Source organism: Elephas maximus, chromosome 5, assembly GCF_024166365.1.
Source record: "Elephas maximus indicus isolate mEleMax1 chromosome 5, mEleMax1 primary haplotype, whole genome shotgun sequence".
Classification (NCBI taxonomy): Eukaryota; Metazoa; Chordata; class Mammalia; order Proboscidea; family Elephantidae; genus Elephas; species Elephas maximus.
Window position 1 is genome coordinate 136873313 of NC_064823.1, and position 144179 is coordinate 137017491.

Below are 144179 nucleotides of genomic sequence, written 5' to 3' on the forward strand. Positions count from 1 at the left end.
AAAAAACGTATTGCATTAGACAAATCTGCTGCAAAAAACCATCTAGGATACTCCACTGGTCTTACCCCTTCAGGAGCAAGGAAGAGTGAAGAAAACTAAAGATACAAGGGAAAGATTAGTCCAAAGGACTAATGGACGACATCTACCCTGGCCTCCACCAGACTGAGTCCAGAACCACGAGATGGTACCCAGTTACCACCACTGACTGCTCTGACAGGGATCACAATAGAGGGTCCCAGACAGAGCTGGAGAAAAATGTAGAACAAAATTCTAACTCAAAAAGAAAGACAAGATTTGCTAGCCTGACAGAGACAGGAGAAACCCTGACAGTATGGTCCCCTGACACCCTTTCACTCAGTAATGAGGTCACTCCTGAGGTTCACCCTTCAGCCAAAGATTGAACAGGCCCATGAAGCAAAGGAAGACTGAAGGGATGCATCAGCCCTGGGGCAGGGAGTGGAAGGCAGGAGGGTACAGGAAAGCTGGTAATGGGGAACCCAGGGCTGAGAGGGGAGAGTGTTGACATGCTGTGGAATTGTTAACCAATGTCACAGAACAATGTGTGTACTGACTGAAGAGAAACTAGTTTGTTCTGTAAACCTTCATCTTAAGTACAACTTAAAAAAAATGAAAAAATAAAAATTAAGAAAAAAAATCTGCTGCAAAAGACCTCTTTAAAGTGTTAAAAAACAAATATGTCACTTTGAAGACTAAGATGTCCCTGACCCAAGCCATGATATTTTCAATCACCTCATATGCATGGAAAAGCTGGATAATGTATAAGAATTGACACATTTGAATTATGAATTTGAATATACCATGGACTGCCAAAAGAATGAAAATATCTGTCTTGGAAGTACAGCCAGAATGCTTTTTAGAAGCAAGGATGGCAAGACTTTGTCTCATGTACTTTGGACATGTTATCAGGAAGAATGTCAGTCCCTGGAGAAAAACATCATGTTTAGTAAAGTAGAGGATCAATAAAAAAGAGGAAGTCCCTCAAGGAGATGGATTGACACTGTGGCTGTAATAATGAGCTCAAGTGTAACAACCATTGTGAGGATGGTGCAGGACTGGGCTGTGTTTTGTTCTGTCGTACTCAGGGTCATTACGAGTCGTAACTGACTCAACAGCACCTAACAGCAACAACAATTCAGTGGTTGTTGTTAGGAGCTGTTGCGTCAGTTCTGTCTCATAGTGATCTTATGTAACAGAACAAAATGTACCCGGTCCCGGGCCATTCGCACAGTCATTGTTCTGTTTGAGCTCATTGTTGCAGCCACTGTGTCAATCCATCATTGAAGGTATTCCTCTTTCTCTCTGACTCACAGCTTTACGAAGCATGATGTCCTTCTCCAGCTTGATATCTTTCAAAGATCTGGATCCTGCAGCTGGCTCCTGTTCATCTGACCTCAGGTTCTTGGGACTTGAGCTCGAAGCTTACTTGCTGGTCTTGGTATTCATCAGCCTCCACAGCCTGTGAGCCAGAGGCTTGCTGTCGGACCTGCTGCCCTTGGGTTCACTAGCCCTTGCAGCTACATGAGTCAGAAGAAGCCTCCATCCTGACTCACAGACTTGGGACTTCCCAGCCTCTACAACTACGTAAGCCATTTCGTTGTTATAAATCTTTCTATATATATTTATACATTTCACTGGTATTGCTCCTCTATAGAACCCAGCCTAAGACAATGGTACATTCAACATTCACCACCACAAAAATCTGAATGTGTCAATTCTTCTTCTTTGGTCTTCCTTTTCATTGTCCAGCTTTAGCATGCATATCAGGCAATTACAAATGCCATGGCTTGGATTGGGTGTACCTTAGTCCTCAAAGTGACACCTTTGCTTTTTAATACTCTAAAGAGGTCTTTTGCAGCAGATTTGTTCAGTATAATATGTCATTTGATTTCTTGACCTCTGCTTCCGTGGGCATTGATAATTGATCCAAGAAGGATGAGATCCTTGATAACTTCAATTTTTTCACCATTTATCATTTGTATGTTGTTTATGGTCCCATTTTAAGAATTTTTGTTTTCTTCATGTTCAGGTATACCCTCAAATATTTCTGAGAGTCTCTAGGAGTATCTTGCCTTGCCTCCCACACAAATTCAGTTAGCACTTATTTTAACTATCAATCATATGGAGTCCACTTTTCAATTTTCACCTTTAGATGGGCAGCACCGTATCTGCTGGTCACCACGGTGCAGGGCTGCCTCCTGATGGGCATCACTTCCCCAGTGCCACTTTTATCCTGCATGGACATCAATACGTTGCAAGCCTCAAGATGTCAAAGCTTCAAGGTGGTTTGTGGACAAGTAGGGATGAGACTGCCTCACGGCGTGTAATGCTTTGGATGTTTTTGGCTGATAATTATCAGAACACTCAACCCAATCTGGCTCAGACAAGTAGAATATATTGTCTGGTAAACAACAAACACTTAAAAGTACAAAGTTAAGGCGTATGTATCGTTGAGGATTGGGTTAGGCTCAAAAACAGAGGTCTAACCTAATAGTGACTTAAATGAGATTTGATTTCTTTCTCATGTAAAAGGCCAGGGATGAGATTCTATAGTAAGTCCAGGGACTATAGTAACTGTGCTAAATGCAAGTTGGAGAAACTTTCATCTTATCTAGGCTCCTTCCAGCTCACTATTCTCCATTCCCCAAAGGAGTGTGCCCCGTTCTCACAGACTAATGCGGTGGCTGGAGCTCCAGCCATTACATTCATGTGCCCAGACTCAGGGAGGAGGAAAGAATGAAGAAGATGTCCACACAACAGTGGTGTTCCTAGAAGCTGCCACATCTCTGCTTATATCAGAATGGTTAGAGCTTAATCACATAGACATACCAAGCATGCAAGAGAAAATATCTTTACTCTGGATGGTCATGTGCCCACCTAAATACAGGAGCTCTAACACGTAGAAGGTTATGAAGAATAGATTTGGAAGGGGCGATTTCTGTCAAAACGCTTTCATGGCTGATGAACTCCAGGGGCTTCAGCTCGATTTTCCTATGATTCTCTTGACTTTGTTCTACTCAGTGTTTTGGCTTCAGACTAATTTGGTAACAAGACAACTGCAGCAGTTCTAGATCACACCCACTATGGCAATGTCCAGAGAAAGAGGAAGTTGCTTCTGGACATTCTTCTAAAGAAATATGAGAGAATTTTCTCACAAGACGCCAGCAAAGCTTGATTGAGTCACTCATTCACTCTTTTTTTTAATCAGAATGAAATTCACATAAGATTAACCATCTTAAAGTGCGTAATTCAGTGGTATTTAGTACATTCACATTGTTGTGGAACTACAACTAGTTGTAAAACATTTAAATTACCCTAACAGAAAACCTCTTACCCATAAAGAAGTCACTCCCCATTCCCTTCCCCCTAGCCCTTGGCAACCACCAATCTGCTTTCTGCTTCTGTGGATTTACCTATTCTGGATATTTCACATAAATGGAATAATACCATATGTGACCTTTAGTGTCTGGCTTCTTTCACATAATATAATGTTTTTGAGGTCCCTCTCACTTTTGAACCCATCAATGGCAAGGGGGAAGGGATTACCCCTAGACCAGTTGAGCCCACCCTCAGAGCTGGAGATGGTGGTGATTTCTCCTGAGTAAGCTTTCTCTTGTAAGAGAAAGAGTGAATAACTGGACAAGGTTGGTATTCTGATAGGAAGGAAGAAAGGGGGAGAATAGACGTTGGGCAGAAACTCCTCTAGTTTGACCAAGGAGGTATGGTACTAGGCTTGCTGCTTATGGAGCACGGGTATATACAATTTTTAGGGAAACAGTTCTTTACATTTTTGCTTACATTTCCTAATCTTTTGCTTACAATTCCTAGCCATAAATCCTTGTGAGTGGGTCCAAGGATATCAATGGCAAATATCATACTCTACCAAACCCTCCAATAGGGTGCTTGTAACTGGGTCAAGATCATTATGATCAACTCTTCCTTCCCTTAGGTTAAGTCCTCCCCTGTGAGGTTCCTTACTTCCTCACAGATATAGACATCTAGTGGGCTGACTCCACTGAGCATTAAACCCATTGCCACGGAGTTGATTCTGACTCATGGCAACCCTATGCATGTAGAGAGGAACTGCACTCCACAGGGTTTCAAGGCTGTGAACTTTCAGAAGCAAATCACCAGGCCTTTCTTTTTAGGTGCCTCTGGGTAAGTTCAAGGTGCCTCTGGGTGGGTTTGAACCATTAGCCTTTTGGTTGGTAGTCAGGTGCTTAACCTTTTGTGCCACCCAGGACTCCAGTCACTGGGCATGGTAAGACTAAATACATGGGCACAGCTTAGGTTCCAAGTTGAAATTTTATGTACAGTACATAAAAGATTGTTATGAAAATTAAATATACAGCCTATGAGTATGGGGTTTTTATCTGACTGTTTCTCACTTCTTCCTATCACTAAAGTCCCAGAGAACAGTGTGTGGCACCTGGTAGGCACTCATACATAGTTCTTAGATGCTGTCTGCTTTAGATTAAATAAGACAGCACATGTAGAGTGCTTAGCATGAAGGAGGCATTTTATAATTGTAAGTTCTTTTAAGAGCTCAGTTGCTAACCAAAAGGTCAGCAGTTCGAATCACCCACCAGACGCTCCTTGGAAATATCATGGGGCAGTTCTACTCTGTCCTATAGGGCTGCTATGAGTCAGGATCAGGTTTCTGGTTTCTATAGAGAATCCTAACGTCATCAGTCACCCCTATGTCAGAGGTATTTCAATCCCTGAAGGACTATGTAATGAGACGCTGGTTTATATTGAACATAGATCCCAAATTAGTTTTTAAACTACCCCAAAACATATATCCCGTGCCTAAACACACTATATGACCATTTCTATTTTTTCCTGGGAGAGGAATGAATCCAACAGTGAAAGAAATAGTGTTCTTTCATTGTCATCTTGGGCGGTAAATTCTGTTGAGATTGCAAACATGAATAATCCAGTCCAGTGTGGTATTTGAGCAGTATGGAAATCGAGGGGCCTTGGGTAAGTTGATTTGACACTTGCAGTAGTTACTGAATGGCACATTATTTTAATGAAGAAAGAGGCAATTGTTAGTAAATGCGATTTAACCAGAATGAGGTTGTAAAAACTTGCATTTTGTTATTGATCTTACAAGGATGGTAAGTAAGAGAAGAAATAGTGGAAATTACAGATCATTTTCTTTTTATTAGATATTTAATTATAGTCTTTTCTGATAAGGCATGAATATTTCCCTGGTTGTTTAAACTTTGCCTAATCTTATAAAAAAAATTAATTTAGAGAGTTAGCAGTATTTTTTTTTTTTTCTTTTTAAAACAACAGTTATCCTGTTGGTGCTTAATATATTGATTTAACGTGTACTGTAAAGGCTAAAAAAAAATTTTTATTTTTTTGTAAAGGCTAAAGGCTGCCTGATGTAAGTTTTTGTGCACATATGGCCTTGACATGTGTAAAATTAAATTGCATTAAATAACTCTCTAGGAGCAACATGACATGCCTGCCTCATCTGACAGAATTGATTGGATTTTTTCTTTGTAATTCCAGGAAGATGTCTTAAGCCAGCCCTTCCATTCCTAGAGCGAGCATCACAGTTTGTCTCCTCAAGGTCCTTTTTGTGAGATGGACTACTCTTTCTCCTCCAGCCTTATTCAATGGTGTCTCCTCCCCAGCCTCGGTTCCCAGGCTCAGTCCTGGGTATCTACCTGGAGATTCATCAGGAAGAACACAAAACTTACAAACAGAATTTTCCTACTGTGGCTATAAATAACGCCTTTCTTTTGTGTAGTGTGTTACAAAGTACTTTTACACATAGAAATAGTCTCTTGCTTCTGCATTCTTTTAGCACCAAACATTGAATCTCTCTTTTGCTCTTCCAAGGGGTATTTATGGATTATCATTTTATAGCAACAGGTCCCCAGGTGGCACAAACAGTTTGTGCTCAACTGCTAACCTAAAAGTTGGCAGTTTTAAACCACCCATGAAAGAAAGGCCTGTTGATCTGTTTCTGTAAAGATTATAGCCAAGAAAACCCTATGGAGCATTCTACTCTGTAATACATGAGGTTGCCATCAGTCATAATTCACTCGACGACAACCGGCTTGGTTTTTGGTTTGGTTCTGCAGTGGTGAATGAGACAGAGAAAGCCTCTGTTCTCATGGTGTCCAAGGAAGAGACAGACCAAAATCTAGCAAATAAGAAACTAACTAAGTCTGATAATGTCAGATATTGACAGTGCTGTAAGAAGACGAAACAAGGTAAGGTGGTAAGGAGTGAGTGAGGGTGACATCAGATCGGGTGCTCAGGAAGGCCCTCTGAATGGGTGATATTTGCTCTGAGACCTGGTTGAAGGCATTTTATCACTTTCTACCTTGGATCACAGTTATTGATTTTAATCTCCCACACTAGATTCTAAGCTTCTTAAGGGCACTATCTCTCTAACTCATCTTTATATCCTCCACAGCTTGTGGCCTTGTGCCCTCCATGTGGAAGGTGTTCAATCAACAGTTATGAAATGAGTGAAGATGATCTCATCACTAGACCTATAAGACCCTTGGTAGTTGGGATTATTCACCACATTATCGTTGTTATTGTTAGCTGTCTTCAAGTTGCCCCCAACTCATGGTGACACCATACACAGTGAAACAAAACACTGTTCAGTCTTGTGCCATCCCCATGATTCATTGTGGATCAGATTGTTGTGATCCACAGGGTTTTCACTGGCTGGTTTTCAGGAGTAGCCAGGCTTTTCTTCCTAGTCCATTTTAGTCTGGAAGCCCCACTGAAACATGTTCAGGGTCATAACAATATGCAATCCGTCACCAAAAGGTGATGGCAGCTGCCCATGGGGTTCATTGGCTGGGAATCAAACCCAGGTCTCCTGCATGGAAGGAAGAAATCTACTACTGAATCACCAATGTCCTCAACCACATTATTAAGCAAACAAAAACACCAAACCCATTGCCATCGAGTCAATTGCAACTCATAGGGAACCTAACAGAAACACACTGCCACATATTTCTCCTACAAATTGGCTGGTGGGTTTGAGCCACTGACTTTTTGGTTAGCAGTCGAGTGCTTAACCACTGCACCACCAGAGCTCCTTCAATCACATTATGCAGAGGGTGGAACTGAGGCCCAGAGTGGTCAAGCCACTTGATTAAGACACTTGATTAAGTAAGCAAGTGGGGGCATTGGGATTCAATCTTACTATATCATGTTGATCTTTCTGGAACTGTATAGGCAGTTTTTAGTAGAATGGGAATACAATTTCAGGTAGGGGAATTCAAACTTTTTGAAATCATGCAAATACCAATTTAGAAAATACAGAATACCACTACAAGATCAAGAAGTTGACAATTCTGCTGTCGGGAAATGATGGTTTAGATGGGATGTGGAGCAGGAGAATGAAACTGTCACCTGGGCTAACGTTACCAGTTTTTAAGTCTCTTTGAGTGGAGATCAGTTTCAGATTATGAATGAAAAAGATTTGGTAGTTTAGAATTTGATTCTTATTATCTGGGATCTGGAAAATCCAACACTTTTGATGAAGCATTACTGGGACGTAAGGAAACAGCATTGTGGAAATTCAGGACGTAGAGGAGGAAAATTCTTTGGTGATCATCTGGCTTACCCTGATACTACTTCATTGCTTTTTGGAAGTGGCTTTTACTGAATTTTGTGATATTTACTTTTAACCTAAGTTGAAATTCTACGTTTTTGAAGGAACTCATTCCAGGAAAGAAGACATCAACACACAGAGTTTTGGGAACTATTAATCAGAAGAGAAAGATTTCAGTGGGTAAGGGAAATGCCCAAAGTTTAGATGACAGAAATAAATGTGTTAAGTTGGTGAATTCAAGGGAGCTTGCAGCACACAGCAAAACATTGTGGGAGAGCAGAGGAGAGAAGAAAGAGAAGGCTGTTGAATGTTTACATTCCTTGAATGCAACAGTGTGATGAGCCAAGAACACAGTTGGAGTTCAGCTAGCTGGAGCATTCCTGGTACTGCCTCCTTGTGTGAATGATGCTGTCATGAGAAAATCCATATGCAAATGCAGGAAGCTGTTATTAGGGATGGGGCACAAGTGGTCTAGTAGCACCACTTTTGGAAAGATTTGCTGAGAAGTTTCGGAGGTGGTTGTTCAGTGAACAAAGGATGATATTACAAGGATCTTATGATGCAAATCTAAACAATTGTACTTGAGCCTGTGGACTCAGAAACTTCTCTAATAAGGCAGACCTAGTAAAAAAAAAAATATATATATATATATATATATATATTTGGACCTTTCTTGCTAATGTGGCCACCAAACCAAAAAAACTACACCCTTTGCTGTCAAGTCGATTCTAACTCATAGCGATCCTACAGGAGGACAGAGTAGAACTGCCCCAGAGGGTTTCCAAAGAACGCCTGGTGGATTTGAACTGCCGACCTTTTGGTTAGAAGCCATACCTCTTAACCACTATGCCATCAATGTGGCCACAGTCATTATATACTTAATAAATGTTTGTAAATTTACACTGCCTTACCCTTTCCATGTAGTAGTCTTCCTGTCTGGAGGATATCAGGACTTTATTAAATCAGATTGGACCATTAGCATTTGTGGTGGCTTGCCACTCTTATTATTTTTTTTACTTCTTGCTGCTACCAGAGAGAGTCCAGTCTACCCAAAGTAATTAAAGTATTGTGGTAGGCAGCCTCCTAGTTATTATGCCTTTCTGTAATACCCTTCCTTTAAGTGTTAGTTGGACTTACTGACTAGCTTCTAACAAATAGAATATGGCAGAAGTAATGGGAGATTATTGTCAAAAGATGAGGTTTATAAAAAGACTGTGACCTCCATCTTGGGCACATATGCACACACGCTCTATTATATCTCTCAGTCTGGGAAATCAACCTATCATGTTGTAAGCAGCCCTGTGGAGAGGCCCACATGGCAAAGAATTAATACTTCTGGTCAATAGCCAGTGAGGGCTGGAGGTTGCCCAACGTGAGTGAATTTGGAAGCAGATCCTTCTCCAGTTGAGCCTTCAGATGACTGCAGCCCCAGCAGACACAATGATTGGAGCCTTATGAGAGACCCTGAGTTAGAAGCACCCAGTTAAGCCTCATCTGAGTTCCTGACCCACAGAAACAGTGAAATAATAAATGCTATTTTTAATCTACTGAGGTTTGGGGTAATGTGTTATGCAGCAATAGATAACTAATGCAGATAGAAAGAAGGGAGAATCAACAGAGATACCTGAAAGAGAGAGAGAAGCAGCTTCAATGGAGAACTCCAACTTACGGGAAATTTTAAAACAGTCCATAACTAAACTTGTTTGGCTGTGGTTCTGAAATCCATGATAATCATTTGGTACCTGTTGCCATTGAGCCGATTCGGACTCACAGTGACCCTGTAGGACAGAGTAGAACTGCCCAGTAGAGCTTCCATGGAGGGCCTGGTGGATTTGAACTGCTGATCTTTTGGGTTAGCAGCCATAGCACTTAACTGCTGTGCCACTAAGGTTTCCAGTCATTTGATATATTTGTTTAAGCTCCTTATAAAATGTAAAGAACTTAAAGCCCCAGAGCATATTTTATAATTTCTGTCATTTTATTGGTACTCTCTATTTGGTAAGACATTGTTCTCATACGTTCTTTTAGTTCTTTAGACATAGTTTCCTTTGGCTCTTTGAAAATATTTAACATAGCTGATTTAAAATCTTCTTGTAAGTCCAACATCTGGGCTTCAGCAAAGACAGTTTCTATTGGCTGTTGTTTTTTTCTTTGTTTGTTTTTAGTGTATGGGCCATACTTCCTTATTTCTTTGCATGTCTCATAACTTTATGTTGAAATTGAGTATTTTAAATATAATGTGGCAACTCTGGAAATCAGTTTCTCCCCCCTTAGAAGAAGGTTTGTCTTTTTTTTCTGTTTGTTGTTGTTATTTTTGGTTTAGTAACTGTCTCAGTTACCTAGTGCTACTATAACAGAAATATCACAAGTTGGTGGCTTGTGTGAACAGAAGTTTATTTTCTCATAGTTTAGGAGGCCAGAACTCCAAATTCAGGGCACCAGCTCTAGGGGAAAGCTTTATCTTTGTTGACTTCTGGGGAAGATCCTTGTCTCTTTTCAGCTTTTCTTCCTCAGTTCCTTGGTGATCTTTATATGATGTAGCATCTCTCTTCCCCTATCTGTGCTTCCTTGCTTCTGTGCCTGATCAGCTTCTTTTATATCTCTGAAGCAATTGGCTTAAGACACACCCAACATGATATGACCTCATTAACGTAACAAAGAAAATCCTATTCCCAAATGGGATAACATCTACAAATATGTTGTTATTGTTGTTTTTAGGTGCTGTTGAGTCACTTCTGACTCATAGCAACCCTATGTGCAACAAAACGAAACATTGCCCGGGCCTGAGCTATCCTCACAATCATTGTTATGCTTCAGCTCATTGTTGCAGCCACTGTGTCAATTCACCTCTTTGAGGATATTCCTCTTTTCCGCTGACCCTGTATGCTGCCAAGCATGATTTCCTTCTCCAGGGACTGATCCCTCCTGACAACATGTCCAAAGTATGTAAGACGCAGTCTCACCATCCTTGCCTCTAAGGAGCATTCTGGTTGTACTTCTTCTATGACAGATTTGTTTGTTCTTTTGGCAGTCCATGGTATATTCGATATTTTTCGCCAACACCACAATTCAAAGGCGTCAACTCTTATTTGGTCTTCCTTATTCATTGTCCAGCTTTCACATGCATATGATGTGATTGAAAATACTATGGCTTGGGTCAGGCGCACCTTAGTCTTCAAGGTGACATCTTTGTTCTTCAATACTAAAAAAGGTCCTTTGCAGCAGATTTATCCAATGCAATGTGTCTTTTGACTTCTTGACTGCTGCTTCCATGGCTGTTGATTGTGGATCCAAGTAAAATGAAATCCTTGACAACTTCAATCTTTTCTCTGTTTATCATGATGTTACTCATTGGTCCAGTTGTGAGGATTTTTGTTTTCTTTATGTTGAGGTGCAATCCATACTGAAGGCTGTGGTCTTTGATCTTCGTTAGAAAGTGCTTCAAGTCCTCTTTGCTTTCAGCAAGCAAGGTTGTGTCATCTGCATGAAGCAGGTTGATAATGAGTCTTCCTCCAATCCTGAATGGGTATGGTGAAAGGATACTACACTGACACACACCTTTCCTGACTTTAAACCAATCGGTATCCCCTTGTCCTGTCCAAACAACTGCCTTGTGATCTATGCAAAGTTTCCTTATGACCACAATTAAGTGTTCTGGAATCCCCATTCTTCTCAATGTTATCCATAATTTGTTATGATCCATACAGTCAAATGCCTTTGTGTAGTCAATAAAACACAGGTAAACATCCTTCTGGTATTCTCTGCTTTCAGCCAGGATCCATCTGACATCAGCAATGATATCCCTGGTTCCATGTCCTCTTCTGAAACCGGCCTGAATTTCTGGCAGTGTCCTGTTGATATACTGCTGCAGCCGTTTTTGAATGATCTTCAGCAAAATTTTGCTTGCGTGTGATATTAGTGATATTGTTCTATAATTTCCACATTCAGTTGGATCACCTTTCTTGGGAATAGGCATAAATATGGATCTCTTCCAGTCAGTTGGCCAGGAAGCTGTCTTCCATATTTCTTGGCATAGACGAGTGGGCACCTCCAACACTGCATCTGTTTGTTGAAAGATCTCAATTGATATTCTGTCAAATCCTGGAGCCTTGTTTTTTCACCAATGCCTTCAGAGCAGCTTGGACTTCTTGCTTCAGTACCATCAGTTCCTGACCATATGCAACCTCTTGAAATGGTTGAACATTGACTAATTCTTTTTGGTATAATGACTCTGTATATTCCTTCCATCTTCTTTTGATGCTTCCTGTGTCATTTAATATTTTCCCCATAGAATCCTTCACTGTTGCAACTTGAGGCTTAAATTTTTTCTTCAGTTCTTTCAGCTTGAGAAATGCTGAACCAGTTCTTCTCTTTTGATTTTCCATCTCCAGCTCTTTGCACATCATCATAATACTTCTTTGTCTTCTCGAGGTGCCCTTTGAAATCTTCTGTTCAGTTCTTTTACTTCATCAATTCTTCCTTTTGCTTTAGCTGCTTGATGTTCAAGAGCAAGTTTCAGAGTCTCCTCTGACATCCATCTTGGTCTTTTCTTTCTTTCCTGTCTTTTCAATGACCTCATGTATGATGCTTTCCTCATGTATGACACTTTCCTCATGTATGATGCTTTCCTCATGTATGATGTCCTTGATGTCATTTCACAGCCTGTCTGGTCTTCAGTCACTAGTGTTCAATGACTCAAATCTTTTCTTCAAATGGTCTCTAAATTCAGGTGGGATGTACTCAAGTTCATATTCTGGCTCTCATGGACTTGCTCTGATTTTCTTCAGTTTCAGCTTGAACTTGCATATGAGCAATTAATGGTCTGTTCTACAGTCGGCCCCTGGCCCTGTTCTGACAGATGATATTGAGCTTTTCCATTGTCTCTTTCCACAGATGTAGTCAATTTGATTTCTCTGTGTTCCATCCGGGGAGGTCCATGTGTATAGTTGTCGTTTATGTTGGTGAAAGAAGGTATTTACAATGAAGAAGTCATTGGTCTTGCAAAATTCTATCATGTGATCTCCGGCATTGTTTCTGTCACCAAGGCCATACTTTCCAACTTCTGATCCTTCTTCTTTGTTTCCAACTTTAACAAGTGTCTGTCAGTTTGTCATACTGTGGGGGCTTGTGTGTTGCTGTGATGCTGGAAGCTATGCCAGCAGGATTCAGATACCAGCAAGGTCAACCATGGAGGACAAGTTTCAGCTGAGCTTCCAGACTAAGACGGACTAGGAAGAAGGACCCAGCAGTCTACTTGTGAAAAGCATTAGCCAGTGAAAACCTTATGAATAGCAGTGGAATATTGTCTGATATAGTGCTGGAAGATGAGCCCCCCAGATTGGAAGGAACTCAAAAGATGACTGGGGAAGAGCTGCCTCCTCAAAGTAGAGTTGACCTTAATGACATGGATGGAGTAAAGCTTTTGGAACCTTCATTCGCTAATGTGGCACAACTCAAAATAAGAAGAAACAGCTGCAAACATCCATTAATAATTGGAACCTGGAATGTACAATGAACAAATCTAGGAAAATTGGAAATTGTCAAAAATGAAATGGAATGCATAAACATCGATATCCTAGGCATTAGCGAGCTGAAATGGACTGGTATTGGCCATTTTGAATTGGACAATCACATAGCCTACTATGCTGGGAATGACAACTTGAAGAGGAACCGTGCTGCATTCATTGTCAAAAAGAACGTTTCAAGATCTATCCTGAAATACAACGCTGTCAGTGATAGAATAATATCTATATGCCTGGAAGGAAGACCAGTTAGTACGACTATTATTCAAATTTACACATCAACCATTAGGGCTGAAGATGAAGAAATAGAAGATCTTTATCAGCTGCTGCAGTCTGAAATTGATCGGACATGCAATCAAAATGTATTGATAATTACTGGCGATTGGAACGTGAAAGTTGGAAACAAAGAAGAAGGATCTACAAATATAGGGGTTAGGATTTATAACACTTATTTTTTGAGAGTGCAATTCAATCTATAAAAATGACTTTTTTGAACTAATTCTGTAAAATCTGTATTCTTTGTCATAGTGGCCACCGAAGTCTCTGCTGTTAGCTTAGTGGTTAGGTAATGATTGGATAGAGATTGCCTTAAATGTCTGGGCTAAATAAGTCTTCCAGTCTTTGTAAAGAGTTTCTGTGTGCATGTTGGGCACACCTTTAATACTCACCCAGACAGTTTACAACTCTGCTTTATCTGTCACTTTCTGCTTGCACAGAGCCTCAAAGTTAGTGACAGGTTAGAGATTCAGACCTTGTCAGGTCTTTCCTGAGCATATACACGGCACTGGACATGTGCACAGCCCTATATATGCACATGGCCGTCTAGATTCCCAGGAGTATGTTGGAGCTTTTCAAAAGCTCCTATGGACATCTACAATGAGGTAGGCAAACTGCACAGAGGGCCCAGTCCTCCACAAGACTGCCCTCACTTCAGACACCAGCTGCAAATTTGGTGGCCCCAGGGTGACCCTCAATTCCAACCAGCTAGCTACGAATTATGGAGGTCTTCATGGATTCTTCCTGAGAATCCACTAAAAGATTCACACAACTCCATGGTCATATTTGTTACTGAGAAACTCGCTGTTGAGTCAGTTCTGACTTATAGTCATCCTACAGAACAGAGTAAAACTGCCTATAGGGTTTCCAAGGAGTAACTGGTGGATTCAAACTGCTGACCTTTTGGTTAGCAGCCATAGCTCTTAACCACTGCCCCACCAGGGCTCCATTACAGAGAACGTATACGTTAAAATCCTCATAGGCACGATTGATTGAATCATTGGTTGAACTCAATCTCCTTTCCTCTTGCTAATATCATATATCTCAAAGCCTCAACCCTTTAATCACGTGCTTGGTCTTTCTGGTGCAGCCAGCCCTCACCTTGAGTCATCTCCTCAGCATAAACCATCAGGAGTATGAATAACAAAGATATTCCCATCACTTGGGAAATCCCTAGGGTCTACATTTTTTTTTTTTTACAGGTTACTCCCAGGAGATGGAAAAAAAGCCGGACCTCTCTTTAAGTAAGGTCAAATTCCTTACTACATGTTATAGATTGAATTGTGCCTTCATCTCCTCCAAATGGGCTCTGCAGCTTTATAAGCAGCATTTCTGCCTCTGCAAGTCTCAGACTTTCTTCTTTTCTTTTTCTCCCTCTCTCCCTCTATGGCTCCCATCCTCAGTGTTCTTGAGCAATGCAAGCTAGCTCTCTAGTGCCTGCTCTCAACTATCACACTCACACTTATCATACCAGTTAGCATGCATGCTCAGAGGATCCTCCTCTTTAGACCCCAGTGGGGAAGGATGAGTAAATTATCTTTTTCCTGTAACAAATCTATTTTTTCTTCTGTCAGGTTAAAAATATCAATACTAAGGTATTAAGATTTTGGGGTGTGGTTGTGAGAAATGTAATAAGATTTATCTTTCTAGTTTATTTTTCTTCTTCTAAAACAAATCATGGTAATACCAATTAAATACATTTCCAGCTTCTGGAAAAACTACATACTCTCTGACTTGGTCCTTAATTTTACCTGGGAACAAAGGCACTCCATAGGGTAAAAATGGAAATGCAAATTAGAAATAGAAGAGAAAGACATTAAATATGAAAAAAAAAAAAACTTGAAAATGCTGATCCTTGAAAGGGGGAACTATTAAGGGGCTTGGGGTGTGCTCCTTGTCTCTGCAAGGTGAATTTATTTATTTTTTCTTTTTTTTAATTGTACTTTAGATGAAGTTTTACAGAACAAACTAGTTTCTCATCAAACAGTCATACTCATATTGTTCTATGACATTGGTTAACAACCCCACAACATGTCAACAAGCTCCCCTCTCAACCCTCCGTTCCCCATTACCAGCTTTCCTGTTCCCTCTTGCCTTCCAGTCCCTGCCCCCAGGGTGATGTACCCCTTCAGTCTTGCTTTGTTCCATGGGCCTGTTCAATCTTTGGCTGAAGGGTGAGCCTCAGGAGTGACCTCATTACTGAGCTGAAAGGCTGTCTGGGGACCATACCCTCAGGGTTTCTTGTGTCTCTGTCAGGCCAGCAAGTCTGGTTTTTTTTCTGATTTACAATTTTGCTCTACATGTTTCTCCAGTTCTGTCTGGGACCCTCTACTGTGATCCCTGTCAGAGGAGTCAGTGGTGGTAGCTGGGCACCATCTCAAGGTTCTGGACTCAGTCTGGTGGGGGCTGTGGTAGATGTGGTCCTTTCGTCCTTTGGACTAATCTTTCCATTGTATTTGTAGTTTTCTTCATTTTTTCTTGCTCTGAAAGGGGTGAGACCAGTGGAGTATCTTAGATGGCCACTCACAGGCTTTTAAGACCCCAGATGCTACTCACCAAAGTAGAATGTAGAACATATTCTTTATAAACTATATTATGCCAGTTGAGCTAGATATTCCCTGAGATCATGGTGCCCACAGTCCTCAGCCCAGCAATTCAGTCCCTCAGGGAGCTTGGATGTGCAAGGTGACTTCAGGTGACAAAGACCTGTGTCCCCTACCCAGTAAATTGAGGAATATATAATCCTTTCAGGAAATTAGCTGTACTTGGTAAAATCATTTCCCCTTTCTATTCAGTTGGTGATCTGGGTTATCCCAGAGCCTGCCCACAGGTCTCTCTGCATGTAACCAAGGGGAAAGTCTTAACTCATCCTTGGGGCTCAGAGTGACCTGCTCAGGGCTAGACCCTGTGGTGACCCTGGCTCCTGTGGGGTCAGAATGGATCTGACAATTTGTTGAATACCTTATACTGAAGCTCCAACTTACAGAATGTTGCTGTTGTTAGGTGTCGTGGAGTCTATGCAGGCTCATAGCAACCCCATGCGACAGAGCAGAACTACCCCATGGGGTTTTCTAGGCTATAAGCTTTAGGATAAGCAGATTGCCAGGTCTTTTTCCAGTGAAGGTGCCGAGTGGGTTCGAACCCCCAACCTTTCAGTTATCAGCCTAGCCCCTAACCATTTTGCCACCAGGCTCCTTAATTTATAGGATATGGACTAGAAATTAGAGCATTGTGTGTGCGTTGGGTGAAGGCGCTGAGCTGCAAGTATTTTGCCTGATGGGTTAGGTGATTTAATTTATACTCACTCTGGAGTTCCAGGAAATGTCAAGAACAAAGCTTAATAATCACATGTAGAATTTTTGAAGAATAAAATTACTTTTATAAAATGTTAGCATTGGAAGGCCCTTCAAGGTCCTCTCATCTTATCTACTTATTGAACAGAAGAGGAACCTGAAGTTGCATGTTAATTAACTTGCTGTAGCTAGCTAGGGGAAAGCTAAGTGTCAGAACTCCCAGTACAATGGTCTTTACACACCATGATGGCATCCACCATAAAAAAGATTCTGCACAGTTTTCAAGCAGAACCATGTGCTGTAGCATAACAGTGGAAGCCCCAAATCAGTCTAAAGATGATTATTCACGAAAAGCTGAGCCAATCTAGAGCTTGATTGGAAAGTATCACGATGTTGACATAACCATTCTCTTGACCTTGTGGCTCCACTTACCAAACATCCTGATTTCCTTTTGAGACACTTGATAAGAAGATGTACGTACCTGTTGTTTCCTCTGGTTTTGACTGTCTATGACTAAGTAAAATTTCCTGGCTAGGAACCTCTTTAACCGACTATAATTTGCCTTCTGTTTCCACTACTTCGCTAAAGCTGCTCTGGCAAAAGTCATCAATGATTTTATATTACCGATGCTGCTGGCAAATTTTCATATCTTTCGTTTTCTCTCCAGAACTCTCTCGTGCATTTGATACTGTTGGCCTTATTTCTCCATCTTGAGTAGTCTTCCCTGGCTTCCTGCGATGTTACTTCTTTGTTTTCTCCTCCCATCTCTTTGAATATTTCTTCTCAGTCTCCTTTTGGGGCCATCTTTTAACCATTTCAAATTTTTGTACACTTTAGGGTTGTTCTTGTTTTATGATTTTGTATGCTTTTATTGGAGCTATCTCATCCACTCTCAAAGTTTTAATCTGTTTCATTTGTGTTACTACAACAAACCACTTGAAACTTAGTGGTTTAAAGCAATAACAATTTATTACCTCCACAATTCTGTGGTTTGACTAGGTGATTCTTCTGCTTTATGTGGTATAGCTAAGGGGCAGGGAGGGATGACAGTTCCAAAATGGTCCCACATGGCTGGCAATTAAATTGGTGCTGGCCACTGATTGGGAGCTCAATTAGGGCTGACAGCTAAAGGCCTAGGTGCTCTTCCCCTGAGTCCCGCCACACGGCTGCTTGAGCTTCCTTAAAAATGGTGGCTGTGTTCCAAAAGGAAGGAGATGGAAACTGCCAGTTCTTTTAAGACCCAGATTTGAAAGTCTCAGATGTAATACTTCCACTGCATTCCGTTGGTCAAAGCAGTCACAAGGCCATCCTAGGGGAAATAAACTGCATCTCTTGATAGGGGAGTGACACGTGCATGTAAGAAGGGAAGGAATTGATCATGGACATCTTTGGAGACAATCTACCACAGTTAGTTTTCTGACTACATTAATTCACAACACCCATACATGCAAAGTACATTCACCTCTCCCTCCAAATTTTCATCCTGTGGTGGCATACAGTCAAAGTCCAGGATATCATCATTTAAATCAGTTACAAACGAGGATGAAGCACCTCTGGTCTGCTTCCTGAATCTAGTTTTCCAGCTGTGGTTTCTCAGGTGCAGAGATCTATGAAGAAAAAAGGCAAACTATCTTACAAGCTGCCATACAATCATGAAAAAGAGACAGAATAAAGCAATAAATATCCCTGTTCAAGAAGGGAGAATATAGGAAACACATAGCTGTTGCTGTCCTTAGCAATTCTGAAATATGACTGTGTACCTGTGACCATTTTCTCTGACTTCAGGGGCAAAGAATGTTCCTTGATTAAGCATCCATTTCTGCTCCTTGTGAATGGTTTTCCATGGCTTTTGGCTTCTCCTTGTGGAATTTTGGCTCCATATTGTGAGTTATCCTTCTTTTCCTGTAAGGCATGCCCTGTATTTGCAGAGAAGTAATTTTCTTAGCTTGCTTTCAGGGTCCAGGGGGCTCTTTTCATTTTGTACTATCAGTCCCTTTGAGCTTAAGCTGATATAATTCTTTTAAAAAACTTTGTGAGTTCCCTGTACGTAAAATTATAATCCAAGCCATGGACAAAAGCAATATCCCTAAATCTCTTTGAGATTTAAAAAAAAATGATGGACAATACTGGAAATCATGGCCTAGTCACTTTGACACATATTTTGGGAGGACACAATTCAATCCATAACAGATAGTATCTCATTGTGATTTTGATTTGCCTTTCTCTAATGGCTAATGATTGTGAGCATTTCCTCCTGTGTCTGTTGGCCACCTGAATGTCTTCTTTAGTGAAGTGTCTGCTCATATCCTTTGCCCATTTTTTTAACTATGATGTCAATGAGGCAGGATTAGAGGCAGTTATGTTAATGAGACAGGACTCAATCTATAAGATTAGGTTTTGGCCTCAGTCAATCCCTTTTGAGATATTAAAGAGAGAAACAAGCAGAGAGAAGGGGGACCTCGTACTACCAAGAAAGTAGTGACAGGGGCAAAGCTTGTCCTCTGGACCCAGGGTCCATGTGCAGAGAAGCTCCTAGACCAAGGGAAGACTGGTGCATCTCAAGGACCTTCCTCCACGCTGTCAGAAAGAGAAAGCCTTCCCCTGGAGTTGGCACCCTGAATACGGACTTCTAGCCTCCTGGACTGTGAGAGAATAAACTTCTGGTTGTTAAGGCCATCTACTTGTGGTATTCTGTTACAGCAGTACTAGATAACTAAGATACCACCTCACCCCCAACATTACTGGCACTAATAAAAAATAAAGAAAATAACAAATGTTGGAGAGGTTGCAGGGAGATGGGAACTCTTATGCACTGCTGGTGGGAGTGTGAAATGGTTCAAGCACTATGGAAAATGATATAGCTCCTCCTTAAAAAGCTAGAAATAGAAATATCATATGATCCAGCAATTCTACTCCAAGGATTATATTCTAGAGAAAGAAGAGCCGTCACATGAATAGGCATACGCACATGCATGTTCACTGCAACACTATTCACAGTAGCAAAAAGATGGAAACAACCTAAATGCCTACCAACAGATGAATGGATAAACAAATTATGGTACATGCACACAACGGAATGCCACGCAATGATAAAGAACAGTGATGAATCCTTGAAACATCTCACAACATGGATGAAATAGGAGGGCATTATGCTGAGTGAAGTAAGTCAATCACAAAAGGATAAATATTGTATGAGACCATTATTATAAAAACCCAAGAAAAGGTTTACACACAGAAAAAAAACAATCTTTGATGGATATGAGGGAGGGGAGGTATAGGGAAGGGAGATCACTAACTAAATAGTAGACAAGTGTTAACACTGGTAAAGAGGAAGAGGAAGACAGCACATAATATAGGGGAAGTCATCACAACTTGACCAAGACAAAGTCATAGAAGCTTCCTAGACACATCCAAATACCTTGAGGGTCTGAGTTATTGGGGCTGAGGGCTGGCAGCATGGTCTCAGGGGACATCTAGATCAATTGCCATAATACAGTACATAATGTTCTACATTCTAGTTTGGTTTGTAGCATCTGGGGTCCTAAAAGCTTGCAAGCAGCCATCTAAGATACATATATCAGTCTCAGCACGTTCAGAGCAAAGGAGAATGAAGAAAACCAAAGACACAGGGGAAATATTAGTTCGAAGGACTAATGGGCTTCATGAACCACAGCTCCCACCATACAGAGCCCAGGACAACTCGATGGTGACCATCTACCACCATCGACAGCTCTGACAGGGATCGCGACAGAGAGTCCCCAGAAAAAGTGAGAGAAAAATTTAGAACAGAATTCAAATTCATGAAAAAAGACGAGACTTACTGGTCTGGCAGATACTGGAGGAACCCTCAAGACTATGACATCCAGGCACTCTGCTAACCCAGAATTGAAACCACTCTCAAAGTCCACCTTTCAGCCAAAGATTAGACAGGGCTATAAAACAAACACACTTGAGGAATGTGCTTCTTAGTTCAGTCAATTATATGAGACCAAATGGTCAACACCGGCCTAAAAGCAAAGATGAGAAGGCAGGAAAGAACAGGAAAATTGGATGAGTGGGCACTGAGAAGCCAGGGTAGAAAGGGAAAGGGAAAGAGTGCTGACACATTGGGTGGGTTGAAATAAGTTGCATGACAAAACAATTTGTGTATAAAATTTTTGAATGAAAAACTAATTTGTACTGTATAGTTTCACCTAAAATACAATAAGGTTTTTTCTAGAAAAAACCATTTGCTGATGAGTTGATTCTGACTCATGGAGGCTCTGGGTGTGTCAGAGTAGAACTGTGCCCCATAGGGCTTTCAGTGTCTGATTTTTTGGAGTAGATGCCCAGGCCTTTCTTCCAAGGTACCTCTGGGTAGACTCAAACTCCCAACCTTTCAGTTAGCAGCTGAGAGTGTTAAACATTGACATAGGCTTCTCAAAGTCAGTGTGCTATAGGGCAAAACCTTTAAGAAGCCTGTTGTCTAGCTGGGACAGTCTAGGATTCACCAGTAAGAATACTAAAAACAAAAGCAGTTGTCGCTGAGGTCAGTTCAGACTCATAGCGACCCCATGTGTGCAGAGTAGAACTGTGCTTTTCGAGGCTGTGAAATTTCAGAAGCACATCACTAGGCCTTTCTTTTGAGGAGCCTTTGGGTGAATTTGAAACACCAAACTTTTGGTTAGTTGTTAAGTGCTTAATCATTGCACCACCCAGGGACTCCTATTAGAAATTCTTAAATTTTGTGAGATTTCAGCAAAGGGTCTTACAACCCCATCCTTGGCCTGATCTTTACCTAAGGTCATGTTTTCTTGGCAGCCTCTGGATTTGAGATCTTTTGCTGGCCAGAGAAGCTACAAATGTGAAATAGTTTTTTTTCCCCCCCCTAATCTGGGAAGCTGAAATTGTTTTTTAATTTTCCATCAAGCAAACCTTGCACTGGAAATATTTCCTCTAAATTCTGCTTGCAAACTCATCTGTTCCTTCTTAAGCTCATCTTAAAATGTACTTTATTATCATTGGCAGTGAAGAGAAGCTACTATTCTGCCTGAAATCTTCTTAGCCAGATCCACAAATGTATTAGGTATGTGTTCTATTTTCCATGTTCCTGTAGGGAATATTTCACTAATTGTTCTTCCAATACATAGCTTAGGCCCCAGATTCTCTAATTTCTCATAGCAATTTACTCACTGCCCTTTCAGCCTTTATAGCTCTTTCCAAGTTCTCCCAGCTTCTGCCTGCTACCAGATTCCAAAGCCAATGTCACATATATTAGGTTTTGTTATAGCAGCACTCCACATTCAGGTACCAATTTCTGTCTCTACTGCTGTGTATTAAACCATTAAAAACTAGTGGCTTAAAGTAACAACAACCAATTATTATTTCTCACAGTTCTGTGGGTTCATAGCTTGGGCATCCTCACAGCATGGCAGCTGCATTCCAAGAAGCCACGTTCCAAGAGAAAGTAACTAAAAATTGCCTGTCTTCTTAAAGCATGGGCTCAGAAGTCCTAAAATGACTATTCCACAGCATTCTACTGGTCAAAGTATTTACAACTCAGAATAAGATTCAAGGGGAGGGAAAGTAAACCACCTCTGGGTGGGGGAGTGCTATGTAAATACAAGAAGGGAAGACGTTGATAGCGGCCATCTTTGTTGTTCTTGATAGCTGCCGACAAGTCGGTCCCTGACTCATGGTGACCTCCTATACAACAGAACCAAATGCTGCTCTGTCCTGTACGATCACCATTGTTGGCTGTGGATTGAGCCTTAGGGTTTTCATTGGCTGATTTTCAGAAGTAGATCACTGGGCCTTTTCTTCCTAGTCTTTCTTAGTGTGAATGTTCTGCTGAAGCCTGTTCAGCATCACAGAAACATACAAACCTCCACAGACAGATGTGTGGTGGCAGTACTTGAGGTCCATTGGCTGGGAAAGGAATCAGAGTCTCCCTCATGGAAGGCGAGAATTCTACCCCTGAACCACCACTGCCCCATGGTCATCTTTAGAGGCTAGCTAGCACAACCTCTAGCCAATAAGCACTAAATTTGTATTTCCAGCCCCCACATCACTTCCCTTGTTCCATACCCATATATTCTACTTCCTTTTGGATGTTCCCACACGCACCTCAAATCCAGCATGCCCTAAATATAACTCATCAGCTTCCTTCCTAGACCTGTTTCTCAGCCTTTGTTTCATATTTCAGTAAATGACAGCCTTCAAGCCAGAAACTGGAATCCGTCCTGGCTCCTTTAATTCCATCACCACCCCTGTTCCCCGGCACATAGACAAACTTTAACTCTTAGCTGTTTCTCAGATGTGCTCCTCTCTTCTCCACTCCTAATGTTACCCCAGTTCAGGCGCTCATCTTCCTCTCTTCCCTGGATTATTTCTGTAGCTCCTAAAGGTCTTCATTTCTCCAGTTTTTCCTCTGTGGTGTGCTGTGAGGCCAACTTAAACAACACCACCAAAAAATCCTGTTGCCGTCAAGTTGATTCCGACTGATAGCAACCCTATAGGACAGTAGAACTGCCCCATAGGGTTTCCAAGGACCGCCTGGTGGATTCAAACTGCTAACCTTTCGGTTAGGAGCCGTAGCACTTAACCACTACACCACCAGGGTTTCTGAGGCCAATTTAGCCACCTGATAAAATAAACAATTAGAAGAAGAAAGACAAGCAGGAGGAGAAAGGAATTAAGGGAGAAAGAAAAAGAAGCAAAAAGAAAAATACACAAAGGCAGAAAAAAGAAAACTAGTCAAGGCACATATGAAAACTTCTCAGACTGATGGTGTCACGGTTTAATTTGTGGAAGGTAAAGGCTAAGTAAAGGCTATGATTTACAGTTGGAATAATAGGCTGATTCTTCATAAGAAGAAAATTGCAACTTCTAGACAAATCCTTTCACTCACTTTCCAACCAATTTCTGACATAAAGCCTCCCCAAACAGCATTGGAAACCCTGGTGGTATGTGTAGTGGTTAAGAGCTATAACTGCTAACCAAAAGGTCAGCGGTTTGAATCCCCCAGGTGCTCCTTGGCAACCATATGTGGCAGTTCTACTCTGTCCTATAGGGTCACTAGGAGTTGGAATTGACTCAACAGCAAAGGGTTTGTTTTTGTTTTTTTAAATAGCATTTCTGGAGAAGATATATAAACTTTTCCCCTTCCTAAAAAAAAAAAAAAAAAATCCTGTACAGTATTGCCACAGTGATTATGCTACTTTTTTGTTTAAAACACTTCAGTGACTACTAAGTTCCTCATCTCAGCCCACAAAGCTGTGCTTGGCTGGATCCTCATGCGGGCATTCAACAGAGATGTACTGAGCGCCTATGACCTACTAGGCACACAGCTGTGTATCACTCCACCCTCCTCTTCTTGCTTTATTATGTTCCTTCCCCAAACTGCTTGTTGTTCCTTGAACACACCTCTCATTTAATTCCTGCCACCTTGGGCACCTCTCTCTTGCATCTTCACCTGCCTAATTTCTACACCCTTGTCTTAGTCATCTAATGCTGCTATAACAGAAATAACACAAGTGGATGGCTTTAACAGAGAAGGTTTATTCTCACACAGTCCAGTAGGTTAGAAGTCCAAATTCAGGGCATCAGCTCCAGGGGAAGGCTTTATCTCTCTGTCAGCTCTGGAGGAAGGGCCTTGTCATTAGTCTTCCCTTAGTCTGGGAGCATCTCAGCTCAGGAACCTCAGGTCCAAAGGACAGGTTCTGATCCTGGCTCTGCTTTCTTGGTGGTATGAGGTCCCCATGTCTCTCTGCTTGCTTCTCTCTTTTGTATCTCAGAAGAGATTGGCTTGAGACACTGTTTAATCTTGTAGACCTCATCAGTATAACTGCCACTAATCCTTCTTATTACATCATAGTGATAGGATTGATGACACAGAGAAATCACATCAGAAGATAAAATGGTAGACAATCATAAAATTATGACCTAGTCAAGTTGACAGATATTTTGGGGGGACATAATTCAATCCATGGCACCCCTCCTCAAGCTTCTTCTTATTGTTATTATTATGATCAGTCATCTAGCATAGTGTCTACTGCTCCTAACAAGCATGAGCTACTGTAATTGGGACAATTGGCCCAGCACAGTCCTTATTGCTTAACAAATATCTGAATTCCTTCCTTTTCCTTTTCTTTTTTTAACTTTATTCATTCACCCATTTCCACAATTCAGTGTTTAAGACTCAGGTTGTCTTTACCCTTTGAAAAGTGGGGTTTCCCAACACCACACTCCCCCCACCCACTCCCCTCCCCTGATCTAGGGACAACTGCAGAAATGGATGGCACCCAAAGAGATACTTCTAGTTGCTATCTCAGCACTGGTGAACATCTCCTTGGCTGCCTACAAGGTTCTTTCCCAACACCAGCCAGATAGAGACATGCTATCTCTCAGTTGCTACTACTACTTCCTCATCTGCCCACATCCTGAGCAAAACAGATGGGGGAATTCTTCACATACCCAGCAGAGTCCCAAAGATAAATAGTCAAATGTGGATGCCTAATGGGCAAGCACGATTCAAAGAAAATGTAGCAATGAAAGAGCATGTGGGACTCCTCGCCATCAGACCAGCTCTCTGACTGAAGAAGGGAATGTCCCCCGAAAGCTACAGAATTCATCCGAGAACCAGAAGCAGTGAGCTTGATTCTTAGCTAGGCCTCTAGTTTTTTGTGCAAAATGAAAATGTGGTTAATCAGGTTTGCTTTCTACTCCCCACCAATATGGCTGCCCCAGTTATTAAGGGATGTTTTCTTCCAGCCATATTCTGAGAATCAATTTATAACACATCCTGATGCAGCCCAAGGAGACCTGGCGGTACAGTGGTTAAGTGCTCGGCTGCTAACTGAAAGGTTGATGGTTTGAACCCACCAGCCACTCTGTGGGAGAAAGATGTGACAGTCTGCTGCCATGAAGATTTACAGCCTTGGAAACCCTATGGGGCAGTTATACTCCGTCATACAGACCATAGGGTCACCATGAGTCAGAATTGACTCGATGGCAATGGGTATGAGTAGCAGCCCAAATGGAGGCGACAGGTTCTGGAGCTCCTGATGTGAGCATGGCACCTGAAAGGACAGTTTTATTCTGAAAAATGTCTTCTACTCCCTCCTAGTACTTTAGAGAGTATACTTATTTACACAGTCTGGGAACAAAATGATTTCATCATGTCAAAAGTATAAAACTATTGTCATGGATTGAATTAGGTCCCCCCAAAATGTGTGTATCTACTTGGTTGGGCCATGATTCCCAGTATTGTATGGTTGCCCTCCATTTTGTGATTGTAATTTTATGTTGAGAAGATTAGGGTGGGATTGTAACACCACCCTCACTCAGGTCACCTCCCTGATCCAGGGTAAAGGGAGTTCCCATGGGGTGTGGCCTGTACCACCTTTTATCTCTCAAGAGATAAAAGGAAAGAGAAGCAAGCAGAGAGTTGGGGACTTCATACCACCAAGAAAGTAGCACCAGGAACAGAGGGCATTCTTTGGACATGGGGTCCCTGAGTCTGAGAAGTTCCTTGACCAGGGGATTGAGGACAAGGACCTTCCTCCGGAACTGACAGAGGAAGAAAGCCTTCCCCTGGAGCCGACGTCCTGAATTTGGACTTGTAACCTACTAGACTGTATGAAAATAAATCTCTCTTTGTTAAAGCCATCCACTTGTGGCGTTTCTGTTATAGCAGCACAAGGTAACTAAGACAATGAAAAAAAAAAAAAAAAAAACACCTCCAGACAACAGCAACCTATCTTCAAAAGAAATGCAAGCACCAAAAAAACTTCCCTTACCACATAGAAGGATTTAGTGTCAGACAGATTAAGCCAAGGATGGCCTGGGATGACCTTAATGTAGTGCTTCTGTTTTTTTTTAAATGCCCTAAAACCTTTCCGACTTATCCTCCAGGTAGGCATTTAGGGTAGCTTTTTTACTGATTCTAGTGGTTGCTGGCTCACAGAGGTCCCCTCCCAGAAAAACAGTCAGGAGGTGGTTCATAAAACCCTGCCCCTGATCTTAGGGAGACACCTGATCCAGGCTGCGTCAGTCTGAGTCATTCTTCCAGGAATTTACCACTCAGAATTCAAAGCTGTCACATTAATGGTAGCTTCTACTGCTGAGGACACTGAGTTATCCAAGTCCTTGTTTATCCCAAAGACTCGTATGTTAACTCTCTATTTCACTGGGTTAATTTCTCCAGTATCCTGTCCCCCAACTGCCTTTTTTTCTTACACTAACCAGAATCAGTTTTTGCTAGCAGCCCAAGATCCTTAGCTAATTCATCACGTCAAGCACCATTTTCCAAAGAGGAAACTGAAGCCCAGAGTAACTAAGCAGCTTTGTCAAAGGTCACACCATGAAGTGGTTGAGCTGGGATCTTCAAGTCATTCTTAGCCCGACATATTACGCTGCCTCTCATGACCCCATATGGTGCCAGGACAAGCACAGATGTGGGTTTTGATTGAAAACATTTATCCAGAGAGATTTCATGAAGCCTAGAAATCACTTAAGAATGCTGTTGTGGTCAAGTGACCATCGATGGGGGATACTCACACTGAAGAGGAAATCACCGATGGGCTGAGATGTTCCCAAGTGAGGCCACTACGGGCTGGCTCCTCCCCCATAGCGTTCACAGTTATCCTGCTTGTTAGGGATGAGTGGCTAGGGCATAGCCCTTCCTCACCTCTGGAAAAGTCCACCCTGAATTACAGCCAGAAAAAAAATTCTCTACGGTCATAAACTGGCAACATATACCTCTTGCTACAATAGACAGGATTGCTTCTCTAGGGGGCTTTTGGAAAAGATTTCTCCAGAGTTCACCATATTTTTTGTATTTCTGTCATTCCTGCAGCCTATACAAACATTGTCCAGACCTCAAAGATACGATGATTATCTGATTCTTTTTACGTTCATTAGCCCCTCTGATATATTAGTAGATTATCAAAAGCAGTTTTAGTATGTCATAAAATCTGTTTGGTATTAAGTTGATACATGATGTGTTTTTCTCCATCCAGCTAAATAGTTTCCTTCAAATCTGGACCAGATGAGCACCCCGGGACTTGCATGAGCTCATGTGTGTGTCTGCGTGGAATGTGATGTGCTGGGTCCCCTTGGACGTTGTGGCACGTGTTTGGAATCATGGTCTAAATGGAAATATCCTTAGGCACTGATGCCTCAATTAGGGAAAAGATAAAGATGCAAGATCAGATATGGCATCTGTAAAATGTTAATGTCCTGGTGATGCTCTTTATTTGAGTCTATTTTTCAGTTATGTCTGATGGCTGATGTAGGCAAAATTGTGATATGCATGAAATTGTCTTTATCACCCTTTGGGACTAGCCGCCTCGGCCCCTGCCTCTGCTGATTCTGCCTTCTGGCTGCTGCAAGCTCAGGAAAGTCCCATTGTTTGCTCTTGCTCATTCATTCAATAGGTCTTTATGAGCACCTATGTGCTAGGCATAGGAGAAAAGGAAGACTAAGAACAGTCCTGGCTTTCAAGATGTAGTGGAGGAGCCAGAAATGTGAACGGACAATTGTTCTGGAGCAGCATCAGTGTATGATCTGGTGTTATTGGTGCTGATGAAGGGTCCAACCGAGTCTGGGGGAGGGGCTGTGGGTCAGGGAAGGCTTCCGGAGAACTACCCAGGAACATAACCTTGAACATCCAGAAGTAGGATTGCTGCAAGTCCATCAGGCACCTAGTGTGAACAACAGAACAGCGCCCCTACTGGCCAGATGCAGTCTTTTGCAGGCTACAAACCAAGTGTGAGCAGGGTTTAGTTCCTACTCACTCTCTCACCACCACCTGTCTGTTAGTTTGTCATGCTGTGGTGGCTTCTATGTTACTATGATGCTAGAAGCTATACCACAGGCATTTCAAATACCAGTAGGATTACTACTGATGGTGGCCAGGTTTCAGCCAAGCTTCCAGACTAAGACAGAATGAGAGAAAGGCCTGGTAATCCCCTTCTGAAAATCAGCCAATGAAAATGCTATGGATCACAACAGAGTATTTTCTAATATACTGCTAGAAGATGAACCCTCTAGGCTGGAAGGCACTCAAAATACGCAGTGGCCACCAACAATGAACTTGTGCATACCAACTACAGTGAAGAGGGAGCAGGACTTGACAGTGTTTCTTTCTGTTGCATAGGGTCACCATGAGTCAGAGCTGACTCGGAGGCAACAAATAACATTCCTTCATTGTCACGGTTTTATTATATCCCCCCCAAAATGGGTGTATTAACTGGGTTAGGCCATGATTCCCAGTATTCTGTGGTTGTCCTCCATTTTGTGATTGTAATTTTATGTTAAAGAGGATTAGGGTAGGATTGTAACACCCTCACCAGGCCACATCTCTGATCCAATATAAAGGGAGTTTCCATGGGGTGTGGCCTGCACCACTTCTTATCTCTCAAGAAATAAAAGGAAAGGGAAGCTAGCAGAAAGTGGGGACCTATGCCACCAAGAAAGCAGTGCCGGGAGCACAGTATGTCCTTTGGACCCGAGGTTCCTGTGCAGAGAAGCTCCTAGTCCAGGGGAAGATTGATGACACGGACATTCCTCCAGAGCTGACGGAGAAACCCTCCCCTTCAGCCCTCAGCTGAAGCCCTGAATTTGGACTTGTAGCCTACTAGGCCGTGAGACAATGAATTTCTCTTTGTTAAAGCCATCCACTTGTGGTATTTCTGTTACAGTGGCACTAGATGACTAAGACAGTCACCTAGGTGCCTTTGTGAAGTCAGCAACCTGCATAACCTTCCATGGGGCCCTGGGGATCAACCATGTGAAGGAAGGAAGGAAGACACTTTCAGACAGAAGCAGCAGAGTATGTAAAGGCAAGGAAGTGTTCCAGGATATGCTGGACTCTGAGAAAAGCAAGGACAACTGGAGCATGGGACTTGCGGGCACAGTGAAACCTGAGGCTGGCTTGGGAAACAAGGGATATGTTGTGGGAGGCTTGGACTTCATCCCGAAAGGCAAGAAGGGGATTTTGGAGGCATTTGATTTTAACTGGAGTTCCTCGGTAGTGTAAACTGTCAACTTGCTCAGCTACTAACTGGAAGGTTGAAGGTTTGAGACCACCCAGAGGCACCTGGGAAGAAAGGCCTGGAGATCTATTTCTGAAAAATTAGCCTTTGAAAACCCTATGGAGCATAGTTCTACTCTGGCACACATGGGATCATCAAGAGTTGGAGTTGACTCAATGGCCATTGGTTTGACTGGTTAATTTTAACTGGAGTTGAAGGTTAGAGCTTGGATTGGAGGAGGGTAAGCGTGGAAGTGGAGAGAGTCCTCCCTGAGGAAAAGAGGAAGTGTGCAGCTGAGGAGAGGGGCCCCGAACAGCACGTGGTGATGGCTGTGAGTGGGGAGGGAGCAGAGGACGTGCTGATTCTGAGGTTTCTGTCCACATTCCAGCCCTGGCCCTGTGCCTGTCACATCGTCCACATTCAGACAGTGCTGGATACATGCGAGCAGACCAACACTGAGTAACGTGCCACTCTGCACAGCCAAGCTCTTTGCACTTTAGAATTTGAACTTGAGTTTTGAAGAAATTGTACTTTAACTAAGAACATTCCACTGTGGGCAGTTAGCGGGGGAAGATGCTTTTGGGTCCTTCAATGTGATGCAGAAGAGAGCGTATGGATTGTGGTAGTCACTACATGGCCATTTCACTACCTATACGCCTGAGTGATAATACCCTTGGCTTTCACCTCATAGTGAGTTTATGAAATTAAATGAGATAATGAGTGTAATTGTCCATTGAGGTATTGCTCAGGTTGGCCAAAAACAGGGCGGGGAGAGGAGCAAGATAATAAATTGTGGGTATGATAAGTGGATATTCCATCTATGGAATTAGACTATTTTTTAAAATGGACATAATATATTCATTGACCATAATGTAGTGTTAGTTAGAAAAGTCATTGGACATAATATAATCCCGTTTTTTGTAAAACTGAACACTTATCTATACATACATGTTTTTCGCAAGCGTGGAGAACGGGCTGCAATGATAATGCAGCCTACCAGTGAAATTTGTTACCTCAGGGGACGATTATTAACTTAAAAAAAATACAACTCTATTAAGGCATGTATACAAAATCTACATACTATTCCATGCCTACATACACACACACACACAAAGTTTATTTTATTATTCCCCCCCCTTTTTTTTTTTTTTTTGCTTTGGAAACCCTGGTGGCATGGGGGTTAAGTGCTACAGCTGCTAACCAAAGGGTCAGCAGTTCGAATCCGCCAGGCGCTCGTTGGTAACTCTATGAGCCAGTTCCACTCTGTCCTATAGGGTCTCTATGTGTCGGAATAGACTCAACAGCACTGGGTTTGGTTTGGTTTGGGTTTGCTTTATTATGCCTGTGGTCCCATAATCTTGACAAATAAAGGTTGTTATTGGTAGTTGCATGGAGTCAGCTCCAACTATTGGCGACCTTACGTATAACAGAACCAAAGTTACCCAGTCCCACATCATCTTCATGTTTTTTAGTATGTTTGAGTCCATTGTTCCAGCTATTAATTAAAGGTAATAGCTTTTTTTAATTTAAAATTAGCCTCTTTTTATTCAGTCAGTTCGTACTTTAAATTTGTACTTTAAATTCACTGTTGTTCTTTTTCTCTCCTTCTGCCCTTCCCAAGGATCCCTCATCCTTCCCAAGATGGCATCCAGGTGGGATGAAACATGGGTTGATCTTTCCTGGTCTTATGCCTGGGCATTTGGCACAAATGCCTGCTGAGCTATAGCTCAATAATCTCATTTCTTATTTTGGGGGTCCACAGCAGAAGTCCTTGGTCAGCAGTCCCTGAGCCCCTCCCTTGACTTCCAGTTGAGGTTCCTGCACTTGGAAGCCTCTTGGTCCCCAAATCGGGGTCTCCTAGTCTAGGAGTACTTCCATGTCCCCTTCGTTGTCACACAGAACTTCAGTACAACAGGCCACAGGGCACTGGGGAATTCTCTTGATCTATCCACTTATATATTCTTATCAGCCTTCTTTACGCTAAGCACGATGCTTCTCTAAGAGATTTCCAATTGTTCTGAGCTGTACCATGAGGGGCAAGGAGCAAGCCCCCTTGTGCTTGGAGTTCCCATTGGTCTTGATTTTCTGAGTCTCCTCACATCCTCCCCGTGTACGTTTTTATTAAAAGAGAGGGACCCAGATCCTCCTACCTGACTTCCTGCCCACTTTCTTCTCTCTCTCCTTCTTGACCTCTCCAGGAAGTGGGGTGGGGGTGGGGGGCTTTCTCTTTTTCCTTTCTGTCAGGTGGGAACTACCCTTTTAGCCTCCTTTTCTCCTTCTTTATGGTATTTGCCCTCCCCTTTTCCTGAGGCAAAAAATGAAGAATGGCTGCAAGAAGAGGAATGAGATTTTTGAAAGGAGTGACAAGATTTTTTAAAACCTTATTCTTACCTGTTGTTTCATTAGTTATCGTAGTGGGTTAAACAGCATCTCCCAAAAATATGCCTACATCTTAATCCCTGGTTCCTGGGAATGTGACCTCATTTGGAAAAAGGGTCTTCGAAGATGTAATTCAGTTAAGGATCTTGAGATGAGGCCATCCTGGCTTTTTTGGGTGGGCCCTAAATCTAATGACAAGTGTCCTTATATGAAAAACAAAGAGGGGAGACAATAGAGAGAAAAGAGCAGAAGGCCATATGAAGATGAAGGTAGAGACTGGAATGATGCAGCCACAGTCAAGGAACTCATTGGGTCACCAGAAGCTGGAAGAGGCAAGGAAGGATCCTTCCCTAGAGCCTTCAGAGGGAGCGTGGCCCTGCTGACATCTTGATGTCAGACTTCTGGCTTCCAGAAGTATGAGAGAATAAATTTCTGTTGTTTTAAGTCGCCACGTTTCTGGTACTTTGTTATGGCTTGTTTCTGTTAGCTGCCGTTGAATTGCCCTCCAACTGCTGGTGGCCCCATGTGCAATGGGATCAGACTATTGTGATCCATAGTGTTTTCACGGGCTGATTTTCAGAAGATTGCCCAGCCTTTCTTCTTAGTCTGTCTTAGTCTGGAAGCTCTGCTGAAACCTGTTCAGCATCAGAGCAACATGCAAGCCTCCATTGACAGGTGGGTGGTGGCTGCACTTGAGTTGCATTGGCCAGGAATCAAACCTGGGTCTCCTGCATGGAAGACAAGAATTCTACTACTGAACCACCACTGCCCCCACAGGTTGTTACGGCAGCCCTAGGAAGTGAATATAGATTGATAATGAGCATAAAATACTTTTGACATTAAAAAAATAAGAGTAAGAAGAAAAAGACAAACGCAAAGCTTTTATAGATGCCTCTTTTTTTTTTTTCTTGGCTTAGTGTACGGGAGCTCTGTGAATAGTAGTTGTTCTTGCTACAGTGGGGGCAGGCAGCCTTTTCCCAGAGCCCCTTCACCTTCACCTTCCTGCCACTGTGCCACCAGAGACCAAATGGTCTTGACCTTTTTAGCAAGTTCGCTAATCCCCTTGCTTGTTCTCTTTGCTAATATAGCTGTTCTTTCTGTCATGCCAGTGTACTCTGGGGGAGCTGACAGAGTTCAGAATCACTGTCTCTTGATATGACCAGACAATAAAAATGGCAAGCTGATCAGTCAGCCAGAGAGGAGAAGCCTTTTTCCCATTATAACCATGATCTAATGCTATAATCACCTAATCTGCTGGCAGCAGCCAAGCACTTGTGGTCAGGCCCAGTCCCCAGAACAGGTGAACCCTGTTAAAAAGCATCCTGCCACATGGTTTCAGCTGTCCTGCAGGCCAGATTAAGTCTCTTCCCCTGAAACGTAATAACCACATAGAACTCATGCGTTCCTGAGTTTATTACAATTGTCCAGGGTCATCCTTTTAAAAAAATGCTAATATTTTAATAAGACTGCAGGAAACCCTGGGGGCTCCCAAGAAGAGAAGCTCAGGGGGTGTAAACATAGTCTTGGTGGCCATCTATCACTTCTCTATCTGAATGGTGTTCCTGACCTTCAAGATGGACTAATTGTCTTCCCTCATCCCCAAGGCAATGCTAACATGAGGCTTTCTGGATTGACCGAGGGCTTGAAGGAATTTCAGTCAGAGAAGAGAAAATTAAACCTCAGCATCAGCCATGACCACACCCCGAGTCCCAGGGCTATGTCCCATCACTACCAATCCCTACTCATCTTCTACTTCTTGGTCTTCAGGCTTCAACATATTGCCAGGTGTACTCCCTGCTCATCTCCAACGCAGGGGTTTACCTCTCTGTTTCCTCTCTGTTGGGTATGCTTTTTTATAATGCTTTCAAGTCACATATGGCTTTGTAATGCTCTCAAACCACATATGTCCATAATATGTGTATGGCATTGGTATGTTGCTTCTGTAAGTGACCTTAAGCCTCTATGGCTTAAGTTACTTATAGTATGACTTAGAAGTAAAAAATTTCTGAACTTAGACATAGAAAAACATAGAATTTTGTGAAGAATGTGGTAAACAACCTTTAAATTGACTTTGCCCCTGCATACTGCTATAACACATAGTTAATCTCGGTAAACTAGCCTTGAGACATAAATTGTAAACAACCTCCTTAATCTCTAAACCTTGAGGAAAAGATGTGACATCTGACTAATATCTAACCCTGGAGACAAGATATAACATACTAGTCTTTGATGTCACACCGGCCCTTATTGTGTGAGGGTAAGGTGAGAAATTAATATATACAATCACTGGATGCCTGCTTACTTGAAGGGAGAAGGCAGAAGCAAAGAGATCTTGCTCTAGTTTCTTCTCTCTGAAGACTGAGAGCCTGCTGAGACTCTGCCCACCACAGACCTCAGACCGTAGTTACAAGGGACCTCTGTTGAGTTTGGGCTGTGGTCAAGCCTTCCTCCCAAGACCACTTGCTAAAGGTAAAAGCCTGAAGCCTAAAGACTTGGACGCTAACCGTAAAACAACAGTGAAATTGCAATGATTGATTCTGATTCTCCAGTTCTAAATGAATGCATTGAGTTCTTACCTAAGTATCTTGTCATGATGACTATCTTGCAATAAACTAAATGAATTTATGCATGTCAAATTTGAGTATTTCTCAACTTATTTAAAAATAAAATCCTACAGGACCCTCTCTGAATGCCAAGCCCCAGTAACTTCTTCCCTCCATTCCACCAAAGGAAGCCCCATCTTCACTAACATCAGAACAATTACCATACCCATTTACATTGTACACAGAGAATTTGAGTGTCTCCTGTCTAGGTCTCCCCACTGGATAATGAAATTCCATTTTGCACAGATAAAGGCCCAGTTAAATATTTTTCCCTACGAGGAAGCATTGGTCCCCAAAGACCAACTTGGTTTTCCATTTTTAGCAGCACAAAGAATTGGCAGAAGCTTTGAAATTATGATTCTCCCTTAAAAGCTCCAAAGAGACCAGATCCAATTCTTAGGCAGGACCAAAGTCTATACACTGACTTTTCTCTCTCCTTACTTCTTTTATTGTTGTTATTAGTTGCTATCAAGTCGATTCTGACTCATGAGGACCCCATGTTGTGCAGAGTAGAACCACTCTGTAAAGTTTTCAAAGCTGTGATCTTTTGGAAGCCCAGTCTGTCTTCTGAGGTGCCTTTGGTGGCTTCGAACTAGTAGTCGAGCACTGGACCATATACACCACCCAGGGACTCCTGACCTCCATTACAGGGAACTTTTTCCCCAAGCCTAGGGGAAATCTGATATTCATAAAGAAAAAGACATTTCTTCTTTCATTAGCCAGCCTCGGATGACTTTGGGCAAGAAGGTTAACTTGCCTGAGCCTGAGACTCCCTGTCTGAAACATACAATTAATAATACATTTTGCATAGGAAAATTTAATGAAATAGTTTAAGTGTCTAGCACGGTGCCTGGCACACACGGGATGTTTAATAAGTGCTAGATTCCATTGCTTCCTCTCATTATATGATTAAACAATGATTTTCTTTGTTGCCTCATACAAGTACTGTAATGTAGTTCTAGGGCTTATATGATCTAGAAACTAGTTAATGAAAATACACTGAGTCCCCGAAGAAACAAAAATGCCTTGCTTCATTGAACGTCCTATGTATTTGCACATGTCTGTAATTATTTCCTGAAGACTAATTCCTAGACGAGGAATTGGTGTTCAGAGGGTATGCACATTTTTAGGACTCTGGCTACACGTTGTAAATTGCCTCCCAGAAAGTCTGTACAAGCGTACATTCCCCACAGCACTGTGTCCAAGTACCTATTTCTTGGGATTTTGAGTTTTTCTTAAACATTTATTAAATCTCTGAATGCAAAGTGCTGTCTCATTGTGGTTGTGAACTTATTTTTCAAATATGGAAAACAAAGCTCTTAGATCCAACAAGTCCAACTCACTCATGTTAAAGTGGAAGATCCCGAGACTCAGAGGGATTAAGTGACTTGGCCAAGACATCTAATTAGTAGGACAGCCAAAATCCATATCCCCCATGTTTCCTGACTCTGGAATTCCTTCCATTATACTACCTCGAAGAGGGAGGGTTACCTGGAGGTGAAACCGCTCAGGGGTTACTTAATAACAAGGCTGAATTAGACTGGAGGGAATGTGCTGTAGAGGAAAGTCACTGAAGAGAGATTTAATTAGTGTCTAGTTAATCCATCATCAGGTAATCAGAACCAGCACTGTCCATGTTAGCACCACCTACTGGTGAAAATTTAGACATGCACAGGCTTCCTCTACAAAGTTGAAGGCAGAATGGGAAAACCATAGGAGATTTGGACCGGTTTAAACTGTGTTATAAGAAGTAGCTAGAAAAAGTAGGAGTTATTGAGTTATGAGCCCTGAAGACTAGAACTGCTGTTGGGACTCAAACTACTGCAGTCTCCTGAGTTGTTGTGAATGAAGTTCCTACTTGCTGAGTCGGCTAAGACAGTTTCCTGTTCTTCCTATTGTGTACACAGAATGTAACTTTCTTCAGTTTTCTATTACTTAACTTCTAGCATAAACCCACATTCTTCTGGCGGCAGGGAATTTAATAGGTAGCGACTTCCAGATAAAATCACTTATGCATGATTACTCAGTCATTTCAAGTTTCAGTCACTCAATTCAGAATTTCATTCCCTTCTCTTCTCCCTGGGGTGGCAACTAAGGTCCTGAAGGCTTAGGATTGTTTGTTGTTGCTAGCTGCTGTGAAATTGGCACCCCACTCATGGCAACCCTGTACACAACTGCGAAAAAACACTGTCTAGTCCTGCACCATCCCCATGACCATTTGGAGACTGGACCCTTGTGATCCACAGGGTTTTCATTGGCTAATATTTTGGAAGTAGATTGCCAGGCCCTCCTTCCTAGTCCATCTGTCGTGGATTGATTTGTGTCCCCCCAAAATATGTGTCAGCTTGGATGGGCAAGATCCCTGGTATTATGTGCTTGTCCTCCATTTTGTGATTTTCCTATGTGTTATAAATCATAATCTCTGCCTGTGGGTAAAGAGGATTAAGGTGGGATGTAACACCCTTTGCTTAGGTCACATCCCTGATCCAATGTAAAGTGAGTTTCCCTGGGGAGTGGTCTGCACCACTTTTTATCTTGTAAGAGATAAAAGGAAAGGGAAGCAAGCAGAAATTTGGGGGCAGGCAGCATGCCACCAAGAAAGAAGCACCAGGAGCAGAGCACTTCCTTTGGACCCATGGTTCCTGCATGGAGAAGCTCCTAGTCCAGGTGAAGATTGATGAGAGGGACCTTCCTCCAGAGCCAGCAGAGGGAGAAAGCCTTCCCCTGGAGCTGACACCCTGAATTTGGACTTGTAGCCTACTAAACTGTAAGAGAATAAATTTCTCTTTTTAAAGCCAACTTGTGGTATTTCTGTTACAGCAGCACTAGATGACTAAGACACCATCTTAGTCTGGAAGCACCATTGAAATCTGTTCAGCATGATAACAACAGGTAAGCCACCACCAATAGACGAGCGGTAAACCATCAGGAATTGAACCGCAGCCTCCCACGTATTGTTGTTGTTGCTGTTAGGTGCCGTTGAGACTATTCTAATTCATAGTGACCCTGTGTATGACAGAACAAAACACTTCCAGGTCCTGCCCCATCCTCACAATCACTGCTATGCTTGAGCCCATTATCGCAGCCACTGTGTCAATCCAACTAATTGAGGGCCGTCTTCTCTTTCACTGACCCTCTACTTTACCAAGCATGATATCCATCTCCAGGAACCAATCCCTCCTGTTAACATACCCAAAGTATGTGAGACAAAGTCTCACTATCCTTGCTTCTAAGGAGCATGCTGGCTGTACTTCTTCCAAGACAGATTTGTTCATTCTTCTGGCAATTCCGGTATATTCAATATTCTTTGCCAACACCATAATTCAAGGGCATTAATTCTTCTTTGGTCTTCCTTATTCCTTGTCCAGCTCTTCCCTGCATATGAGGCAATTGAAAATACCATGGCATGGGTCAGGTGTGCCTTAATACTCAAAGCGATATCTTTATTTTTCAACACTTTGAAGAGGTCTTCTGCAGTGGATTTGCCCAATGCAATGCGTCTTTTGATTTCTTGACTACTGCTTGGGTGTAAAATGAAATCCTTGACTACTTCAGTATTTTCTCCATTTATCATGATGTTGCTTATTGGTCTAGTTGTGAGGATTTTTGTTTTCTTTATATTGATGTATAATCCATACTGAAGGCTGTAGTCATCAGTAAGTGTTTCAAATCTTCACTTTCAGCAAACAAGGTCATGTCGTCTGTATAACGCAGGTTGTTAAGGAGTCTTCCCCTAATCCTGTGAGAATTCTATCACTGAACCACTAAGAATCACTTAGGTGTAGGTAATGGGGTGTGGGGAGGGAGAGAGAGTGGTGGTCTCACCCATGGATGTCCTTAGCCCAGTGTAGGCAATCTACTTTCTGGTCTTCAGCCATTGGCATCTATTCCTACTGGCATCCAATGATCCTGCTGAAGTTCTCATTTGTTAAGAAGTTCTTCATCTGAAGTGTATTCTTCTCCCTCAACTTCAAGCCCCACTCAGGTCTGCTGGCCCTCTTTAAGCCACTCTGAACCTAAAAGAAACTTTCAGTTGCTCTCCTATATGTTTCTGGTTGTGGGAGAATCAGGGGGCTTTCTCGGGGCCCCTCTGCCTGCTTTGCCTGTTGCCCTGTCTTCTCCACTATTGCTAACATATAAAGCAGGGGTACAGACAATGTGTAAACAAATGGGAATGGCTCTGATCCAAAAAAACAGGTGGTGTTAGTGGATTCAATTGTGTCCTTCAAAAACTTGTGTTGTAAATCCTAATACCTATACCTGTGGATGTAATCCCATTTGGGAGTAGGGCTTTCTTTTTTATGTTAACAAGGGCATGCCAGTGTAGGACGTGTCTTAAACCAGTCACTTTTGAGATATAAAAGAACAGATTAGGCATAGAAGCAAGAAAGCAAAAATGAGGGAAAGATAGATGCCATGCAAAGATCTCCAAGGAAGAAGGTGAAACAAGGATTTTTCCCTAGAGTGGACAGAAAAAGAATGCCTTCCCCTAGAGCCAGTGCCCTGAATTCTAACTTGTAGCCTCCTAAACTGTGAGAAAATAAATATCTGTTCATTAAAGCCACCCCCTTGTGATATTTCTGTTACAGCAGCACTAGGAAACTAAGGCAGGTGGCCAGCCAGATTAGGCCCTTGGGTAGTACCTTGTTGATCCCTGATACATATTTTTGAGGTCCCTACCCCACCCTTTGGAGCCCTGGTGGCACAGTGGTTAAGAGTTTGTCTGCTAACCAAAAGGCTAGCAGTTCAAATTCACCAGCTGTTCCTTGGAAACTCTGTGGGGCAGTTCTACTCTATCCTATAGATTCACTGTCAGAATCAACTCCACGGCAATGGGTTTTTTTAATCCCACTCTTACCCCTGTCAGGCATTTCCCAGAGAGGGAGGCATTAGTTAGTTCTCTCAGGTCTTGGTTCTCTAAACCTTTCTTGGGGTTTATCACCCACTTACCCTGCCTTGGGTCCTGTCTACGGAAAACAGCACCTATGGCAATTAGTTTTAAATTGCTGAATGATCTTGCACACATAGCTGGCGAAGGAAACTGCGATGGCCAATAGACGCTGCTCATTAGCACCCCTCCTCAAGCAGCCCTCATGGCAGGAGCCCTACCTATCGTATCATAGTTATGCCTCTGGTCCCCATCCCAACAGTTATAAGGCGGGGGAGTGAGCAAGGGACAGGCCCTGTCAGGGACTTGTCCCCCTCTAAACCCTCTTCCAGGAGCCCTGGTGGCATAGTGGTTAAGTGCTTGGCTGCTAACCAAAAGGTTGGCAGTCGGAACCCATCAGCTGATCCAAGGGAGAAAGACGTGGCAGTCTGCTTCTGTAAAGACTACAGCCTTGGAAACCCTATGGGGGCAGTAAGTATAGGGTAGCTATGAGTTGGGAGAGACTGGATTTTTTTTTTTTTTAAGGCCCTCTTCTTCCCCTCTTTCTCTGGCCAGAACAAGTATCTTTCCCACTTTCTCCATTCTCTTGTTTAGTGGCATAAGCTTACGTCATGATTACTTGGGCTTTCGCCTTTAGATCCGAACATACCTAACTCTTGCAAATCACAAATCTTGGCTCTGGAGGCTCTAATCTCTGTTAAGAGAGTCAAGATTCTAAACGGCTCAGTGTCAAGAATTTGATGCTTTGTTTTCTGTGTTCTGCATAATCCTTGGGAACTGTGGGTGCCTTGCGTGACTGGGAATCACGGGAAATGACGTTCTCTCAAAAAAAAAAAAACAAAACTCTTGCTAAATGCTGGGCCCCGCTAAGTCCAAATCACACTTTAAGGGCAGCTGGACTCAAATAAATTTGCCAGCCCAGAGTCTGTTCATTATCTTTGTCCTATGAGGAACCCAGAAGAATAAGTTTCACTTGAGATTCTTAGAAAAAACTACTCCTTCACATGAAAGGAAATGTATCCTTTTAGGAGCAAAATTGTTTGGAGCAGAGTTTTTCAAATTGCAGGCTGCAACCCATTAGGAGAGGGCCAGGCAAACTTTTTTCAGTAAATGGGCAAATAGTAAATATTCTAGGCTTTATGGGTCATATTCAACACGCAACTTTCAACTCGCAACTCACTCAACTCTCAACTCTGCCATTGTAGTGTGAAAGCAGCCATAAACCAAACCAAGCCCGTTGCTGTCCAGTGGATTCCGACTCATAGCGACCCTATAGGACAAAGTAGAACTACCCTACAGAGCTTCCAATGAGAGCCTGGAGGATTTCAAACTGCTGACCTTTTGGTTAGCAGCCGTAGCTCTTAACCACTACGCCACCATGAAAGTAGCCATAAAAAAAAAATTTTTTTTTTTTTTTAGCCATAGACAATAATAAACAAGTGAGCATGCCTGTGTTCCGATAAAACTTTACTTAAAACCCAAAAAACCAAACCCACAGCCATCGAGTCGGTTCTGACTCATAGCAACCCCACAGGACAGAGTAGAACTGCTCCATAGAGTTTCCAAGGAGCGCCTGGAGGATTTGAACTGCCGACCTCTTGGTTAGCAGCCGTAGCACTTAACCACTACACCACCAGGGTTTCCAAAAACTTTACTTATGGACACCAAAACATGAATTTCGCATAACTTTCATGTGTCATGAAATATCCCTCCTTATTTTTTTCAACCATTTAAAAATGTAAAAACTGTTCTTAGCTCACAGGCCATGCAAAATACATACAAATGTACAAAATTCTCCCAGACCTCTAGTCAGATTTGGCTCTTGGGCAGTAGTTGGCTGATGCCTGCATTAAAAAACCCTTTGCGGTTGAGTCGATTCTGGCTCACGGTGACCCTGTGAGGACAGAGTAGAACTGCCCCATAGGGTTTCCGAGGAGCGCCTGGTGGATTCAAACAGCTGACCTTTTGGTTAGCAGCTGTAGCTCTTAACTGCTAAGCCACCCGGGTTTTCTGATGCCTGCATTAGGGAACCATGAAATCAATTAAGTGAGGCTCAACCAGCAATTAAAAAAAATAAAAGAAATAGAGTAGAATGAAGAGGACAGAAAATCTCAGAGTACATTGTACACAGAAAGGGTTTTAGGAAATATTTCTTTCAGTTATCTTATCGTGGGATGTGGCTGAAGAAGCCTGGAAAACATGGACTTGGAGAAAGATCCCTTTCGGTATGTCTCTGAAGAGTTATTCCTCTACCCATCCCACGCATCTTAAGATTTGGCGTTAAGGTTGCCAGATAGAATACAGGATGCCCAGTTAAGTTTGTATTTCAATGAAAGAAAATTGTATTTTATTTTTAGTACAAGTATGTCCCATACAATATTTGGGACATGTTTATATTAAAAGTATATTCTTTTTAAAATTAAAAATTCATATTAAACTGGGTGTCCCTGTATTTGTTTTTCGAAATCCGACACCTCTATTTGGTGTATTAGGAATAGTTTCATTGTTAGTGTAGTGATCTTATTGAGACTCAGGTAAGGGCAGTTTTATCTAGTTCAGTTGATAATCTAAGAGGGGCAAAAAGGACGTTTTCAAAAGTCCTTCAAATGCCAGGCTCTGTGCCCTGACACAATTACTACCACTCCCTAAGACAGGTACGGCTTTGTTGTCTCAGCCCCACAAATGGAGAAACTGAAGTGCAGTTTGCCCACAACTGGTAAATGGTGGAGCTACATCCCCAGGTTGTTCTGAAAAATAAAGAGGAGAGCTGTGTCAAAGCACCCCAAGCAGTTCTTGGAACCTTTGTGCACCAAGGAGGAGGGAGAGGGGATGGGGGAGTTGCCCAGCCAGGGAAGGGCAATAAGAGCTGCACTGTGCTCTGCTGCCAACCAAGAGGTTGGTGGTTCACCCAGAGGTGCCTCAGAAGAAAGGCCTGGCAATCTACTTCTGAAAAACCAGCCACTGAAAAGCCTATGGAGCACAGTTTCACTCTGATACACGTGGGGTCTCCGTGAGTCAGAATTGACTCAACAGCATCTGTGTCGCGATGCCTATGGAAAAGCGAATTTAAGCACAATATAAAGCTGATTCAATTAAAAGACTACTTTTTATTATCAATATGCAATGCTGTGATAAAATACCGCCCCTGTCAGAGCACACTGCCCCAGTCCTTTTCATATGCCATTACTTGATTCATAGTTGATGTTCACTAAATGTTACTTTTCTTGTTCCTCTTTCTCACCTTCTCTCTTTTCTTCTCTCCACACAGGACTAGCAAATAAGTTTCAAACCACTTGGTGGCTCTTACTAATTGGTGATGACAGCTGGGACTGCCAGGATGAGAAAGATTCTGAAGTTGAACCTCTGCGCAAAGCAAAGGAGTGCTCGGTGATGTTTGCCATGGGGATGTGAGCAGGGAGTGGCAGCATCTATTTCTTCATATTTGCTGTCCTATAGTTAAACATGTTTGCTGTCCTGGAGGTAAATCTGCAACCTTCAGACAGCAAACAACCAGGCTGAGCAACCATGAACCATGAACCTTCCCACCACTGATGCCAAGGTAAGAAAAGAAGAGGGAGAGAATTTCTGCCAATCTTATTACCCCTCTACCTCCCATCAAGGAGCCCTGGTGGCATAGTAGTTAAACACTTCACTGCTAACCAACAGGTAGGTGGTTCAAATCCACCAGCTGCTCCACGGAAGACATATGTGGCAGTCTTCTTCTATAAACATTTATAACCTTGGAAGCCCTGTAGAGCGGTTCTACTGTGTCCTATAGGGTCACTATGAGTCAGAATCGACCCAATGGCAATGGGTTTTTACCTCCTCCCTCCTCATGTCTCCCTCGCCACATTCAATTCCTGAGTGACCTAAAGCTAGGTGTTGTGTAGAGGAGGCATAGGCAGGCTGGTCAGGGAGACACATTTTTGCTTGAGGCCAAAGTCGTGGTTGTTGTTGTTGTTAATTGCCTTCAAGTTGGCTCCAACTCATGGTGACCCCATGGACAACAGAATGAAACATTGCCTGATCCTACACCATCTTCATAATCTTGAGTCCATTGTTGTGGGCACTGTATATTTTGAGTGCCTTCCACCTTAGGGGCCTGATCTTCCAGCATTCTATGGGACCGTATTCTGTTGTAGGGTTTTCACTGGGTAATTTTAGGAAGAAAGGTGTCAGTCCTTATTTTTCCTAGTCTGTCTTAGTTTGTAAGCTCCGCTGAAACCTGTCCATCATGGGTGACCCTACTGGTATTGAAATACTGGTGACGTAGCTTCCAGCGTCATAGCAACACACAAGCCAGCACAGTACAGCAAACTAGTTTTTGGACGTGGCTCGTCAGTAGTGTGACCTGAGGCCTCTGCTTGCATGTGCCTTATTGGAAGCTGTGGAGAAGAATGTTTTCCCTTGGGCCAGATGTGCATATGGCTGAAGACAGGGCTACAAATATAGGCTGAAGGCAAGAATTTCCACTCCTCTATTTTCCCAAAGTGGTTTCTTTTTGGACACAAACTTCCATCTTCCTTAAATTCCCAAATTGAGTAACTACTTGGAAGGCTTTCCTGGTTGTTTTATTTTAAAATTATTTTTCCAGCTGTAATTTTTCTTCAATCTGGAATTTTACTCTTTTTTACTTGGAACTTCATTGTAAATCCAAGGTTAAGATCAGACTTATGAATAGCCTTGTGTACAGCAGGCGTTTGGGTGTGCCATGTTCTAAACTTGAAATAGGATCCCATTTAGACGACTCCATAATTCCTCGGCACCTCAGTTTACCCCTTTCCGTTGAAATAGGAGGTAATAATAGGAAGGCCAGGGGCAGACCTTCAGATGGAAGGAGATGATAAATTTAATAGTGCCTTTAAGGTCAAGGACAAGGAATGTTCAAAGGCATATAAAGGCATTTGGAGAGCTTCTTGGATATTTGATAGCTTTGGCAATACCTTAGTTTGTTCAATCACAGCTTGTGGGTCTAGAAATAGCTTCTAAAACTATCTGGTCATTTTCCACTTGGGGAATTGTGGTAGGAGGGAGAAACCATCCCTTATGCGACTCAGATCAATGTTTTATTTTGTACAGGGATGTGACTACAAAAACAGATTAATCACATTTTGATGATTCTGGTATATTGTTGTTGTTAGCTACCCTTGAACCAGCCTCTAATTTGTGGTGATTCCATGCTCAATGGAAGGAAACATGCCCGGTCCTCTGCCATTCCCACGAGCTACTGTGGACTGGTCTGTTGTAATCCATGGGCATTTTTGTTGGCTGAGTTTCAGAAGTAATTCATCAGGCCTTTCTTCCTAGTCCATTTTAGTCTGGAAGCTCCGCTGAAACCTATTCAGCATCATAGCAACATGCGAACCTCCGCTGATAGACAAGTGGTGGCTGCAATGCGGGTCACTGACCGAGAATTTAACCCAGGTATCCTGCATGAAAGGCAAGAATTCCACCACCAAACCACCAACGCCTCATAATTCTGGCTTATGTACATCTAAAAATGTGATTTTTCTTAACTATTAGTGAGACAAGCGTTTCAGGGAAATGGGTCTAGGAGCATATGTTTTGTTTTGTTTTGTGTTGCTTCAACCAAATGATTTGGTGAGTCATTTGTTGGGCATTTCCCTATGGATTCAGTGTTGTTTTCCATTGTGTTCCTTAAGCCCGCCTTCTGGGCCACTTAGTTGGGTCTCTTCACCAGACTGTCTGGGGACACATTAACTCCTGCTTCAGAAACTTTGTTCCTGATTAGACATCCTATTGACTTGTCTCTCCCCTTACACCTATCCCCCAACTCAATCCAGCTTCAAGGTCCCCATGAATCTTGGGTCACTCAAACCATCCTTGACTTGTCCAACATCCCAAGATTTCTCCCATCTTTGAACTCCTGTTGGGATAACCATCAATACCCGATCTTTGCTTTTCATCTCTGATGACTTCCTGCAGTTGTACAAATTTTTCTTGAGGGAAGCGACCATATCTTATATATCTTCTGTATTTTCAAAATGCCTAGACCGTGGGGGCATACCCCAGCAATATTGATTGATAAGTGGTTGACAGGCCTTAACTGGGCCTACAGTTTGCACATCTGTCTACAAGGAGCTTCCCTTTATCTTTGTGAGGTTTGACCAGAGTTTGCCCTGAGTCTTACCCAATTACAGAGAAAAATAGCTTTTAAAGTAGGAAGCTAGTTCTGTGAATCCACATTTCCTTTGTTGGGCAATGAGCTAGCTGCATATGGCATAACTTTTGCTGACACACACCGTACTCATTTTTTTTTTGTTTCATGTCAGAAAAGACTATTTCCATTCAAGTCACAAGTGGTGAAGGGTGATGGTGGTTTCTCTGTGACCCCAGGCGAGTCATTTCATCACCTTCAGCTACAGTTTCCTCTCTTGTACGACTTTTCCAGCTCCAAGGTTCAGCAAGCCTATGCTTTTATGGCTGCTCGACTCTTTCTAACATCTCATCTAACAGATTTATTTGTATTTCAAAGGGAAGGACTCCAAGCTGCCCCTTCATTCTCTGCTCTGTATCTGACGTTGATGGATGGAGCTAATGATGTTACTAACCAGTCCCTGGGCCGTCTCTCTACAGTGATTGTAGCTCCTTATATTCCACTAACTAAGGCTCAGACCCTACCTTGAGGGTGGTGGCATTAACTTGTTCCCCGAGGATCATCTACAGGTTCCCGGTTTTGAGAAATTTGTTCTGCTAATCTTTCTGCCCACCACTCTGTATGTTTTTGGTAATACAGAATCTTCTGCCTGTGGTTTGAAAACTTGGGCCAAGTCAATTCTTCTGTTAGAGCCTTTGGAAAGCCCAAGACACATACCAGCAACTAGTAAAGGCTTTGTTAGATGCTCTTTCTCTTTCTTTTATGTGATTGAGGGCAATAGCAAGGCTGTTAGCCATAATTTTATGAGCTGTTGCCTATGTTTCTGCCATGTCATTTTTGGTGTGACATCTTGAAGACAGATGTCCTGGGTAGAATAATGAGTTGATTTTTCACTCCTCAAAAGTTGGCCCTTGTGCTGGACTGGGAGTAGAGGGAACCACCCTATTAGTGGAGATGAATGTTGACATCCTAATAAAAAGAATAGCCAGTCTGCTTTCTGTCATGATTGAAGAGAGAGCTAAAGTTTGGTCTAATTAAGGACTATCTATTATCTAATTGCTAGGAGCACTGGTGGCACAGTGGACAGTGGTCAAGAGCTACAGTTGCTAACCGAAAGGTCGACTGTAGGAATCTGGCAGCTGCTCCTTGGAAACCCTATGGGGCGGTTCTACTGTGACCTATAGGGCTGCTACGAGTCAGAGTCAGCTTGATGGCAACAGGGTTTTTTTTTTTTTAGTTGTTATGTTTAATAAACTAAGACAAAGAAATTGTGCTGTGGAATTTTTAAGAAGTGATTTGATTGGATGCATTTTGGGCTTCTAAAGGATTTGCATCATTTTTCCCTAAGAAGGCATTGTTCAGTAGAAAGTGACATTGGGATTATTCCTCCCTGTTAAGCAAATTCAACATGTGATTTATGTGCTTATGTTTCTGTGCGCACTCAAGGAAGCAATCCTCCTTTGAAACTTAGAAAATAAGGAGGCCAAAAAAAAAAAAAAGAAAGAAAGGAAAATCAGCATTTCAGAAGAAAGTAAAGCTGTTTGGATTAGAACTGAAGCCATGTGGGGCCCAGAAATCTTGTAGTGTCCTGTCCATTTAAAGTCCTTCTTTAAATAAATGTGCACATGCAGGAGACAGAGAGAGAGAAGCCATCCATTTGGATTCAGCGTCGTGTCAGCCTAATTATATTAGACAATGGTGAGCTCAATAATTCCACTTTTCATCCATTGCTGTGGGAAGTTCATTATTATCTGTTTCGAATTATTGTTCATTTCAAGAGCCGTATGATGAAAAAGCACATAGACTTTGAATGAGCACTTGGTACCTTCCCCAAAAGCTTTGTGAAACATTTCTTTGGAAACATTTCTGCTGAGGCTGTGCCTTGGTTGTGAGTGGGCACAGGGGATGGGCGGCTGTGCTTCCCCTTTTCAAGTTTGTTTACCTTAAATACATCTCCATGGAAACAAGGTCTGCTGCTGAGCTGACTTTAGGGTTGCCCATAAGAGGAATGAACAGAAAAACCGAGCTAAAATGCTCATACAATCCACAAAAGGTCAGCCAAGGCAAAGAACTAAGGTTCATTGAGGCCCTCTTCAGGACTGATGATTTTAAATAAGTTTTTTTTTTTTTTTACATTTAACCCCCACAGTTCAGTGCTATTATCCCCCTTTTACAGATGAGGGCCTTGAACCTCTGAACATTTACTCAAATAGTAAGTAACAAACCCAGATTTGAACGCAGCCCTGTCTCATTCTGATACCCACGCTCTTTCTATAAAACCACATTGCCAGTCGTTTCAACCTTTCCTCTCACCTCCCCCAAGCATTTTCCAGAACTATATAAAAAGGGACCAACCCTGATGTTATCTTCTTTTGGGTAAATCAAGTGCTTGTGAGGAAAATAATGCCAGGAAGAAGGAAAAGTAGTGACCTGGATACTCCAAAGACGATATCAGGAACGGCAGTATCTTGACAAATTGCCCACAATATTTCTGGAATCTCAGGCTGGTAGGAAAGCTTCATTTAACTAACAATCTCTTGAGTAGGAAGGCATCCATTTACCATGTTTTTGCTGTGCTTCACTTTGAAGATAAGACAGGCGGTAGACTGGAAAGAATCCCACAGACCTGCGTTCAAATCTTGGCCCCACCACTTATAACTTGCAAGACCCTGAGTAACATTTCTGAGCCACAGATATAAATACCAAAACCAAAAGCCAGTTGCCATTAAGTTGATTCTGACTCATGGCGACCCTATGTGTGCAGAGTAGAACCTCACTGCAGAGGGTTCTCACGGCTGTGAGTTTTCAGAAGCAGATTTCTGGGCCTTTCTTCCATGGCGCATCTGGATGGGTTTGAACCATCAACCTTTTGGTTAGTAGCAGCATGCTTAACTGCACCACCCAGGGGCTCCCAGATGTAAATAGGGTATCTTTATGGGGCAGGGGCTGGCCTCCAGGTGCTCCCAGTAGGTGACCGTAGACAGCACCCTTGACATCTCCACTTATACCCATGATCTCTATCTAAGACATATACAAATATTCAGCTTGTAGAGAGGGTCAACAAGGGCTTCTAGGAAAGGACTCACCCTAAGGAAAGTAGTATGGTATGGAAACACATGTCCCACAGCCAGGCCTGGGTGTTGGAGAGGAGGTAGGGACCCAAGTACTGTATTGTGGCTGGCACTAGAGCTCGTCGGTTTAAAAAGCTTTGTCATAAACTCCACAGCACTTTACAGTCTAATCAGATGATTGTGGGACCCCCTAACTTCCATGGAAACTGAATGCTATGTAAAAAGAGCACTCTTTTCTTTATTTCAGGAATGACATACGTCTCTGATGCTGACATACAGGGATTTTCAGCTCTAATGATAACTAAGCGATGGCCATAGAGGGAGGATCACTAGCTTAGTGTGGCCTCTCCATGTAAATGTCAGGACCTGAGGCCAAAAATCCTACCTCTGTGGGTCACAGATGTGATTGGACACCCAGGTAGGGTCCATGGATATGTCTAAGCAGCCCTGAGTTTTCCCAGAAAAAATAGGGGGAAGGCAACTCTTATGGATTGAATTGTGTCCCCCCAAAATATGTGTTCAATTCCAGCCCTTGTACCTGTAGATATAATCCTGTTTGGAAATAGGAATTTTCTTTCATTATGTTAATGAGATCATAGTAGTGTAGAATGAATCCTAAACCTAATCAATTCTGAGTTATAAAAACACTAGGATAGACACATAAGGGGAAGACAGATGTCATGTGAAGATTGTCTACAAGCCAAGGAATGCCAAGGAACCAAAGAACACCAGGGGCTACAGATGAAGATTGCTGGCAACTACCAGAAGCTTCTAGAAATAGACAAGAAAGGGCCTCTCACTAGAGTCACACCCTGACTTTGGACTCTGGCCTTCCGAACTGTGAGAAAATAAATTTCTGTTCTCTAAAGCCACCCACTTGTGGTATTTGTGTTATGGCGGCACTAGGGAACTAAGACAGCAACTCATTAAATATCGGCCTTCTTTTGGCCAAGGAAGTAGGAAATTGGAGTCATTGAATTTAGTGTGGAGATGATAGTGAGACTGGTCTACAATGGCTTACAAACATAAGATGCTCTGGATATAGGTGACTTGAGGTAAGCCACCTATTACTGAGATGACAGAACACAGTGCCTGGCCTATAAACCAAAACCAAACCCATTCCTGTCAAGTCAATTCTGACTCATCACAACCCTATGGCCCAGAGCAGGCAGTAAAAGTTAGTGATCTTTATCTTTCCAGGGCATAAGCAGGGGTTGGCAAAGTGAGCAAGTCCTGGAGCTTTGCTGTGCTGACCCACATCTCACAGGATTTAAGCCAAAAGATCAGCTGTCAGGGTGCAGTCTAGAAGAAATACTAGACTCTGGATGAGGAGACGAGGTACAAGTTCAGAAATTAACTGGAAGGATCTGAAATGAGAGAGACCAAGTCATGAGGCATCCAACTGGGAGAACTGGAGCAGGCAGAAGAGATTTAGGAAGGTGGAGAAATTTCACCAAAGTCACACAGCTCATTCAGGGCCAAGCGGGACTAGAGCCTAATGGCTCTCTTTCTTTCAACTTTTTATTTTGATACGATTTCAGACTCACAGAAAAGTTTCAAGAAAAATACAAAGAATTTATATGTATCTTTCACCCAGATTTCCCAAATGTTAACATTTTACTACTTTGCTTTATTCTCTATCTCCAAGGTGTCCCTGGGTGGCACAAATGGTTTAGTGCCTGGCTATTTGTTAGCCAAGAGCCACCTACAGATGCCTTAAAAGAAAAACCTGGCAACCTGCTTCTGAAACGTAGTTCTAGTCTGAAACATATAGGGTCGCAATGGGTCAGGGTAGACTTCATGGCAATAAGTTTTGTTATCTCTATCTCTATCTCTATATTATCTATGCTGTTGTTATGTACCATCAAATTGGTTCTGACTCAATGACCCATGCATAACAGAATGAAATATTGCTTGGTCCTATGTCATCCTCACAATACTAGATATGTCTGAGAGATCTTCCTCTACCAAGCAGATGTCCTTCTCCAGAGGCTGGTCCCTCTTGATAACATGTCCAATGTAAGCAAGTCAAAGTCTTGCCATTCTTACTTCAAGGAGCATTTTGACGGTACTTATTCTAAGACAGATCTATTTATGTCCTCATTACATTTTTTTCCAAACAGTTTAAGACATGATGCCCCTTTAAATATTTCAGTAGGTATTTAATAAAAGCAAAAACATTCTCTTTATTAACCGGAGTATAATGATCAAATTCAGGAAATTAACATTGATACACCATTGTCCCCCATGTGTCTGTCAGTTTGTCATACTGTGGGGGCTTGCGTGTTGCTGTGATGCTGGAAGCTATGCCACCGGTATTCAGATACCAGCAGGGTCACCCAGGGAGAACAGATTTCAGCTGAGCTTCCAGACTAAGACAGACTAGGAAGAAGGACCCCTCAGTCCACTTCTGAAAAGCATTAGCCAGTGAAAACCTTATGAATAGCAGCAGAACATTGTCTGATATAGTGCTGGAAGATGAGCCCCGCAGGTTGGAAGGCACTCAAAAGATGACTGGGGAAGAGCTGCCTCCTCAAAGTGGAGTCGATCTTAATGACATGGATGGAGTAAAGCTTTCAGGACCTTCATTTGCTGAAGTGGTATGACTCAAAATGAAAAGAAACAGCTGCAAACATCCATTAATAATTGGAACCTAGAATGTACGAAGTATGAATCTAGGAGACTGCATCTTACATACCTTTGGACATGTTGTCAGGAGGGATCAGTCCTTGGAGAAGGACATCATGCTTGGTAGAGTACAGGGTCAGCGGAAAAGAGGAAGACCCTCAACGAGGTGGATTAACACAGTGGCTGCAACAATGAGCTCAAGCATAACAACGATTGAAAGGATGGCTCAGGACCGGGCAGTGTTTCGTCCTGTTGTGCATAGGGTCACTATGAGTCGGAGCCAACTCGAAGGCACCTAACAACAACAACACATCATTGTCAATTGAAAGGCCTTATTCAAATTTTACCATTTGTCCCAATAATGTCCTTTAAACCAAAAGAAAATCCCAGATCATGTATTTGCATTCAGTTCTTATGTTTCTTCCTCTCCTTTGACCTGCAAGAGTTCCTTAGTCTTTGTCTTTCATGACAGTGACTTTGAAGGATACAAGCCAGTTATTTCACAGAATATTTTTTAATTAGGGTTGCCTGATATTGCCTCATGATTAGACTCTGGCTATACATTTTTGGGGTTGCAGCAGTACGTCAACAGGGAACTGCCAGAAATTCAAGCCAGATTCAGGAGTGGATGTGGAACGAGGGATATCGCCGCTGATATCAGATGAATCTTGGCTGAAAGCAGAGAATACCAGAAAGATGTTTATTTGTTTTATTGACTATGCAAAGGCATTTGACTATGTGGATCATAACAAATTATGGATAGCATTTTGAAGAATGGGAATTCCAGAACACTTAATTGTGCTCACGTGGAAGCTGTACATAGTCATTCGAACAGAACGAGGGCATACTGCATGGTTTAAAATTAGGAAAGGTGTGTGTCAGCGTTGTATCTTTTCACCATACTTATTCAATTTGTATGTTTGGCAAATAATCCAAGAGGTTGAACTATGTGAAGAAGACTGTGGCATCAAGATTGGAGGAAAACTCATTGACAGCCTGCGATATGCAGATGACACAATTGCTTGCTGAAAGCGACAAGGACTTGTAGCATTTACTGATGAAGATCAAAGATTACAGCTTTCGGTACTGATTACACCTCAACATAAAGAAAACAAAAGTCCTCACCAAAACCAAAAAACCAAACCCACTGCCGTTGAGTCGGTTCCAACTCATAGCGACCCTATAGGACAGAGTAGAACTGCCCCATAGAGTTTCCAAGGAACGCCTGGTGGATTTGAACTGCCGACCTCTTGGTTAGCAGCTGTAGCACTTAACCACTACGCCACCAGGGTTTCCAAAAGTCCTCACAGCTGGACCAATAAGCAACATCATGATAAACAGAGAAAAGATTGAAGTCAAGGATTTCATTTTACTTGGACCCACAATCAACAGCCATGGAAGCAGCAGTCAAGAAATCAAATAATTCATTGCATTGGGCTAATCTGCTGCAAAGAGCTCTTTAAAGTATTAAAAAGTAAAGACATCACTTTGAGGACTAAGGGTTGCCTGACCCAAGCCATAATATTTTCAATCACCTTATACGCATGCAAAAGCTAGACAACAAATAAGGAATACCAAAGAAGAATTGATGCCTTTGAATTATAGAGTTGGCTAAGAATTATGGTTACCTGATAACACGTACTTTGGACATATTATCAGAAGGGACCAGTCCCTGGAGAAGACATTGTGTTTGGTAAAGTAGAGGGTCAGCAAAATGAGGATGACCCTCAATGAGATGGATTGACACAGTGGCTGCAACAATGGGCTGGAACATGTCAACAATTTTGAGGATAGCACAGAACTGGACAGTGTTTGGTTCTGTTGTACCTAAGGTCACTATGAGATGGCACTGACTTGACGTAACCTAACAACAATAACAACATACATTTTTGGCAGAAATAACACAAAAGTGATGCTGTGTTCTTCCTAGTGCATCGTGTCAGGAGGCACATGATGCTGATTTGTCTTATGGCTCTTAATGTTGACTTTGATCGCTTATTTAAGGTGTCTGCCAGGTTTTCCACTGTAAGATTACTCTTTTTTCCTTTGTTATTAATAAGAACCTGGAAGTAGATACTTTAAGACCATGCCAATATTCTGTCACTTCTCAAACTTGCCCTCTACTTATAGCATCCATTCAGCTTGAATCAACTGTCACTATGATGATGGCCTTCACTGTGTGATGGTTAGTTTTATGTGTCAACTTGGCTACCCTTTGGTTCCCAGTTGTTTTCCCAAACACGAGTCTAGTTGCTGTCATGGAATAGTTACGTGTGATTAGATCAGTTGACTTTGGGTAGAGCAGGTTACCTTTTGTAGTGTAATATAAGGTAATGTAATTACCTTCCATAAGGTAATCTAATGTAATATAATCAATCACTCAGTTGAGATCCAAAAAAACACACACAAAAAAATGAGGCCATACCTTTGAAAAGTGAATCCTAAACCTAATCACTTCTGAGTTGTTAAAAGACCAGAATAGACAAAAATACATGCACAAACAGGGGGAGTGAGGGTATGGGGAGAGAGATGGTGTGTGAGGATGGTCTACAAGCAAAGAAGCCAAGACTGTATACAAGGAGGGAATTGACACAGCCGAGAAACTGATTTGGACTGTGAGAAAATAAATTTCTGTTCTTTAAAGTCACCCAATTGTGATATTTCTGTTATAACAGCACTAGGAAACTAAGATACTCTGCTTTTTCCAGCCTCTATGCCTTACCTTATATACTTCTTCTTTCCTGAAATGCTTCATGTCCCTGAATATTTACCAAAAATTTCATTCAAGACCCATCTCAAGATTCATGTCCAAGAATCTTTTCCTTGATTTTCCACAACCTGCAGTGACCATTCTCCTGCCCCGCTTTGCCCTTCTGGCTTCAAAATGTTTCTTAGTTAGAGATATTTCTTGAATACTTGGCTTTTCCTTACAACACGACTAGGACCATACAATATTTTATATGTGGTTCCCAAACTATCCATGGTGAAGGACCAGTTTTTTTTAATTTCTAAAATACTGAAGAAAAATACCTAGTCCCGCTGTGTATGACTCACCATGCAAGTTCAACAGCACCCAAATTGGTCTATACCTTGTTCAATGAGACAGGTCCACTGGTCATGTCCTGGGATGTCATGGCAAATGTAAATTGTCCTACAAGTTCCTAAACCCTCCATTTCCAAACTTAACATGGACTGTGATACTTTAAGTAACATGTTTAAGAGTGCCTTCTCCTCTTCTCTCCCCTTTCCTCACTTCCAGAACCAAGAGAGGTTTATAATGGTAATCAGGTGAAACAGAAAATTATTTTCCCATTTGCCCCCATTCCATTTAATTTCAACTAAGATTCCTCTTTGTGACATAACCATCGTCAAAGAGATCTGAGACCTCATGGGTAAAAAGTGATGGGCAGAAGGAGTTTGATGACTGTGAAGGGGACATTAAGGTTAAGGAAATTAACTCCTAACAGCATACTATTTTAAAGGAATAAACAGATCAGCATCCTCCATTTAGATAATTCAATCTACAACAATTAAATGAATGAAGTAACTCATTTTCCCACTCGATTTCTCTTTGTAAAAGCAGAGCTCCTCACCTGACACCCCCAATAGTCATAAAAAAAGGCTATTTAGATATATATAGATAGATAGATTTTCTATTAGGTATCACCCAGCCCCTGAAGTAGGCGCTAGAGAAAAAGAGGTAAAGAAAGCACGGTCCCTGGAGCTGATGGTCTAGCCAGGAAGGCAGCGATAAGGCCTAATGTTTTAGTTATCTAGTGTTGCTATAACAGAAATACTATAAGTGGATGGTTTCAACAAACAGAAACTCATTCTCTTACAGTTTAGGAGGCCAGAAGTCTGAATTCAAGGCACCAGCTCCGGGGGAAGGCTTTTTCTCTGTCAGCTCTGGAGGAAGGTCCCAGTCATCAATCTTCCCTGGTCCAGGTCCTCTCAGCACAGGAACATTGGGTCCAAATGACTAGCTCTACTTTTTTCTGGTGGTAATGAGGTCCTTCTCCTCTCTGCTCACTTATCTCCTTTATATCTCAAAAAAGCCTGTAGATTGTGTCCTACCTCACTAACATAACTGCCTCTAATCCTGCCTGCTTAACATCATAGAGGTTAGGATTTACAACACATTGGATAATCACTTCAGATCACAAAATGGAGGACAGCCACACAATTCTGGGAATCACAGCCTATCCAAATTGACACACATTTTGGGGGGACACAATTCAATCCATGACACTTACCAAATAAAAAACTGAGTTGCACCTGGTTTTAAAACATATTATACCACCACAGTAGTCAAAACAGCCTGGTACTGGTACAACAACAGATACATAGACCAATGGAACAGAATTGAGAAACCAGACATAAATCCATCCACATATGAGCAGCTGATATTTGACAAAGGCCCAAAGTCCATTAACTGGGGAAAAAACAATCTCTTTAAAAAATGGGGCTGGCATAACTGGATATCCATCTGCAAGAAAGTGAAGCAAGACCCATACCTCACACCATATGCAAAAATGAACTCAAATGGATCAAAGACCTAAATATAAAATCTAAAAACGATAAAGTTCTTGGAAGAAAAAATAGAGACAACATTAGGAGCCCTAATGCATGGCATAAGCAGTATATAAAACATTGCTAACAATGTACAAACACCAGAAGAGAAACTAGATAACTCCTAAAAATCAAACACCTATGCTCATCCAAAGACTTCACCAAAAGAGGAAGAAGATTACCTACAGACTGGGAAAATTTTTTAGCTATGACATTTCTGATCAGCGCCTGATCTCTAAAATCCGCATGATACTGCAAGAGCTCAACAACAAAAAGATAAATAACCCAATTAAAAAATGGCCAAAGGATATGAACAGGCACTTCACCAAAGAAGACATTCAGGCAGCTAACAAATACATGAGGAAATGTTCACGATCATTAGCCATTAGAGGAATGTAAAGCAAAACTAAGATGAGATACCATTACACTCCAACAAAGCTGGCATTAATCCAAAAAACACAAAATAATAAGTGTTGGAGAGGTTGTGGAGAGACTGGAACACTTATACACTGCTGGTGGGAATGTAAAATGGTACAACAACTTTGGAAATTGATTTGGTGCTTCCTTAGAAAGAAATAGAAGTACCATACGATCTAGCAATCCCACTCCTTGGAATATATCCTAGAGAAATAAGAGCCTTTACATGAACAGATATACACATATCCATGTTCATTGCAGCACTGTTTACAATTGCTAAAAGATGGAAGCAAGCAAGGTGCCAATCAATGGATGAATGGATAAATAAATTATGGTATATCCACACAGTGGAACACTATACATCAATAAGGAACAACGATGAATCCTTGAAACATCTTATAACATGGAGGAATCTGGAAGACATTATGTTGAGTGAAATTAGTCAGCTACAAAAGGGCAAATATTGCATGAGACCATTATTATAAGAGAACAGAAGAAAATATTCTTTGATGGTTACAAGGGGGGGAGGGAGGGAGGGAGGGAGAGGGGTATTCACTAATTAGACAGCAGAGAAGAACTATTTTAGGTGAAGTGAAAGATACCACACAGTATAGCAAATGTCAGCACAACTGGACTGAACCAAAAGCAAAGAAGTTTCCTGAATAAACTGAATGCTTCAAAGGCCAGAGTAGCAGTGGCATGGGTCTAGGGACCACAGTTTCAGGGGACATCTAGGTCAATTGGTGTAATAAAATTTATCAAGAAAACACTCTGCATCCACCTTTGGAGAGTGGCGTCTGGGTCTTAAATGCTAGCAAGCGGTCATCTAAGATGCATCGATTGTTCTCAACCTACCTGGAGCAAAGGAGAATGAAGAACACCAAAGACACAAGGTAATTATGAGGCCAAGAGACATAAAGGGCCACATAAATCAGAGACTACATCAACCGGAGACCAGAAGAACTAGATGGTGCCTGACAACAACCGATGATTGTACTGACAGGGAATACAACAGAGAATTCCTGATGGAGCAGGAGGGCAGTGGGATGCAGACCTCAAATCCTTGTAAAAAGACCAGACTCAACGGTCTGACTGAGTCTCGAAGGACCCCAGAGGTCATGGTCCCCAGACCTGTTAGCCAACTCTTCAGACAGGGATTGGACTGGACTATAAGACACAAAATGATACTGGTGAGGAGTTACCTTCTTGGCTCAAGTAGACACATGAGACTATGTGGGCAGCTCCCGTATGGAGGGGAGATGAGAAGGCAGAAGAGGACAGAAGCTGGCTAAATGGACACGGGGAGTACAGGATGGAGAGGAGGAGTGTGCTGTTTCTTCAGGGGGAGAGCAACTAGGAGTACACAGCAAGGCGTATATAAATTTTTATATGAGAGACTGACTTGATTTGTGAACTTTCGCTTAAAGCACAATAAAAGTAAAAATTAAAAAGAAAGAAAGAAAAAAAAAAAACCAAGTTGCCATCACGTCGATTCTGACTCATAGCAGCCCCATGTGTCTTAGAGCAGAACTGTGCTCCACAGGGTTTTCAATGGCTGATTTTTTTTTAAGGCATTTCTTCTTAGGTGCCTCTGGGTGGACTGAAACCACCAACCTTTTGGTTAGCAGTTGAGTATGATAATTGTTTGCACCACCTAGGGACTCCGGTAATGGCCTATGGGGGAGAAAAATGAGAGTGCTGAGATCTTAGGAGCTATTTGTGAATAAAGGCCCTCTGAGGAAGTGACCTTAGAAGTGAGAGCTGAAGGATGAGTGGGGGTAGAAGAGGGGGAAAGGGGAACATGCTCCCCCAGAGATGTCAGCAAGTGCAAAGGTGGGCGGGTGGGTCCACACAGTCAAAGAACTGCATGAGCGTCAGTGTGGCTGGAACACACAGAGAGGGGAAGGGGCCAGATGAGGCTAGGCCGATCAGGAGGGGCCAGAAATAGGGGCCTGGTGCAAAGGTAAGGGTCTGAGTCTTGGAGACATTGAAAGCTATTGAGATTTTGAACAGTAAGTAATAGGATCAGATTGCAGTTTTAAGGAGATCCCTCTGCTGTAGAAAGAATGTGCTGGAGGGGAGCAGAATGGGGTCCTGGGGACCAGTTAGACAGCTCTCGCCTCACCCAGGCCGGAGATGACGGTTGCTTGGATTAGACAGTGGAATCTCATGCTGTTTTCATCTTGGAAGGACCTTCCAAGAACAGAGCTAATTAAATCCTTGGAGAGTTGAATGGCCAGTATTCTCGTTTCTCAGATGGGGATACCATTGGAAGGGGCCTTACTGAAGGCGTTTCTGCCCCCAGAGACAGTGAAGAGCTCAACTTCTTGGAGAAACAGACTACAGACCACATGGAGCCCAGGTGTGCGGTACAGGAAGATAGTTAGAGGACTGAATTCTTCCCTTAGAAATGATGAGAAAGATGCTGTTATAGTCCCATTTGCCCTTCACTCGGCTAACTAAAAGGTTGATAGTTCGAATCCACTCAGAGGTGCCTTGGAGAAAGGCCTGATGATCTACTTCTGAAAAATTGGTCATTGAAAACCCTATGGACCACAGGTTTGCCCCACACACAGGGTTGCCATGAGTTAAAGTCAACTCAATGGCAACTGGCTCTTTTTGACTTGCCACTGACAAAGAAGCCCCTTCTGCCCTTCTGACACTTCCACCCAGCAGATCTTGATAGCGACAGGCCAGTAATAGGAAATACAAACTGAGTTTTGGCTTTGACCCTATGAACATCCAAGTTCCTAAAGTCTTGCTGATTGGGAGCAGAGGGGGAAGGGAGGCTAACAAGACAAAGTTTGAAGTACAGTAAGTATTAAAAGAAACACAGTGTGATGACTTTCAAGGAAAAAGGTAAGCCAGTTAGGGGTCATGTATACAAAATAAAAATACAAAATAGTTTCCCTTTAATACGCTAATTCTCAACCATAGTGTTCTTACACATTGGTGTGTTCCCATCAGCCACAAGACATGGTGCTAACAATAAAAATAAAATAAATAATAAAATCAATTATAAAATAATAAGGCAGTTATCACATATTGAGTATTTAGCATGTGCCAGTCACGCAACCATGCATTTGCCTTGAATAATTGGATCTAATCCTAAGAACAGACCCTTATGGTTAGAGTTTTATTATCATACCCATTCAGCAGATGGGAAAACTGAGGTTCAGAGAGGTTAAGTAATTTCCTCAAGGCCACACAGTTTATACCTGAGGGAGTCAGAACTGGAACCTGACACTATCTGACATAAAGCCTGTAATCTACTCCTAGCAATGGGGAAGGAAGGCATCAAGGCTTTTGAGTGATTGACTTCGTTTGCAAATTAGAGTGAGCTCATGGTTATCTGTGAAAATCACTCTCAGTTGCAGGCAGTTTGGCTTCCGTGAGTGGGGAAAGGAAGTGTGGCATCATGGCTGGTAGCTCCAGGAAATATGGATCAAGGGTGATCCCAGGGGAATAATACAGGGGTAAATCTGTCTCAGCACACCTCCATTCAGTTCTTAGTCTCCTTTCTTTCCTACTCCACATTCCCAAGCCTTCCCCAAGGGGCTCACTTGGTGTCCCAGGGAACTTTGTGGCTGCATGGCACTGTGATTCCCTGACTCTGAAAATGCCCAGTGTACATAATCTGAATCCTAGATGCAGTCTTCTGTTACGAAGTCTCAGGCAGTAAGGCTCGTTGGTACTTAGAAACTGAAAATAAACTTAGTAGCCCCTAACTTACTCCCCCTGGTCCAGTCTTCCCAAGGGCAGCTAGAGGGATCTTTCTGAAAGTCAGGCTAACAATGTTATTCACCTTGAGATTCCTCAATGGTGTCACTAACCCTTGGTAAGTAATTTGAATATCTTTTGGATCTGCTCTCTTTTCACTTCACCAACCTTGGCTCTTGGCACTTGACAGTAGCCCCCTCACTCCACCATTGTTATAGCTTGAACGGTGTCCCCTCAGAAAGTTTTGTTGATATCCTAACCCCCGTACCTGTGCATGTGATCCTGGGAAGAGGGGGTTTCTTTTGTTTTATTAATGAGGGCATTATCACAGTACGGTGGGCCCTAAACCTGATCACTTCTGAGAGCTGTCTTATAAAAAAGGAGAATAGACACAGATACACACACTATGTGACCATGGAGACAGATGAATCTGCAAGCCCAGGAATGCCTAGGATTGCTAGGAGCTGCTAGAAGCTGAAATAGACAAAGAAGGTCCTTCCCTAGAATCACCCTTTCAATTCAGACTTCTAGCCTCCCGAACTGCAGAAAATAAATTTCTTTAACTCTGAGGTCACCCACATTGAAGTATTCTTTTTATGATACATATTTTTTGTGACAGCCATAGCAAACTAAGACAATCTCTAGCCATTCTCAGCCACTCCAGAAACCACTAGCAGTTCCCAAAATGCCCCTGTGTAGCCTCTCACCCCCTTGCCTTTGCATGTGATGAACCTACCTCCTGTAATGCTCTTTTTCCCTTTTCTCATCTTTACTTGGCCACCTCCTCCTCATCCTTAAGACTCAGCTCTGGAGTATCATTTTCTGGGGCACTTTTTCTTTCTCCCATCCTTACCCCTGTCTGGCTGGGTTTAGGTCTTCTCCTTTCTACTGTGGGCATGTTTCTATCACAGTGTTTCCCCCATTATGTTACCTGATGCATGTGTGTGTGTAGTGTGCATATTTTCTGCTGGTCTCCACCTTTCTTGTTGAGCCCCAGGTTAGTTGCGTGCACATTAAAGGCTAAGAAAAAGTGGTCTAGCTCTTTCCCAGGAAGAAAAGGAAATGGGTTAGATGAGCAGTTGCGAGTCTCTGCCAGCTTTGTTCAGCCATGTGCCCAAGGAGAGCAACAGAGCCTGCGTTTGAAGCCATGTCTTCTGATTCCAAACCTGTATTTTTCCCTATCCCAGCTGTCATGAATTGGATTGTGTCCCCCCAAAATATGTGTCAACTTGGTTAGCCCGTAATTCCCAGTATAGTGTGGTTGTCCTCACAATTCTACTCTGACACACACGGGATCGCCATGAGTTGGAATCAAACAACAGCAACTCATTGTTGTTATGAGTCTTGGGACATAAGCCTGGAGATATAAATTGGGGGTAGAATTTAATCTAGAAAGCAAATGAGGAACTATTAGATGCCATTACAGTTACGTGCTCGACTGCTAACCAGCAGTTAGAACCCACACAACGGCTCTGTGGGTGAAAGATCTGGGGATCTGCTCCCATAAAGATTACAGCCTAGGAAACCCTATGGGGCAGTTCTGTCACATGGAGTCACCAGGAGTTGAAAATTGATTTGACAGCACACAACAACAACAATGAAAGCATAATATTATAATGGTTATAATGGTAGGGAAACGGGCAGATGGGTCCTATTAGTGCTTTCCTGAGCACCCAGTAGTAGCCGATATTTGTGCCCACTCCCCAACTGGCAGGAGTGTTGACTGAGCTGGTGTTCCCGCTCCCCAGCTGCTAGGAATGTCGGATGCCAACAGCTCACAGCTGCCCCCTTCCCTGAGAATTGCCTTTGGCCAAACCAATAAGAGCTGCCTCGCTCAGAAGGATAACTCCTTCCTCCCACATGGCCCACTGCCCTTGGCTAATTGTAATGAGGCTTCAAAAGATGGGCAGCCTGGCCTCAAAGCAGGACCTATTCTGTGGTGTCACTCCGGTTCCTGAGCTGCCCGTGGGATCAGGCTGAACCAGACTCCGGCTGACTGCACATCTTGGTGAGCTCCTTCCTCTGCCCTCTCCAGCTTCCCTGACCTCTTCTCTCCTGAGAGCTGCCCTAGCTAATCACCTGCACTGCATCCCATCTCAAATGTGCCTCTAGAAACCTGACCTAAGAATCCACCTCTTCCAAGGAGAGCTTTCCCTCTTTTTCCCTCTTGATATTTTCTTCACTGTGTTATGTTTAGAATTGTGTCCACCCAAAATAGGTGTTGAATTTCTGGCCCATATACCTATAAGACATGATCTTTTTGGAAATAGGGCTTTTGTTTTGTTATGGTAATGAGGTAGTATAGGGTGGATCCCAAACCTAAACACTTCTGAGTTATAAAAAGAGAAGAATAGATATAGAGGCTGAAGACAGATGCTAAAGAACACCCCAGAACAACAAGGACTGGCAATAGAAACCAGAGATAAGAGAGAGGCTCACAGAGAGAATTCACACGGCTGAGACTCTGCTTTGGAATTTTAGCCTCCATTGTTGTTGTGTACCGTCGAGTTGACTCCAGCTCACAGCAACCCTATAGCCTTTAGAACTGTAAGAAAATAAAGTTCTGTTCTTTAAAGCCACCTACTTACGGTGTTTCTGTTACAACAGCACTAGATCACTAAGATAAACTGTGACTCAGGGCCCATGACACGACTTTTTTCTCTTCTCTAGGACTCAACCAGCAAGTGATTGCTGAAATTATGAGCGATCTGGTCCTGGCACCATGAAGACGGACGGCAGGACCAATGGACTTCAAATGCTTGGAGTGGTCTGTGGGACGGGGTTAAATGGAGCATGGCATAGGCATGGCACAGGGCTCTGGTGAGTATAAAGCCAGGGAAATGTATGATTTCTTATTAATTTTGAGTCTCAGTTGCAAGAGTCTGATACTCACTCAGCCAGTTAGAAACTAACAATAAAGTGATGATCATCAGGGCTGGGAAGAAGGCAGAATTGCATTTCCCCACCTAAATGGTTAAATGCTTGGCTACTAGCCGAAAGGTTGGCAGTTCAAGCCCGCCCGGAGGTGCACTCAGAAGACAGTCCTGGTGATCTGCTTCTGAAAGGTCACAGCTATGAAAACCCTATGGAAGTGAGTGGCCACATGCTTTGTTTTGGGCAATAAAATGTGAGCGGAAGTGACATGGCCTCTCCTGGATGGCAGCTTTAAGAGCCAGTGCGCACCTATTCATACTCTTCTCTGTCCTGGCAACCAGTGACATTAGAGATGACAGCTGCTCTGTCCGCCTGAATTGCTGGGTAACTATGACGAGGACAGCATTTGCTGAAGCAGAGTAGACATGTAGTATGAGCGAAAAAGAAAAATGGTTGTTTTAAGTCACCAAAACTTTGGGGTTGTTTGTTACTGCAGCGTACTGACTGATGTTAATATATTTTAAAAGTAGCAGCCAGCGGGGGGAGTTGGTGGTTCAGCGGTAGAATTCTTGCCTTCCATGCAGGAGACTCAGGTTTCATTCCCAACCAGTGCGCCTCATGCGCTGCCACCACCCATCCATCAGTAGAGGCTTGTGTGTTGCTGCGATGATGAGCAGGTTTGAGTGGAGCTTCCAGACCAAAACAGACTAGGAAGAAAGGCCTGGAGATCTACTTCTGAAAACCAGTGAATGAAAATCCTGTAGATCACAACAGTCCAATCTGCAACTGATCATGGTAACGGTGTAGGACTGGGCACCATTTCATTCTACTGTGTGTCGGGTCACCATAAGTGGGGGTCATCATGATGGCAGCTAAAAACAATAAGATGCTAACTATATGTCAGGCAATATTCTAAATGCTTTTTCCTTCATCATTTTTTCCTTTTGCTTTAGCTACTCGACATTCAAGAGCAAGTTTCAGAGTCTCTTCTGAGGTCAATTTAGGTCTCTTCTTTCTCCCCTGTCTTTTTAACAACCTCTTGCTTTCTTCACGGATGACGTCCTTGATGTCATTCCACAACTTGTCTGGTCTTTGATCATTAGTGTTCAGCGTGTCAAATCTATTCTTGAGATGGTCTCTAAATTCAGGTGGGATATACTCAAGGTCGTACTTTGGCTTTTGTGGACTTGTTCTAATTTTCTTCAGTTCTGACTTGAACTTGCATATGAACAATTGATGGTCTGTTCCACAGTCAGCCCCTGGCCTTGTTCTGACTGGTGATATAGAGTTTTTCCACATCTCTTTCCACAGATGTAGTCGATCTGACTCCTGTTTATTCCATCATGTGAGGTCCATGTGTATATAAAAAAAAAAAAAATTTTTTTTTTTTTTTATATAGCCGCCATTTATGTTGGTGAAAAAAACTATGTACAATGAAGAAGTCTTGCAAAATTCAATCATGCAATCCGCGGCATCATTTCTATCACCAAGGACGTATTTTCCAGCTTCAGGAAAGGTGTGTGTCAGGGTTGTATCCTTTCACCATACTTATTCAGTCTGTCTCCTGGGCAAATAATCCAAGAAGCTGGACTACGTGAAGAAGAATGGGGTATCAGGATTGGAGGAAAACTCATTAACAGCCTACATTATGGAGATGACACAACCTTGCCTGATGAAAATGAAGAGGACTTGAAGCACTTGCTGGTGAAGATCAAAGACCACAGCCTTCAGTATGGATACACCTCAACAGAAAGAAAACAAAAATCCTCACAACTGGAGTGATAAGCAATGTCACGATAAACGGACAAAAGTTTGAGGTAGTCAAAGATTTCATTTTACTCGGATCCACAATCAACACCCATGGAAGCAGCAACCAAGAAATCAAATGACACATTGCATTGGGCAAATCTGCTACAAAAGACCTCTTTAAAGTGTTAAAAAGCCAAGGTGTCTCCTTGAGGAATAAGGTGCGTCTGACCCAAGCCATGGTGTTTTCAATCACCTCATATACATGCAAAACCATGACAATGAATAAGGAAGACCAAGGAAGAATTGACGCCTTTGAATTGTGGTGTTGGTGAAGAATATCGAATATACCATGGACTGCCAGAAGAATGAACAAATCTGTCTTGGAAGAAGTATGACCAGAATTCTCCTTAGAAGCAAGAATGGCAAGACTTCGACTCACATACTTTGGACAGGTTATCAGGAGGGATCAGTCACTGGAGAAGGACATCATGCTTGGTAAAGTAGAAGGTCAGTGGAAAAGAGAAGACCCTTGATGAGATGGATTGACATAGTGGCTGTAACAATGGGCACAAGCATAGCAACAATTGTGAGTATGGTGCAGGACTGGGTAGTGTTTTCTCTGTTGTACATAGTGTTGCTATGAGGTGGAATTGACTTGATGACACCTTACAAAAACAACAATAATTCTATTTGCTTCACATGTGTTAACTTAACTGAATCTTCATATCAATCCTATAAATTAGATACTATTACAATCCTATTTTATAGAAAAGGCCAAGAGAGGTTAAGGTTACATAACTAGTAAGCAGCAGATCTAAGATTCAAACCCAGGCAGTCCGGTTCTTAATCACTACGCATATCACAAAAATGATAATGGAATGCCTCCTGTGATTTGAAAGTCCAGAGGGAACATGCTTCAGGCACAATTGGATCCAGGTGCTCAAAATATATCAATCAGATTTGCTCTCTGTTCACTTCACCCTCAGATGCTCTGCCCATGAAGAAGGCAAAGATGGCCTCTTCAACTCTCCTGGTGTTAAAGCAGCTACAGCAGAAAGAACTTTTGCTGCCTAATTATTTAGCAAAAGGCCTTTAGGGTAATACCTTTCCTCCATTTCAGTGCCTGTCATCCAGTGGGGCTTTGCCTGAAGCAGGGCAAGTCGAGGCCGGGCAGGCAACAGCAAAATGCCCCCTGCACACAGGACTGATGGAGGCCATGGATAACTGAGAACGTCTGTGAAGAGGCCTAAGGGCCTGAGAACTTTAAAATCTGCAACTGCTAGAGTTATGAAAACTAAACAACCACCCAAGTGAATACCAGTTATATTGTCAGAAATCATTGTGGAATTCGAGGTGGCAAAATTCCACACTGGAAGTCCTTGGGCCTTGAACGCATATTGGAAGGATTTCTGGGTTTTGTTTCTTTGCTCTGAGTTTCTCTCTCCATTCCTCAGCTTGGGCTACATGTTCACACACAGAGGTTTGCTGCTGTTGTTGTGTGCTGTCAAGTTGATTCCAACTCATGATAACCCTATATGACAGAGCAGAACTGCCTGATAGGGTTACACACATAGATACTTTCCCTTGACCCACAAACACGCACACACGCAAGTGCACACACACACTTACACACATTCCATTTGCTTTTGTGCTTAGCCTGGTAGTGGAAGAAGTACTGCATTAGGAATCAGGAGAGCTGAACTCTCATTCAGCTCCACCCCCTGAATTTGGGAATGCCACCACTTTGCTTTGGGTCTCAGTGTCCCCACCTGAGGAAATGTGGCCTTGAACCAGATGATTCCAGAGACCCTTTCCAGGGCTCACATTGCTCCTGGTTCCAGTTCCCTTCCTAGCTTCCTCGCCTGAACCCCACCTCTCCCCCTCCAGAGCCCTAGACCCTTTCCTGGCCTCAGCATAGCTCCATTCTTCCCTCAGGGCCTACAGTGCACCCCCTTCCTGCTGCCAAGTGGCCCTCACTGCTCAGCCCTACCCTGTCTTCAGCTCACTCAGGGCAGCTGCTCCCCAAGCTCTTGAGTCTGTCTTTTAATGAGGTGACATCATCCAGCTAATCATTCATGCCCCAAATGGGATCCCTTAAAGGCAGGAGATCAGATAAATACATACCCAGATAAAATAAAGCATACATAATGCAAAATGTCATTGTTGTCAAAGAAATACCCAAGTTGTCACTGAGGCCTTTGTCAAGAATCTTAACACACTTTGCACAGCTCTCAGCCTTAAAGAGGTCCTAAGTCTCTCTTCCTGAGGCAGGTGGTCCAGTGGTTCAGACACACCTGAAGTCTGGCAGGCCCAGGCTCAGTTCTAAGACTGGTCTGCAACTTAACTGCTTCTATCATTGGGTCAGACAATTAATCTCTCAATGATTCTCTGTTCCTTTATCTAAAATGGGCATGGTCACAATTGCCGTATTTATCTGCTGGAGCTGTTCAAGGGCTACATAAGATCGTGCATATTAAGTGAGGTTCTGGGTGATACAAATAGTTAAGTACTCAACCACTAACCTAAAGTTTTGGCTGTTTGAACCCACCCAGCAGTGCTGTGGAAAAAAGGCCTGGTGATCTGCTTCTGTAAAGCTTACGGCCAAGAAAACCCTATGGAGCCGTTCTACTCTGTAACATATGAGGTTGCCACAAGTCAGAACTGATTTGATGGCAATGGGTTGGTGTATGCATTTTCGCTATGTTAAGCACTTTTCTGGGTGCCTGGTTCACAGCAGGAGCTCGTTGATTGTTGGCAATTATTATTTTCTGCAACAAGAAGCTACATGGAATATTATAGGGCTGTGAAAAAAAGACGTTGTCTATGTACAGCTAGGGATGTAGTGCTCAGTGACAAAACGAAGGTCAAGAACAGTGGATGCTGCTTGAAATCTTTTGTTTTAAAAAAGAGGGAAAATAAGAACTTATATTACAGCCCTAGTGGTGCAGTGGTTAAGAGCTATGGTTGGAACCAAAAGATCGGCAGTTCGAATCCACCAGCTGCTCTTTGGAAATCCTAAGGGGAAGTTCTACTCTGTCCTACAGGGTAGCTATGAGTCAGAATCAACTCAATGACAATGGATTTGGTTTTTTAAGCATAAAGAAATATAAAAACACTAGTGACACAAGAAACTGATGATAATGGCGAGTTGTGGGAGAAAGGGCACTGAGCGAATGGGTGTCAGGGAGGGTTTTGCTGTACATCTCTTTACATATATGTTTAAATTTTGCTTCATGCAAACATATAACCTATTCAGAAAGTTAAATTTAAAAATTTTAGAGATAAAATAAAAGACACTCCCATTTACTTGCTGAAAGGTGTGTGATCACAGGGCTGGGAGAGAGGGAATCCTGGGCAAAGTTTGATTTTTCGCTCTACCAAACTCAGGAAAAGTCACCTCCAGCTACCTCAGAAAGTTATCAAGTGTCTTAGTTTCCTAGAGCTGCTAAAACAGAAATGGCACAGGTGGGTGGCTTTAACGGACAGAAATTTATTCTCTCACAGTTTAGGAGGCCAGAAGCCTAAACTCAGGGTGCCAGCTCTAGGGGAAGACTTTCTCTTTCTGTTGGCTCTAGGGGAGCTCCTTGCCTCTTCGCAGCTTCTGTTCCTTGGTTCCTTGGTGACATTCATGCGTCGTGTATCTTCCCCTCTGTTTCTGCTTCCTTCTCTGTGCCTAACGTGGACTTTTTATACCTCAAAGCTGCTTGGCTTAAGAAATACCCTACACGGATATGGGCTTCCTTAACATGAAAAGAAAAGCTCCATTCCTGGTTGGAATTACATCCACAGGTATAGAGGTTTAGGATTTACAACACACAATTTGGGGGACACCAATTCAAACCATAACACCAAGTAAAAGACTTAAATAGCTGCTGGTTTAACCCAGTCAGCAATTTCTGTGCGGAAGACGGAGCAAGTCTTATCTATCAGCTTAGGCACTGGTTTATGATTCATTGTTATCATCATCATCACCATCAATTATATGAAACGGAAAGTTTGTATGATGCTTTTAAATTTACACAGTGGTTTCACACATATTACCTCATTGAGTTCCCAACAATACCCTGAAATTCAGTTTTTATTCTCCTTATTACCTCCTCTTATGGCCTATAGTAGGTACTGTCTTTGTCCCTCTTGAAATTCCTGGGCACTCACCATTCCTGGTGGCTTCTTACTGTAAACACTGGGACCCCTTCCTGATGGCCTTCTCTGGCCACAGGCACTAGCTCAGCCTACACACGGGGCAGCCAGTGCACCAAGGAGTTGATGCCCCTGGAAGCAGCCCTCAGCCCACGACTGAGGGGAGCTGGTAGCTAAATAGTCAAGGTTCCTCACTCTTTAGGCAGGACATCTCTGAGGCATGTTCTACACAGTCTCCCCAAGGTCCGTCTGTTAGGCTGGGTTTTCTAGAGAAGCAAAACCAGTAAAGTGTATGAATATATATACAGAGAGATTTATGTCAAATAAATGGCTCACATTGTTGTAGAAGATAGAAAGTTCCCAGTGTGTGGGTTAGGCTGGAGGCTTCTCCTGGCTCACAGGCTATGGAAGTCAACAAATCCCAAGATGAGCAGGCAAAACTGCAGGTAAGCTGCTAGGTCAAGTCCCAAGAACCCGAGGTCAGACAAATAGGAGCCAGCTGTAGGATCCAGAGTGAGCAAAGCCCCCGAGCCTTGCCAAAAAGTCCACCTATATTGGACACAGGCCACATCCCAGTGGAAACTCCCTTTCAATTGATTGCCTACTCAGAGCAGATCCCTTCATAGAGGTGATCAAATTACATCAAATCTCATCATGGAGATGATTATACCATTGCACGACTGCCAAAATACATCATAACTACCAAAGCACTGAGAATCACAGCCCAGCCAAGTTGACACACAACCTTAAGGATCACAGTCCCCACTGGGATTCATCCTCAGTTGTCCTTTGCAGTAACCCGTTCATGAAAGCACAAGGTGTTGGCTTCCTTACCTTCCCTTTCTCACATCTCCCTCCCCCATTGGTGTTTTCTGTGATTAAGGCCTGATGAACCACCTGCTTTTATATCTTTGTCTCAGAATCTGCTTCTGGGGGAAACTCAACCCAAGTTAAAGGCACAGCACTAAGGAGTAAAAGAGCAGGAATCTGAACGCGGAGCTGACTCCAAAGCCCATGCTCTCTCTACCCTTCTTTCTACCGTTCTGTGCTGCCGTCTTCATTAGCTCTTCACAGAAGACAAAACCCGAGATCAAGAGGAGAGCAAACATTCTCTTTAAAAACCAGGCTGGGCAAAGCTAAAGAATCAAGCACTACAATTGGCTCTGAGCATTCCAGTATTCAAAGCAAAGAGAAACATGATTCTGGTTAATGAGCACGACAAGGACTTAAACTTGTCTTTCAGACCACATTTAAAAAATTGTGATTTTTTTTTTTTCAGCCATTCATTTTGTGTTGGAGAAATAACTGTAAATATTCATCAGGACTTTTTCACAAATGTACTATTTTTGCTTTTCAAGTGACTTCTTTTCTTGTCCAAGAATTAAATCGTCACTTAAAATGGTCTATCATTTTCTTACAAAATCAGATAATCTCTTGAAAGTAGCTATATTTCGAGAACTGCAAGGGAGCTGCCATAAAACTTCTAGAAGAGCTAAAACATTTGGTCTGGGACCCTGCTGTATAAGTGGGAGGGGTCTGCCAGGCAGGAAGTTGGAAGAGAGTGTCCCAGGTGGAGGGACTGGCCTTGCATGGAGGAAGGGAACCTGCTTGGTGACAGCAGGAACCGTATAATAAATGCTTATGTGAGTGTAGAGATATATGTGCCACACACTCACTTCCAAGACAGTAAAGAAAGGAAGCAGAAAATGAGTGGTGGATAGGGAAACTTGCCCGGTTTCCTCCAGTGCAAGAGTGGGGCCCTCGGGGCGAGCCTGCCCTGGCACCCTTACTGAGAAGGGCTTTGTATGACATCCTTGAGTCACTGGGGAGGGCCCCACAGTGGTGGCTGTTGACACCTCCAGGACAGTGGAAGCTTTGTTAAAGACCCAACCTAGTGAGGTGGGGGCTCCGGGGAGGCCCTTTTACCAGGTCAGGGGATTCGTTCCAGGGAATGGGAAGGACAGCCAGGAGTGGTGCAGTATTCATTGATTGGCTCACATTCTCAACACTTTTTAATGACAGACATGCACAATCAAAAAGTTTCAGGGCTATTGTTTTATTACAGCTCTTAGCACATATGTTATAACCAGTTGCATGTGTTTGTCTCCAGGGACACGGGTTCCTTCAAGTCAAGGACTATGTTTCATGCATTTTAAATTGTCTATTGCCCAGCATGAGGTGTTGGTGGTTCAGTGGTAGAATTTTTGCCTTCCATGCAAGAGATCTGGGTTCGATTCCCAGCTGATGCCCCTCATGTGTGTCACCAGTCATCTGTCAGTGGAGGCTTGGGTGTTGCTATGATGCTGAACAGGTTTCACTGGAGCTTCCAGACTAAGACAGACTAGGAAGAAAGGCCTGGTGATCTACTTCCAAACATCAGCCAATAGAAGCCCTATGGATCACCAAGGTATGATTTACAGCTGATCACAGGAATGGCGCAGGACCAGGCAGCATTTTGTTCCGTTGTGCCTGGGGTCACCACAAGTCGAGAATCAACTTGACAGCAGCTAACAAAAACAACAATCTTGTCCAACACAGTTCCAGGCATGCAGTAAGAGCTTAATAAATGGGTGATGAACAGAATATGTATGGAAGCATTCATGTTTCAGCATCTTCCTCAAGAGCTGCTTTTGACTGACGAAGGGGAAGAGATTATTTTTACTGAAGTCCTTACAGCTGAGTAGGATCGACTAGAGAGCCACAGTGAATGGTTCTCCGGGTTAGATGCTGCAGCTGCCTGCCTCCCAGGGACCCTCTACCCAACAGCAGCATGTGCGGTGGATCCTCCAGAACTGTGACTGTAAAAGGATTCAGCTTTTCACCTTAGATGCTACAACCGCCAGTTTTTTATAGAGTCTGAAGGCTCCACTCCCAGTGACTTTTTTCTTTTTAGCTTAATGTTATAATCTTCTCCTGAGACACAGGAAAACTACCCTAGCTGACATGGCTCTTCTGACTGGCACCCTAGGTTTTGCCAAAACTAGTCCAGAACTTTGAGTGAAAGGAAATGAAAATACTGAGCATAACTTTTGGGTGGGAAACGTGCTCATGGAACAATAAGACCAGGAATGCAAAGAGCAAGGCTTCCCCTCCTCCGTCCTCCTTGTGCTCCTCTCCTCTGCTGGACTCCATTCTTCTCTCAGCTCCCTTTATCTTCCCTCTGTCATGTCTGGTGTTCTTCCCTTGTTGTTGTTGTTACCCGCTGTCAATTTGGCTCTTGCTCAGGGCAACCCGGTGTACAATGGAATGAAACAGCTCCCACACCTGCACCATCTTCATGATCATTGATACGTTTGAGTCAAGTTGGACAATATTCTGTTGTGATCCATGAGATTCTTATGATCTAATTTTTGGAAGTAGATCACCAGGCCTTTCTCCTTAGTCTTAGTCTGGAAGCTCCCCTGAAACCTGTCTACCATGGGTGATCCTGTAGGTATTTGAAATACTGGTGGCATAGCTTCCAGCATTGTAGTAACACAGAAGCCACCACAGCACCACAAATTGGCAGATGGCTGGTGGTTTCTTCCCTTACCCTTTGCCATTAAGTCAATTCCGATTCATAGTGACCCTATAGGACAGAGTAGAACTGTCTCAAGGAGCAGCTGGTGGATTTGGACTGCCAACCTTTTGGTTAGCAGCCGAGCTTTTAACCACTGTGCCGCCAGGGCCCTGGTTTCTTCCCTTAAAAACAATTAGAGGGGATGTATTAGTTTCCTGTGCCTGCTGTAACAAGGTACCACAAACTTGTGCCTTGAAAGGACAGAAAATTATTCTCTCACAGGGCAGGAGGCTGAAAGTCGGAAATCAAGGTGTCAGCTGGGCCATGCTCCTTCCAAAGACTTTTGGGAAGAATTTGTCCTTGCTTCTTCCTAATTTTTGGTGCTTACTGGAAATCCTTGGTTTGTTGCAGATTAACTGCAATCTTTGCCTCCCTCTGTGTCTAAATTTCCCTCTTCTTATAAGGATACTGGAGATCTGGTAGTGCAATGGTTAAGAGCTACACCTGCTAACCGAAAGGTCTGCAGTTCAAATCTACCAGCTACTCCCTGGAAATCCTATGGGGCAGTTCTACTCCATCCTATAGAGTCACTATGAGTTGAAATTGGAAGCAATGGGTTTCGTTTCATTTTATATGGATACCAATCTTTAGATTAGTACCCATCCTAATCCAATATGATCTCATCTTCACTTATTTACATCTGCAAAGACTCTATTTCTAAAAAAAAAGGTCACAATCACAGGTTCCAGGTGGATATGAGTTTTGGAGGTACGCTATTCACCTCAGTTCAGGGGACACAGCGTTCTAGGAACACAGCCTGCCTGGGTTCGAATCCCAGAGATGAATTACCCTTGTTGGCTGTGCAATTGTGGGCTAGTTACTCAACCTCCCTGTGCCTTGGTTTCCTTGTCTGTACAATGTAGGTGATGGTAATATAGCATCTACCTCTTAGGGCTGTTGCAAGGATTAAATAAATTAAGAACTGTAAAAGGCTCAGAAAACTGCCTGGTAAAAGTAAGAGCCAGCCAAACAATAACACATGTGAGGAATGTGCTTCTTAGTTCAGTCAAGTACAGGAGACCAAATGGGCAACACCTGCCCAAAAGCAAAGACAAGAAGGCAGGAAGGGACAGGAAAACTGGACAAAAGTACATGGAGAACCCAGGGTAGAAAGGGAAAGGGGAGAGTGCTGACACTTTTCAGGGATTGCAACCAATGTCACAAAACAAATTGCGTATAAAATTTTTGAATGAAAGACTAATTTGCACTGTAAACTTTTACCTAAAATACAATAAAATTAAAAAAAAAAAGAAAAAAGTAAGGGTCATATGAATCTCAGTTAACGTCATTCCTTATAGAATTAGTTCAGGCAGAAGACACAGTAAAACCTTTAAAAGCCAAGAACCTGTTTAAGGTGGAAACCTGTCAGAGAAGGAAAATGCAAATATTTTCCGCTAACAGTGATACAAAAGTGATATGACTGCACCCTGTCAAAGGCAGAAAACTTGCAAGACCTAGAAAAACTCTCACAGATTTCTCTGTAATAATGAGATAAAAATAGTGAGATAAGGAAAGGATTTCCTGCCCTGGAAAAGATACCGAAAGCTCCTGGGTGATTTCCCTAAAGAACAAAACTCATCTGAGAAACAAGATGGCCTTGTGTTGGGCCCTGGCCTAGGAGCTAATAACTTCATGTCCTAACATGGCCTTGCTCTATGACCTTGGACAAGCCAATTAGCTCCCTAGGCCTTAATTATGGGCTTATTCACAGAAAACCTTGGTTCCTAAGGAAGGCTGGAACCAAACAACCAAACCCAGTGCCTTTGACTCTATTCCAACTCATGGTGACTTGGAGTGTTACAGAGTAGAACTACTCTATAGGATTTCCTTGGGCTGTAATCTTTATGGAAGCAGATTGCCAGATCTGTCTTCCACATTGTCTCTGGGTGAGTTTGAGCCACCAACTTTTAGGTTAGTAGTCAGGTACAAACCTTTGTACCACCCAAGGACCTTACTAAGAAAGATTAAAACCAAAACAAAACCCATTGCCGTTGAGTCAATTCTGACTCAGGGCGACTCTGTAGGACAGAGTAGAAGTGCCCCATAGGGTTTCCAAGGAGCGGCTGGTACATTCAAACTGCCGACCTTTTGGTTAGCAGCCAAGCTCTTAACCACCGTGCCACCAGGGCTCCAAGGAAGATTAGAGGCTGTAAAAACTAAGGTGATTATTTAAGTTGCACTTCCTGGCTGTGGAACCATTTATTATCTTTAAAACTCTGAGAGTATGGGGTGAGCTTGTTGCTAGATGAGACAGAAATGAGCCTCTCAAGGTATGCTTCCAGTGAATGTGAATTAATTTAAGTTAAAGACAGAAGACCAAAATGCCACGAAAACAAACCCACTGCCATCAAGTTGGTTCCAACTCATAGTAGAAATCATGGCTGGTGAACATCTAATTTATCACTTTTCTGACCACAAAGGAAAAGAGATAACTTACCAGAGGCTTTGAAACTGAGAATTCCTCAGTTTGTGTTTCCCTCACAGCTCTGAGAGACGTCACTTTTGAAACCTAAAGTGCGATACAGGGTTGATCAAAGGGCTATTTCTCATTTGTGAGGATATTTGAGGAAAGGAATAAAAATCAAATGAAATGGGATTGTTGTATTAAAATAACAGCAGCAATATGAAGTTGAGACTGCCCTGGACGATGTGAGGTGAAGGGTAGGGGATGATTGTTGATCTCATGGGTATCTATATACTCCTTCTCAGAAAGTCCTGATTTCCATTGTGGCCCACTGACTCCATGGATGTTGACTCCACCCCTGGCCTTAAGGAGCACATGATCCAGAGCAAGGCAATCACTGGGTCCCGGACCTGGCAGTGATTGGTTCAGCGTTTGGCAAATGGCCTAAGCACATCCAACCAAAGTCAAGTTCAGGATTCTTGTTTGAAAATCTGGGTCAAAAGAATCCTCTCTTTTGCTCAGAAGAGGTGTGGCTTGTGGATGTGAGCAATGGAGTTGCTGTAGCCGTATTTGCTACATGGTATTGTTGTTGTTAGGTGCTGTCGAGTTGATTTCAACTCACAGTAACCCCATGTAACAGAGTAGAACTGTCCCACAGGATTTTCTAGGCTGTAATCTTTATGGGAGCAGACCATCAGGTCTTCTTTCTTCAGAGTCACTGGGTGGGTTCAAACTGCTGACCTTTTGGTCATCAGCTGAATGCTTAACCATTGGGCCACGAGGTTGCTACCTTGAAGGTGCCAAGACAAAACAAACAAACAAACAAAAAAACCCACTTGCCATTGGGTCAGTTCCAATTCATGGTGACTCGTGTGTTTCAGAGTAGAACTGTACTACATAGGGTTTTCAAGTGCTGTGATCTTTCAGAAGTAGAATACCAGGCCTTTCTTCTGTGGCACATCTAGATGGATTTGAACCTCCAAGCTTTTGGTTAGTAGCTGAGTGCATAACTATTTGCACCATCCAGGGACTTTTACCTGGAATCCACCCAGAAGGTAGCTAGCCTGAAAATATAATCCACATAACAGAAGAAATCAGCCCCGAGACTGCTGGAAAACAGAGTGAGACTCTAATGATATTTGGACCCTCTAGAAGAAATTGTGCCTGAAGAGTGCCCTTGACCTGGACTCCAATACATTTACTCAATAGTCAGGATCCAGTCAGAAAAACAGAAACCACACTAGATATTTCAAACACCAAGGATTTAATTAAAGAATTTGTTACATAGCTAAGAGATCAAAAAGAGGTAATGAAGGGATTAATTAATAACCCCTATGGCTGGTGGAAACCCTGGTGGCGTAGTTGTTAAGTGCTACGGCTGCTAACCAAAAGGTTGCAGTTTGAATCCACCCTGCTTCTTGGAAACTCTACGGGGCAGTTCTACTCTGTCCCACAGGGTTGCTACGAGTTGAAAGCGACTCAAAAGCAACAGGTTTGATTTTGGGTTAGGGCTGGTGGAAAAAGATAGTGAGGACAGTCACCAGGGCCTAGGACCTTGGAGGGGGGTCTCATAGGGTTGGTGCTGGGCCCCTGGGGGGAACTGCATAGCTTGTGTTCAGACCCCTGAAGTGCACAAATCACTGAGAAGGGAACAATATGATGGGAGCTCACACAGCCAACATGGTGCCCCAGCGTTGCTCTGCGGCACGTGGCTCGGCGGTGAGGAAGGAGGTGCAGCTGGAGCTGTGCTCAGCTGCTGCTGGTGCCTCTGCAGGAGCACGGCAAAGGGGATCTGGGGGTGCCAGGAGGAGCTAGGAGGTGGAGCCCACTGTCTGCTCCTGCTGGAGAGACACTGGAAGAAACTGGAAGGCAGAAATGAAGCCTCTTCTCTTCTTTTCTTGTCTTTTAATCTTCTTCTAACCAACCAGTTGCCATCAAGTTGATTTCAACTCATAGTGACCCCATGTGTGTCAGAGTAGAACTGTTCTTTCTCCACAGGGTTTTCAATAGCTGATTTTTCAGAGGTACATTGACAGGACTTTCTTCCAGGGTTCCTTTGGGTGGATTTGAAAACCTCCAGCGCCTCAGGTAGCAGCAGAGCTCTTTAACCGTTTGCACTATTCACAGACTCCAATCTCCCCTAGTGTCTCCTATTGGCAGAGTCTCACAGGGAGTCAGCCGGCACGAAGGTCTTCGAACTGTGGTTTGCAAAGTACCAGCATCTCAGAGAAGAGTTCTGAAGGTTGGGCTTGGAGATGACAGATGAGAGGTAAAAAGCAGGCATGGTAGTACAGCCAGTTTGAGTTTTCTGTTATTTGCATTCTCTTGATATACCCGATTATTGTATTTATCTTAATTATAGTTTTATCCCATATTTTTCCTTAGGCTGTAATCTGGAAATCACTTGATAATCCTAAATGCTATTCTTTACTTCTAAGTGCTCTGTTGGTTGCTGGGGTGTTTGTTTTCCATTGTCTTTGGTGAGAAGACCAAGTACAAGAGGCTGGTGAATGCCAGGTCACTGCTCACTGACTTCCCTTTTGGAAAAGTTCCTGATGCACAGTGACTCTGGGGCTTATTGTAAGAAGAAAATCGGAGGCTTATTTTGGGGTTGGGGCTTGGACTAGGATGTTTTTTCTTACAAAAAAAAAAAAAAAAGGAAAAAAAAACCCTGCCTCAGTGGGCTTAAATAACAATATATTAAGTCATATAATTGGAAGCCCCTCAGTAGGCAGCTTCTGGGAAGGTTAATTCATCTGCTCAACTGCGTCATCAAGGACACAGGTTCTTTTCCCTGTATCTTGGTCCTCAGAGTAACACCCCTCATGGTTACAAGATAGCTGCCTCAATTACAAGGATGATCTCCAGATACACCAATGTCCAGTGGAAGAAGAGCCTCACCTTGTCTTTAGGTTTCTTCTTCTGAGCAAGGAACTGTTTCCCAGAAATCCCGCACTAAAGTACCCATCACAGGCTAGAGCCAGGTGGCATGCCTACACCTAAACTGATCACGAGCAAGAGAACTGGGAGCATCATGGTTGCCTCAGATCAATCAGAATTTACTCCCGAGCTGGGAAAATAGTGTCTGTATCAGTCAGGATTCAATCAGAGCGGCAGAACCACTAGAAAATGGTTCTACATATGAATATGTTATAAGGGATTTGTTACAAGGATTTGATCTTTTGTAATTGTTTTTTTTTTTTTTAATTGTAGGAGCTGGTTAAACAGTCTCTACAGATGTTATATATAGGAGCCCTGGTGGCGTAACAGTTAAGTGCTCAGATAGTAACCAAAACACTGGAGGTTCAAACCCACACAGCAGCTCCATGAAACAAAAACCCAGTGATCTGATCCTGTAAAGATTACAGCATAGAAAACTCTGTAGAGCAGTTCTACTCAATGGGATCTAACAATGTGACCTTAGCAGTGGTGCAATGAATTGTTTTATATGGCCTTTCTAGATGTGGTCTTCTAACTCCTACAGAATGATTGGGCAGGACTATGCAAACAAGGTGTGTAGAACCTTGGAGGAATTGGACAGTCTGTTAATGCAAATAAGGTGCGTGGAATACTTGTGGGGGGTGTGATTATGCAAATGAGGTGCCTGTGGCCCACCAAAGTGATCGGTCAGTTTTGCCATCCTGCTAGGCTTAAAAATAGCCAATCCCACTGTTAAAACTCAACCACAAAAAGACAAACAACCCAATCAAGAAGTGGGCAAAGGATATGAACACGCATTTCACTAAAGAAGATATTCAGGCAGCTAACAGATACATGAGAAAATGCTCTCGATCATTAGCCATTAGAGAAATGCAAATTAAAACTACGATGAGATTCCATCTCACTCCAACAAGGCTGGCATTAATCCAAAAAACACAAAATAATAAATGTTGGAGAGGCTGCGGAGAGACTGGAACTCTTATACACTGCTGGCGGGAATGTAAAATGGTACAACCACTTTGGAAATCTATCTGGCGTTATCTTAAACAGTTAGAAATAGAACTACCATACAACCCAGAAATCCCACTCCTTGGAATATACCCTAGAGAAATAAGAGCCTTCACACGAACAGATATATGCACACCCATGTTTATTGCAGCTCTGTTTACAATAGCAAAAAGCTGGAAGCAACCAAGGTGTCCATCAACAGATGAATGGTTAAATAAATTATGGTATATTCACACAATGGAATACTACGCATCGATAAAGAACAGTGACGAATCTGTCAAACATTTCATAACATGGAGGAACCTGGAAGGCATTATGCTGAGCGAAATTAGTCAGAGGCAAAAGGACAAATATTGTATAAGACCACTATTATAAGATCTTGAGAAATAGTATAAACTGAGAAGAACACATACCTTTGTGGTTACGAGGAGGGGAGGGAGGGAGGGTGGGAGAGGGTTATTTACTGACAGTTAGTAGATAAGAACTACTTTAGGTGAAGGGAAGGACAATACTCAATACACGGAAAGTCAGCTCAACTGGACTGGACCAAAAGCAAAGAAGTTTCCAGGATAAACTGAACGCTTTGAAGGTCAGCGGAGCAAGGGTGGGGATTTGGGGACTATGGCTTAAGGGGACTTCTAAGTCAACTGGCAAAATAATTCTATTATGAAAACATTCTGCATCCCACTTTGAAATGTGGCGTCTGGGGTCTTAAATGCTAACAAGTGGCCATCTAAGATGCATCAATTGGTCTCAACCCACCTGGAGCAAAGGAGAATGAAGAACACCAAGGTCACACGATAACTATGAGCCCAAAAGACAGAAAGGGCCACAGGAACCAGAGACTTACATCATCCTGAGACCAGAAGAACTAGATGGTGCCCGGCTACAACCGATGACTGCCCTGACAGGGAGCACAACAGAGAACCCCTGAGGGAGCAGGAGATCAGTGGGATGCAGACCCCAAATTCTCATAAAAAGACCAGGCTTAATGGTCTGACTGAGACTAGAGGAATCCCGGCAGTCATGGTCCCCAAACCTTCTGTTGGCCCAGGACAGGAACCATTCCTGAAGACAACTCATCAGACGTGGAGGGGAGTGGACAATGGGTAGAGAGAGATGCTGATGAAGAGTGAGCTACTTGTATCAGGTGGACACTTGAGACTGTGTTGGCATCTCCTGTCTGGAGGGGAGATAGGAGGGTAGAGAGGGTTAGAAACTGGCAAAATTGTCACGAAAGGAGAGACTGGAAGGGCTGACTCATTAGGGGGAAAATAAGTGGGAGTATGGAGTAAGGTGTATATAAGCTTATATGTGACAGACTGACTTGATTTGTAAACATTCACTTAAAGCTCAATAAAAATTATTTAAAAAAAAAAGAATAGCCAATCCCAGAGATTGAGGAGAGACCTCACTAGCATCAAGAAGAGCCAGGAGTGGAGCACATCCTTTGGACACAGGATCCCTGCACTGAGAACCTCCTAGACCCAGGAGAAGGAGATAGTTGTAACACTGGAGACAGCACAAGATGGTGACACATGGCAGCAAGCACAGCAGAGTCCAGCCAGCAGCAGAGAAAGAGTGGCAGCAGAACCAGGAGACCTGCATGAGACTGCATAGTCAACTTTACAGCCCAAGGAGGGAGGTGACTACAGTAGGTTTCCCAGCCCACAGAGTGAGAGAGCTGAGTGTCTTCAGACAGGAGGCTTGTTGCTGGAGTGGGGTGCCTCCAGGCACTTATCAGTGAGCTAAACAGCTATAACACCTGCCCGAGCAGGGCAGAGGCCAGGTCTGAGCAGGGCCTAGCAGCAGAGGCCTGCCTGTGGGCATGGCTGAGAAGAAGCTGTTCTGATTGAAGAACTGTATCCTGATTTGTTCCTGTTACTTCCAAGCTGATCTTGATCCTGAACTGTGAACTATTACTTCCCTAGTAAAGCCTATAATCCTCTATATGGTCTGTGAATTCCGTGTGGTCGTAGCAGTGAATTATCAAACCCAGCAGAGAAGTAGAGACTACCGTGGGAGGAACAGCTGGTGTCAGAATTGGTAAAGAGTTTGGAAGGTGGGAGTGTGTTTGATCTCTACCTCATAGGAGTCAGCCTTGGGATAATGCTGATCTTGATTATTCTCCCCCGTCCTGAAGTTAGATGAGGAGGTCTGACACTGATGTCATCCTACAACAGGTGACATGGATTGAATTGTGCCCTCCATATGTATATATTCTATTACATATTATAATATATAACCTAAGGAAACATAGACTAAAACTATAATTATGACATTATGGTAATTAGGTGTATCACTAGGATGCAAATAATGGAAAACTCAACTCAGACTATACCTTCATCCCTGTTGAATTCTTGGCCCTTTACCTGTGGATATAATCCTGTTTAGAAATAGGGATTTTCTTTTGCTGCACTAATGAGGTGGGTGTAGGGTGGATACTACACGTGATACTTCTAAGTTATAAGAAGACTAGAATACACAGAGTCACACACACATAGGGCAAGACAGATGGCACGTGACGATTGTCTACAAACCAAGGAAGGTCAAGGAGTTAAGGAACGTCCAGCCCACTGTCAAGGAAGGAATCAATACGGCCGAGGCTCTGATTTGGACTTTACTCTGATTTAGCTTCCAGAACAGTGAGAAAATAAATTTCTGTTCTTTAAAGCCACCCCTTTGTGGTATTTGTGTTACAACAACACTAGGAAATGAAGACAATAGGGTTGTTGTCTTTTCGTCTGATGCTGTGGTTTGCAGTCCACAGGGCAGGCAGTGGGGAAGGGAAGATGGATATAAAGTGGGACGAGAGCAAGGACAAGCTGAAACTCATGAGCATAAGCTATACCCCACAGAATGGACTGGAGCCTGTGCCAATTCTCACTGCCTCCAACCTTGATGTCCTGCAGGAGAAGCTGGTCCCTCCATTACTGAGCTGAACGTGGATCTGGCTGAGAAGTTGGAGAAGCTGAAGGAGGATCCAGTCAAAGGTGAAGCAGTCGCAGGCCCAGCCACCATTCTTTCCAAACTTCACATTTACCTTCCAAATCTCATGTGAAAATATCTCCTGTGACCCAATTAAATAACACAGGAAAGGGGATTCTGAGACAGTGAGTTCAGCCTCCTCAAGCTAATACCTTTCAAAACCACTGGAATAACTGTCCTTGTAGAGTGGCCCCTGAACAGAGTCGGGGGGCTGTAAGCAAGGCGGGGGGCCGTGGTGGTTCAGTAGAAGAATTCTCAATTTCCATGCAGGAGAACCCTGGTTCAGTTCCCAGCCAACACGCCTCATGTGCTGCTGCTGACCCGCATGTCAGTGGAGGCTTGCGTGTTGCTAGGATGTGGAACAGGTTTCAGCAAAGCTTCTAGACTATGACAGACTAAGACGAAAGGTCTGGCGATCTACTGCTGAAAATCAGCCAGAGAAAACCCTATGGAGCACCACCGTCTGATCCGCAACTGACCACGGGGATGGTGCTGGACTGGGCAGCTTCTTTCTCCATTGTGCGTGGGGCTGCCATGAGTCAGAGCGCTGACTTGACTCTACGCAGCTAACAAGAAGGAGCAAGGAAGGAGAGAACAGATCTGTGGGGGGCAACCCCTAAGCGTCTGTTCTGTAAGTTTTCTGCTGCCTCATCCTGAGTTACAATTTTAGGAGTGGTTTGTGTGTATAAAATATGCATGAAGGTGGGGTATAACAACACTGCGTAAGTCAAGCGCTGCCTCTCTCTTTTTTTCTTCTAAAGGATAACTGGCCCTCCAGGCATATCATAGGCCAAGCCCTGGCAGAAAAGGCTAAAGAAAATAAACTCATGCCTTCAGCACGTAGAGGAGCGCCTGCTCTCCCTCTGAGTCACCTCCACACGGCTTACTTCCCCTGCTTAGTGTCTCTTTTCCCACTTCCTGTTCTGGTTCTGTAAGCAGCATGGAGCACCGACTCTGTGCCGGTGCAGGGGAGACAAGATGAGAATGAAATGAATCCAAGTTCCCACTCCTTTCTCCACCCTCAACCCCATGCCTCCAGAAACCTCCCCAGATGCAGGATAAGTCACCGCAAGAACTCCAGCAAAATCCCGCAGCCTGCACAAACATCTCCGCACGGCTGTAAGTGATTATCTGCAAGTATGTGTATGTGGACATGTCATTTGTGTTTTTAATGAATGTTTTATTTTTGTTGGTCGCATCTTCCCCCTGGAGTGCATAAGAACTTTGAATGTTGGGTTTCGATTTCCTTCACTGCTCGTAACTACACAAAATGTGCAAGGCTGCTGTGCTCCAAAGGAAGAAATCCAGCCAGAGTTTCCAAAGACAACAAGTAGCATTTCTGCAGTGCCTCAGAAGAGGCAAACTGTGCTTTGCACATATCTAGCTCCTCCGTTCCTCACGTCCCACTTCGTGAGGTCGGACCTATGATTGCCCCCATTCCACTGATGAGAAAACTGGGGATCACGACAGTTGTGTGACATATCTAAGCGTTCACAAATGGAAAGTGAGCCACAGAAGAAATCCATCACAAGGCTCCTGTTTCCAGGGTCTATACTCAGATCTGGGCATTAATGGTTCAGTCATAGAATTCCTGCCTTCCATGTGGGAGACCTGAGTTCGATTCCCAGCCAATACACCTCATGCATAGCCACCACCCATCTGTCAGTGGATGCTTGTGTGTTGCTATGATGCTGAACAGGTTTCTGTGGCGCTTTCAGACTAAAATGGACTAGGAAGAAAAGCCTGGTGATTTACTTCCAAAAATCAGCCACTGAAAAGCCTATGGATCACAATGGACTGATGACAAAAGACCAAACAATGTTTCCTTCTGTTGTGCCTGCGGTTGCCATGAGGTGGGGGCCAGCTCGATGGCAGCTCAAAACAGCAGCAATGCTCAGATCCACCATTCCACTGACCTCAGGGATGTGGCATGGGTGTGCATTGTTATACATTCATCGGGGGCGTATTCCGTGGTGGGCATTCTACAATTCTAGTTGTTGTTGTACAACAGAACAAAACACTGCCTGGTCCTGTGCAGTCCTCACAATTGTTATGTTTGAGCTCATTGTTGCAGCCACTGTGTCCATCCATCTCATCAAGGGTCTTCCTCTTTTTTGCTGACCCTGTACTTTGCCAAGCATGATGTCCTTCTCCAGGGACTGATCCCTCCTGACAACATGTCCAAAGTATGTGAGACGCAGTCTTGCCCTTGCTTCTAAGGAGCATACTATCTATACTTCTTCCAAGACAGATTTGTTCGTTTTTTGGCAGCCCATGATATATTCAATACTCTTCACCAACACCAAAATTCGGCGTCAATTCTTCTTTGGTCTTCCTTATTCATTGTCCAGCTTTCACATTCACATAAGACAACTGAAACACCATGGCTTGGGCCAGGTACATTTTAGTCTTTAAGGTGACGTCTTTGCTTTTTAACACTTTAAAGAGATCTTTTGCAGCAGATTTGCCCAATGCAATATGTCACTTGATCAGGTGGTAGATGTTATCACTATCCCCATTTTTAGTGAGGAAACTGAGGCTTAAGGGCTTTAAGGAACTGGTAAGTGGCAGAGCTAGAGTTCAAACCTAGTCCTTTCGAATACCAACAGGCTTGTCTTAACCGCTTTGTCATCCTGACTTAACTGTGATTTAAAATGATGTGAGTGAATGTCTAGAATTCACTTTTCTACCTCTAGGCCACTGGGCTCTGGAGTGAGACCACCAGCGTTCAAAGCCCAGCTGTGTGACTTGAGCAAGATACTTTATTTCTCTGAGCCTTCTTCCTCTTCTGTACAATGATTTCATAAAAAATGGGAGCAACCTCTTAGGCTTGTTGTGAGGATTAAATAGAAAAAAAAAAAAAAAAAAAAAGGCATGCGCGTGCTTTCCTCAATGTCTGGCATGAGGCAAACACCCAATAAATGTTAACTTTTATTCTTATAACTGTAATAATTTTTATTACAAGCCTCATCCAATAGTCTGGTCCACAGCTTCCTCAGCAGAGCCATCGTTGTCAGGGCATTGCTAGCACTGAAAGGCCTGAACTCCAGGGAGCCTCGGATTCGTCCAGAAGCCTTTAACGGAACTGTCCAGTGGCAGCTGCCACTGCACAGGGATGCCTGTGTGTGTGGCCAGCTGCAGAGCCCAGGCCTCCTTGATGGCACTGGTGTCCTGGCCTAGCTGGCCCCACTCAGCTACTCCACAATGCTCCATAAATGCGAGCCATTAGCGGTGAACCCCATAAACACTCCTCCTAACCATGTAGTGCAGTGTGTCTGGCTGTGTGGCCATCGCTCAGCCAAGTCCTTCAGCTCAGAGAGGAAACAGCCTTCGGCATTTGTAAAAACCAGCATGCCCTAAAAAGAACCTTCCGGGGGCCAAAGGAGGGTTGGGGGGCGGCTTCTCCTGGCTGTGGGAACAAGCTCTGCTTTCACTCATCTTCCTGCAAAGGACCAGTTAGTTCAGATGAATAATCATGAGAAGCTGGCTCAGGCTTCTCCACAGGCACGTTTGAAAGTGGCGATCTTCTTTGCATTTAATAACGCTTCCTTATGAGGTTCTCCATACTCCTGAGTTAATCGAGGAAGCTGATTGGCTGCAAAGGGGCTGACAGTTTCGGTGTTGCCATGCTGAACCAATCTCATGGCAAGCACATACAAATGTACGGTGCGTTCAAGTGGCTGGTAAGGGAAGCTTGAGCTGGGAGCTGGGTCAAAACTGAAACCATCTTGCTCACTCATGCTCAGCTGGTTCTGGCAGAGATGGAAAGATCCAAAGCATGGATCAAGCTTAGGATAAATTGGCATGGGTGGAAGGGCAGTTGGAAGCATGAGGAAGCTGGGTGTCTCAGTGAGGGCATGCAGAAGTTGAGGGGGTCAGAGAACTGAGGGTTCTCAACCCTGGTGTAACCGTGTCCACCAGATTGTTCCTTAGAAGGAGATGGAATTAGATGCATTTAGCAAGTGAGGTACAATTGTACCTCCTTAAAAAGAAACCAACTGTCCTCGATTTCATTTTGATTCATGGTGACCCCACTTTTTCAGAGTAGAGCTCTGCTCCATAGGGTTTCCAAGGGCTGGTTTTTCAGAAGCAGATCTCCAGGCCTTTCTTCCAAGGCACCCCTGGATGGGGACAAACCGCTAACCTTCGAGTTAGTAGCTGAGCACTTAACCACTTGCCCCATCTGGGGAGTACTATACTTCCTTATTGTTGTGAGTTGCTTTTGAGTTGATTCCAACTCGTATTGGCCATATGTGTGCAGAGTGAAATCGCTCCATAGGGTCTTCAAGGTAGTGATCTTTCAAAAGCAGATTGCCAGGCTTGTCTTCTGAAGTGCCTCTGTGTGAGTTCAAACTGCCAGTTTTCTGGCTAGTGGTTGAGTGCTTAACCGTTTACACCACCCAGGGCAGCCTCTGGTACTTCCTAAAACCAAACCAAACCCATCGCCATCAAGTGGATTCCGACTCAGAGCAACCGTCTAGGACGGAGTAGAACTGCCTCATAGGGTTCCCGAGGAGTGGCTACCAGATTTGAACTGCCGACCTCTTGATTAGCGGCCATAGCTCACCATAGCTCTTAACCACAGCGCCACCAGGGCTCCTGTAGTAAAGTACAATCACAGCAGCAGAAGCTCCAGAGAACAAGTTACTTTACCTCTGTGAGCCTCGGTTTCCTCATTTGTAAAATGGAGATAAATATAGATTCAGTGTTGGAGGAAGGAGGGTGTCTGGCTGAGATTATTCTTAGGGCTGCCACAAAGAAAGACACGGTTATCAACCAACCCTCCCCTGAGTGCCTGCGAGGGGGTTTCTGGGAAAAAACCAAGTCTGGAGTGTGATGAGGGACCTTTGGGGAAACCACACCAGCATGAAACCCATGCCAAGCTTGAAGCCACCGAAGCCAGCTCCTGATTACTCCCTGGCCCTCTGCCGACGGGTGTAGGAAGGAGAGGGGGAATTCGAAGATCAGAGGGGCAGAAAGAGGAAGAGAAAGACAGAGAGGGTGAGGAGAAGGCGGAACAGAGAGGAGACAACTGGGCCAGCTGGGGAGAAGGCAGAGAAAAAGGCAGGCAGGGTTCGGGCCAGGAGCAAGGCATGCAGAGCAAGAGGCTCCCCAGGGCAGCTTCCAGTTGGAAAAAAAGAAATCAGTTAGAGGGGGGGCTCCCCGGTCTCTCTCTGTGGCAGATGGGGTACCCGAGGTGCAGGGAGATTTTGGGCTCACTTCTGCCTGTCAAAGGTGGTGCAAACGGTTTACAATCTACTACTAATCAAAAGGTTAGTGAGTCAATCCCACCCAGCAGTGCCACGGAAGAAAGACCTGGCAACCTGCTTCTGTAAAGCTTAAGCCAACAAAAACCAAATCCATTGCCGCTGAGTCGATTCCCACTCATGGTGACCCCATGTGTTATAAGGAAGAACTGAGCTCGATAGGGCTTTCTTGGCTGTAATCTTTATGGAAGCAGATTGTCAGGTCTTTCTTCCGTGGTGCTGCTAGGTGGGTTTAAACCACCAACCTTTTGGTTAGTAGCCAAGCACAAACTGTTTGTGCCATCCAGAGACCTCTCCATAAAGATTACAGCCAAGAAAACCCAGTGGAGCTCAGTTCTGCTCTTAACACATGGAGCCGCTCTGAGTCAGAATCAACTTGACAGCAACAGGCTGGGTTTTTGGTTTTCTGCCTGTCACTTACATGACCAGCGCTGGGTAACTGAGCACAGGACCTAATGGAGCTTCCCAGAACTCTGGGCAGACACCTTTAATTACAGCTGGGTCGCCGCCCTCTCAGGGCTGTTATTGAATTAGGAAGGAAGGAGGAGAACAGCAGCCTTCAGAGCCAAGGTATATTAGTGAAACCTTGGAGAGCCTGAACTCGATGCGACTGCCTTGTTTTTCCAGGCTTTGCAAGTTTTCTGCCTTTGACAGTGTGCAGCTTACCACTTTCCTATTGCTCTCTGTTAGTGGGAAATATTTGAGTTTTCCTTCTCTGACAGGTCTCTGTCTTACACAGGTTCGGGCTTTCGCAGGTTCTACTCTACAACCAAGACCCAGGACTTTGGGGGCAGGGAGACCATCTATTCTTCATCATTCCCGCCCCAGGAAATAAATCTTTGTCTATCTCAGAGTTGTGTTCTCAATCCTCTCTTGAGAGTACTTTCCAGTGGTGTGAGAGAGGAAAATGAGGTGAAGCGTAGCCAGGAGTGAAGTGGGTGCTATAGGCAGAGAAATGGGAGGGGGCACCGCTTTTACTCGGCCAGCTCTGGAGCCAAGACGCTAAAGATAGATACATCAGATGCTCAGCACCAGGCAGACTCAGACACTGGGAAAAGGGACTAGACCAATAACGGGCTAAGACAAGGGCCCCAGTCCTTGGGCACTGCCCACTGAGCCCCCCATAGCCCTTGGCCCGGCTGCCCCTGCAATGCCTCCAGAACAGTCACTGAGCATCAGAGGCCCCTACCTCTCTGCTCCTTCCTCCCCTGCCCATATTCAGAAAGCCTCCTGGTCTGACAATGACCTAAAGCAGGACAGACACCCCTCTCTGCAGAGGGAAGCTCCTTATATAGCCACAGATCCCCTTTAAGGACTGTCTGCATTTCTCTGCCTTGATAAGTCCCCACTCTGGCCTGCAGGTGAGAACCTTCTTTGCAAATCCTTGGCAACAGCTGTTCTTATTCCTTATCTCCTCTCCTTCTTATTTTTTCAGGCCCCTGAAATGTACCTAAAAGGATTTGCTGCTCTTCTTGAGCCTTTATGGCTTTGCTGTTTCTGTCAGCCCCGCTGCTCTGGGCCTGTGTTAAATGTAAATATCTTTAGACAGAAATCTATGGAGATTAAGGGGGAGAAAATGGGTGCTAGCCTGTCATCTCCTGGAAAGGAAGTTGGAAAATCCCCCTCCCCGGCACCTCCAACCTGCAAACCTCTGACATTTCTAAAGTTTTCTTCACCGGCTACATCACACCGCTCACCGCTCTGGATTTGTGTTTTGTTTATTATCCCGTTAAATTACAGACCCCCTTAAGACAGAAAAAGAAATGGAGAACAAAGAAAGTTAAGGCCTCTTAAAGTACTTTTATGGAGGCTTTTCTTGAACTTTACAAACGGAGTTAAAAAAGAAGTGTGAAAGGATTTTTCAAGGCAGGAACATGCTTTTGCAATTTGCTGGAAGTCTTCCCTTATGTTCCAGAAAAGCAGCCTCCCCATTACTCACCAGGGAGGCACGTAGGCCAGGGAGGAAGGGGGATCGGCGAATGAAAACAGGCCTTCCCCCGTCCATGTGCAAACAGCACTTAATAATCAAATTGAAAAAACACACAAATGAAATTAAAACGTTTTCCAAATGGGTTGCAGCCCTGAGGCCAGACTTCATGGGGCCACGCCGGGCACATTTGTATCTTTGCCTTAATTGGGCTCCAGGCAAAGCAGCTATTGGGAAAGCCAGATTCTGGTGTCAGGAAGAGGTTAGGGCACAGACCGCCACTGGAGCAGAGAGGATAGTGGGGGATCGGCCCCTGGCCCCTCTGTTATCTGCTCTCCCTGAAGCTATCGTCCATCTCCTGGGATCCTCTTTAGGTTTATAAACCTGCTCCTGCTCAGACCTCTCCCAAAGGACAGCGAACCCTCCCTGACCCTTATCTGCATTCAGTCACTCCCTCCCTCGTTCAGTCCCATCCTTACACTGACCTGCTGTTATTTCTCCAATCCTAAAACAAAAACAGAAAAAAAAAAAAAAACAGTCAACAACGTCTCCTGACTCTACCTCTTCTTTGCCCCCGGCCCCATCTTTCTGCTCCCCACTTCAATTGCCTGTTCTCACTCGTTACTTTCTTCCTAATTCTCCTAAGGTCCTTGAGTAGACAAACAATTAATGAGCTCAGTTGCTAACCAATAGGTTGGCGGTTTGAGTCCACCCAGACGCACCTCTGAAGAAAGTCCTGTCTACTGCCTAAAAAATCAGCCATTGAAAACCCCACGAAGCACAGTTCTACTCTAACACATGGGGTCGCCATGAGTAGGAATTGACTCAACGGCAGCTGGTTTGGTTTTGGTTCTCAATCTCTCCTAAACTCCATTTTGGAGGCCATGGGTGGTGCAAATGGTTAAGCACTGGACTACGGAAAGGTTGGCAGTTTGAATCCACTCAAAGGCTTCTCGGAAGACAGGCCTGGGAAAGCCTATGGAGCAGTTCTACTCCACACACATGAGGCTGCCGTGAGTCAGAATCAAATCGACAGCAGCTAACAACAATAACATGGTTGCACAACACTGTGAATATCATTAATACCACTAAATTAAACACTTGAAAATGGTTAAAATGACACATTTTTGGTTATATATATATATATTTCATCACCAAAAAAACAAACAAAAACTCCTGACACACTCTGGACTCAGAGTGGGCTGGAATACACCACTTGAACTTTATTAGGAAGTGACTGGAATTTCTTCAAAAGTATGTGTGTGCACACAGGGACACATGTATGGTTCTCGGGTTAGGGAAGGGGGTGGGCCCCTGTGTTTCTCCCCTCTCAAATGTAAGCAAACACCTGGATTCCTCCAGTGTGGAAAATGGAAGATCTATTAAGTAAATGAACGAATGGATGAACAAGATGGAATATTATTAAGTAAATGAACGAACGGATGAATAAATGGCTACCATGCACTGGACACCCTCATGGCGTAGTGGTTAAGTGCTACGGCTGCTAACCAAAGGGTCAGCAGTTCAAATCCTCCAGGCGCTCCTTAGAAACTCTGTGGGGCAGTTCCACTCTGTCCTACAGGGTCGCTATGAGTTGGAATCGACTGGGTTTGGTTTTTTGGTTTTATGCACTGGACACATCACCCGGGGTGGATGAGAGAGGCTCTTTCCTTTCCGAGAGCAAGAAAAGGGCCCAGAGCACGCACTGGGCTATTTGGAAGGAAAGGTAGAGCCGGTGGGCAGGGAGTGAAGCCAGGACGATGAGGAGGAGGAGGAGGGTGGCTGGGGAACTGAAGACGGTCTTTAGGTTTCCTTTGGCTCTCCCCTATTAAATTCATTGCCTCTTGAAGACAGTGGCTCTTAGAAAAACTAAGAAAAATGCTTTTAGATTCTGACATGAGAGCTCATTCCAACTCTTAAGTTCACTCTCTTCCCCAGGTCCTCAGCTTTGGGCACAAGTAGAAAGGAATGAGTATGCCAGGTGGAAGGTATCAAAGAGACCAGCTGGCTGGAGTCTTCCCATCAGGACTGTGTAGGTAGATGAGTGACAGAGTGAAAAAGGGTTGCATTTCGGAGCGTTTGACCAGGTGAGTTACCTCCTCAGTGACCCCAACAAACTAAGAACCCTGTGGCAACCAGAAAGTATGTCTAAGGTCAGATCTCCATGTTGGGTCTTTTCCCTGGAACCAACGGACAGTAAAAGCCAGTGCTGATGAATAAAACTCCATGAGTCCCCACAGAGGTTGGACCTGAAGATTTCAGAAGAAGTCTTCAAGCTATTTGTTCTCAAATATTTATGGAGCTGTTATAGTGGACTAGATATGATGTCAGGAGGAGAAAGATGAACGCTGTAAGCTCCCTTTTTGCTAAATTGTAGTTTAATAAGAAAGGTAGACAATGAGACAAATAGTTGTCAATCAATGCGGTAAGAACTATAAGAGAGTGGTGCTGAAGAAGTCCTTGGGTGAGGCAAATGGTTAAGCACTTACTCCTAACTGAAAGGTTAGTGGTTCGAACCCACCCAAAGGTGCTTCGGAAGAAAGGCCTGGCAATCTATTCTGAAAGATCACCCTACAGAGTGCCGTTCTACTCTGTAGCACATGGGGTCGTCATGAGTCAGAACTGAGTTAAAAGCCACAATTTTTTTTTTTTTTTTTTGTATAGGAGGGCATGGCTACCTCTCTTTGATTAAATTAGGAAAGGAAATTTGAGATAAGTCTTGAAGTTCTTCAGAAAGAGGGGTGGAGAATGTCTCTAGACTGAACCCCCAGCCAGAGAGAACATGTGAAAAAGACACAGGGCTAAGAAAGACTGTTGTATATTCAGAGAGAGATGAACATATTGGTGTGGCTGAAACTTCAGGTGTGGATGGAGGAGTGAGGAGGGACAGCCAAGGTCAACTTAGTACAGGTAATGAAAAGTTTCGTACCTGTAGAGGTAGGACTTCGTCTTGGCATAACGGAGAGGTAGCAGAGATTTAAAGCAGGAGAAAAAACAAACAAACCAAAAAAACATGATGTTTTAGTAAGATCTTAGGCTGCAGAGAAGAAGAGGTGGGAGGCCCATTAGAAGGTTACTGAAATAGACCACAGGAGATCTGATGAGAGCTAGAACTTGCCCATCGCCATGGAGATGAAGAGGAGACAAGAACATCAAGTGTCCGTGGAATTGACTGTGAAGTTGAGGGAGAGTGGGAAGCTGAGGATAAGTCTGAGGTTTCTGGTTTGGGGGACTAAGCCATCAGTGGAACCAGCCACTACTTTAAGGATTTCAGAAAGAAGTGTGTGTTTTGTGGGAAAGAAAGTAAATATCATCTGAGAAATATTTAAGTTTAAAGTGCACCTGTATTGAGTGCTACTAGACTGTGTAACGTCCTTTGTTTATCTAGATTTTTGCACTTTGTTCTTGCTCATGTTTCTAAAGCTAGGTTTTTCTAGTCATTAATTCATTCTGGTGCATTCATTCATTCAACAAGCATTTATTAAGCACATTTTCATTGCTTCTGGCATTTATTTAATCCTCACTACTCATCCCCACCTCCAAGCCCAAGAAAAAGCAGTAAATCTGGGCATGGAATCTGAGTCTTCTGCTGTTTAGCTCAGGGTTTTTTTCACAATACAATGGCTAAAGAAAGACAGTGAAGTGTATAACAAGCTTCTCTCTATACTTGTGTCTTATTTAAATTCTCACAACACTGTGAGATACCCAAAAACCAAACCCGTTGCCATCAAGTTCATTCCAACACATAGCAACCTTATAGGACAGGGTAGAACTGTTCATAAGGTTTCCAAGGCGAGGCTGGTGGATTTGATCTGCTGACCTTTTGGTTAGCAGCCTGAGCTCTTAACCACTGCACCACCATGAGATAAGTATTGTCATTGTTTTTTAGTGTGGAGTGGGAGGGAAGGATTACAAAAGCGTATCAGGAAACTTTTCAGGAGAATGGATATGTTCCTTCTGATTGTGACAATGGTTTGACAGGTATGTCAAGATGTCAAAACTTACCAAATCTATGCTTTAAGCTTGTGCAATTCATTGCATCATTGCATGTCAATTATACCTCAATAAAGCTGTTTTTGAAAAAGTGTGGGGCAACAACAACAACAAAATTAACTTGGAATATGTTGCCATTTGCTAAGATAGGAGTAAGTTACAAGGTGAGGTGAAATCAGTAATTCAGTTTTGGAGAACTAGCAAACAGAAAGCTTACGTTTCCCTGTTTTTTACCAGCTCTCACCTCTGTTTCCCAGTTTTTTGGTGACTTCTTTTTTTTTTTTTTTTATGGTTTAACTTATTTAGAATTGCTCAGGTTCAAATAGAACTGGGTTTTTTTTAAAGGTATCACTTACATATAGTAAAAATCACCCTTTTTAGTGCACAGTTCTGTAAATTTTGACAAACATATACATAGGTGTAACCACTACCACAATCAAGATGGAAAACCTTTCCATTACTCCCCAAATCCCCTTGTCCCCTTTGAAGTCAATCCCTTCCTCCCATCCCCAACCCCTGGCAACCACTGATCTATTTTCTGTCTCTGTAGTTTGCCTTTTTCAGAATGTCATTTAAGTGGAATTATACAGTATATAGCCTTTTGAGTCTGGCTTTTTCTTTCACTTAGCGCCATGTTTTTCAACCTTGGCGCTATTGAAATTCTGGGCCAGATAATTCTTTGTGGTAGCAAGCTGTCCTGTGCATTGTAAGATGCTTAGCAGCAACCGTGGCCTCTACCTCATAACACCACTCTCCCCAGTTGTCACAACCAAAAATGTCTTCAGACATTGCCAAGTATCCCCTGGGGTGGGGGCAAAATCACCCCTGGATGAAAATCACTGATTTAGCGTGATGCACTAAAGTTTCACCCACGTTGTCGCATGTATCAGCAGTTCGTTCCTTTTTACTTATACAATTATAACTACTACTGCACACCTTCTATGCAAAATATGACAATTCAGAATAAACCCAAAAAACTAATGGGCACAGACCAAAAGCACGGTTGGAATGGGTCCCTCTGGATGAAGACAGAGCTGGTATGAAGACAGCAAGTTTGCTTTCCTCTGAAATCAATTCTTCCTCCAGACAGAGACTTGAACTATGGAGTCAGCCGCCCTCGATCTAAGTAGGAGGTGTCGACCAACATATCTACTGCTTCTGAGCTTCTTATAACAATCACACTCAGGCATCTGACAACCAAAAACGTGGCAGGATGTTAGTGGTCATGAAGGGCAATGCCCCTTATTCATTGGCAGGATGCACTTCTCAGTCTCTCTTGTCTCCTGCCTAAAGCACAGATTATAACGCTAACTGGACAGTTAACCCTAACCCATTGCAGTCAAGTCAATTCCGACTCGCAATGACCCTATAGGACAGAGTAGAACGGCCCCATAGTGTTTCCAAGGCTGTAAATCTGTACAGAAGCAGACTGCCCCATCTTTCTCCCACGGAGCAGATGGTGGGTTCCAATTGCTGACTTTTTGGTTAGTAGCTGAGAGCTTACCCACTGTGCCACCAGGGCTTCTTAACTGGATGGTTAGCACTGAAGAAGAAAGCAAGTGAGGTCAGCCTTCTGCATGAGTTCAGGGGCCTGGCTGGGGCGAGCACAATCATCTCACTGTGCTAGGGTGTCCACTGATTGCTTCTTGGCCCACTGGTGCATACTTCATGCTGTCTGTCCACTAATGGCCTGCACCCACCTAATTGCGTGTGACCACACATCTGCTGGGGGTGGTGAGGCATAGACAGCACACTTAAGGGGTGGAGGAGAGCTTTCTTCAGGGAAAACTCTCCAAAATTCTGAAGCAGGGCACGGTGAGCTAAAACGGCCCTGGGCTTGGCCAGACAGCGTGTTTGGGATTTGTGCTGATTGGATGGGGACATGAAAGTTTCTATTTGGAACAAAAACGATTTCGGGGAAAGCATTAGAGGAGTAGGCCTTTTCATTTTCTTTTGGAGAAATGCTGTTTGTAATAAAAACAATCCCATGATTTTCCAAAGTTGCATCTGTTGACTGATGGAGTAAATAAGTGAATAAATTTAGTACATAGCTGGCCCAAGGCAGAACTGAGAAACAGAGAAAGCTGGTCATGGCCACTTCCAGACTCTATTTTCAGGAGTCCTTTCCTTGCTTTTTTACTTAACTCAAAAATTTCATGAGCAACTCCTCTGCTACAGGCCCTGTGCTGGGTGGCAGCAACCATGGCCTCCATGGTCAGGGATGATAAAACACCAGCTTCACCCTCCAGGGGCTCAGAGCTGTGTCCTGAGAACAGATGAAGGTAGGTAGTCTGATTACCAACAATAGACACACAGAGGCAGGCCACGCTCTTTGTCATTATGCACTGCTTTCTCATGTCCCATGGGTGAGACTTGCAATTCTTAGATGCTAGATCCCAGAATAATTCATTCCGTAAATACTATGTGTCAGACATGTTCTTAGCTCCGGGTGTATGTTGCTGTTGTTAGGTATTGTCAAGTCAATTTCAACTCATAGTGACACTATAGGACAGAGTACAACTGCCCCATAAGGTTTTCTAGGGTATAATCTTTTTTTTTTTTTTTTAACTTTATTGTGCTTTAGGTGAAAGTTTATAGCTCAGGTTAATTTCTCATTCAAAAATTTATACACTTTTTTTTTTGTGACATTGGTTGCAATCCCTCCAATGTGACAGCACACTCCCCCTCTCTACCTTGGGCTCCCTGTGTCCATTTGCCCAGTTCCTGTCCCTTTCTGATTTCATGTCTTGCTTTTGGGCAGGAGCTGCCCATTTGGTCTCATACCTTTGATTGGATAAGAAGCATATTCCTCATGTGTGCTATTGTTTGTCTTATAGGCCTGTCTCATCTTTGTCTGAAAAGTGGGCTGTGGCCTGTGAGTGGCCATCTAGGATACTCCACTGGTCTCGCCTCTTCAGGAGCAAGGGAAAATGAAGAAAGCTAAAGATACAAGGGAAAGATTAGTCCAAAGGGCTAATGGATCACATCTACCACAGCCTCCACCAGGCTGAGTCCAGTATAACGAAATGGTGCCCAGCTACCACCACTGCCTGCTCTGATGGGGATCACAATAGAGGGTCCCAGACAGATCTGGAGAAAAACGCAGAACAAAATTCTAACTCGAAAACAAAGACCAGACTTGCTGGCCTGACAGAGACTGGAGAAACCCTGAGAGTATGGCCCCCAAACACTCTTTCAGCTCAGTAATGAGGTCACTTCTGAGGTTCACCCTTCAGCCAAGGATTGAACAGGCCCATGGAACAAAACAAGACTAAAGGGGTGCACCAGCCCTGGAGCAGGGACTGGAAAGCAGGAGGGAACAGGAAAGCTGGTGATAGGGAACCCAGTGTTGAGAAGGGAGAGTGTTGACATGTTGTGAGGTTGTTAACCAATGTCGTACAACAACGTGTATACTAACTGTTTGATGAGAAACTAGTTTGTTCTGTAAACTTTCATCTAAAGTATAATATAATTAATTAATTAAAAAAAAAAGAAAATTGGGCTTTGGAAGTGGTTTCAGTTCTGAGTTAGCAGAGTATCCAGGGGTCATGTCTCGGGAGTTCTTCTAGTCTCTGCCAGACAAGGAAGTCTGGTCTTTTTTTGGTGAATTTGAATTTTATTCTATATTTTTCTCCTGCTCTGTCTGGGACTCTCTGTTTTGATCTCTGTTAGAGCAGTTAGACTGTGACCTTTATGGAAGCAGATCACTAGGTCTTTCTCCCATGGAGACGTTGGGTGGGTTCGAACTGCCAACATTTCTGTTAACAACTGAGTGCTTAACCATTGAGCCACCAGGGCTCCTATTGGTTATACAGCAGTGGACAAGACAAAGATAAAAATTTCTGCCCTCAGGGCCTTATAGTTTAGTGAGAACAGGCTCAATACAAAAACACGTAAGTAAATTCTATGGAGAAAAATGAGGAGCCCTGGTGACACAATGATTAAACACTCAGCTGCAATTGAAGGGTTGGTGGTTTAAACCCACCAGCTGCTCAGTGGAAGAAAGATGTGGCAGTCTGCTTCCGTGAAGATTACAGCCTTGGAAATCCTATGGGGTAGTTCTTCTCTGTCCTATAGGGTTGTTATGAGTTGAAATCGACTCAACGGCTTCAGGTTTATGGAGAAAATTAAGGCAGGCAAGTGGAATAGGATGAGCAGGGGGTTGGGCTGAAATTTTCTCTAGGGTGGTTAGGAAAGGTCTCACATTTGAACACATACCTGAAAAAGTTAAAAGGTCAGATGTCTTTGGAAAGAGTGTCCCAGGCCGAGAAATCAGCAAGTTCAATGATCCTGTGGTAGAAGCATAACACTTGAGGAACAGCAAAGAGCCCTATGTAGGTGGACTGGATCAGCTAGGAGGAGAGCAGCTGACTAGGTCTAGGTATGGGACGTCAGATGTGGAAGGCCTTGCAGGCTACTATCTGGGCACTAGCTTTCGTTCTGCGTGCAGTGGTACACTATTGGGACATTCTGAATAATGCAATATGACTTGTGCTAACAAGAACTCACCCTGGCTGCTGCATTACGAATTAACTGTAGGGGGCAAAACTAGATGAAGTAAGGGTGGTCTTGATATCAGGTGTAATAGGATGGTGGTTTTGACCAGTAGAGGGGATGAGAAGTGATTCAATTTTATGTATTTTTTTAGGTAGAGCCAACAGGATTTGTTGACAAATTGGAGGTAGAATGAGAAAGAGAAGAATCAAAGATGATACCAAGAGTTTTGGTCTCATCAACTGGAAAGACAGACTTGCCATTTACTGAGAAGACTATGGAAGAAGAAGGTTAGAGAGGAAGGTCAGGAGTTTTTTGGGGGGGACACATAAGGTTGTGATGCCCATTTGTCATCCAAGTGGCAATGTCAGTGGGTTTTTGGTTTTAAGAGTCTGAAGTCCAGAGGAATGGTCTGGGCTGCAGGTGTAAAACTGGGGAGTCCTCAGGGCACACAGGTAGCAGAAACTAGATGACCTCACAAGGGAATGAGTGTGGACAGAGGAAAGGCGTGCTCTGTGGGCTCATCTCTGGAACATGCCAACATTCAGAGTTTAAGAGCACTGAGAAGGAGCAGTCAGGGTTACAAAAGGAAAACCAGGTGAGTTCTCCTGGAATTCAAGAGAAGAAAGAGAGTCGAGAGAGGGAGTGAACAACAATGCCAAATGCTGTTGATAGGTTAAGTAAGATGAGATCTGAGAGCTGACCATTGGAGTTAGCATTGGTCATAGGATTTAGCATTTAGCAATGACCCTATGAAGGTCATTGATGATCTTGACAAGAGCAGTTCAGGGAGTCGTGGAACAAAAGCTTGAATGGAGTTGGTTCAAGAGAAAAGAGAGAAGGATGGGAGACAGTGAATGGGAGACAGACAATACAAGAGAAGTTTTGCTGTGAAAGGAAGGAAAGACATGGGGTGGAGACAAGAAGGAGATGTATGGGAAGAGTTTTCTCTAAAAGATGAAAGAAATTATTGCACAATTGTACAGTGATGAGATAGTCCACAGAGGAAGAACACTGATGACAGGGGAGTTGAATTTGTGTAGCACTTTGAGAGCATGCTATGAGGTGACGCAAAATGATTACGTAGATTAGGTGGCAGCACAGAAATACTCAGGATACAATGTCCTGCGGCAAAAAAATTCACAAGAAAGAAAACATAAAAAAAAAAAAAAAATACATATAAATTCAAATGGATAAAATTATACAAGTACTTGAGCAAAGACACGAGGGAAACATGCAGCATGACAATAATTTTTTTATTTCCTTCAATTTCTAATCATTCTGTAATATTGTTTTCTTAATATTTGTTATGGATTGAATTGTGCCCTCCCAAACTATGTGTTGGAATACTAATCCTTGTAATTGTGGATGTAATGTAATATAATGTTGTTGTTGTTAGGTGCCGTTGAGTTGATTCTAACTCATAGCAACTCCATGTGTTACAGCGTAGAACTGCCTCATCCAGTTTCCCTAGGCTATAATCTTTATGGGGGCAGATCAACAGGTCTTTTCTCCTGAGGAGTCACTGGTGGGTTCAAATTGCCAACCTTTTGCTTAGCAGCTTAAACATTGTGCCTCCAGGTCTCTTTAATGTAATGTAACGTAATCTAGTATAGTGTAGGGTAGTGTAATGTAATGTAATGTAATTACCTTATATGTAATGTAATCATCTTCCATAATATAACCTAAGGTAAGGCAATCAGTCATTCAGTTGAGGTCATACCCGTGTGGGGGTGGGTCCTAAACCTAACCACTTCTGAGTTATATAAAGAGCAGCATAGACACAGAGACACACACACATACATGAGGGAAGACAGATATCATGTGGGGATTGTCTACAAGCCAAGGAACCAAGGAAAGCCCGAGACTACCTAACAAGGAAAGAATTGACATGGCCGAGAAAATGATTTGAGCTTTTAGCTTCCAGAGCTGTAAGAAAATAAATTTCTGTTCTTTAAAGCCATGCACTTGTGGCATTTCTGTTACAGCAGCACTAGGAAACAAGGCAACATTGTAAAATATTTTAAAAGTAAAATGTGTTGGTATTTGTGACCTTGCACTGCATGAAAATGGAATAGGAGTAAAGATTTTGTGCAGATGAAATTTATAATGGATTTTTAAATTGATCACTTTGACTTGTTCATTCATTCAACAAGTGTTTATTGAGCACCTTCCATGAGCAGGTGCCTGAAATAAATAAAGGTGAACAAGGCAGTTGAGGCCCCAGGCCTGAGGACCGGACCCTGGTTATCAGCAAGCACAGGGTAGGCAGCCCAGAAGACTTGCAGGGGTGAGGCTGGAGAACGGTCATTCTCTGAACACACGCCTTGTCTCCAACAGCTGTGCTGCCCACACCTGCCCGTAAGGTACAAGAAGCCTTGTCCCAGAACTGAAGAGTCATCACCGGCACCTTTCACAGGGACCAGTGAGATGACTGATCTCTCTGCCTCCCTCTGACTCTCCCTGCTCTCCAAATCTGTATTGCTGCTAAGATTACACAGGCCTGGCCTGACTTGGCTGTTGAGTCCTGTGCTGGCATCACCCTCACTTCCAGCTACAATGCAGCTTTGTGTACACGTGGAAAATTCCTTACTCAAGGCTGTGTCCAATGCCAAAGTTGGCGTTCTCAACCACAATGCTATATAGCCTCTAGATCCCCAGGCTATATCATCTCCAGGTATGCCTATCTTAAAAAAAAAAAAAAAAAAAAACCCACCAACAACAAATGTCTTTGGAAAACAACACAAAAGCATGAAATAGTGCATTGATCACAATTGTTTTTAGATAGTCCTTAAACTCAAATAGGGACCACTCAACAGAAGATGGTACTCTTTGGTACTGAAATGTACCAGAAGCCTTGGAAAAAACCACTTGCTCAAGTCTCCTAAGGAAAGCAAGAAATTGTGCCAAAACAAGAATAAAATGTCACTCATATAGGTTGCTATCCATAACAAATTATGATAATATTGCGAAGAATGGGAATTCTAGAACACTTAATTGTGCTCATGAGGAACCAGTACATAGATCAAGAGGCAGTCATTTGAACAGAACAAGGGGGTACTGCGTGGTTTAAAGTGAGGAAAGGTGTGTGTCAGGGTCATATCCTTTCACCATACTTCTTCAATCTATATGCTGATCAAAGAATTCGAGAAGCTGGGTTATATGAAAAACCCGGCATCAGAACTGAAGGAAGACTCATTAACAACCTGCGTTATACAGATTGTACAACCTTGCTTGCTGAAAGGCAAAGAACTTGAGGCCCTTGCTGATGAAGATCAAAGACTATAGCCTTCAGTATGGATTGCACCTCAGAGAGAAAGTTGAGTTGTCAGGGATTTAATTTTGCTTGGATGCACGGTCAGCGTCCATGGAAGCAGCTCTTGGGAGATCAAACGATGCATTGCATTGGGCAAATCTGCTACAAAAGACCTCTTTAAAGTATTAAAAAAGCAAAGATGTCACCTTGACGACTTAGTTGCACCTGACCCAAACCATCATGTTTTCAATTGCCTTATATGCATGCAAAAGCTGGACAATGAATTGATGCCTTTGAATGACGGTGTTGGTGAAGAGTATCGAATATACCGTGGACTGCAAAAGAACAAAGGAATCTGGGAAGAAGTAAAACCAGAATGTTCCTTAGAAGCAAGGATAGCGAGACTATGTCTCACATACTTTGTTATGAGGAGGGATTAGTCCCTGGAGAAGGACATCATACTTGGTAAAGTAGAAGGTCAGCAAAAGAGAGGAAGACCCTCAAGGAGATGAACTGACACAGTGGCAGCAACAATGGGCTCAAGCATAACAAGGATTGTGAGGATGGCACAGGACCTGGCAGTGTTTCATTCTGTTGTATGTATATATATATATATATATAGTCATTATGACTTGGAACTAACTCGATGGCACCTAACAACATGTATGTTGAGAGGCAACATGGTAGGCGATGGGCATGGACTTTAGTATTATACGGACCTGACTTAACATCTTGACCTCGTTGCTTATTATCTGTATAACCTATGGCTGGTCACAAACCCTTTGTGCACCTCAGTTTTCTCATCTGTAAATGAGAATAATTATGTCTACTTGTGGGATTGTCATCAGGATTACAGAAATTAAGTATAAAATACTTGACACATTGAAGGTACTTAATAATAATTTTTATTATTTCTTGCACACTTTTGTAGGGGTTGTGGTAGTAACAGTGAAAGTGTGTTTGCACATTTGTGTGCATTGTTGTTAGGTGCTGTCAAGTTGATTTTCGACTCATAGTGACCTCATGTGACGGAATAGAACTGCCCCATAGGGTTTTCTAGGCTCTAATCTTTATGGGAACAGATCATCAGGTCTTTCTCATCAAGCCTTTCTCCCATGGAGCAGCAAGGTGAGTTCGAATCATTAACCTTTCCTCTCAGTTAGTAGCCAAGGTTTAGCCATTGCACCACCAGGGCTTGCTACGTGTGCACGGATGTGTACATGTGTGTATGAGTGTGTACCCACAGCAGTGGCCCCAGCTTGAACTCATCTGGAACTCATCCATGTATGATTGAACAGGTCTGATATACAGATGGGTGAACTTCCAGGAGTGCATTTGCAGGAAGGTGTTCTCATGGAAGAAGAATGAGGGAATAGTTTGGTCAGATATTCCTAGATGGGGGAGAGGGGAGTCTGTCTTGGACATTTTTCCCTGCCTGGTCCCAGATGTGTGTATCTCAGGAGGAGCTGCAGGAAGAAGCTAAATGAATTAGTTTTCTGAAGGGCTACGTGATGAAGAGAATGACAGAGTGGAAAGGGCGTCTTCCAGCTTTGGAGAGGACTGTTGTTGTTAGCTGCTATTGAGCTGGCTCTGACCCACAACCACCTTATGTATATCACAATGACATGTTACCTTGTCCTGTGCCATCCTCACATCCTTTGGTATGTTTGAGCCCATTGTTGCAGTCACTGTATCAATCCAACTCATTGAGGGTCTCCCTCTTTTTCACCGATACTCTACTTTACCAACCATGATATCCTTCTTCAGGGACTGGTCTTCTTGATGATGTGTCCAATGTAAGCAAATCAAAGCCTCATCATCCTTGCTTCTAAGGAACATTCTAACTGTACTTCCTCCAAGACTGATTTGTTTGTTCTTCTGGCAGTCTATGGTATATTCAATATTCTATGGCTCTAACTTGTGGAGGCCTTAGAAATGTATGATACTACCTTGGCACATCAAGTGTTTGCAGTCTCAAGGTGGCAGAGGAGAGCAGCCTAGGCAAGGCAACAGGGAGGGAGGCACTTCCTCTCAATGGACTTTGGAAATGCCACATCAGTGAGGAGAGCTGGACAGCTTTTCTTGAGTGCACATGAGATACTCCCAGAGACACACAGAAATCAGCAATTAGACTTTGCAGAACATTGAAGTCTCCTTTTATCAGACAGGGGTAACATACCAGTTATTACTGTAGATGTGTTTGCATGGGCCTCTTTGAACTTGGATCCATTCCTCACTCTCCTCTATTCTGCTCTGTATTATAGGAGTGCTTCCCCCTGTAGGCTGTGTTTCTGAGCCCCTGTACCAATAGGCTTCTGGCTGAGCTCAGCCAGTGAGAGGCATTGGCAGGAGATAAGGGCTGGGCAGGAAGGGAGAAGCCAGGTTCTGCTCTCATTCCCTCTCTGCCTTTGATAGCTTCTCCAGCTGTGGCTCTGTCTCCCTTGTGGTTCCAGCTCCCACCAGGCAGACCCATTCTGGTTCTAGCTTCTAACAGGTGACCTTGGTCTCTGGTCTCTATAACTTGGCCTTCTCTCTTTGCCTTTCCAGCCTTAGGTTAACAATGGCCTTCTGCTGTTACTAATCTCCAAGTTGTCTCACCATTCCCTATTTGGCTCTCAGCTCCTCCATCACCAGTATAACCAATTCCCTCTGTTGTAGATAGTGGAGGTGGTGTCTGGTTTCCTGTTTAGACTCTGTGGCTACACCCCCTTCTTTCTCACAGGTTGGAGGAATCTGGGGAATGCTGGGTTGTATCTATATGAATATATGTGTAAATATGGAGGGAAAGGAAGGAAGAGGGACTGCTACAAAAATTTATGAGCCACTAAACATGACTCCACTTGAGTTATGCAAGTCTTACTAAACCAAGTGTTTCCTTACCTCAACATCCCCAGGAAATAACAGGCTTGTTCCAAACACTCAACAAGACCATTCTCTAGTTTTCTTCCCCTCTGCTTGAGCTCATATGTACTCTGACTCGCATGTTTGGATCCCACTTAGGCTAGGGTATTCAACCTCACTTCAGATCTACTTCCTTCTTGTGGGTTGACATTTACAGTAATGGCTCCCAATGACTCATCCTTCCTGTGCCCAGGCTGTTGTGTAGTCCCCTCCCATATTGACTCTGAGCTTGGCCAAGTGATTTGCTTTGGCTAATAGGACAACAAACATAACACAAGCAGAGACTTGAAAACCATTTGTGCATTGAGCCTTTCCCTCTCTCACTGCTTCTGGAACACAGCCACCAAGAGAAGAAGCCAAGGCTGGTTCCTGGAGATGGATGGACCAGCCAACAGCCAGCATCAATTGCTAGAAAAGTAAGTGAGGCCATCATAGACTATCCAGACTCATTTTGAGCTTCTAAATAACTGAAGCCAGATGAATGGCCCTAGATAAAACCAACAGAAGAACCACCCAGCTGAACTCAGAGCAAAGTGATTACCCATAGAACCATAATAAATAAAATGGTTGTTGTTTTAAGCCACTTAGTTGGGGGTGGCTTGTTGTACAGTAAAGGCTAACTCACATGATCCTACTTTTTCTCCTTTGCTACCAACTCCCAGCACTTTTGGAGCCTTGGTGGAGCAGTGGTTAAGAGCTATGGCTGCTAGCCAAAAGGTTGGCAGTTCGAATCCACCAGCCACCCCTTGAAACCCTATGAGGCAGCTCTACTCTTTTCTATAGTGTTGCTATGAGCTGGAATCAACTTGATGGCAATGGATTTGGTTTTGTTTGGTTTACCAGCACTTTGATTCTATTAAACAATCTTTCTGGGAGACAATGCTCTTAGCTGACCTTTTACCAAAAGGAAACTTACCCTCCACCCAGAAGCACATCAGCAAAGACCCTATGGCTGTTCCTGTACTGATTGCCCTCAAGAGTTAAACCTAGACTTCATTGCATACAAACTTTTCTTTTTTTTGAAAAAATGTGGTTTTGCTTCCAAACGATGTTCCAGAGCTCTCTGGCTCACCAAGGAGTAATCCCTTAGCTGGAAAACACAGCAGTGATGCTATTTTAGTATGGCATCAGGCCTCTGGCTTCTTGATTTAGCCAAGACTGCTGATGCTTCTTTATAGAAAATTTAAACAACTGCCTAAGGTATAGAGACTCGTCCCAAAGGGTACCAAGCAGGGATAGCTCAGAAAGGAGAGGTCCTCTGTCTTCTTTCCATTCTGACCCTTTCTTCCCAGCCTCTCACTCCCCCAAAGAAGAGTCTCTTTCCTTTGTAGCAACTGAACTTCTAACCTGCTTAAGTGGACGCCCATCTGTTGTCTCTGACCCTCTGGCCTCCCCCACGCTGGTCCTAATTGTTCTGTGATGAAAGCTTAGTGTAAGCCTATGTAACACTCCAAAAATGCATGGCTGGCGGACCAAACATTAACAAGAAAGACAGCTATGAAAAAACAATATGCCTGTTCGTTCAACCTCCCCTTCTGCGGGAGGACTAATTCTGGAAACGCTCCCACTCTCCGAGGCAAGAGGTGCTTGCTAATCCAGCCAAGTGTCAAAATGGATGGAGTTTGAACAGCTTCCTCAGGCTATTGCTGTTTTTCAGACTGTCCCTTGGCAGAAACGTCTGTGAATTCTGTGCAGAAAATTTCTCCCCTGGGCCCTGAAAATGGGGTAGTTGGGGAGGAGTTACTCTTATGGCAATAGTTGCCTTTTATCAAGTACTGCTTTCCTTCTTACCCCCCTAGACAAATTAGCTGATCAAAGGTCACTCCAGGGAAGCAGAAGGCCAGGGAGGCTGCCTCAGGTACTGGAGATGACTCATCTAAGATCAACAGGTTCAGGGTCCCAGGTCAATGGGCTAAGTGTCAGCTGAGAACACCTCTTGGGAAATGCAATAAGGGTCCAAGATTCTTAGGCCACACCAAGGCTCATGATGACAGTAATAGACCTGGTGCCTCTTGCTTCTCTCTGTCCTCCCAAGAGCTCCAGAAGTACTCCCTTCCAAACCTACTTCTTCAGAGAAGCCTTCCTTGTCCTACCACTAGCTAGATCAGTCTCTGTAACCCGCTTATCCACTCATGTAGCACGCTCTACCTTCCTGTTTGTAACATTTATTACACTCATAATATCTTGGTTGCTTGTGGTTTTCCCCATCAGATCAGATGCTCCAAGAGGGCAGAGACTAGGTCTATCTCGTCCATGGCTCATGGTAGACACTCTGCAGATATCTGTCAAATGCTTGCTCATCTCTGCCCACACCAGAAAATGTGGGGGACCTATTCTCCCTACTTCATTTTTGAGGGTTCCCCCAAATTGTCTCACATGTGTTCATGAGTTTAGTCTTCTCAACCACCTCATAACATCTGCCATTTTCATCCCCTCCAGTTCTACCTTGTGATGTCCTCAAAGCTGCCACATAGGCGCACATGTGCTCACGCATACACACAGATTGCTGATGGTGCCTGGCACTAAAGTTGGTTTGCTTTGCCAATACTGTTCAGCTGCATTGTCCACTGAAATGGGGAAAATTATCTCTTCTACTTTTGTGATTGTCGCCGTTATGTGAGTCTCAAAGTAAAGTGCTCTTGTCATCCTAGAGTCACACAGAGGAGCCAGTGAAGTAGCCTTTTCGGCACTACTTACAGGTAGCTGTCCCCAGGAAAATGAAGTTGTCCCTAGAGTTGGGCCAGAGGCCATTTGAGTGTCAGTCCTCCTGACAGCTTTGGAACCACTCTGCCCTGACACACATTCCTAGCCCAGCCTTTTGAGCTGCTACAGGGATGAGGCTTCTATGTCTATGAACACAGACATCTTTTGGGTCCAACTCTTTGGTGGTCCTGACATGTAAACATGTCTGAATCCCTGACTAACCTAGTTGAGGTTCAAGTTGAAACACTGCCTTTCAGACCATTCACACTTTGGAATGAGGTCTTGCTTCAGGGAGACTTCCTGCCCCTGTGATGACAGGGTGGCCGTGAAATGATGGTCCCCAGCTACAGATGGGCCTCCCTTCTGAGCCAAAGGCTGAGGTAGCCAAGAGAGATTTCCAAGCCCTGTGTTCCTGAATCTGTCTTCTCCTCTGGCACCTGCCTCCTACTTGCTTCTCCCTCCACATCACACTTCTATGGACTATCTAAACTCTAGCTTTTTGTCAGCTCCTCAGGGTTGGGCTGAAAGAAACCCATTTTCAGTCAGAAACAGGATCCAAGACAATTGGCTGAAACTCTCTTCATTTTACAGCCCCAAATGTGTGCTTCCTCCGGACTTGAGGAATTATCTCCCTATGCCGTTTGGATAGCTGTTAAGAAGACCCCTATATCTTAAAAATGCCTTCTCTTCAGTTGAACATCACAAAGTCCAAAAATTTGAGATAAAAATAAAACCTTTCTCTATGGGAGCCTCTTTTAAATTGGAAACACTCTCAGGTGGAGATATGATCCTAACAGTTTAGTGTGGATTAATAAGATTCATTTATCAAAAATATATTGTATACTGTGAAGCAATGTAATGTATGTGTGTATGTGTGTGTTTCTTCTCCTGGTTTTACCTGGAGTTCCCTTCTGTGGCTGCCATCATCTGATGGGTCAGCTGTGGCTGGCCTCTCTCATTTGTCACCAGCAGCTGGTTCTGCCTATTATTGGGAACCATTCTTCCTGCATGGCCTTTCATTTACCAATAGACTACCCGAGGCCTCTTCACAGCATATTGGCATCAGGGTTTCCATAGGGCAAGAGTGAAGCTACAGATCTCTTGAGATGTAGACTCCAGAACTACTGCAATATCACTTGTACCACCTTATAGTGGTCAAAGCAAGCCTCAAATCTAGACCAGATTCAAGGGACTGGAGAAATTGACTCCCCGTCTCCATGCAAGGGGTGCCAAAGCCATGTTGCAAATGGCTGTGTATATAGGGATGCATGAATGGCATGTTGTTATTGTTAGGTGCCATCGACTTTGTTCTTACTCATAGTGACCCTACAGCACAGAGTAGAACTGCCCAAATAGGGTTTCCTAGACTGTACATCTTTACAGAAGCAGATCACCAGGTCTTTCTCTTGCGGAGATGTTGGTGGGTTCGAACCACTAACCTTTTGGTTAGTAGCCGAGTGCTTAACCATTGTGCCACCCGGGCACCTTATGAATGGCGTAGGGGATCATTTTATCAATCCCATGTGCATGTGTATGTATGTGTGTGATTACATTTCAATATAACTTACGAGTTCAGTTCTCCATATCTGGACTATAAATGAGGTCACATTTAGGTTAATGCCCACCAAACCATAAAACTCACACCCCACATTAGGCCTTAACCCTCTACGCTTAAAAAAAAAAAAAAGTCCTCCGAATGATTTCTGGGATTCTAAAGATAAGCCTTACCTGTACTTATAGACCAATCTGCCAATTACACTCAGCACATGGTTTTGCCGTGATCTTCCCTTCACGCTCTAGCTTCCATTGGTTGATGTCCACTGTCCTGAAGTCATCAGAAGGAGCCGCCATTTTGTCCCTGCTGCTGGTACCTTCAGGAGATTGCCAGTTTCTGTGCCAAGGGTGCCACCTCCCACATCACACCACTCCCTGGGGGCTGGAACAGAACTGGGTTCATGCTTGGTAGGGAGGGTGTCAGAAAGACAACCTCTTCACTCCATGCCACACTTGGTTACTAAGCCCCAAAGCAACACTGCTTGTCCACAGGTCTGACAACCTCTCTCACAAAAACCATATTGTCAACTACTAACCTCTACGTCTTACGCCTTTAAGCAACTACTCCGAAAAATACTCACCCCTCTGTCAACATTCAGCAAAGTTCTGGCACACTCAAGAAAATCTTCCTCTCACACCAAAATTAACCAGCAGCCACCAACGCTCTGGCTTCATGATAAACGTCTGCACTGAGTTTAATAGTGACTTCAAAAAAAAAAAAAAAATTTTTTTTTTTTTTTCACAATGGGTAGTGTCCCTAGGTATTTTAAATGGTTAATGTGTTCAATTGCTAACTGAAAGGTTGGAATTTCCAATCCACCCAGAGGTGCCTCAGAAGAAAGGCCTGGCAATCTAATTCCCCAAAATCAGCCATTCAAAACCCTATGGAGCATAGCTGTACTATGACACCAGTGTCTCCACAGAAGAAAGACCTGGCGATATGCTGCAGTGAAGATTACAGCCTTGGAAACTCTATGGGGAAGTTTTACTCTGTCCTATAGGGTTATAACAACAAGTCAGAGTAGGTAGTTTGCCCAACCTGCCAGGTGAGTGCCTGAGCCTAGACTTGGCCCCGAGTTTGTCTTAATCTAAAGCCTGTGCCAATTCCACTACTCACCTTGCTGTCCCACTTAGTGCTGCCTGTCTCTCTCTCTCTCTCTCACACACACACATACACACACACACACCCGGGAAAGCAAGGATAGAACCATAGAATGTCAGAGATGGAGGTGACCTTAGACATCATGGAAACCAACACAATTATTAACAGATGAGGCAAATGAGGCCAAAGAAAGTAAATGCTTCGTGTGAGTTCATTGAAAGAAGAAGATACAGAGAGATGAGCTATGAGCCTACTTCAAAATTCGATCTATAGCCATTCCTACTGATAATCATATTCAGCTGAATTTAACGCATAGACCTGAAGGAAGATACATAGTCAAGTGATACACTGTTCCTGCCTTCAGAGAGATTCCAATATAATAATAAACACATAGCTATAATACAGGGCAGAATGGGAGAGATTAAAAGTGGATTGTATCTTCAGGAAGGAGAAGTCCCATTCTACTTGGTGGAGTCAGGAAAGGCTTTACATGCAGATGATATTAAGATGAGCATTGGAGAAGGAATTGTTTTTAGGTGTTATTAGTCGGATCCAACTCATAGCAATTTTAATAATGGCGCCTGATCTCCAACTTCACCAGGCAGAAAGAGAATCAAGATCAACAGCCCAAGACTGATTCTCATAAGGTGGAGGTCAGACGTGCTTCCTCTCTCTGCCATCTTTACAAATTTTGACATCAACCATCCTGCCCATGGCACTCTCTACTTCTCTGCTGAGTTCAATAATTCGTTGTAATGGCCACACAGAACTCACAGGCCATACTCACTATTATGGGGTTTATTAGGGAAGCAGCAGGTTACAATTCAGGCTCAGGAACACTCAGGATACAGTTCTTCCATCATGGCAGCCTCTTTTCAGCTGTGTCTGCAGGCATGCCTCTCTCTGGCCCCTTGGCCTCTGCCCTGCTTGGGCAATTGTTTTTGTTGTTAGGTGCCATCTAGTAGGTTCTGACTCATAGCAACCCTGTGTACAACAGAATGAAACACTGCCTGGTCCTGAGCCATTGTCACAATCCTTGTTATGCTTGGGCCCATTGTTGCAGCCACTGTGTCAATCCATCTTGTTTAGGGTCTTCTTCTTTTTTGCTGACTCTTTAATTTACCAAGTGTGATGTGCTTCCCCAGGAACTGATCTCTCCTGATAACATGTCCAAAGTACGTGAGATGTAGTCTCGCCATCCTTGCTTCTAAGGAGCATTCTGGCTGTACTTCTACCAAGACAGACTTGTCCGTTCTTTTGGCAGTCCATGGTATACTCAATATTCTTCTCCAATGCCATAATTCAAAGGTGTCAGTTCTTCAGTCTTCTTTATTCATTGTCCAGCTTTCACATACATATGATGTAATTGAAAATACCATGGCTTGGGTCAAGTGCACCTTAGTCTTCAAGGTGATATCTTTGCTTTTCAACAATTTAAAGAGGTTTTTTTTGCAGCAGGTTTACCCAATGCAACGCATCTTTTGATTTCTTGACTGTCACTTCCATGGGTGTTGATTGTGGATCCAAACAAAGTGAAATCCTTGACAACTTCACTTTTTTCTCCATTTATCATGATGTTGTTATTGGTACAGTTGTGAGGATTTTTCTTTTCTTTATGTTGAGTTCTAATCCATACTGAAGGCTGTGGTCTTTGATCTTCATCAGTAAGTGCTTCAAGTCCTCTTCACTTTCAGCAACTGAGGTTGTGTCATCTGCATATCGCAGGTTGTTAATGAGTCTCCCTCCGATCTTGATGCCCCATTCTCCTTCAGTCGCCTCACATGCATGTGATGCCTAGACAATAAATAAGGAAGATCAAAGAAGAATTGACGCATTTGAATTGTGGTGTTGGTGAGGAATATTGACTATACCACGGACTGCCAAAAGAATGAACAACTCTATCTCAGAAGAAGTACAACCAGAATGCTCCTTAGAAGGAAGTACGGTGAGACTTCATCTCACATACTTCAGAGGTGTTATCAGGAGGGATCAGTTCCTGGAGGAGGACATCATGCTTGGTAAATTAGAGGGTCAGCGAAAAAGAGGAAGATGGATTGACACAGTGGCTGCAACAATGGGCTCAAGCATAACAAGGATTGTGAGGATACTGCAGGACCAGGCAGTATTTCGTTCTGTCGTACATAGGGTTGCTATGAGTCAGAACCAACTCGACAACACCTAAGAACAACAATGTTTTCCCCCACCCTCTCTTCCCCAGGCTTAGCAGGAAAAAAGAATCTATTCAGTCGTGATCCTTCCTTGTCCCCCTCATTTTGAGTGTAAGCACACCCACAAAAGCATATAAACCAGTCATTTCATGCCTTTATCTCCCCCTGTTTTCGATAGCCAATGTTTAAATTGACTGTCCCTATCAAACCAGTACTCTGAGGAGACAAGCATGTTCCTTTAAGTGAAGAATCTTCTGTTTCAGTTGGAAATTTGAGCATCTGTATCCATAAGCAAAGTCCAGTCCAGAGCAAGCCATCAAATTACAACAATCTACACCAGCTGTGTCAAACATCTTTCATTTAGTCAGGTTCTGGTCAGCTCATCCCTAGCCATCCAAGCTAGGTCACAATGGGTAGCCCCTTTTCTCTTCCTCATTCCTAGCCCCCTTGGGCTAGTTTCAATGGGCTCTACCTGTAAACTCAGGAATCTACACAACTCCCTGCACTTCTGGCCAACCAGCCCTTCCTCTCTCTTTCTTATCCCTAGACGCTGTGGGCTAGGTCAATGGAATACATCCAGACTCAGCCCGTCTCTTCATTGCTGGAGTTCTCTCACTTCCACTCATTAGTGGACCCAGGTGGTCACCACAAGCAAGCATACCAAGCTGTCTACTCACTGGATTCCTTTAACTTACAGTCCTGGAAGGGAGTTCCTTCTAATGGACACTGGCTTTTTCTGCCTCAATGCATCCAATGGCAAACTGTTTGCTCAAAATGCAAAAAGCGGAACAGTCATTTTCTTTTTTTCCCCCCTGCAGGTCCTTCCTTCAAATGCACATCTGTCCTCTCAGCAGTTCTGGGTAGGTCTGCAGGAAGAAACGTTGCCCAGTCCTGTGCCATCCTCGCAGTCATTGCTACATTTTAGTCCATTATGGCAGCCACTGTGTGAAGTCATCTGGGAAAAGGGACAGAAGATAGGAAATTCAGGCAGAGGGCACAGCATGTGCAAGGACATGGAGGTGGGAAAGCACGTCCTGTGTATTAGAGGAATGTTGTCGTTTTATCTACCTTTGAGTCAGCTCTGACTCATGGCAACCCCATGCACAACTGAACAAAACGTTGCTCCCTCCTGCCTCATCTTCACCATCGTTGGTATGCTCGAGTCCATTGTTGTGGCCACTGTGTATGAGTGCCTTCCAAGCTAGGGGGCTCATCTTCCTGCACTGTATCAGACAATATCCTGTTATGATCCATAGGGTTTTCTTTTCTTTTTACTGTAGTGAAAATAGATACAACAAAACATACACCAACTCAACAATTTGTATATTTATAATTCAGTGACACTGATTACATTTTTCCAGTTGTGCAACCATTCTAGCCGTAAGATTTCCATTGGCTAATTTTTGGAAGCAGATCACCAGGCCTTTCTTCCTAGTCTTCCTAGTGTGGAAACGCTACTGAAGCCTGTCCACCATGGGTGACCTATTGCTATATGAAATACCAGTGATCTTAAAAAAAAAAAAAAAACATAGCAACATGTAAACCACCACAGTACTGCGAACAGGCAGTGGATCAGAAGAATGGTAACCTGTGAATTCACCTGAAGTGCGTGCTTTATTTACATAAAGGGACAGCAGGGGACATAAGATTGCAAGGCTTCAGAGGCGGCTGGGGCATGCTGTGGAAAGATGAGGGCAGGTGGAATATGGAATCATCTCCAGCTTGGACATATCAAGCTGTCACCTGGTATCTCAGGAGGGGCATTGCTGACAAGTCCCTTTGGGAAAGTGACAGAGACCTGGGGTTCTGACAAAAAGTAAGAGAAAAAGAAAAACTAAGTGATATGGACCAATGAGAATGGGGTTCTTCAGGCTACAATAGAGGGAAAGGAAGGGTGCCCTTTGAAGGCAGTAATATGCTTATCTCTTCTGTTTTCCCAAGTACACACTTCTCTGTACGCCCTAGATATCCAACTCTATGGGGCAGTTCTACTCTGTCCTATACGGTCGCTATGAGTCGGAATCGACTCGACAGCAGTGGATTATAGTAGGAGGAATGACTACGCAAGGAAAGGGATTGGAGTTGGTTACAGAAGGAACTTCGAGAGAGAGACACAGGTAATGTTCAACTTTAATCATTCGAAATAGAACTATATAGAAAGTCCCAGCCTTAGGAGCCAGACTCTTATACTGATGAGGGATTTTCCAGATTTTTCTCTCTCCTCCTCTTGTATATCAAGACTAAGCCTAACATTCTTAGCTCAGGGATCTCCCTTATACACAAACCAAATCCATTGCCGTGGATTTGATCCCAACTAGCGGTGACCCAATGTACTACAGAGTAGAACTACTCCATAGGGTTTTCTTGGCTATAATCTTTATAGAAGCAGATTGTCAGTCCTTCCTTCCATAGTGCTGCTGGGTGGGTTTGAACCACCAACCTTTAGGTTAGTACCCACTCCCACTGCCATTTAGGTTAGTAGTCAAGTGCAAAACAATCTGTGCCACGCACGAACAGAGAATGCCAAAGTCAGATGTTTAGGAATAACTGGAGACAGGAAGGAAACCCTGGTGGTGTAGTGGTTAAGAGTTTGGCTACTAACCAAAAGGTCAGCAGTTTGAATTCACCAGGTGCTCCTTGAAAACCCTATGGGGCAGTTCTACTCTGTCCTATAGGGTTGCTATGAGTTGAAAACAGCTCGACAGCAGTGGGTTTTTGGTTTGGAGGAGAAAAAGTGGAGGGGTGTAAAGAAAAAAGCCCAACCTTTTTCTGTACCTGGGAATCTTAAAAAAGGGATAGGGTGGGCAGAAGAACAGCAACGTAATCAACCAAGTTGTCCTGCTTTCCCCATATCTGGGACTCAGGGAGGAAGCCATATCACAAACTGCCTTGAATGCAGCCATAGAAAAAGAGCTCCATGTAGCCAGCCATCGGGAGGCCTGAAGTTTAGCTTCTGTGATCCTGCTCAGTCCTGGGGTGCAGCTGCTGCACTGGGAGCCAGAGGGCCCACTGGTGGAACTGGCTGTCATGAGACAAGGTGACCTTCAGCCAAGTCTACAGGGTGGACCTCTCAGCAACCATGGTGGAGAGCCAATGCAGGATGTAGAAAGAGCTTTAGGGCTGTCTCCCAGCAGAGGCCAAGCCCTCAAGATTGGCACCAGGAGCACTGCCTGGGCTGGAAGAACAGGCCATATATTCAGTACTGGGGAACAGGAGGTCAAATATGATCCAGGCAAAAAAAAAGGACATCTTCCACAGACCAATGGACAGCAACCAACACACATCCAAGGACCTATGGGGATCAAAGAACCTACTGTCCTGGCTGCCACAAGGTGTTAAAGCCACCTTGCTCTACACACTCAAAAGCCTCTGAGATGAGAGACAGGGGGAGCGGGAGGGACTAGAGACACTGAGTGATTTTCCTCAAGACTAAACATTATCTCAGTGGTTTAAAATATCGACTCAGAGCTTAACTGAATTGGACATTTAGTTTATCCTCTGATCCCACTAACTAGTGGGTGGGGTTCAAAGGAGAGACTAGATTAGTTCTAAGCAAAATAATGATACTCTACTTTTTTTTTTTTTTCACTTCAGATGTGTGGTATGAGTTATATTGGTGCAAACTGGATACTCTGAATTCTTGGGATGATGGGGCCAGTTATAAACTGTGCTAAGCAGCCTGGGGGAGGCCCCAGCTTAACCTGGAAGGAGGCTGCTCCTACATCTGGGCTCTGGATCACTTTGGCAGAGCTGCTGGCCAACCCTGCTGGTGTAGTGTCTGCAGCAGAGTCACTTGTGGAGACAGGCCTGAGTGTGAGGTGGGGTCTCTCGTCCACAAGGAGGGAGCCAGCAAGGGGGGTGTCTGGGGACAAGGAGAGATTCAGGGGTATGGGTTGACAAGCTTGTTCCCAAGGTCTGTGAGGAATCCTGGGGCGTCAGGTGGGGACCAGCTGCCACAGCAGGCCTGCAGCTGGGAGGGTGCATTCCCCTGAGGCAGGGGGCTTCCCCAGTCTGACAGGGGTCCCCAGTGACCCACCCATCTGGGGAAACACCATTCACCCTCTTTGTAGGCACAGACCTGTGAGCCAAGGCAGGCTGGCTTTGCACATGGTGCTGCTGCCCCCTCCTGGGAGACCTCAGCGGGTTCTTGCTTCGGTAGCTGTTTTTCCTGTAACCTCAGGCCTGGGATGTAGGCTGCTACTAAAGCCAAAACAAAATCTGCTGTCGTGGAGTCCATTCTGACTGCTAGCTACCTTATAGAGCAGAGAAGAACTGCCCCATAGGGTTTCCGAGGAGCGCCTGGTGGATTCGAGCTGCCTACTTTTCAGTTAACAGCCATAGCTTTTAACCACTATGCCACCAGGGTTTCCATAGGCTGCTAGGCCCGTGCTTTAAGGCAAGTCGTGCTTAGTCTGGAAGCTCTGCTGAAACCTGTCCTCCACGGGTGACTCTGCTAGTATTTGAAATACTACTGGCATAGCTTCCAGCATCACAGCAACACGTAAGCCACCACAGTACGACCAACTGACAGACGGGTGGTGGTGGCATCCCTGGGTGGGCATGAATCACCAAACTTTTGGTTACCAAAGGACGTCATAGTTGGTAAAGTGGTAGGCCAACAAAAACAAGGGAAACCCTCGATGAGATGGATTAACACAATAGCCACAACAATGGGCTCAAACATACCAGTGATCACAAAGAGTACAGGGCTGGCCAGTGTGTTGTTTGATGTACACAAGATCGCCATGAGTCGGAGCCATGTGACCATGTAGATTATCGTCATAGTCTAATCAGTGTAATGGCTTCAGTAACATGAGCAAAACACGTCACTGAGATTCACTTTCAGTTAAATAAAACTTGGAGTGGAAATTTCACATACTTTGTATGTTGAAATTTTAGGGACTATTCGAAGAACTAAAGTATATTTTTATTAAAAGAGCAAAATTGCAATAATAACGTAAAAATGCAAAATACTATAATAAAGTTTGTAAACACAATTATCAAAAAGTTTCAAAAGAACTGTTGCTGTTAGCTGCTGTCAAGTCAGCCCGTGACTCACGGGGCACCCCACGCACGACAGAAAGGAAAGATCCCCAGTCCTGTGCCGTCTTCATAATTGATTACAGATCAGATGGCTGTGAGCCATTGGGTTTTCACCGGATGATTTTCAGAAGTAGATGACTAGGACTTTCTTTCTAGTACGTCTTAGCTCGCAGGCTCCACTGAAACCTGTTATGCATCATAGCTTCACACCAGCCTCCACTGACAGATGGATGGCGGCCATGCCTCAGGTACATTGGCTGGGAATCGAGCCCAGGTCTTCCACACGGAAGTCGAGAATTCTACCACTGAACTACCACTGCCTCGTGAGAAGAAATAGACAGACAGCTAATTCAAGTCGTTGAGAGGGAGAGGGAATTAGTTAAATAACTTTAGAAGGATTATATCTCTTGAGGCAAGAACTAAAAATTGAATTCATCAGTTACCCACTGTGTAGTCAAACCTAAAATGAAGGCTTCTGGTTGTTTCTACACATACTTTTTCTTGGGTATATTGCTCAGTCCTTGTTAAATCATGTTTTGATAACTTTTTTATTTATAAAATTTAAATAGAAAAACAAGGCAAAATAACAAAACTCCCATTATGTCATAATTCCACTCTTTGTGGAATTATATATTTATAGTGGAATGCATATATCCTTTAACAACTGTATTTAATTTTCAGCTATTTGTCTGGGTTAATTTTATTTTAGCCATGAGCCTTTCAATAAAAAGTCATACTTGGGAATTCTTTATATCTTGTGAGGCTGAATTACTTTGACTCCTCAAAAATTTCCTGAAGAGGAAAATTTCAAAATCAGGTACAATATTCTTGTTAAACTATCTTTCCTTTGTTTTTATTGAGTGATAGCTTACATTCAGTAAAGTACAGAAATCTCAAGTGTACGGCTCAATTTTTTTTATTTGTGTGCACCTAACAAAAAAAAAAAAAAATTTTTTTTTTTTTTTTAACCATCAGCCAGATCAAGGATTAGAACATTTCTAGCCCCCAGAGGCTCCCTGATGCCCCACCCTGTTAAAATTCCCTCAAAGGTTACAGCTATTCTAACCTCTAGTATAATAGAGCCTGCTATGGAGCCTCTTTTAAATGGGATTACAAGTATATTCTTTATTTTTTGCCTGGCTGCTTTCACTCAACACCATGTCTGTAGAATTCATTTATGTTGTTGCTTGCCTCATTAGTTTTGGGGGTTTTTCCCCCCTTTTTCATCACTGTTTAGTATTTTATTGTGTGACTCTAGCACTATTTATTGGTCCATTTTCCAGTTGATGTACATAACATACGAGTTATTCATGGCTTTTGATTATTATGAATAAGACTGCTATAAACACTTTGTGTCTTATACACCAGACATCTGGACGTGCAGAAACTACCAAAGGTCTTCTTTTAAGTTTGACCACATGACAGACAGTTGATGAATTTGACTTTTACTTGGTTGGTGAGAGATTTCAGGGACTCTCACAGATAATAACCAAATGAATCAGACCAAAGAGATATTAATAGAATGGAGAATTAGCAAGAAAAATTTCAGGCCGTCACCACCAAAATGGAACAAATGATGAAAGTTATGAGTGATCTAGGAATCCAAGCATATGGTATTTTATTCACACCCTTCAGTTGTATGCTTAAAAATAATTATAGCACCACAAAAGGAAATAACATTACTAGACATAAATAGTAATAGAGGTCACTTTCATCTTTCTTCTATAGCCAAAGACAAAGTGCATGATACATAAATGATTTTGGAACTCCTGGCAAGTTCTTACAAAAGCTATTCAAACAAAATTGAATAGCAGCTATTTAATGTACAGTGGCAAATTATTTGACCTTCCTTCCATCAAGTGGTGGACTTTATGACCTCTCCCTTGACCTTGGGTGGGCCTTGGTTACTGCCTTGACCAACAGAATATGGCAAACTGATATCATGGAACTTCATCCTCTACAAAACAGAAATATCAAAACTCCATCCAGATTTCACTTTTCCTCATGGGATACTCACTCTTGAACCTAGCGACCATGCTGTGAAGAAGCCCAAACAAGCCCATGTGGAGAGAACACATGGAGAGGACACGTGTAGATATTCTGACTGACAGCCCAGCTGAGGTCAACCACCAGGTGTGTGAGTGAAGACACCTCCACATGATTGCAGCTCCTTGTCATTGAGTCACTCACAGCCTTCAAGTCTCCCCAACTAAGGCCCCAAACACCATGGAGCAGAGAAATGCCATCTCCACTGTGTCCTGGTTGAATTCGTGACCCACAGAGTCCATGAGTGTGATAAAATTGTTGTTCTCTGCCACAAAGTTTGGAGGTGGTTTGATACACAGCAATAAGAAATGGAACATGTTAAAAAGGCTGTTTGAACAAAAGACAGCCTAATATTTTACTTTGCAGACTAAAATACTAATATAGCAGGGCTCACTAACAACCACGAATTTTCTGCAGAGAATATAGTTTGCTGGGACTTGATAAACAAGTAACCAGATCGATGAGCCTTGGGAGTGAAAGTATTAATGTTATATTTGCTGTCAAGTCCTCCTCTCAGCAAAGATGCCAAAATTGGCATGGATGCAGAGACAGCTGAGATGCAGATGGACAATCATGAGTGACTTTGCCTCCTGAAAGCTGTCAGGTTGTTTCATTGGCACATTTCCAGATCCACGGCTTAAGGACACTTTATTCACAAGTGATTTTTGAAGCCACAGAAGCAGTTGTCTTAAGTTTGCTTTTGAAAATATTAGAAAGCATTTTCTTAAAGCAGTGCTGAAAGCTTCAGTTTGTGAGATGCTTCAGGAAACCTGCATCACTCTCATTAATTAGCTACATCTTTAAGTCTAGGGGGTGAAGAACAGATAAATCATTTAGGATTAGAGATAAATGGAAGCTTAATAACCATCAGCAATACCTTATCCTGGAGAGCTAACCAAAAAATATCTCATCCACCACTAGTCTATACCTAACAGTTGTTCTAGAAGAAGGGAATAGGGAGAACGGGGAAAGAGGGAATATTCAAAGAGAGAATGGTATAGAATTTTGCAGAATTGCTAAAAAACATGAGTATTAAATTTGAAGACTTGTGGTGCATCCCAAGCAACCTAAATGAAAATAAACCCAAACTTAGACATAGCAGTGAAACTGAGCAACACCAAAGATTAAGAAAAAAATCTTAAAATCAAGGGGGAAAAAAAAAGAACAGAATGCTTATGAAGGAGCAATTAGACAGCAGACTTCTCAATGGCAACAAGAGGTCAGAAGACAATGGAAAATCCTTCACAGCATTTTTGGTAAAATAACTGATAACCTAGAATTCTTTACCCAATTCAACTTTCATTCAAGAGTAAAAGTGAATTCATCAACAGATGAACGGATAAGCAAAATGTGGTACACACATGCAATGGAATATTACTCAGCCATAAAGAGAAACTAAGTTCTGATGCACGCCACAACATGGATGAACCTTGAAAACATTATCCTCAGTGAGATAAGTAGGTCACAAAAAGACAAGGAATGATCCCACCTATATGAAATCTAGAGTAGGCAAGTGTGTAGAGAGCAATGTTTATTAGTGGTTACCAGAGGTGGGCGGGGGGAGGAAGAAAGGAGGACCGATTGCTTGGGGACATTGAGTTTCTGTTAAGGGTGATGGTATAATCTGGGAATGGACAAGGGTCATGGTTGAGCAAGAAGATGAACATAATTAATGTCATTGAACCACACATGTGAAGATTGTTGAAATGGTAAACACTTGTTGCAGATATCTTTACCACAATTAAAAAAAAAAGATAATTGAACTAAACTAAGAAAAATGAATTATGGGGTTTATAACTGTGCATAAATAAAATGTATGACAATAATAGCATAAAGACTGGGAGGGTAAAACTGGAAGTTTACTGTTGTAAGGTTCTTGTGCTGTGTGTGAAGTGGTATGCCTCTTGAATGTAGACTGTGGTAAATTAAAGACGTAAACTATAAATCCTAAAACAACTACTAAAAATTACAAAACAAAGCCATAGCTAATAAAGTAACAAAGGAGATAAAAACAAAATCATTAAAAAAACAAAGAAAAAGTAAAGGTGAAATAGATCTTTTGAGATAAACTGAGAGCAGAGGTAGATCTATTGTGAGCTCAGAAAACTTAAGCTTTGGGGATCCTTGCCTGGGCTCCTTCTTCTTTTTTTTTTTTTAATTTTATTTTAAAATAATTTTAGATTTACAGAAAAGTTGCAAAGATAATACAGCAAGTTCATCCAGCTTTCCCTAATTTTTTTTTTTAACATTTTATTGTGGTTTAGGTAAAAGTATACGTAACACATTAGTTTCCCAATCAACAATTTACGTACAGCTTGTTTTGTGAAATTGGTTGCAAACTTCTGAATGTGTCAGCACTCTCCCCACTTTCCTCTCTGGGTTCCCTGAGTCCATTTGCCTAGCTTTCCTGCCCTACCTTGCTTCTGAACTTTGCTTTTGGACAAAAGCTGGTGCCCTTTAGGTCTCGTACAGTTGATTGTTCTGAGGTGCACATTTCTCACTGGTGTTATTTTTCATTTTATAGGCCTGGCTGTTGTATGGCTATAATGTGATCTCCGGGAGTGAGTTCAGTTCCAAGTTTGAAGGGTGTCTAAGGTCCATAATCTTGGAGGTTCCATCAGTCTCTGTCAGACCAGTAAGTCTGGTCTTATTTATGAATTTGAATTCTGGTCTACATTTCTCCCCCACTCTGTCCATGACCTGCTATTGTGGTCGAAGTCAGAGCGGCTGGTAGTGATAGCTGGGCACCATCTAGTTCTTCTGGTCTCAGGTTAGTGGAGGCTGTGGTTCATGTGGTCCGTTAGTCATTTGGACTAATTGTTTCCTTGAGTCTTTGGTTTTCTTCACTCTGCTTTGGATGGGAAAGACCAATTGTTTTATCTTAGATGGCTGCTGCCAAGCTTTTAAGGCCCCAGTTGGTACTCACTAAGGTTGGATGTACAACATTGTCTATATGGATTATGATATGCCAATTGACCTAAAGCTTTCTCTAATGTTAACATCATATACATACAAACTACTTATGTCAAAACTAAGAAATTAACAATGGTACAATGCTCTTAGCCATACTATAAACTTTTTTTTATTAGATTTCACCAGTTTTCTCACTAATGTCCTTTCTATTCTCCAAGATTCAGTCAAAAATACCATATTGCATTTTGATTCCTTCTATTTTTAGCTACATAACCTTTAATCACCTCCTCATATAATCACCTCCTCATATGATAATTTTATAATATCATTTTCTATAGAGAGAATAAGAAGATAATTCAGTCTTCCTTCTAATATGATTGATCAAAATTTAATTTTTTGTTATTGATAGTTTTGAAAACTTTCTTTCAGCTTTACATGTTCAGGATTGCTGTCAAATGTGGGAAAATCTCTGTTAAGTTTCTTTCATGTATGAGTTGTAAATACATGGTATGTTTATCATTTTATGCACTGAATTCTCAAATATATTCTTGATAGATAAAAGCTTCTATTTTGGATAGGCGTTGGGTGAGAATTGAATTCTCCATATCCAGTCTGATGAATTTTCCACAGACTAGCTTTTGGCTGTACATATCTTAAATCTTATTCCTCTGCTATCCACCCGTTACTGGTGCTGGGCATTGTAGGACTTAATAACATCTCAATACAACCTCTGGCGCTGGGTGCTAGGTAAGTCGGTATGTATGTCCCTTACATCTGTATGTCCATCAGTAACTGAACTATACGTGCAAAGACTACAAGCTCCCTAATATATCTCATGAAACCCAAAGTAAAAGTAGGCCAACTCAGCTTTCTCCTAGCCAATTTCCCCAAAGCCCATGGCCACTCCAGTGCCACAAGATGAAGGGAAGGACAGTATGATGAAGTCAGAAAAAAAAAATGAGTTAATTAATAAAAATATTAAGCTATTTTTCTGGATTTTTGATGTTCATTGTTTTTGTCAGCTTTTAAAAGTTTGTAATTTGGTGAGATTCTTTTTCTCATTCGCAATATTTACTTTCATGCTTAATTTTGTTTTCTTAATTTTGTATTATTTTTCTTCAAATGGACTCCAGATTACGTAAGCCTCAAGCTCCAAGAAACCAGACCATCCATTGACTGAGCGTTCAGCACTCACAGATATCAGTGAAAGGGCTACTAAAGGATGATCTTCAGGATGAAGAAAAATGAACGCAAAAGGAAGACATAAGATTCAATAGACAATAAAACAAATATATCGACTATACAGTAATAATAAATATAAACCATTCATCATTGCTGTGGGTACAATATAAACACTGTAATGTGCTTATTGTCATTGTTGTGTGCCATTCAGTAAATTTCAACTCATAGAGACCCCACGTGACAGAGTAGAACTGCCCCATAGGGTTTTCTAGGCTATGATCTTTATGAGGAGCCCGGGTGGCATAGTGGTTAAGAACTTGGCTGCTAACCAAAAGGTTGGCAGTTCAAATCCACCAGTCATCCTTTGGAAACCCTATGGGGCAGTTCTACTGTCCTGTAGGGTTCACTTTGAGTTGGAATCAACTGGAAGGCAATGGGTATGATCTGGTTTTAATCTTTACAGGGCAGATCTTCAGGCTTTTCTCCTGCAGACTGCTGGGTGGGTTCCAGTGCTGGGTGGGTTCCAGTTGCTGAGTGCTTATCCGTTTCACCACCAGGGCCCCTTCCTTAACCCCTTGTTGCTGTGCTTACAAGGTCCTATATGATGTGGCCCTCGCTTACCTCCAGTTTTATCATCACCACTCCTGTTCACCACCTACTAGAGAACAATAGTGGTTTGAAAAAAAAAAATTACTGAATATGTAAATTTTGATAGAACAAATTCTCCTAAAAGCTTCAGGAACTTCAGACTCCAAACCAGAGCACTGAAAACTGGTTACCATCAAGTCGATTCTGACTTACGGCGACCAGTGTGTGTTAGAGCAGAACTGGGTTCCACAGGGTTTCCAGTGACTGACTTTTTGGAACTAGATCACCAGACCTTTCTTTCAAGGCATCTCTAGGTGGACTGGCACACAGCCAAGTGTGTTAACCATTTGTACCACCTAGGAACTTCAGAGTACTGAAAGGAGAATCTTAAAAGCAGAATAGTTTATAGACAGATCCAGACAGAGAAAAGCATCAAAAAGCAAAATCTTGGGTAACAGGCATTTCACTGAACTTACTAAAGTAAGAATAGTGCCTCTCCTGCCAGCCCTTTGGCTGGCCTCCTTCATTTCACATGGGGCTGGAACCCAGCTTCCAGGGAGCTCAGGAAAACTGCTCCTGGTGCCTGCATAAATCTTTAGTATTTGACAGAAAACGAGACCAACTGGGGCTGTCTCTATGCTGTGACTCATTACACAGAAGCACGGCTACCCGAAAGAAATCTTCAAGCAATGAAGATTAGAGGGCCTGCAAACAGTTAACATGCTCAGCTGTTAACCGAAAGGTTGGACCTTCACGTATACCCAGAGGCACCTCAGAAGAAAGGCCTGGTGATCGGCTTCTAAAATATCAGCCATTGAAAACCCTATGGAGCACAGTTCTACTCTAACACACATGGGGTCGCCATGGGTCAGAACAGACTGGACAGCAACCGGTTTGCTTTTTTTGTTTTCATCATTGCCTGGTTTACATGCTGCTCATCAAGGAAAGCAAAGGCCACTGCCTGATGCCTCTCAAGGTCCCTCCCAATGCCCTGGACTAGGGGTCAAACTAGCCAGGAGCAAACCACCCCCACGGGGCAGGCACTGCCCTTAGCTGGGGAAGTTCAGCCGCATGCTTGGCGGACTGTAACTATCTCTGCATCTGCGGGAGTCTCCAGACTCCAACCCGGAGCCCTGGAAGAGAAGGGTCTTGCAAGCAGAACAGTCTACAGGCAGATCCAGGCAAAGAGGAAGGGAGATTCCACCTCTGGAGTTGGCTGTCTGCAGAGGGGGAGGCAGACTCATGAAGAGGTTTCCAAAGAGAACTGAAGTCTGCAAATGGTAAAGCCATCAACCGTAGTCAGCACTGGAGACCAGCACAATAAGTGCCCTTGTGTGCTGTTTGGGGACTTTTGTGTTTGTCTGTTTGCAATTCCCATCCCTCTTACACCTCCAGGCCGGGATCTGCTAAGAAAAATAACCTGGCTTGGAACGGCGTTCTTCAGCACCACTTGAGAGTTTGAAAAACCCCTGGATAGGAAAATTATCTCAGCGAGCCAAGTCTTTCTGCGCTTGGCGAGGCCCTGGACCCAAAATACACAGAAGAGCACTTCGCTTTGAAAGGCCTGCTGTATTCCTATCTGAGTCATCTGAAAACAAACAAAAAGATACCTAAACAAACAAACCTAATTGTGCACAGAAACACAGCCAGGTTTCCAGCCTGGCTTCCCCTGTGTTTTCATTAGTCAGAAGCCAATATACGCAGCTTTCGTGGCAAAAAGAGCAAGGAAACATATTAAAAACAAATTGCCGAGGCTTCTCTCCCTTCCCTCCTGCCTTCATGGTGCAGCATACAGGTCAAGCTCCTGACTTCTCTGACTCGGCTTTCGAAAGCCTTCCTTCCTTCCGTCTTGGTAGACAGCTACCTGCTTACCAGGCTGCCCATGGACAGCAGGCAACCCTGGCCGTGACATTGATGAACATCAACGACTACTGGACAGTTGGATGAAATGAAGAAAGAAATGTTTGGGATCTTGTTGTTTTGTTGTTAGTCAATGAAACTGGTTTGAAAACCAGACCAGATCATTTGAAATGAGGGGTGAAGTGCTTAGAGGCTTAGAAGTGTGGAAAAAGTGAAAGGCTGAAGAAAAGAGAGGAGGCAGTGGTGGTTCAATGGTAGAATTCTTGCCTTCTATACGAGAGTCTTGGGTTTGATTCCCAATCAAGGCACCTCAAGGCCTGCAAGTTGCTATGATGCTGAACCGATTTCAGCAGAGCTTCCAGGCTAAGACTATGAAGAAAGTCCTGGCAATTGACTTCAGAAAATTCAGCCAATGAAAACCTCATGGAACACAATGGTCCAATCCTGTTGTGGATGGGGTCGCCATAAGTCAGGGGCCAGTTCAACAGCAGCTAACAACAACAAAGAAAAGAGGAGTGAGAATTGACTAGGGAAATTAGAAGGCTTTCTAGGTAATATTGTGTTTCCAGTTAGGGTTAGAGATCACGAATGTATTGTGAGATCAATCTATAGATTTCCTCTAGCAAATATTCAACAACCCAGATGTTGGTACAGAGAAGGCAGACAACAGACCAGCTAGGCCAGGGGTAGGCAATTTTTTTTTTTAAGAAGCCAGGTAGTACATATTTTAGTGCTTGCGGGGCATACAGTCTCTGTCACAGCTATTCAATTCTGCCTTTGTAGTGTGAAATCAGCCAGGGATAATACGTGAATGAATGAGTGCGGCTGTGTTCCAATAAAACTTTATTGATAGACTCTGAAATTTGAATTTAATACAGATTTCGTGGTTAAAAAACAAACAAAAAAAAAACATGCCGGCCAGCCCAAATTCACTTAGTATGGAACTATTCCTCACTCTTTGCTCACACCCTCCCAGCTGCCTTTCTTCTTCCTCTCTTACAAGAAACACAACCAAACTGCCCCTTAGAAGCTAGGATGGCAAGACTGGCGCTCTTACTTTGGACATGTCATCAGGAAAGACCAATCACTAGAAAATGGTATCATGTTTGGCAAAATACAGGGTCAGCAAAAGCAAGGGAAACACGCACTGAGATGAATTAACACAATAGCCACGACAATGGACTCAGACATACCAATGGTTGTGAAGAAGGTCCAGGCTCAGGAAACATTTTGTTCTGTTGTACATAAGGCTGCCATGAGTCAGAGCGGACTCAATGACAACTAACAACAACTTATCCCACTATAAAGTGGGCATTCCACTGCAATGGACATCTTCCGTTTTCCTTTCTGATAACATCACCTAATTTCCTTTTGGAGAATCAACTCACTCCTCCAAATTTTGTATTGGGTTGGGAGGAAGAACGTATCGCTCCTTCCTATTGCTCTTGCGCCAAATTCAATATGCCCAATATTACAAGTGGTTGTATATGGAAGATGACGGACAGCAGCTTCTCCTTTGGGGAGGACACCAGAAAAAATCGTTTGATAAGCTGTTTGGGGTGAGGTGAGGCGAGGGATAAGGTCTCACAGTGCACGGTTTCTCAGAGCACAAGGTGGTTTCTACCTGGACTTCGAAGCTGGGTGGGTCCTATTTTGGAAATAGGAGGAGAGATATTCTGATGTTGGGGAGGCAGAGAGAACTGCATCACTTTGTATAACATGGCGAGAGGAGTGCACTTTTGAAGGGCAACCTGGGAAGGGGAGGAAGGGAGCTAGTGGGGTTGAGGTTCTGGAAGGAAGGCTGGGAAAGGAAAAAAAAAAAAAAGACTCCTGGAGGTGGGCAGAGGAGGAACTTTGAAGAACAGAAGCATCTGAATGGGATGTTAAGCTGATGGCTGTGAGGATACCGCGTACTTCTTTCTTTGTTTCCCCTAGGAAGTTGTCAGTAAAGTCCACATTGTTCACAAACGTGCTTGTCCAAGTGGAGAAGTTCTAAAGGAGGACAGTTTCTGTGTGCAAGTTGAAGCAGGAAAAAGCAGAGAAAACACATGGTACAATGCCTGGCACATAGTACACACCCAGATCTCTGGGATGAATAAATAAATTAATGACTCATCCTGCAGTGAAACAAAAATTATGGCCTGAGAGCAGGAGAAACTGTTGTAAATGACTTAACGTCTGGGACTCAATATATATTGTGATTATTATTATGATAATCAATAGTCACATAGGTGTTGTTGTTGTTGTTAGGTGCTGTCGAGTCTGTTCTGACTCACAGCAACCCTACGTACAACAGAACAAAACACTACCCGGTCCTGTGCCATCCTCACAATCGTTGTCATGCTTGAGCCCATTGTTGTAGCCACTGTGTCAATCCATTTTGCTCAATATTATGAATTGAATTGTGTCCCCCCAAATGTGTGTCAGTGTGGCTAGGCCATGGTTCCCAGGATTGTGTGATTGTCCACCATTTTTTCATTTGATGCGATTTTCCTATGTGTTGTAAATCGTACCTCTATGTTAATCAGGTGGGATTAGCAGCAGGAAACCCTAGTGGTATAGAGTTTAAGTGCTAGGGCTGCTAACCGAAATGGCGAGCAATGCAAATCCACCAGGCACTCCTTGGAACCTGTATGGGGCAGTTCTACTCTGTCCTATAGGGTCACTATGAGTTGGAATTGACTTGATGGCAACGGCTTTGGCTTGGGCATGTTAGCAAGGCAGGACTCAATCTACAAGATTAGGTTGTATTTTAAGCCAATTTCTTTTGAGATATAAAAGAGAGAAGTTAGCAGAGAGTCAGGAGGACCTCATCCCGCCAAGAAAGCAACACGGGGAGCAGAGCGTGTCCTTTGGACCTGAGGTTCCTGCTCTGAGAAGCTCCTAGACCAGGGGAAAGTTGATAATAAGGACCTTCCTCTACAGCCAACACAGAGAGAGAAAAGGCCTTCCCCTGGAGCTTGTATCCTGAATTCAGACTTTTAGCCTCCTAGGCTGTGAGAGAATAAACTTCTGTTTGTTAAAACCATCCCCTTGTGCTATTTCTGTTATAGCAGCACTAGGTAACTAAGACAAGGGTCTTCCCTTTTTTCACTAACCCTCTAATTTACCAAGCACATAGGTAATACAGGTACATAGATGAAGACACATAGATAGTAAATGTTAAATGACAGATTCTGGAGTTAAGTTATAAAAAGTTTTTAACAAAGATTTTATTTGGGACTAAACCAAATTACAGCAGCCAGGAAGCCTGAGACTCAAGAGAAGCTACCAAGAACTTCAATTTGAGAAAGACAGCAATCTCTTTATAGAACCTTTGAGGAAGTTGGAAAAAAAGGGCTAAGTTCTGGAAAGTACTCATTTAAGCAAAGGCAGGTCTTTTTGAAGCAGGGGCAAGTTTGTAATTGGGCCACACACCCTTTTGTTTGTTTGGAATAGGTGCAAGGGTTCTTGGCTTTACGGTGATGAAGTCTTAAGATAATGTGGGTTTAGAAAATACCAGATAAGTAAGGTTTATAGTGGAAGCGCCTGAGGCTGGTCTAAACTTGTTATGGTTGTTTCTGATAATAAGAAAAAGATCAGGTTGGTCCTAGTTGCTGAAGTTGGTATGGAAAAAGGACTTTTTTTTCATTTACATGTAGTTTGACTAAGTTGGGACCCCTGGTGGCACAGTGGTTAAGAGCTCAGCTGCTAACCAAAAGACTGGTCGTTTGAATATAAAAAAAAATTATAGCAGCCACTTTTTGCAAACCCTTTGGGGTTTTTTATGGGGCAGTTCTACTCTGTCCTACAGGGTCCTTATGAGCCGGAATCAACTCGATGGCAACAGGTTTGGTGTTTCGGTTTTTGTTACATGCAGTACTTCTTCCTTTGACCTTAACCACCCACAACTAGGTCAGGCCTCACAAGAGATAAAGAGTCCTCCAGACTCCAACACTTCAGATGCCAGACACAAGCTTTCTGTCCCCATGACACCATCATTTCTGACATGTTGACTACTATTTAAGAAAATAGCCCCCCCCCACGCCCTTACACTTAACTCTTTCTAGAAACTAGACTCATGGTTAAGACAGTTCTGGGAAATTTTTAAATAATTAGATAAGCCATAGCTAGCCTGTAGGCTGCAGACACAGAAATTTAAAAAACCAAGCTAAGCCGCCTCGTACCATTTAAGTGAAGGACAATCTATCATTTAAAATCTCCCCTATGGGAGCTGCCCTAACAGTTTGCACTGCATGCGAGCTAATCAAAATTTTAATGTGACAAGTGCATCTCTTCAGAGAGGTGCTCTCTGTTCTCCAACTGTTTGTTTTAAATTGTGGTTTAGGTGAAAGCTTACAGAGCAAATCAGTTTCTCAGTCACCAATTTATACACAAATTGTTTTGTGACATTGGTTGCAATCCCTGAGATGTGTCAACACTCTCCCTGCCACGCCGAAATTTCCTGTTTCCATCTGTCCCTTTTTCCTGTCCCTTCCTGCCTTCTCGTCATTGTTTTTAGGCAGGTGTTGCCCTCTTGGTCTCGTATACATGACTGAACCAAGAAACACGTTCCTCGTGTGTGTTATTGTTTGTTTTAGAGACCTGTCTAATCTTTGGCTGAAGAGTGAACACAGGGAGTGGCTTCAGTTCTGAGCTGAAAGGGTGTCTGGAGGCCATAGTCTTAGAGGTTCTTCCAGTCTCTGTCAGACTAAAGTCTGGTCTTTTGTGTGTGTGTGTGAATTTGAATTTTGTTCTAGATTCTTCTCCTGTTCATGGACCCTCTATTGTGATCGTTGTCAGAGTGATTGGTGGTGGTAGCCGGGCACCATCTAGTTCTTCTGGGCTCGGGGTGCTGAAGACTGTGGTACTTGTGGTCCATTCCTTTGGGCAAATATTTTGCCTGTGTCTTCTGTTTCCATCATTCTCCTTTATTCTGGACGGGTTAGGACCAGTAGATGTATCTTAGATGGCCTCTCGCAAGCTTTTAAGACCCCTGATGTGGGTCTTAAAAAGTATATGCAGATACATCCTAGAGAAACAAGAGCCATCACATGTACAGACATATGCACACCCATGTTCTCCAACAGCTTTTTTTTTTTCTGCCCAATAAAACTTTTTAAGTCTAATTGACTTATTGATCAGGTTTTTTCTTTCAACACTACAAATTTGGGGTTTCCCACTACCCCTCACAATACCAGCTGTAAGCTCAGGGATCCCTAGCATCCCTTCACTTCTGCCCTGCTGGTTCCTACTACTCTGTTAGGTTTGATAATCTGCTAGAATGACTCACAGAACTCATGGAAAGCTCTACACTTACAATTATAGTTTTATTATAGCAAAAACGATACAAATGAAGACATGCATAAAGTGAGGTCTGGGAGGGCTCCCAATGAGAAGCTTCTATGTCCCAAAGAGGAATGTGCTACCCTAGTACGTGTATTGATATTTTTCACCAACCAGGAAGCCCATGGAGCTTCCATGTCCGGGGCCTTTATTGGGGCCTCATTACTTAGGCATGATTGATTGAATCAGCTCACCCATTCCCCTCTTCCATTCCCCACCCCCCACTGAGTTTGGGCTAATATCAAGAGGTCATCTTTCTGAACTGTCCCCAGACCCCACCTGAGTCACCTGATTAGCATAAACCCTCAGGTGTGGTCTGGAGGCCTAGAGATAACAACCAAAAACCCAAACCCCTTGCCATCCAGTCGATTCTGACTCCTAGTGAACCTGTAAGACAGAGTAGAAGTGCCCCATATGGTTTCCAAGGAGGAACTGGTAGATTCGAACTGCTGACCTTTTGGCTAGCAGCCTGAGCTCTTATTCACTGTGCTACCAGGGCTCCAGAGATAACAAAGGCACCTCAATCACTCTGGAAATTCAGGGGTTTAGAGTCATCTCTCAGGAATCAAGGACAAAGACCAAATTCTTAAGATAAAGTTAACTCCACAGATGTCTCCAAGGTTGTAAGCAAGGGGCCTCTGAGGAAGGGGAATCAGGAGTAACAGCATAATTGGTTCCACAAATATATATTATGCACCAGGCACTGTGTTATTATTATCTGCCCTCAAGGATAGCGCAAGTGACAGCTACATAGATACATAATTGCAATCACACTATGACAAGTACAGTTGATCCTGATTGTTTGCAGATTCTGTATTTGTGTATAACCCCGTCAAAGAGAGTAACTGATAGCAGATATCTTGCTTTGATTTTGAGGTTTTCTTACCCACAAAACCGAATACTCACTTTAAAGAAATCCCTGGGAAAAATTAATCTGCCAATGGTTTTTTCTCTCACCCAACATTGCAAATCCTTTCTTTCCTGTTAGAAGCCCAGCTTGCCAAATTTGACTTTCAAAAGATATGGCTGGGCGGAGGGCCAGAGGCCATGTTGTGACCTGATACCAGTTACTGTCAGTAAAATGGGGAGCACAGGGTTCAATCAATCATGTTAAGATTAGCCAATGGCTGATCTTTTGTGTTTCTCCTTGCTCTTCCTTTTGTTACAGCGCTTCAAACTGGTTCATTCTGGTTCGAACCCCTGCTGAGAATTTGCTTTTCCACCCCAAACATACTGAATCAGAATCTACGTTTTAATGAGATCCCCAGGTGTCTTAGTCACCTACAGTAGCTGTAAAAGATGTACCACAAGTGGATGACTTTAACCAATGGAAGTTTCTTCTCTCACAGTCTAGTAGGCTCGAAGTCCAAATCAGGGTGTCAGCTCCAGGGGAAAGCTTTTTCTGTCAGCGCTGGAGGAAAGTCCTTGTCGTCAATCTTCCGCTGGACTAGGAGCTTCTCCACGCAGGAACCCCGGGTCCAAAGGACATGCTCTGCTCCCGGCGCTACTTTCTTGGGAGTATGTGGTCCCCCCCCACCGTTAGCTTCTGTCTTTATATCTCAAAAGAGATTGGCTCAGGACATAATCCAATCGTGTAGATTGAGTCCTGCCTCATTAACGCAACTGTCTCCTATCCCACCTCATTAACATCATAGAGGCAGGATTTACAACGAATAGGAAAATCACATCAGATGACAAAATAGTGGACAATCACACGATACTGGGAACCATGGCCTAGCCAAACTGATGCACATATTTTAGGGGGACAAAATTCAATCCATGACACCAGGTATACTTATGTGTAACTTCCTGGGAATTTATTAGTAATGCAAAATCTCAGCAGGGAGGTTGTTAGAAATGGAAATTCTCCATAGGGGTTCAAATCGATTGGAGGTCCTGCTTTATAAGCCTCATTGTACCTAGTGTCTTCGAGCCATTTGCTTGGTCTCAAATCAAAATGCTCTCTCTATATGCTTATAGACTAACCGCTCAGAATAAACCTTCTGTTCAAATTTTGTTGAGTTCTGATTATTTTTAACAGCCCCAAAATCAGTACTTGTGGCTCCTGGATGAGCACGGAGCAGCAAAAAATTCGAGTCGCCTGACATGCATATTCCCAGCTGAGGTTGAACAAGGTGGCACTTTGCTTTCTTGTTTCAGCTCTCATACCATGGACAAAGTATCCTTTTTGTGGTCTATGTAGTATCACGTTTTTCACATTTTTGTACCTTTTGTTAATTTTGCTGTTTAAAATGGCACCCAAGCACAGTGCTGAAGGGCTCTCTGGTGCTCCTAGGCCCAAGATGTGTGTGTCAGATCAGCTTTACTCAGGCACGAGTCATAGTGCTGTTGGTTACCAGTTCAGTGTTAATGAATCAACAATATATATTAAACAAGGTGGCTTTAGACAGAAACATACATAAAACAAGGTCATATATTGATGTGCTGATGAAAATGTTGTAACTAGAGGCTCACGGGAACCTAAGTCTGTATTTCCCCTATGACCAATGGTTCTTCGGTATTTGCTAATTCAGTGTTTGCAGTGACATTAAGTGCTTGACTGCTAACCAAAAGATTGGCAGTTTAAACCCACCCAGAGTTGCCTCAGAAGAAAGCCTTGGCAATCTGCTTCTGAAAGGTCACAGCTTTGAAAACCCTACGGAGCACACAATTCTATTCTGACACACATGAGGTCACCCTGAGTTGGAACTGACTCGACGGCAAGCAATCTTGTTTTTGTTTTGTGTTTATAGACCATAACTGGCAAATAATAGGCATAGGCTCTATTAGATTTATATGTTCCAGGTAATAGTCGCAGTATGGAAGAGGGAGAGGTCACTCTTTCTAGGTGGGTTCCAGAAAGGAAGACGCTGGACTGAGTCTTGAAGGAGTGGGGAGAGGATCTTTGTATTCATTAGTCCTGCTTATGAGTAGACCAGGCAGTCTCAGAAGGTAGTAAGTTCCCTGGCACTGGGGGGATGAAGCAGAGGCTGGAGAATAAGCTGGCTGGGAGGCTGCAGAGCGGAATCCGGGGTGAGGGCAGGGTGGACAGAGTGGAACTAATCACCCCAAGACCCCATCCAAGGGGCAGTGTTGGTTAAGTGGTAGAATTCTTGTCTTCCAGAGACCTGGGTTTGATTCCCACAGATGCACCTTAGGCGCAGCCACCTCCCATCTGTCAGTGGAGGCTTGTGAGTGGCTATAATGCTGAACTGGCTTCAGCAGAGCTTCCAGACTAAGAGGGACTAGGGAGAAAAGCCTGGCGATTTGCTTCCAAAAATCAGCCAGTGAAAACCCTATGGATGACAATGGTTTGATCCGCAACCAATCGTGGGTATGGCATGGAACAATTAGGCATCATTTTGTTCCATTGTGCTTGGGGTTGCTATGAGTCAAGAGTCGACTTGACAGCAGCTAACAATGAGATCTCATTCGACAGATTGGACACCCTGCTAGGGGCAGGGCTGGGTTTGCTGGTGGGGACCAAGTGGCTCCAAATGTGTGGTTTTGGGCTGTGAGAGCATGGAGTCAGCTGGTCATTATAAGGAGGGTGCTATTTGGATCTCTACTCCTGGGAATTCCAAGTCCTGATTCCGTAACAACAGCTGCTGAGCCTTCTAGCACTTTTCTTCTCTAAATGTGGCCCCAGACCAGCAGCACCATCATCACTTGGGGGCTTCCTAGATATGCAGAATCTTGGGGTTCACCCAATCACTGATTCAGAATCTGCATTATAACAAGATCCCAGATAATCTATAAAAACCAAATCAAACCAAACCCATTGCGGTCGAGTGGATTCCGACTCATAATGACCCTATAGGACAGAGTAGAAGTGCCCCACAGGGCTTCCACGGAGTGCCTAGTGGACTCAAACTGCTGACCTTTATGGTTAGCAGCTGTAGCTCTTAACTACTACGCCACCACTGTTTCCTAGATAATCTATAGGCACATTAAAGTTTGAAAAGCTCTGGTCCAGCAGTTCCTAACCCCCAAAGAATGGAAAACCAAACCCATTGCCATCAAGTTGATTTTGACTCATGGTGACCCCATGTGTTGCAGAGTAGAACTGCACTCCATAGAGTTTTCAAGGCTGTGATTTTTTGGAAGCAGATTGCCAGTCCTTTCTTCTGTGGCACCTCTGGGTAGGTTCAAATCACCAACCTTTCAGCTAGTAGTCCAGCGCTTAACTATTTGTGTACCCAGAAACTAAACTCCAGTGGGCTGAATGTACACCCAAGCAGTGCATACCCTAGAACCCAGAGTGCCCCGTGCATACTGGGCCAAGCCAGCCCTGGTTCTGGTGATAGCAGCCAGCAGAAGCTGTCTGCCAGGCTATGTCAGGGGCATGTCAGAGGGCACAAAAATGTATGGAACATGACTCTCAAGGTCAAGGGCGGGGAACCTGCAGGCTCAGGAACTCCTTTGAGCTCAAGGGTGGAGTTCCTGACCCCTCCCTGTTTCAATCTCAGACTGTTACGGAACGTGATGGGTTCTCTCCTTGTACTCATTAAGAATAACTAGAGTCAAGCGAGTAGGAGACAGGGAGATCACACTCAAAGCACTGTCTCCCAAAACAAAGGGCTGGGAGAAATTTTATAATATGGAGTAAAAGGGAAATTATACATATTCATTAAACTCCTGGGAAATAATATGCATATTTAAAAGAAGGGCTGGTCTGAGAGCACAGAAGGGGGTGCCTAACCTCTCGCTCCTAAATCGGCTCTGGCTTTTACCTGGTGACGTATGCCAGGTGTTTTTAGTTCCTTGACAGGGGTTTCTTGATTCCTAGGTAGGACTCGTTATGGGATGGGGACATCCAGCAGTCAACCAAATCATTCTGCGCCTGCACGGGATTCTGTTTTTAGCTGGTTGCTTGTCGTTTAAAACTTAGCCTCAGGTTGAGATACTGGTTTCCTCATGTTGGGCCTATGGCATATCTCGTTTGCTTTGGAATTTTCTTGCAGCCTCTGTTCACAAGACGTTTAATTTTACCTCAGAACCCCAGGCCTGTCTCACTTCCACTTTATAGAATTAAGCTTACAATTCATGAATGTTGGCACAGTTAACGAAACTGCTAGCTTCAGCTTTGCCTTTGGCTGCCTTTTTCTCTCCCTTATTTGTGACTACAAGGATTTATGGAGTCAAAGACACAGCTGTGGTTGCCTGGGCCTTGCTCTCCCAGGTCTCCGGTAGTCAGAGTCCCCGAGAGTCCATGCCCACCTGTGCATAAGTCCCCTGGGGCTCAGTCAGCCTCAGTGCAGGGCCATCACTCTCCAGGCTGCCGCGGTCCCTGGGTACACACTGATGTCCTGCCTGCTAATAACTTCTCCCTTTTTCCATGGCCTTTTTGCTTCAGAATCGCACAGCAGGTTGCATTCCTGACCGCAGATGTCAGAAGGACCTCATGTGAACTTCCAACGCTGAGCCGTTTCTGAGGTTGGAAGAAATAGTTGTTTCTGAGGTTGGAAGAGATAGGTGAGGGAGCTGCCCTCACCTTCCAGCTCAGAGCTGCGTTGAGCACAATGCTGCTGCTCATTCATAGGTCACCACCTTGGCTGGAGATGGCTTTGGCAGGCCTCACTCCTGGCAGCTGGAGCCCAAGAGCTCTGTCATTTGCGAGCATGTGTCAGGGTGTGTGGAAGGAGGATGCAGTGTGACCGAAGGAGACTTCAGGACTGGAGAGATGGCCCTGCTTGATGAGGGGAAGTGGACTCAGTCCGTGGTGGACCTGAGGAGGTGGGAAGACTAGCATTTTGGATCCTGAGGCCATCCTTGTGAAGCATTTTTGTTGTTAGATGATACAGTCTATTCTGACTCATAGTGACCCCATGTGACAGAGACAAAGTGCCCCATAAGGTTTTCTAGGCACTGGGAACTATCAATTCTGAAGATCATGAGAGGGACTGTGGAGCCAATGGTGATCTCCATAATCAACTTCAAGCATTTTGCTCAGTGACAAGAGCTGATTGACAATCAAACCCAGTACCATCTCCTCCAGGAAGGCCTCTCGGGATCCTCCACCAGCTTCTGTGCTGCTGCTGAGACCCCTACTCCAGGTGGCGGTGATTCTCTGCTACTTTCTTCCCACCACTAAATTCTTTCCAGTGTTAAGGATTAGGGCAGCAGAAGCACCAACTAGTGAGAAACCGTTTTAATTCTCCTAGAATCCAGATTTCTGGGTCCATGGAGTTGGAGTGACACGCCCAGGCCATTTGCTCTTAGGTGGCCTTTTGAACATTGACCCTTTAAGGTGCTGGTTTTCCTAGAATCACCTTCAGGTCATATAATAGCCGGCTTAGGGTCGGAATCGACTGCAATGGGTATTTTTTTTTTTCTGGGTTTAAGCAGCTTAGTAGAGTCCGTTTGCCTTAGGTATTGGGCTCTCTTGGAGAATTTTCTATGTGGAAACCCTGTGGGGCAGTTCTACTGTCCTACAGGGGTGCCATGAGTTGGAATTGACTCAACGGCAACAGGTTTGGTTTGGTTAGTCAGTTTCAAGAAGCAGGAACTCCAGGGTCTGACTGGAAGCTGTGTTTTAGGATGTAGAACCCACTGCCATTGAGTCGATTCCGACCCATAGTGACTTTATAGGACAGAGTAGAACTGTTCCATAGGGTTTCCAAGGCTGTAATCTTTATGGGAGCGGACTGCCACCTCTTTCTCCTGTGGAGCGAGTGGCTGTATGGTTCGAACTGTCAACCTCTTGGTTAGCAGCCAAGCACTTAACCACAGGGCTACCAGGGCTCTTAGGATATATGACGTGTCCTTAATGACTCTTTTTACAACTGACTGACCCTGAAACCCTGTACATGCTCTGACTCTATTGCTTGAGAAACCCACATGAAAAGAATTTATGATGACCTTCAGGAGACTGGGAGCCCTGGTGGGACCTTGGTTAAAGCACTTGGCACCGAACAAAAGGTTGGTGGTTCAAACTTGCCAGCTGTTCTGCAGAAGAAAGATGTGGTAGTCTGCTTCTGTAAAGATTTAAAAAAAAAAATTTTTTTTTTTTTTTTAATCCTATGGGGCAGTTCTACTCTGTCCTGTAGGGTCACTGTGAGTCAGAATTGACTTGAGATCAGTAGGTCTGGTCAGGAGACTACCCTGCCCCTCCCCCGACCCTGCCTGTATAAACTGTTCTCGCTATCCTCCTTTTTGGAACGCCTTCCTGATACATTCAGTTTGATGTTGCCCCATTCGAATCATATCTACTCGCAATAAGTATATTCTGTAATTCTGGGTGTTTCTCTGGGCGTCTAAGTTAACACTAGGGAGAGCTTCACAACTACTGTGAGAACTCAGAGTCTTCACCTGCCTGGTTGAACAAAACCTGACAAGAAACCATAGAACTCATGCCCCTAAAATGGGGCCAGCGGTCATGAAACTTCCCCCCAATGGCACACCCCAGGCCTCTTCTCCCCCGACTGTACAGGTTCGACTGCCCTTTGGCCTCTAAGAGGGGAGGACCTAGGCTAAGACCCTGTCCTTTTTCTGACCCAGGATGATTGGTAATGGCAGTATCCAGACCTGCAGGAGAAACCGTGTTGATCCACTGACCCACTGCCTGCAGGAGAAACTCCATCCTACCTGCTGAGCTATGGTCTGTCTCCCTGACCCCTATAAGACACCAAAACAAAACAAAAAAACCAAGCCTATTGCAGTAGAGTTGAATCCGACTCATGGTGACTCCAGGTGTTATAGAGTAGAACTATTCCATAGGGTTTTCTTGGCTGTCACCTTTACAGAAGCAAATTGACAGGCCTTTCTTCTGCAGTACTACTGGGTTGGTTTGAGCCACTAATCTTTAGATTAGTAGTCAAGCTCAAACCACTTGCTACACCCATGGGTCCCAAATCAAGAAAGCCCACTGCCATGAAGTTGATTCTGACTCATTCTGACCCTGTCATTCTTAACCACTGTGCAGCCAGGGCTCCATATGAGACCCAGCCAGTGCATTTCCAAACCTGAGTTTTTCAGTCTTAAGAGACACCATGTGATGGTCTTGGCCCAGGCCAGGTCTTGGTCACAGTGTTTTGGACCAAGAAGCAGAGAAGGTCAGATTCTCTGTCCTGCCACAGCTGTCCTTACAATTTCCCGTGAGCAAGGATCAGACAAGGGGCACACTTCTCCACAAACAATAATTTTCAGTTGTGATGCTGATGAGTATACGTGGGTTGAAGAAGGAAAGGATACAGTGCTGGGGGCATGCCAAATTTACCTAATAAATAGAACACTTAACTTCTCTGTCTGCATTTGAGTTACTTCATGCACATGGAGATTCCCTATCCCAACCCCTAATGGTAGCTAAAGAGATTCAGCGCATTTGTCCCCAGGAAAGCCCTGGCAGGGGAACGGGCTGCCTGGAAGAAGAGTCTGACTTGGGCTTTGAGGGCGGCCAGAGGTGGTGGCGAGAAGTGCTCAAGTGCTTTCTCTCAAAAGCAATGGAGAGGGTGCCCTACAAAGTTTTTCTGCTATTCTACTACCTGGCAGATTTCTCAGCTTCAATAATTTAACACCCTTTTAGCACTGGTTACTGTGACTCAAGCCACGGTGTTTTCAATCGCCTTGTATGCCTGTGAAAGCTAGATAATGAATAAGGAAGACGGAAGAAGAATTGATGCTTTCGAATTATGGTGCTGTCGAAGAATATTGAATATACCATGGACTGCCAGAAGAATGAACAAATCTGTCTTGGAAGAAGTACAGCCAGAATGTTCCTTAGAAGTGAGGATAGCAAGATTTCATCTCATATACTTTGGACATGTTATAAGGAGGGACCAATCCCTGCGGAAGAGCATCATGCTTGGTAAAGCAGAGGGTCAGTGAAAAAGAGGAAGACCCTCAATCAGATCGTTATTGGGTGGAAACCTCAGGTTCTTACTCAGCATGACTCGTATTGGCCAATAAACGAGAGACCTAGGGGGGAGAACAGGAAAGTCACCTTTACTCTGTTGTACAAGGAAATGGAGGTTAGTCGGAGCTGCTGCTGCCAAGACTGCTTGCAAAGGGGTTTACAAGTAGGGAGTTCATACAAGTTATGTCAGCAATATTCTTAATCACACTATGCAGGCGCAATGGGATTTACATATAACCTCCAAGCAAAAGCAGGATTCAAATGCAAAGCTGGGGGTGGGGGTGGGGAGGCCAGCAAAGGAAATGACTTTTCAATGTAACACTGTAGGAGAGGAAGCCGGGTAAAGAATACAGCATTGTGGGGGCTCTGTCTCAAGACAGATGGACACAGTGGCTGCAATAATGGGCTCATTGGGCAATAACAATGATTGTGAGGATGGTGCAAGGCCAGGCAGTGTTTCATTCTGTTGTACGGAGGGTCGCTGTGAGTCAGAATCAGCTCAACAGTACCTAACAACAACAGCATTCAACAGGACTCTTGGGTGGTGCAAATGGTTAAGTGCTGGACTACTAATTGAAAGGTTGGTCATTCAAGCTTAGTCAGAGATGCTTCAGAAGAAAGGCCGGGTGATCTGCTTCTGAAAGTTCACAACCTTGAAAACCCCGCACACGGGGTCACCAAGAGTTGGAATTGACTCAATGGCGACTCGTTCAGGATACTTGCCTGGCACAAATGGTTTACGCTTGACTACTAACCTAAATGTTGATGGTTCAAACCCACCCAGAGGCATGGTTGAAGAAAGGCCTGGCAATCTGCTTCCGTAAAGATTACAGCCAAGAAAACCCTATGGAACAGTTCTATTTTATGGAGTCGCTATGAGTTGGAATCGGCTTGATGGCAATGGGTTTTTTTTTTAGCACTTGTTACATGTATTGTGTGCCAGGCATCGAGCAGAGTACTTCACATACAAGACCTCAATTAATTCTCACAACAATCCTGGAAAGTGGCTTTTATGGTTATTGTTATTCTATTATTTTTATTCCCATTTAACAAATGAGGAAACTGAGGTTCAGAGAGGTTAAATATATTGTTGAATGTCCCACAATGAGTAGCTGAGCAAGGATTCAAACTCTTGTGAAATCCCAAGCCCAAGCTCTCAGCCATCATGGTAAATAACCTCCAAAACAGAGCAACATCACCAAGCTCAGGAGAACCGCACGCCCTGGAACTTCCAGGTCCACAGAAATTTAACATGTCTTGTGCTTCGTTTTCATAAAACACTTGGACTTGTCAGATATGTGTCTTTGGGGTTTGAAAATATACTTCAACAAAATCATCCATCATGGTGCTTTTAAAAATATAGGTCCCAGCATCTTAAATCAGAAAAAATATAAGTCCCAGTACCTTAAATCAGAATCTCCAGGAGAAGAGCCAGAGAATCTGTATTTTAAAAACAAATTCCCAAAGTGATGCTTATGATTAAGTAAGAAACCATATCCTAACTATATGCCTATCCCTGCCAGATGCTGAGATAAATGGTCCTTGCCTTCAAGAAACATATATTCCCGTTGGGAGGCAAACAAACAAACAAACCCGTTGCCATCCAGTTGACTCCAACTATTAGTGACACTATAGGACAGAGTAGAACTGCCCCATAAGGTTTCCAAGGAGCAGCTGGTGGATTCGAACTGCCAATCTTTTGGTTAGCAGCCTAAGCTTTTAACCACTGCACCACCAGAGCTCTGTTAGGAGGCAAGATGAATTCAAACATGCCACAATTAGATCACAATCTGTGTAGTCCTGATTATAGAGCCATTGTTATTCAGCAAAGGGATAAAGCATGGGCTAGAAGAATCACAGGGTTTTCATGCCAAATGAATGAACAAATTAATTGTGGAAGAAATACAACCAGAATGTTCCTTAGAAGTGAGGTTGGTGAGGCTTTTACTCACTTTTTTTTTTTTTTTAATTGTACTTTAGATGAAGGTTTACAGGGCTAACTAGTTTCTCATCAAACAGTTAGTACATACATTGTTCTACGACATTGGTTTAAACCCCAGGACATGTCAACACTCTCCCATCTCGGCCCTGGGTTCCCTATCATCAGCTTTCCTGTTCCCTCCTGCCTTCCGATCCCTGCCCCAGGGCTGGTGTGCCTCTTTAGTCTTGTTTTTTTCCATGGGCCTGTTCAGTCTTTGGCTGAAGACCCTCAGGAGTGACTTCATTACTGAGCTGAAGGGGTGATGTCCGGGGCCATACTCTTAGGGTTTCGCCAGTCTCTGTCAGGCCAGCAAGTCTGGTCTTTCTTTTTGAGTTAGAATTTTGTTCTACATTTTTCTCCAGCTCTGTCCAGGACCCTCTATTGTGATCCCTCTCAGAGCAGTCAGTGGTGGTAGCAGGGCACCACCTAGTTGTTCTGGACTCAGTCTGGTGGCAACCAGGTAGATGTGGTCCATTAGTCCTTTGGACTAATCTTTACCTTGTATCTTTAGTTTTCTTCATTCTTCCTTGCTCCCAAAGGGGTGTCGACTCACTTAAACTTTGAACACATAATCAGGAAAGATCCATGGCTAGAAAAAGATATCGTGTTTGGTAGAGGGCCAATGAAAATGAGAGAAACCCTCAATAAAATGGATTGACACAATAGCCTCAACAATGGACTCAAACATACGAATGACCATGAAGATGCCTCAGGACCAGGCAATGTTTTTTTCTGTTACATATAAAGTCGCCGTGGGTCAGAGCTGCCTTGAAGGCAACTAACAACGGCAACAATAGGAGAATCAGGGAAGGCTGCATAGAGAGGTGAGGTTTATTTGTAGGATTTGGAGTTGGGAGGAAGAAGAAAGAAGGCTATTCTTGACAAGAGAAGCATCGAGAACAGAAGCCTGGAGGGGAACACAGACTTGGTATTTTAATGGAGCAGAGAGTAAGTCGACCAACCAGTCTGGAGTTGTGAAGAGAGAATGCGCAGGAAGCAAGTTCACCTAAGCAAGGCGGTTTCCTGCAAAAGGTTGGTTTGGATGTGAGTAAAACTAGGGAGTCATTGTGGGCTCTGGAATGAGTGCTGACTTGATTAAGTGGAGACTGAGATGGGAGCCGGGAGAATCAGGCATAGCCCTGCTCCCCAGCTCATCAACTGTGATACCGTGGAAGAGGGAACACAATGAGATCCAGATCAGAGACTGCACCAGAAAGTGCCCAGTGGTGCCTTAAATATGGGGTCCGCCTGAGGCCTTAAGTTGTTGTTATTGTTGGGTGCTGTTGAGTTGATTTTCAACTCATAGTGACCCCATGTGATAGAGTAGAACTGCCCCATAGGGTTTTCTTAGCTGTAATCTTTACCAGAGCAGATGGCCAAGTCTTTTTCCTTCAAAGATGCTGAGTGGGTTTGAACCAGCAGCTTTTCAATTAGCAGTTGAGTGCGTAACTGTTGTGCCACCAGCGCTCCCTGAGGCCTTAAGAGAAGGATTCTTTCCCAGCAGGGCTCCTGAACCAGCAAGGGCTGCCTCCACGTGAGGAGCCAGGCCAAACAGGAGGCATTCAGGGAATGGTCGTTGAGGTTGTGCACACCTGTTCCCCTTAGATGAAGAGGTGAGGGAGGGAAGGAGACAGTGTTGACATATGTATTTCTCTCACAGGGAAAGACTTCAGACAAAGCCAGCAAGCAGTGGAAATTCTGCATAAGCTACCTTAAGCAATTTGACATGCCTCTAAATCACTTTGGCACCAAAGTGTGATCCACCATATGGAAAGAAAGCAGTGCCAAAAAAAGAGGCTTATGCTGAACGAAACCAGGAGCTGGCCTGATTGCCCTAACACAGAGCAAAGATGAGCCAAAGCTTTCTGTAGAAGTGGGGCATTCTGAGGAACCAGCTTCACTGGGCTGCAGCAATGCCATATGCCAAATGAGGAGTTCTAAAAACTAGAGGTTAAATTGGTTGACACTCTTTAATCACATCAACACTCACTCCAGAGCCCACAATGGCTCCCTAGTGCTGTTGTTGTTGTTGTTAAGTGCCATTCAGTTGATTCCAACTCTTAGTGTCCTCATGTGACAGAGTAGAATTGCCCCACAGACTTTTCTTGGTTGTAATCTTTATGGAAGCAGATCACCAGGTCTTTCTCCTACAGAGCCATTGGGTGGGTTCAAACTATTGACCTTTTGGTTAGCATCTGAGTGCTTAACCATTGCGCCACTGGACTCCTTTCCCTAGTGCTACAGAAACCCAAATTCAAAATAGTTTAAGCAAAAGGGGAATTTACTGACTCAAGTACTAGAGTTTATTTAGCTTCAGGCACAGCTAAATCCAGGGAACTTTTGTAATATAAGCAGACTTTTCTGGTCATCTCACAGCTTTGCTTTCCTCTGGGTGGCCCCATTTTCTGGCACTGTTTCTCTGTGTTGTAGAAAAGGTGATCATCAGCTACTCCACCCACGGTCCTTCAGAAGGAGAGAGGCCCTCCCTTTCCCATTGCTCATTTTGGTCCTTTGCCCACCCTTGGACCAAACACTGTGTCCAAATGAATGGGGTACTCAGGTTGGCCAGCCTGAGTGTATGTCCACCCATGTGTCAGGGGAGATGGGGCCCTTGAGTGACAGCTCATCAGAATCCCAAAATGGTGGGAAGGACAAAAGTTCCAAATAGGAAAAGATGCAGGACAGAAAAAGAGAATCAGACATTCAGGACAGTGTGACAGGAGCTCAGAGGCCAGAGAGACACCTCTCACCAGGACTGTCAGGGAAGGCTGCCCCAGGAAAGCGGGACTTGGGCTGAGCCTTGATGGAGGAAGAGAACTCATCAATACTGTTGTTGCTGTGTGCCATCCAGTAGACTCCAACTCCTAGCGATCCTGTAGGGCAGAGCAGAACTGCCCCACAGGGTTTATTTAGGGGAGTCAGAATCAACTCAATGGCAGTGGGTTTGATTTTGGTTTTAATCTTTATGGCAGCAAGTAGTTAGGTCTTTCTCCTGCAGAGCAGCTAGGTGGGTTAGAATGGCCAACCTTTTGGTTAGCAGCTGAGCACTTAACCATTGCCCCGCCAGCTTCTTCATCAAGAACTGGGAGAAGACAATGAGACTGCTAAGGGAGGGGCACGGCCTGGGCAAAGATTTACAAGGAGTCCCTGCTCCTAAAAGATGTCCACCAATTTGGCTTAATTTACTTTCATTTTCCCCTTCTATGCCTTGTGGAACACCCATGGAAGCAGCAGTCGAGAAATCA

General features: G+C 43.5%; 1 long non-coding RNA gene and 1 other non-coding gene across 5 annotated transcripts; both read left to right on the forward strand.

Moving 5' to 3' along the window:
- Positions 1–1260: 1260 nt before the first annotated feature.
- LOC126077254 (uncharacterized) lies at positions 1261–84611 on the forward strand. 4 transcript variants are annotated; one of them, XR_007517690.1, is made up of 6 exons: positions 1261–1602; positions 37525–37596; positions 42861–43151; positions 62786–62935; positions 76986–77110; positions 81702–84611. It is a non-coding gene; the product is annotated as an uncharacterized LOC126077254 (long non-coding RNA). The 4 variants fall into 4 exon arrangements; XR_007517689.1 differs by lacking the exon at positions 37525–37596 and adding an exon at positions 61864–62123; XR_007517687.1 differs by lacking the exon at positions 37525–37596.
- TRNAG-UCC (transfer RNA glycine (anticodon UCC)) lies at positions 71057–71127 on the forward strand. Its single transcript has one exon. It is a non-coding gene; the product is annotated as a tRNA-Gly (tRNA).
- Positions 84612–144179: the final 59568 nt, after the last annotated feature.